The sequence below is a fragment of the Asterias amurensis genome, chromosome 2, assembly GCF_032118995.1.
Source record: "Asterias amurensis chromosome 2, ASM3211899v1".
NCBI lineage: Eukaryota > Metazoa > Echinodermata > Asteroidea > Forcipulatida > Asteriidae > Asterias > Asterias amurensis.
In genome coordinates this window covers 17,849,422-17,971,573 of record NC_092649.1, presented here as the reverse complement: position 1 = coordinate 17,971,573, position 122,152 = coordinate 17,849,422, and the positions used below count along the sequence as shown (strand labels likewise).

The window sequence follows — 122,152 nt, the reverse complement described above, 5'->3', positions numbered from 1 at the left end:
CAAATGCCAGTCACACACTGATGGCATTACTGTGATTCCACGCATAAAAAGCCAGCCCTATACGATGAAAGGCCAGACACTGTCTAGCAGTTTGAACAGTGATGCGGTCACTCTTGTGTCTTATACCACTTAACAGTTTTGTAGAACTTTGTATTTGTTCCCAAACTGTTATCTTTCTAAAAACAAGTTATCATAATCTGATGGAAAGGCAGCTGCTGAATTTACAGATTATATTTTCCATGACGTCAGCGAAATCCTCTGATCACTTTCCTTGATGCGAGATCAATGTTTACATTTGAATCGATTTTGGGGACTTTAATTTATTGAAGTATCGATTATTAACCATACAATTATTATATTAATCAATTCAATAGTATGCGTTGATATACATTAGTTCTTTACATTTGAACATGGCAGAAGGTTAAAGTGCGTTGCTTTATATGCAGTAAACTAAACCAAGAGTCCGCACGGACTACCAACATCATCATCATCCCAGATGTTGTTGGTGGTATGGACAAAATTAAAACAATAGATTGACAATAGATTAAGTGCAATATTCTCAAAGGGACCACATTATATGTTGACTGCCAGGTCTCGATTTGGTTATAGTGGGTTGAATGAAAGTAACGCAAAATGGCTGCCACGTAAAAAAAAAAGTGAGAAACTTTGTGACATCAATCGCGGACTATTGATATTTATTTTGAATGTCCCTAAGTCAAACAGAACCTGTCTGTGCAGTGACTTTTATTTAATGCTGACATTCTGCAGTGAATATGTTAACGCATGCAGGAAGAATGATTTCTGCTAGGAATACGCAGTCTGAGAAGCGTTACTGACACTAACACTTCTCAGATTAATTTTTGATGTAACAACTGTTATCTTATGTATATTTGGTTTGCGGTAACACCATGTGTGTATCTACTTGCCAGGTAGAGTTTGTTCTGAGAGAACTGTCTTGCTTTATTCTACTACCGCTGAGTAGATGTTCGGGGGTTCGGGAGACTTCTCAGTTCTGAAAAGAGCTGTCCTGTTTTATAACTAGACCCGGGCGGATGGTATAGAAAATAACTTGGGGCTACTACTTTAGCCTATAGGATGAGTAACTGTACTACCGCGGAGTCGGTTCTGTTATCCTAATTGTACATAACCACGTTATAACCACGATAATAATAATTACAATATTTATGGAGTGCTTAATACGAGTGATTAGAGTTGAAATTGTTATAAGTTTTGTATAATATCGAAAGCTACTGGGTTAGGCTTCCACCAACAGTTTGTATTTTCCCATTAATTTTAAGAGTAACTACCGAACATAGGCTTTGTATTCTCTTTAAAGTCCATCACCCTAAATACGTCTGAGAACGATAACGGCTGTCTGGTCTATTAATACAAAGATTGCCTTTTTTTTTTTGCTAAGTTGCAGAAATTAATCTGAAGGGGATAATAAGTTAAGGCTATTTACCAAAATAAAAGATTATAACTTCATTCAGAGACTATAAAAGAGGACGTCTGAGGATGACAGAAACATAACCTGAACCAAGGCGACCAAAGGTAAGTGAGCTTTCGACTCTATACATTTTGACTTTGTTTTGTACAAGGTACACTTTTTTAAGGCACTGGACACCTTTGGTAATTGTCAAAGACAAGTCTCCTCAGTTGGTGTAGTGTATACCAACATATGCAGAGAAATACAAAACTTGGGCTCAAATGGTCATCGGATTTGCAAGAGAATAATTTAGGAAAACACCTTTGTTGCATTACTTTGTGTGCTTTCAGGATGTATACTAAAAAGCTTCACCTGATATTTTATTAATTGAGTGAGAAATTGCAGCTTAAAAAAAAACTATGCTACTCAGAGGAAGCCGTTTCGCAGAGTTTGTTTATACCATCAAAAGCTCTCCATTGATCGTTACCAACTAAGTTTTTATGCTTAAAAATTTGTTGAGTAATTACCTATGTCCAGCGCCTTTAACCAGGTTCCTACCGCCATTTGATCCACTAAAAGTATGCCTCAACAATGTGTCGTTTTTCTTTTGCTTTGCGAACTAACAAGGTCGGCAATGTTGTGAAGTTAGACGTATAAGGAAAACCCTGCAATTTCGAGGCATGATCATGCGTGGATCAGTTTTTTCTTTTTGTTTGAGAGAACAAAAATGATTCCCTCCAATAACTGTGTATTGTTCTACCCTTTTCTCTTTTGGCTGTGATAGATTCTCAACATGAAGACTTTCATCCTCTTGTGCCTGTGCCTGGCTGCTGCCAGTGCTACTCTTGCTCCTCTTAAGAAGGTGTCTCAGCGCATCCCCAACAAGTACATCATCAAGATCAAGGTAAGATCCTTTATTGGGTGGACCATGAAAGAAGGGATGCTTTTAGTAATTGTCAAAGACCAGTATCCTCACTTTTAGTGTTTCCCAACAAATGCGCAAACCTCTATTTGGACTCAATTCATCTCCGAAGTTGCAAGTTAAAAATGAAAGGGAAGAACGCCCTTGTTGCAAACAATGTTGTGCTTTCAGAGGCATGGGGAAAGGCTTTAGTACGCCCGAGGCCTTTCTCAGAGTTCGGGTGAAAATTTACCTATTTCTTTAAAACTTTAACTTCAAAGGGGTTGCATCTATGAAACAATGTTTTTTGCCTTAACAAGTAGGTTATTATGGCTATTAATTGTTGGACTAATTGCCAAGGGTATACCCTCTCCTGAATTTTAAGGTGTTTTTTTTTAGGAAGAGGGGAAAACAATTTCACGCTTTCAATTTCAAGTTATGACGATTGTTTTTTAGATTAACGAAACCGTCGGTTGATTTCATCAATTTGCAAGTTTCATGATTTATGAGTAGCACATTGTTTATAGCTATCTTCACATTTTGTTTTCTCGTTTAGGATGGTTCCAAGTTGGATGAGTTTGTCGACCGTCTTGAGACCCGTACACGATCCCTCAACATCCCCGCCTCCATCCTAAAGAAGTTCCGTACCGTCATGTCCGCTGTTGTGGCTCACATCCCAGACAGGTTCATCGACACCGTAAGTTTCTACTTTACTTGTAAAAACAGAAGAACTCTTTTTGTTTGTACCCTTTCTGTGTCTGTTTCTCGACCGCATTACTAATGTATAGACTTCTCCTCATTCTGTAGATCCGTTCTTTCGAGGGCATTGAGTACATTGAGGAAGACGGTATCGTCAGGACCCAGGCAGTCACTTGGGGTCTCGACCGTTCTGACCAGAGATACCTCCCCTTGGACGGCAGCTTCAACCCATCCGGTAAGTTTAAACTTCTAGTAACTTTATTTTGCAAAATAATATCGTTCAAATTGAAGTATTCTTTCGACTCGCCCCAAAACACCAACATGTAAATATTTCCTATCGCCATCTTATTTCAGGAACTGGTGCTGGAGTCAACGCTTACGTGATTGATACCGGAGTCAACCCCAACCACTGGGAGTTCTCTGGCCGTGCTACCGCCTGGTACGATGCCCTCGGCGGCAGCGGAGTTGACTGCAACGGACACGGAACTCACTGCTCCGGTACCGTCGGCAGTAACACTTACGGTGTAGCCAAGGACGTCACCATTTACGGTATCCGTGTGCTCAGCTGCATTGGATTCGGCTCCAACAGTGGTGTTGTTGATGGTGAGTATTTTTCATAATAGCTAGTTTGATTTCGGTTTGCTTTTGTAACACACTTTGTTTTGTATGGTCTTAAAGGTTTATTACAAATTACGAAAAAATGACAAATTTTCTTTATGCCTAAACCAACAGGAATTGACTTCGTTGGATCTAACGGACAGCTGCCCGCTGTTGTCTCCATGTCCCTCGGTGGTGGTGCATCTTCTGCTACCGATAACGCCGTAGAGAACCTCGTCAACCTCGGCTTCACCGTATCCGCTGCCGCTGGTAACGAGAACGTCGATGCCTGCAACTCTTCCCCCGCTAGAGTACCTACTGTAAGTAGCCATTTGAATTCATGACGAACCACAAACCATAACTACCCCACAAAAGAAAATGCAAACATTAACCACTGTTAGAGAGATTGCAAGGTTACTCACTTTGCCTTCGTTTGGAATCACTTCAATTTTCTTTCTTGCACCCCACGTATTGCCCCTCATATTATTTTTACAAGGTAGTGTACGGTACAAATGTATCATTGATTGACCGATTTGTTTGATTTTTTTCTCGACCCGAACAGACCTTCACTACCATAAGAAAACTTACTCGACCTAATTTAATATTACCCTTTCTGTTTAGACTCCATGCAAAACCAGTTGGTTATTTCTGCATACACGTTTGCAAAATGTGACAAACCGCTTGAAACTTTTGAATGCACTTGTTCAACAAACCTAGTTTAGGGTACAATTACACAATAGATTTGACTATATATTTGATTGTTTTTTCTTCTTCTCCCAACCTTCCAGGCCATCACTGTCGGTGCCACCGACAGCAGCGATGCCAGAGCTTCCTTCTCTAACTACGGTTCATGTGTGAGTATCTTCGCTCCTGGTGTAGACATCACCTCAACATGGCACACCACTAACTGGGGCACCAACACCATCAGTGGAACCTCCATGGCCTGCCCCCACGTTTCCGGTAAGAAACAGTTCTCCTCCTTCGAGATTTAACCAACCATGCCAAAGAAATCTTACTCGAATCTAATATAACCCTTTCTGTTTAACGAGTAATGGAAGGCTGTTGATAGTATAAATCATTGTGAGAAACGGCTTCCTCTGAAGTAACGTAGTTTTCGAGAAAGAAGTAATTTGATTTTGAGACCTCAGAATTAGATTTTTGAGGTCTCGAAATCAAGCATCTGATAGCACACAACTTCGTGTGGCAAGGGTGTTTTTCTTTCATTATTATCTCGCAACATCGACGACCAATTGAGCTCAATTGTTTACAAGTTTGTTATTGCATGCATATGTTGAGAGTGAGAACTCTGGTCTTTGACATCTGCCAATAGTGTCCAATAGTGTCATTAAACAATTGTTGTTGTAAATTTACATTATCATTGAAAACACCTTCAATCCTTTTTTGGATTTGGAAATAAAGTTCAGTCAGTTAGTTGACACATAGATTAAATTTTCTTATGAGCTTTGTATCATCAATAATATGACCGAGTATGCTTTCTAACAGGTGCCGCTGCCATCATGTTGGGCAACAACCCATCCCTGAGCCCAGCTGCCCTCAAGTCATCCATGCTCTCTAGCTCTACCTCCAACGTTGTGTCTAACGCAGGTTTCCGATCCCCCAACAAGATGCTCTACATCGGCAACTAAGGTAGGCTTACTCAATGACCTGACCCTCTCATAGCCTATCCTTTAACCCCCCCCCCCCCCCATACCGACCCAATTCACCCATCCGTCTTCCCTGTTTTGCCCATTTTCCCCTTCCCAGCCTCCTTTTACGAATCCCTTTGAAGTTTTTACTTTTACATTTGAACGTTATTTGTATTCATTTTTATGTGGCAATTGTGTTTTGGGGTCTGCTAATGTCTATATGATAATAATCACTTCAGAATTAAACAAAAATCAACAAATTTGAAAAATATTCAGAGGTGTTGAGATACCCCACTGCTGGTCACTTACCAGGGCTTAATTTCATGCAGAAAATAATGGCTTAGCAGGTTTCTTTGTTAAGCAAAAGCCACAAGATTAGTTGGTGCCAATTGCAACAATGTAAACTGTACAGAATTTTAGCTGATACACAATTTCTGCTACGCAGGATTTATCAGTGATTTAGCACGTCTTTGTTCATACAGGCTTTATGGTTATCGACCCTGTATTGAGTAATACTAAAGGACAAACAGTCATTATTTTCTAATCTCGCCATCGATAATACACTCCGAACCAATAACATCTGTATACAAAGATACTTTCAAATACCTTTCAAGAGCAATGCAATTTTAGCATTAAACACATTCAGGCCCTTGACCTGGGCCCATACCTCACCGATCGATCTCAGTGATTTGTTTGTCACGGAAAGCACTTCCAGGATGATTACTTTAGAGTACACCACTCGAAACGCTGAGAAGGAGATAACCCTCTCTCACAAAAAGTCTCTTCAAAAGACAAACGATAAATTCGCTGATTTTGTGACCGTGTGAGGGCGTGTGTCAACCAAGTTACGCAATGCAAACTGGGCCCAATTTCATGAAGATGTTTTAAGCAGAAAACACTGCTTGACAAAATTCCTTGCTTAGCAAAAATTAACACACCATTGATAACAGTCGCGTTTTTAATGAAGTAATAATTTTGTTTTTGTTTGTGCTTTCTCTCTTTCAGTTTGGCGAGAACTGACGAATGTTTTGATGGACACTATATGCATCTATAATATTAAATACACATTTTGATTAATATTTAAAATATTTTAAAATTAAAAGTAATGACTGTTCGTATGACGACAGATTTGAATTGAAGAAATAAATTTGGATACAAACTAAAAAACAACTTCTCAACGTTTGATTGTGTCGTGTTCAACATTGATAAGACTCCCACCCAGCAATCTTGAACTCCCCTCCCTCCGCCCCCCCCCACCTAGCAATCTTGTACTCCCCTCCCCCCTTCCCCACACACACACACACACACACACAAATCACAAACGAATGAATTGTATATCACCCCCAATGTCTCCACCCCCCCCCCCACCACCCCACCCCTGAAAACGTCTGGAGTAATGTATGCGTGTCTAGCAAAACTCAGTAGCTAAGCTCAACAAAATTATTCTTACGTACCGGAATAAGGAGACCAGCCAAGTAACCATTCTACATGTACGATTTGTGACTGGTATCCTGTTCATTTATGCTAAGCAGAAAATTGTGTTAGCATTATTTGCTGCTTAAGGAGTTGTGTAAAATTGGACCATTGTCTTACTGCGTGGCTAGACTTACCCCTAAAGAAATGTTTTTCCACCCCCGTTTAGAATTTATTCATGACTGACAGCAAAACCGAATAAACTTTCAAGCTTAGTTTTCAATTTCTCACCTTGGTTTCAAACACCCTTTCTCCGGTATTTTTTTGAATTCTTCTTCTTCAAGAAACCGCACCACGACGAGTTTCAGTGCAAAGAGGAGGTGGTAACAAATTGGTAGCAAGACAAAAATATTTCATTCTAGGCTAACGAGAAGTCGGCAATCTGTTTGGGGGTGTGAGGATGAAGTGTATCGATGTTTGCAAAGTTATGTTTTTTTGTTTACTCTTGTCCTAATGTTGTCTTTTTGTCATCATCAGATACAAGTTTTGTTCATTAACCAAATTGAGTCAAAAAACTAAACGAAAAAAAACCCCGAACACCTAAAGCAAATGGCCTGACCCTTTCTGACTAAACTTCACCATTGGGTGTAACAAATAATTCTTACTAGACGGCATTATTTTCAAATGTGTAATAGTTTACTTGCACCTTTATTCTAAATAAATATTATGTTTTTACTAGCAAGTCTTTAAAGACAGTGGACATTATTGGCAAATGTCAAAGGCTAGTCTTCACAGTTGGTGAATCTCAACATACGCATAGAATAACAAACCTGTTAAAATTTGAGCTCAATCGGTGGTCGAAGTTGCAAGATAATAATGAAAGAAAAAACACCCTTGTCACACGAAGTTGTGTGCTTTCAGACGCTTGATTTCGAGACCTCAAGTTCTAAATCTGTGGTCTCGAAAACAAATTCGTGGAAAATTACTTCTTTCTCGAAAACTAAATTACTTCAGAGGGAGCCGTTGCTCACAATGTTTTATACTATCAACATTTCCCATTACTCTTAATCAAGTAAGGTTTTATGCTAATATTTATTTTGAGTAATTACCAATAGTGTCCAATGCCTTTAAATCAGTGCGCGAGATCATGAGGGAGCCAGTTGCAGCACCTGTGGTTTTGCATAGACACTGGCGGTTGGAACCAGCCAAAGGAAACACCAGGTACCCGATTATCGCTTCACACCAAAGATACGTATTAGGAGTCAGGGTGCTCGACGGGTCTTGATGCCGTGTTGACACACACGCGGGTATTCTAAAATGGCTTCCAGTCATGCTCGGACTTCTTTACCGTTCTTTATCTTCATATCCTTCTTCCTGTGAAACTATCTGTGCCGAAACCTCCATGAATATCTGGTCTTACACAGCAGCCATCCGTAGGACGAAGCAATAATGGTTATGTGTCTTGATTAAGGACACAATGTGTGAAGAACAGGACTCGAACCCACACCCTGCACATCAGAAACACCAACAGTTATACTGCAGTGCAGTGCAGTAGGTCTCACTGTGGATGATTGATAATACCAGCATGTGATTGAATGTCTTTGTGGAGCTGCAGAGGTAAGCGTTCCGTTTTTTAAAGTTGTTCAAAGTGTAGTCTTGAGTGCATCCATGAAGTGCTATAGGGATACCGTTTACTAATAGTCCTTAAAAGCCATTGGACATTATCGGTAAACAGTATTGTCCAAAGGCCCACACTTCGTGTATCACAACTTATACATAAAATAACAAACCTGTGAAAATTTAGGCTCAGTCGGTCGTCGGAGTCGGGAGAAATTAACGGGGAAATCCACCCTTGTTTTTGCACGTTTCGCCGTGTCATGACACGTATATTTCAAGAGAAGTATTTAACCATTACCTTCTGTAAACCCTGTAAGTTATCTGTAAATTCAACTTTTTTGTCTGTTCCGAAAGTGTATAATGGCTTTAAACAGGAATTTATTTGGGCGTGTTTTTTTTTGTATACATGTAAACAGCACTTGCGTGTATACAACGGCCAAAATAGGCCAATGTGGTTGGCACAATGCAACCTGCAGCCAATGTCAAAAGAAACAAGTCAGTGTACAGTGTTACGTAACCTTTCACCCTTTCTAGTTTTCATGCTATTGTATGCGACAGCTAATTCTACTTCCCCATAATTTTTTTCCTATATTGAAAGCCAAATTACTTTCCATGTGGTAATCATAAATGTAACACTACTATCGGGCAAAGAAAGATGTTGATAGTTAATTATTTACAGTTCCATTGACTTACTTTTTGAGGTTTCTTATATTACGTATTAGCACTAACTAAACACGTAGACATATTCATTTGAGATGCGTTTCATATATCATATTGAAACCAAGCTGATCATAATATTTTCATAAAACTGAACATGTATTTTTGTAAAGGTTCTACAATATTCTCGCCTTCGCATTCTATCCATGGACGTTTATCTACACTTTCTCGTCCCTAACTGATGTATTATTGTCAGTGTGATGTAGAGTTTCTCTCCAAGTGAGCATAATTGCTTCAAATAAGACCCCCAAAATGATGTATATATGCATGGGGCCTATTGGTCATGTTCTCTTCAACGGATCATATCGCTTCAAATAAGACCCATCTTCAAAATGTATGTCAGTATAGGCCTTGCCTCAATGACCCAATATGATTGTTGTAGAGGTTCACGATTTTAGATGAATTTCCCTGCAAGGGTATCATCTAGTGAGCATACTACTTCAAATAAGATCTAAACTGATGTATTTTTGGTCATGTTCTCTTCAACTGATCATATACTCTGCCTATATGGAAATTAGTAAGAAAAGTCTCAATAAATCAAAGCGCTGTGATCATGCACTCAATGCATTAACACTGTATGGGTGTGCGTGCGTGCGGGGTGATGCATTGTCTAATGTCTACTACTTTCCCATGATGCTCATGATCAGAGTCGGTCAGTAATCATGCCTCAATTATTATGAACTTCAAGTGAACTATTGCTTTAAATAAAAAACAAAATGATGTATTAGTTGGTCATGTTCTCTTCAACTGATCACGTAGACCCTACCCCTATAATTACCTCAAATATGACCCAAACTGATGTTTTATTGAAGAGGTTCTCTTCAGGCGATGATAAAATTGCTTCAAATTAAGACCCAAACTGATGTATTATTTGTCCCTAATGTTCACAAAAACTGATGTATTAGCCTTTGAGACGCCATGCTCATATTCTGAGCATAAACTCAGTACATGTAATTGTCTCAACTGGGGTATTATTACTGTTCATGTTCTCTTCTAAAACATACTCAGTAATTACCTGATGTACTATTTGTCACGTTCTGTCCAACTGAACATTTTAGTGACTAAAATAATGACCCACAACTGATGTTTTATTGGTCATGTTTTCTACAACTGAACATACTTATAGTGACTCAAATAATGACCCACAACTGATGTTTTATTGGTCATATTTTCTTCAACTTAACATATTTATAGTGACTCAAATAATGACCCACAACTGATGTATTATTGGTCATGTTCTTTTCAACTGAACATACTTATGGCATGGAGGAAGGAAGAGGAGCTCGAACGAAGGGACTTCAAAAGTCGAACCTGCGGTACCGCGGTCGTTTAACAACACCTCGTAATCACCGACATACCTTATACAGACAATGGGCGAACTGGCGTATGTGAGTTTGCGCATGCGCACTTGGTTCTTCACTCAACCATGGTGTCGTATGTCGTATGGATATAATACAGAAAAACAACTTTTTGGAGACCTGATAAAAATTGTGTACACTTGTGCTCACCAAATCGAAAAACACAATTGAATACCAACCACCCTCGTATGCTAATACCCAAATTTTGAACCACCGCTAGTGACCGGATAAAAAAAAGGAAAAAATATGCCATGATGTTTCAACTGAACATACTTAAAGTGACTCAAATAATGACCCACAACTGATGTATTATTGGTCATGTTCTTTTCAACTTAACATACTTATGGTGACTCAAATAATGACCCACAACTGATGTTTTATTGGTCATGTTCTTTTCAACTGAACATACTTTAGAGACTCAAATAATGACCCACAACTGATGTAGTATTGGTCATATTCTTTTCATCTGAACATACTTATAGTGACTCAAATAATGACCCACAACTGATGTATTATTGGTCATGTTTTCTTCAACTGAACATACTTATGGTGACTCAAATAATGACCCACAACTGATGTATTATTGGTCATGTTCTCTTCAACTGAACATACTTATGGTGACTCAAATAATGACCCACAACTGATGTATTATTGGTCATGTTCTCTTCAACTGAACATTCTTATAGAGACTCAAATAATGACCCACAACTAATGTATTATTGGTCATGTTCTTTTCAACTGAACATACTTATGGTGACTCAAATAATGACCCACAACTGATGTATTATTGGTCATATTCTTTTCATCTGAACATATTTATAGTGACTCAAATAATGACCCACAACTGATGTATTTTTGGTCATGTTCTTTTCAACTGAACATACTCATGGTGACTCAAATAATGACCCACAACTGATGTTTTGTTGGTCATGTTCTCTTCAACTGAACTAAAATTTAGAAATGGAACAGCTTGACAATACATGTTATTGTAAAGTTGGAAGGTTAATAACAATGTTTAGCCCAAAATGCAAGTACACACAAACAAGTTTTGGTTAGTGTGTAGCAGTTTCTTTATAAGAAACCGTTCAAATCGACAAAAAAGCAAAGCACCTTTCTAAGCATAATGAAAAACCAAATCATGTGTTTAAATAAAAAAAAACAAGTTCATACTCTTTTTTTCAAAAATTACAAACTATGTTTAATAATTATCATACTAAAATAAAACACTTGAAATAATTTGAAGTAGAACACGATTCATTTAAAAAATATATCCATTTGATTATCATTTAGAATATGCACAAGACTCTAAACTCTAAACAAACAGAAAACAATAATCTACAATGGCTTATTCATTCTAAAAAATAGTAAGAACATTTATTTATTTATTTCAATCATGTTTTGTTGTTGTGTTTCCAAAGGACAAAAACCCCATGTCTGGATGACTACACTGGACGGAATAATAAACTTCTCAACGAACCAAAGCTAACTTTGAAACACAAATGAGTACAAAAGAAATTTCAATTATAGCAAATTTTACCTAAAAAAGAACAAAAGACATCAAAATAAATAATACAAATTCTGCTCATACTTGGTGTTCATAAATTACCAAACTGCAATTAATTTTTTACCATTTTTTTTTTTTGTACCAAAATTATTAAGAAACATGTGTAGTTCAACCAGTGAACTTGCCAAATGAAATACTTGAAGGAAAAGTACAATATTATTATTTTTCATGAACCATCTAAATGTTCAGGTCGTACAGCTACAATGTACATGCAGTAAATCTTTTGAAGACCCGCCCCTCCTTTCCCCCCAAAGTAGTACTTATTTTATATACATTGCATATGAGGCTTATTTCCATGGTAGCAATCAAAATAAACTCGTGTTTTCTTCAGTTGCTATGATGCATTTCCTCATGAACTTTGACACAGTAGTTAAGACCGAACAATTTCTCTTAATAGTTTATCTTCAATTGTATCAATACATTATAGCATTATACATATGTGCTTGAAGTCTGAACTGAACTATAAAAGTGTGGTGTTTAAAAACATACTAAATATCTTATCTGATCTAGTTTTTGAGTTTTTGTACACAAATTTCTTGACTCTACAAGTGACCCATGCTTTTTTAGTCTACCAACAAATCCAAAACACAAAGAGCAAATATTGTTGACGCAAACTTTCTTATAAATTATACCCATACAAATCAAATAGCAGTTAAATGCCACTTTTTGAAATTTGTTCACAAACATTTTACACTCTACTTGGAGTAGAAGTCAGGCAGCGCGCAGTAGTCGCGCAACCAGCAGTTCGCTGCAACTCGACTTTCTCACCACGTGGGACCATAAACGACTTGTCCACAAGTCTAGTCTAACCTGTTACCTCTAACTTTTCCGAGCCAACACTCCCACTATAGAGAGATTTACACATGGTTGTACCCGCAAGTTTACTATTTATTTACAGTTTCTTCGTATCCGGTCCATGCAAAGCTTCAAACAATACTGTAACGTCTTATTTGTACACAGCTCAGTGGAAGAAAACATACAATATTCCATTTTCATGGAGATTGCACTGTACAAGTTTTACCCAGTTTTGTTAAAAACCAAGAAGGCACATCTCAAAACTTGTACATTTTGTATTTTTGTAGCTATTATGAACTTATTATAAAACAAACAGTAAAATTCCCCATGATCAGTGTAGTGTCTTGCCTGCCAGGAAAGGCCTTGGAATGTAAAAGGTCACTCTTTCTATATTCAAGGTTACATATTCTATGGTCTTCTTATTGTATAATCTACACTGTGAGTTGTCTTTTGTTTTACATTTTCTTCCAAGTTGCGTACCAGTCGGCTTTCCTCATCTATCATTCTAGCATTTAAAACTTCCACATTCTTCAACTATTACGAACGGATAGTCCTTGGTATAAAATAGAAACATTTCATTTGAGTACAAGGCCTGACCTACAAATTCACATGGTGTTGACTTTAATATCCTAGGGCAAAAAAAAGTTTGAAATCAAACTTAAGTAGGAAGGATATCAGGCCTGAACTAAAAAGTCCTATAAATATATTAGTTACTTATTTTAGATTTCTGATGAGGTTTTGGTTTAGTTCAGATGCGTTCTCCTGTTGTCTCCCATCTCATGTCATCGTCCTTTTCACCTTCGTCTCAAGACCTCCTCTACATAGGTATTCCATTCAGTATCCTGATCTTGGCTGATGAGCCAGCTTTACGACTGTGGACGGTCAAAACCTGAACGTAACACATAATAGATCAAAATAAGACGTGAATAATCAATTGTGTTGTAAACTTGGGTGTGATCCTTGGCTGCAGTGCAGTCAATGGTTGTACATGTACATGTACATGTACATGGTTTGTCTGGCCTGGATTTTCATCTTTGAACATGTTGAAAGGGCAAGGCTATTTTCACTTTGCAAAGGGCACCTATGGGAAACCTTTGAAGGTCACCAAGGCCAACAGTCCCAAGACCAGGGGCAAGGAAGGCCATGGCCTCCATGGACAGCAAGATCGACTGAGCTTGTCAATCTGTGATTGACCATTGACTAGCAACGAACATGCTCAGTGATGTTCCTCTTCGAACGACTCATTCAAAAGTCGGTATTGCCTTCAGCCTTTTAGCTTTAGTGTCACTAACCATGGTCAAAAAGCTGGTTCCAAATGGTCGACCACAGTAGTCAACCAATGGTCGAGTAGCCTGGGTTTGAGTCAAAATAGTCACCTTTTAGTTAACCATTGTACAGTGTATGCACTCGAACTTGCTCTAAGTCTCAAAGTCTCACATTGACTGGCACAAACAGCCACCCCATGCCTTGTTCCCATAGTTGACCTGAATGTTAAAAATGTTTCAATGGGGGACCAAGGCGAACTTTGAGAGATTTATTTACATAAACACTTGGCAGTCATGTGGTTTAGAAAAAGTAACATTGGAGAGGGCGCTAGTCATGTGCAAATGTATCCATGAGTGAATGCACCAAAAGGCCTAATGATAGACTTACCTTGTTTCCATGGTGGTTCTGGAAGATTAACTTAGGATACTTGTAGGCAGCATGGGCGTACATGGATTCCCTGAACTCCTGCACAGTGGCAGTCTGAGACCACTTGGTCCGCACCCGGTCAGAGTTTTTCTGGAGGGAAATAAATAAATTAAATTAAAACCGTGGCTTTCTTTCACTTTACAAATTCTCTATAGGGCCCAACTCCTTCAATATCCTCATTGCTGTAGTGTATGACAAAGAAGGAATTGGGTTTTTAGTGATCTGCAGCAGAGGAGGATTTAGAAAGCTTTGGGACACTATGAGTTTGTATGAGGATGAGATTAAGAAGGACTTTGGCTATCGGGCTATTTTTACAAAGGAGGATTTTGAAGGTATTAGGTCTCATGTAGCTTGGCCAAAATAGAATTGTGAAGGTTTTGGGCTCTTACCGGTGGAGACATATTTTTTTGTTTGGCAACTTAAATTTTCTTTGTAAGCTTGGTCATTGTTTTAGGGTTCACAGGCATAGGGTGTTCATTGTATACCACACAGGCTTTGTAAACACACCATTCATGCCATTGGAATCTTTGGAATTTCTCAAGAAAAGAACAAAAAGAACCTACCGGTATTCAAAATGGCGCAAATACCAAATATAATACACCAAGGGCCCTAACAGAGCTCCTAAACTGAATCATAAACACAAAAGGATTTAGAAGGATTTGGGATAAAATGTTCATTTACAATAAGGAGAAGAATATTGAAGGATTTGGGCAGTATGTTTCCGAAGGGTTTGGTCTGTTAGGGTTAAGCCTAGGTGCAAGTCTCACATACATTTAATGAGTGATAAAGTGTTTGTTTTCTTCTAAGTTGTTTTCTTCACACATTGAGCTTACACAACTTTCAGCCAACTCAGTGAGGGCGATGTTTGGGTCTTGTGGTGACGTCATATTCAATGGGTCTATTGCCATCATTAAGTTAAGCCTTGACTTCAAGCATTTTTAATCCTCTTTGTAAAACTTGTTTTTTAAGATTGGTGTCTCATTATTTGCATTTTTGTTCTTGTATTTTTAACTCTTGGCAATTTGTATATTTTTTCTCTTTGTAATTTGACTGCTATAAGGCGTTTGGCTGCGATGTTTTTTTTATTATTATAAACCGTATCAAAATTTCACAAAGCTACAGAATCACACACATACTGTGACACGTTTCAAACACTCCCCTCGGTGCCCTCATGTAGTACAAAGTACAGTGCATTAAAAACCCAGTTCATACTTCCTGCGAATGCGATACAAATTCTGAAATCACAGGGCTGTTTTCACAGCGAAGGTTTTGCAGGAAATCAGCACAAGGCATAAGTCAACTGATGCAAACTATCCGTTGCAAATTTGAGACATAAAAACTGGAAGTATGAACCAGGGTTAAGAGTCTTACCAGGTCAGCAAGGGGAAACTTTCCGGTGTAACCTTCTTCTATATCCAGGTTGGTCAGGTCAATAAACACCTGTCCCATAGCCTCTGTGTTGCCCAGGAATGCTTTGTCAAGCACATGCAAGACAATATACCTAGTGCAGATCAGAGCAATAAGAGAGTGTTTTGTTAATATTGAAGATGAGTAGCTGTTTCTTGTATTGAGAGAGCGGGAGAGAAGGTGCTTGCTACAGAACTGGGCCCAATTTCATAAAGCCTGTAAGCACAAAAACTCGCTTAACACAGAATAGTATTGTTTAGCAGCCCTGGGGCGAACCACAGAGTGGGTCCAATTTCATAAATCCTTTAAGCACAAAAAACTTGCTACACACAGAATAGTCTTGCTTAGCAGAATCAGGTTACCAGCCCAAATTACATTAAGTTTGCATTGTTAGGGATAGTGCCCAACTAAATTTTTGCTTAGCTGAGAAATTTGTCAAACAGTATTTTCTGTTTTGTGAAATTGGGCCCTGTTCAAAACATAGTAATTTGCATGCGAGTGTTTTTTTTTTTTACCTTATGAAAAACTGTGCTTACTATTAAGTTCTGTGAATTACAGAACTCAAACCTTGCTCGAACTCATATATTATTCGCCCCACCTCTGGGAAAAGAATGTCTGGTGTAGGTCTGGTGTGTCATGGCCGAGTGGTCAAGCACACCAGATTTGGGTTCTGAACAGCAGAGTGTGGGTTCGAGTCCTGGTCTAGACCCTTAACCATTATTGCTTAAAGGCAGTGGACACTATTGGTAATCACTAAAAATAATTATCAGCAAAAAACCTTACTTGGTAATGAGTAATGGGGAGAGGTTGATGTATAAAACATTGTGAGAAACGGCGCCCTCTAAGTGATGAAGTCTTTGAGAAAGAGGTCATTTTCCACGAATATGATTTAGAGACCTCAAGTTTAGAATTTGAGGTCTCGAAACAAGCATCTTAAAGCACACAACTTCGTGTCAAAAGGATGTTTTTTTCTTTCATAGTTATCTCGCAACTCCCAACGACAAATCAAGCTCAAATTTTCACAGGTTGTTATTTTATGCATATGTTGGGATACACCAAGTGAGAAGACTGGTCTTTGACAATTACCAATAGTGTCAAGTGTCTTTAACACCTATTGCTTTGACCTTTGGATGAGACATAAAGCAATAGGTCCGTGTGTTGTGCAATGTGCATAAAAGAACCCAGTACACTTATCGTTCAGATAAGGGGTTCACTCCAGTGTTTCTGGCATGGTTGACAATTCCATGCGCACACAACCGAAATTACCTGTGTGACCCCTGGCCTTTAAACACATGTGTTAAGGGGTGTTCAGCACAGGGCTGTAAAGTTACACTGGACCGGAGGCCAGTGATTTAAAGCCATTGGACACTTTCGGTAAACAGTATTGTCCAAGGCACACACTTCGTGTATCACAACTTATATATAAAATAACAAACCTGTGAAAATTTAGGCTCAATCGGTCATCGGAGTCGGGAGAAAATAACGGGAAAACCCACCCTTGTTGCCGCACGTTTCGCCGTGTCATGACATGTGTTTTAAAAAAATCTGTAATTCTCGCTATCGAGAATTGATAATTGTTTTAATGTTTTCTCAAAGAGTAAAGCATTTCATGGAATAATATTTCAAGAGAAGTCTTTCACCATTACCTTCTGTAAACCCTGTAAGTTATTTGTATATCTGTGAACCTTTTTTTTTTTTTTTTTTCTGTTCCGAAAGTGTATAATGGCTTTAAGCATCAGGCCAGTAAACTATTGACCATACAAGTCCGTCTGTCTTGTGTTTCTGAACAACAATACCTCTCTGTTTTTTTTTCTAATTTAAACTGAGAAATACAAGTATCTCTAAATTCTTTTTGAGAAAAACAAAACTGAAAGACAAGAATTAGAGGAATCTTCTCTCAGAGCTTGCTCCAATGTGAAATAATGTGAAATAATGTGAAAAAGTGTAGAATGTTTTTTCCGTCTCATTTTGATTCCAATCTTGCAACAAATTTTCTAGTCCAATAATAGTTTTGAGCTACAAGCCCTGCGGTCTTGTCATGTCTCCCCCTAACCCCACAATTTGAGCCTGGGTGTTGTTGCAGTATCCATAAAGGAAAAAAACCCAAATAACTATTGTCTGAGTTTAGCCCCTTGAATTACCTGTCTTGCAGCTCCTCCCGGGGGACGTTGTACTCAAATATTTCTTCCCATTCTGGGTTGAGTGTTTCACGCTGAACCTTGGTCTCTTCTACTTTAGGAATTCCTGGAAGGATAACCTGCAAAAAGATGACAAGTACTAAAGAAATTAAGTTCAAAAATATACCTCAGTTTCCCTTGTGGTTATTTTCTTGTATGTAAAATAAAAAGTCGCATCCAGATCAAAATTTGTATCCTAAATTTGTGCGAAATGATAGAGAAATGATAGGCTATTTAAAACAAACTGAACTATGAGCACAAAGGGTGAAAGCTTGCGAGCGCAAAGCTTGAAAGCTTGCGTGCTAAAGCTTCCACATGCGCAGCGTGCAATACATACATTTTTCTTAGGTTTTGAAAGCCCTAACCTGCAATCGTGGGTGTTCCATATGGTTTTATCTTCATTCTCTTATCACTTTAATCTTAGAATAAAAAGTTGGGGTTGGGGGAAATCATAACCCTGATAACTGATGCTTACCTTCACATATGGATTGGGCTGTTTATTCTTGTCTCTACACACCAGGTCATAAGCTCTATGAATTGAGACTAGTAGGGTTTCCGGCAGCTTGTAAGAAAGACTAATCTCAAGGTCACCACTGATGTCAAGGTCAGTCTGGGGAAGGGACAAGAGCAATACATAGGGTGTCATGGCCGAGTGGTTTAGACTTAGAGCATCAAATTCAAGGTTCTAGTAGTTAAGTCACAGGAGTGTGAGTTCAGGTCCCGGAGCGAGATACTTTACTACAATTGCTTCTCTTCTCCCGGGGGTATGAATATGGGTACCTGCGAAGGTAGAGGCTGATATTGTCAGGATTGTGAAGTAAAAAGCCTTTGGAGCGCAAGGGTTGCCAAGGTTACTCCCAGGGAGCTACACATGTAAGAAAGATTAAAGGAATTTTATTGGCCCAATGACCAGGCCACTAATGTAAAGCGCATTGGGATGTTTATTATAAAATACGCTATAAGAACTAGTTAATATTACTGTACGTGCTTGATCAGGTTGGCTCTGTGGTTTCTTACCCTGCCTTTCACCTCTATGGACCTCAGTAGAATCAAACGTCACACACCAGCCTTGCAAGTTGAGTGGGTTTTTAGATCAGAAATGATGGCATGGATTGTCTCTACACCTCAGTTTTTGCCTAGCAGAGAAAATTTGCTAAGCAATATTTTCTGCTTACAGCTCTATGAAATTGGTCCCTGGGCTTGGGTCAAGTGTGTATGGCCGCTCAGCCAGAAGACCCCAATAGATTTGTCTCACTTATTTATTTGTTTACATTACCTCTGCTTGGAGCTCAAACCACCGGGTGGTAATATCATTCCAGTTGATCATACCCAGCTCAATAATGTTCTCACCCATGAAGTCATCTTTGCCGAGGTGGTCATGACTCAAAACCTGTGGTAGGGCGAAATTAGGAAAGCATAAATGGGTCTGAGAGAGGGCATGTAAGTTTGTATTTATAATTGTTCCCATCAAGATGGAGTGACAAGGTGTGTCAGTAAAAAATCCCTTTTGTTGCAGCGTCTGAAATGGCCTCTCAAGGGATTTGTGGGAGTGCCATTTTTGATCATGATCGTGATGACATGACTGAGTGAGAGATAGAGATTGTATGATCTACAGAGGCGCCAGTGTTTTATACGAGTTTTTGAGGCTGCCACTATTGCCTGTAAAGTAGAATGATAGACAGCTCGTAGCAGACAGAGCTTTTGGCATTTACATTATGTTGACTGGGATATGTTGTTGTTTTTGGCTTGGATTTCCCTCAAACCCCTCTGAACACTGGAACTCTGTTGACTCGTTATTTTTTAAGTCTTTGATTTCTGTGTTACACATGTAAATGCCAACTACTCCTGGGGCTGGAACACAGTTAATCCCCCTTCACAGTTCGTAAGGATGTAGAGCCTATATGGGTATCATCCGATCGGTGCCTAGCTGGTAGACAGAATGCACTACCTTCCCAACTTGTGGTTGTGGCTTGTTATGTACAAGTGTCATGACTGGAAATTGGACCCACACTCTGCTGCTGACAACACCAGAGCTTGGGTACTGTAAACTACTGTAGACCGCTTGGCCAATAATTATTAGCTGGTCCATTCTGAAGTGCTCATTGATATAATACAAACCTGAATGCGTAGTAAGCTGTTGACAATGTCTTTCTCTGCCACAGTGAAGGTGAAGATTTCATTAAAGCTGGGATTTAACGATCTCTGCACGTAGCTGGTCGTCTTAGATCCATTACTACTGTCATCAGGGATTAGATCCAACTGCAAAAGAAACATGGTCGATTTAGTTCCATAAATCTACTTGACTGAAGTTCTAAACTGAACCTTGTTATTGTTAATAGATTTGTTGCAAGATAGTTCTAATAAATATTAGTCAAAGAACCTCATATTGCAATCGTGTACATTTAACAGGGCTCCCCGGGAAACCGTATTTGCACACTGACGAGTTACGCTGTAAAAATAACACCCTCCTTTGTCTGAAAATACAAATTACTGGAACAAAAATCAACATTTCAGTAAACAAAAACATGATTTAAGGTGTACATGGTACAAGAGCATTAATTCAGGTGGCCATGAAAATGTGGGTGGTTTGTAAGGATTATGTAATAACCCACAAAAGAAACTGACTGGGTAACTTTTTTGTTTAAAGAGAATTTGACTAGAGCAGCACTTGAACCTGAGACCCACAGATTTCATGCCGACACTCTACCAACCATGAAATATTTAGCTCAAATGTTGGCAGTGTCCTTTTTTTTTTGCAAAATCCTTTTTTTTTAGGTGACAATCAGAAAATAAACAACCTGCAACTGCCATCATAGCCAAGAATCACAGACCAAATGATACTAATTCAGAGCTGGACTTTCCCTCGTAATTTAGCAAGTAGAAAACCTTAGCCTTGAATTGTCCACCTACTCACCCTGACATAAGGATCTGACGCTTTGCCTCGTAGATCCTTAGCGCTGAGGTCCCTTGCACTGATCACCTTCACCATAAGAAGCTCTCTATTTTTGTCATACTTGAGGGAAAGTTTCACCTCCCCCTTGGCATCTCCGAGTGTCTTCATCACAGCTGGGTCCATTTTCTTGTAAAGTTGCTTCAGGATGTATACACTGTCCTGTACAAATAAAAATATATAGTATTTTTACTATTATTATGTAACTACAGCAACTTGTTTTATTTCATCTGATTACTAACTGCTTATTTCAGGCTTGATGCTCCACAGAGGCAGTAGAGGCAATTGGCCCCTTTTCATTGAAAGAGCAATGGGCATTAAAGGGAAGGTACACGTTTGGTATTTACTCAAAACAAATATTAACTTAAAAAATTACTTGGTAACAAGCATTGGGGAGCTGTTGGTAGTATTAAACATTGTGGGAAATGACTCCCCCTGAAGTAACATAGTTTTTGAGAACGAGGTAATTTCTCACTAAAATAATAAAAGACTTCTAGCTAGAAGTCTTTTATTCCTATCTGAAAGCACACAAATTCGTCCAACAAGGGTGTTTTTTCTTTCATCTTTTTCCGATGACCAATTGAGCTCAAACTTTCACAGGCTTGTTATTTTATGCTTATGAGGACACTGGTCTTTTTTGACAATTACCAATTGTGCACCTTCCCTTTAAGGACTTGTGTTGTCCCTTGAAGAATTCCAATGTTTACAATGTCCCCTCATAGAATAGAGGTGATCCAAAAATTGAAGCTGAATGAGCATGTTTTTTGTTTCATATTTGTAAAAGAAAAAGAAGAAAAAACACTTTACAGTTTAAAAAAAATCACTTTAGTCTTTAGAAACTGATATTGTAGTTGTACTTGATAGTTAATGTTGCAAGCAGTTATACCAAGTTATGTCACGTGAGTATGTGTGACCAATTCCGACGTTTGACAAAGTACACAAAATAATAATTAATAGATAGACTAATAAATATATATATAAAAGTGTATATTGAGCAATCCAATTCATTGAAGATTGAAACTGCTAATCATTGGTGGAAATAGTCCAAAGTCCGAGAATAGACTCTAAAGTGTAGATTTGTGGCTACAATGTTACAAATGTAGACTCGTCCTACATTCTCTATCCACGAATCTGTACTTTCTCGTCCATTCTCCTTGTATTTTTGTATAAAATAATGATGATGACAAAAGTCAAAACAGTATGTATGTATACTGTTTTTAATTTTAATTCACTTATTAACAAGAAAGGAGCTGGTTCAAACCTACCTTATATCCATCAAACTCTTCACCAGTGCCCTGCTGATTCATTAACGGTCCATATTGTCTTTTTTTAGGGTGTGCAGTCATCGTTTGTACCAATCTAGACACACGTTCGTTGTCCGCCTCAATTCTGTCGTCCATTTTAGACCGTGTTGACACCTTCCGATCCTGCGGTGCTGGTCGCTCTGTTGTTGACGCCGAACCACCCATTTTCGGTGAGTGTTTTTACCTCCTTCGTAGTGAAATGTAGCTTAGAAAACGTCTAGTGGATACAACCATGCCTCATATCATCTACGATATTTGTCGATTGCAGATTATTTGCGTCTTTAGACATGTAGACGGCATTTTGTCTGAACATTTTGCTTCGGGCCAGAAGTTAAGTGCGAGATTCAGACGCCATGTTGTTTAATGTGTGACGTCAATCGTGTTCATGGTGAGGAATTTCTCTACGACTGTTTTATGTCTGATAGAAGTGCTTATGTCTGACGACTGTTTCATATTTGTCTGTTCCTGGACATTGAATTTACCCCATGCAGAAACAATAATGAGAAAAATAAATAAATAAAAACAATAACAATAAATTAACCAATACTAAAATAAAAAGGACTGCTTTTAACTGGTACTTAATTTGTATTTGCCTTTTCCATATTGTTGTTATCATTCATTGAGTATTTTTACTCGTTTTTTAAACTGTTTATTTATTGTTCATTTACTGTTAGTATCTCGAGAAAAAAAAATAGCTGAATATCTTCAGCGCCAATAGAAAACAATTTATGCATACATGCAGGCCTTCATATTTTATACAAATAAATAATAATATTAAAGGCAGTGGACACTATTGGTAATTACTCAAAATAATTGTTAGCATTAAACCTCACTTGGTAAAGAGTAATGGGGATAGCTTGGCAGTATAAAACACTGTGAGAAACGGCTCCCTCTGAAGTGGAGTAGTTTTCGAGATAAAAAGTAATTTTCCACGAATTTGATTTCGAGACCTCAAGTTTAGAACTTGAGGTCTCGAAATCAACCATCTAAACGCACACAACTTCGTGTGACTATAGGGTGTTTTCTCCTTTCATTATTATCTCGCAACTTTGATGACCGATTGAGCTCAGATGTTCACAGGTTAGTTATTTTATGCATAGTTGAGATACACCAACTGTGAAGGCTAGTCTTTGACAATTACCAATGGGTAATTCTTGAAAATCGTTTTTTTTTTCCCCGCAATTTATGTTTATTGCATATCGTATCGAGGGTTTACACCTTTGGTCATTGGTGTGGACATCAGTGTCCCAATATGTATGAAATTACAAATCTGTGATCATTATTAGACTCAATTGGTCATCGTCAGTTGCAAGAGAATAATAAAAGAAGAAATACACCATTGTTATACAAAAGGGGTGCTTTCAGATCAGACGCCTATAGTCTTTTAACATTCGAGTGAGAAACAACCTCTTGCTCAAAAAGTATGTTACTTCAGTTCAGAGGGAGCCGTGTCTGACAGTGATCAACAGCTCCCCATTGCTTGTTTTAGTAAGTTTTTTCCTGCTACGAACTATTTTGAGTAATAACCAATAGTGTCAAGTGCATTTAAGGCTGACCATAATGCAGCATTCATACACTTTATAGTATCCGCATTCTCTGCCCCGTCAACCCGTCCCATTTCCCCCGATGCAAAACAATGGATTCCCGCACCTTGTAACCTGTGCCACTCATACTATTCTGTAGAAATCCTGATTATTCAGAAACACCTTTTATGTTGTGTGTGCTCGTGTGAAGGCTAGATATTTTAAGCATAGCAGGTGATCAATACAATGGCATCGATAGCATTATTTTGTTATTGCCGTAATTTTTGGGGAAATTCCCTTTTACAATCATCATAAGTGGTTTGCGCTATGCGCGTAGGCATACTTATAAATATTACCAAGGCAATATCAACCGTTTCTTATTGCCAGCACAATTAACATGAAGCGGGTGCTGTCTCTGGCATGTTTCAATACTACCAGGAGATTGTTGGAAATGTTAGGTTAAAATAACAAACAATTTGTTTTGATGTTTTTTTTCTTTTTAATGTTTGCCCATTATAAGTATTTTTAATTTTAATAGACGGATAATTTGCATCGGGGATAGAGAATATTATTAGAACTGTTTTACCCATACACGCACCGATGTGTGCCTGTACTCAGTACTTTCCCTAGATAATGTGAAATTAACTCACAGAGAAGCATTGCTATTTGAATTTTATTTCCAAAACAGCATAAATAGGCATAATAGCTGACAGATCTATATTTTGACAATAAAGAACACTGCACAAGTGAATTTAGTTACAGTTGATGGTGAGCTTTCGATTTCGCATGAGTCAGAATCACGGTTAGTTTTGATTATATAATAGTTAACATTCATATAGCGCCAAATCTGTTGAAAACAATGCTCTGTGGCGCTTACAGAGAAACAGCAAAATGAACGGGAGAAACTGTTTTCTTTTTTACCAATTACTTATAATTGAAAACATAAATATTGCGGCTTATTTTGTGACGTCTCCCGATTGATTTTATGCACTGCCAACATGTGGTGTAAATAATAATCCCATAAAAATAGATGAATTCGCAGCGAGAGATGTTTGTTGGTTTTGTTAGAATTTTACAGTGAATTCCATAAAAATGGTATCAAAACAGTTTATGCGGCACAAAATAAAAGTACCTTTTTATAAATTTTTAGCTTTGGTCTAGGCCTATCATTGACCCTATATGGTTATACAAATAACCATGGTTGTGTAGGAATTCTCTGTTAAGTAACCAGAATCCGGTAAACAATAATAATAGTGCATTTAACTGTGTTACTGATACAAGTGACCCCATTGTCTAATGTGGTTTATTTTTTAGGGTCCCCATTGTGTCGTATTGCTATTGATCTCTCTGTAGATCCGGGTTGTACGGCGGACTTTTTGGACCCGCATGACGTCATGCTCGTATAAATGCAGCACTACATGTGACCATTGGTTTATGTGTCATGTGCGCAGTGAGCAAGACTTGCACCTTGCTCATTATATATTAATATGCAAATTTTATATATTAGTATGCAAATTTTATTGTAAACCATGTGATGCTGTATAGTCGGTTGTACTATGATGCCATGCTCGTATAAAAATAATGTGACCGTTGGTCTATGTCAAGTGACAGTGAGCAAGACTGTACCTAGCTCATTATGTAGTAATATGAACATTTTATTCTAGACCACGTGATGCATAAATTATTGTCGGCGGTACTATTTAGTATTGAACTGATTGGGCAGTTCTCAGAAACGGCTTTTTTTACCATCGCGCAGCCTATAAAGGTTTTAGCACTGCGTCACATTATTAATATTGTAGATTCTGCTGCTCTGAAGAAGAACTGGACTATAATCTGTGGCTCTTGTATTTACTTCCAAGATGACTGGCGCTAATGCAATCCACGTTGGTAAGAACCTTTTTATAACATTATTACTAACTATGTAATTGTTAAATTACAGAACATTATTTAGTTAGCAAATGCATCATGATTAGGCCTATGCCTGCAGCACGCACATTGGCTGGTTTTGTTTTTAAAAACAGCTACTTTTTATACAAATTAATTTTTTGCGCGGAGGCATCTAAAAATGTTTAAAATTGCTAATCAATATAATAGTTATATAATATATAAAACAAAATGATTCCACTTGGTCCACCGAAAAAAAGTGTTCTAAAGTAGTATGCTTTAAATCTGTAATCTACAGTCTCAGCTCTCGGTGTTTTATTTTTTACTTTTTTATAATATACTTAATATTAACTTTTCTATAAAATAATAATTCAAATTGAAACTCAAATTTATGTACACTGACTGTTATAATTATTATTATTATTATTTATAAGCATAAACAAAAATACACAGAAAATATGAAACAAAACAAAATAACAATGACACTAAGCAAAATGAGAATAGACGCCTGGAGTTAAAACGGTTAACTAAATAGACTGGCTATACACTGTTCATTGAAACATGAAATAATTGGTGTTTATTTGCCTTTGCAATTAGCTGGGAAACCAATGAGCAAGGAAGAGGAGGCACAACAACAGCCCGCAGCCGAGAATGGTGCGGCAGCCATAGCCCTGCCACCGGTGGCAGCAGCCGGCCTGCCACCGTACTCATCGGTCCTACTTCAACCGGCTCAACAAGGTCAAGGTTTCACTTCAGTGGCGGTAAGTTCAAGTTGACTACGTGAGTTTATTCATCTTGGTTGTTCTCGAGCAAGTTGAAGGACATCAGATTATTTTTCTGAACTGGACGGTGATGTCATGCCTGATATTAGTTAACGGAGGCAACGAAGGCAACTGCCTCCATATCCATCGCCTTGGTGCCCTTGAATGCTCCAGTTTAGAAATTTACAGTTTTCTCATAATAGGCCTACGGGGTGCCCTTTATCAAGAAGAAAATGCCAATGCCTATTTTCACAAACGAATCATACATGCCTTTGATGTGTTGATGATGTATTCTTAGTTACACCACTTCATACAATAAACTTTATAAGCAAGTTTTGTTTCTTCTTTTCTATAGTTCAACACACCGACGACTGTTCCAGTCAATACAGCTCCAGTGCCAGTAGAGAAAGCTCCCAAGGATTATTTGTACTTGGCTATATTCAGCACCATTTGCTGCTTCTTTCCGGTTGGAATATTTGCCATCGTCAAATCAAGAGATGTAAGTGTTTGGGAAAAAAACCTTTCTATTCATTCATTAAATCACATGATTAGTGCTGACAATTTTTAGTCGCAAACAGTTTTGTGTTTTCTGAATATTATAACAAAGATGTCAAAGTCTTGTGAGCTTCCCCAGTATGTTTATCGAGAAAAATGGTGTGAAAAAATGCAAATTTTTCAGCATGTTAACACGTTGTCCTTTGGGTTTTCAGATAGGCCCTTGCAGAGAAAAGTGTTTTTTCGAATATGACTTCATTTCAGAGGAAAATATTTCACAGAAGAAAGGATTCTAGTAAGAATTTCACAGTCCCTAAAAAAAAACTTCCATTTATACCAAATTAAACATTGGTGGTATGCAACATAACAAATCTGTGAACATTTTGACTCAATTTGTAATCGAAGTTGCAATAGAATAATGAAAGAAAACACACCTTTTTTGCACAATAATTTGTGTGTGTTCAGATGCAAAAGGCTGCAGACCTGAAGTCTTTTAATATTTGAGTATCAAGAAGTTACCTCTTTCTCAAGAACTATCAGAGGGAGCGGTTTCTTACAATGTTTTATAATATCAACAGCTCTCCATTGCTCATTACCAAGTAAGTTTTATGCTGACAATTATTTAAGCAATAACAAATAGTGTCCAGTGCCTTTAAATTCGTGAGTGTTTACTGTTTTATTTAGGTACATAAGAAGTTCGGCCAGGGGGAAAGCAAGTCTGCCAACAAGGCGTCCCGCAAAGCTAAGTACCTGTCCATTGCTGCTATTATCATCGGCATTCTCATATTCATCGTCATCGGGGCTACTGTATGGAACTACGAAGCACATATAAATGATGGTGTGGTAGATAGTGACCATCCGTTCAACGGTATCATTGATGATGACTAGAAAAACCAACTCGAGTGTTTATAAATATCATTGGCAAAAGAAAAAATATTATTGTTGGTATTATTAATCAGAAGACATCGAAACAATTGTTTTATAAGCCTAAGTTTACTCTCTTTGAAGCTCATAAAGATGATGGTGTGGCAGACAGTGACCATCCTTTCAGTGCATGGTATCATCGATGATGACTATAGAGAAGAATATACTTAAAGTTTTTTTTTTCAGTAAATAATTTTCAAAAGAAGAATTATGGTGTTGGTAATAATCAGAAGACAAAAGAAACATTCTACCCAACGTTTACTCACTTTGAAGCACATAAAAATAACGGTGCAGTAGATAGTGACCATCCTTTCAGTTGTATCATTGATGTTGACTAGAGAAGAATACTATTTGAGTGTTAGTAAAATAATTTGCAAAAGAAAAATATATTGTTGGCAATTTTTTTTTTTTTTTAACTCTATTAGTTACTCTCTAAAAACTCCCACATCAGAATCTATCCAGTTCCGGGGGCTGACCCTTTTCTTGGCCAGGCTCACTCGGAATCTGGTTAATGGGATTTCAAAACTCTGATTCTGCAGCAGTTTGACCCTTTTTAGACAGTTGCCGGGTCATGTCGACCGTGGCCTTAAGTTGGGATCAATATTCTGAACCGGGATTTTCCATAGTGAATTTCTGTCAACTAATAATTATTATCAAAAGTTGACAAACAAAGCTGTTCAATCCACCGTTGATTAGATCATGTAACCTGGTACAAGACTTGGTTACACAATACTTTGGCTGTTTTAACAAAGATCTGAGATTCATCTTAACCGCAAATTATTCGTAGTTGCTCAGTAAAGTGTGATGTCACAATACAAATCAATATGATAAAATTCTTAGCTCTTTTTGAAATCTGCCCCAAGAACTGACTTTGAGCTGGCATGATTTGTACCCAGCTCAATAGAAGAACAAATTTATTAAAGAGGTTAATATCTTGCCTGCCATAAATTTCCCTGGAATGTACAAAATGGTCTATATAATGCACGATAGCTGTGAACGCACAACACTAATTATATCAACTATTCTCTGTTGTCAATGAAGTTTGAACACATAATGTCATGAAATTTTAAGAGGCTTCTTTAATCTTAAAACAAGGTTTTGCTTATTTATTAACTTTACTAATAACAATGTTATCCTTGTTTAGGTTTTATTACGTGTACTGTTCTATGTCAATATGAAAATCTACAGTTTTAAATATTCTATAAAATGAACAGGGTCCAATTTCATGCTTAAAGGCAGTGGACACTATTGGTAATTACTCAAATATAAATATAATCATAAAACCTTTCTTGATTACGAGTAATGGGGAGAGGTTGATAGTTCAAAACATTGTGAGAAACAGCTCCCTCTGAAGTGATGTAGTTTTTGAGAAAGAAGTAACTTTCCGCGAGTTTGATTTCGGGACCTCAGATTTAGAATTTGAGGTCTCGAAATCAAGCATCTGAAAGCACACAACTTCGATCGTGTGACAAGGGTGTTTTTCCATTAATATCTCGCAACTTTGACGACCGATTGAGCTCAAATTTTCACAGGTTTGTTATTTTATGCATATGTTGAGATACACCAACGAAGACTAGTCTTTGATAGTTACCAATAGTGTCCAGTGTCTTTAAGCACAAAAACGAGCTAAGCACAAGCAAAATGATGCTTACCAGGAAAAAGGTTACCAGCTAAAATAATGTAGCATCCGGGACTAAGTATCCTGCTTGTGTCACTAAGCAGAATGGATGTACAAGCAGCTCTATGAAATTGGGCCCGGGTGTGGGTTTCTGAAGTACCTTTTTCTGTTTATATACGTCGTCAATAATTGTTTACCCAGCTGACCAATGCAGGAACCTTCGATATTTGCAATACTTATCTGACCCTCTGAAGCATAGAGTAAAACGAACCTTTTGGGTTGAGTATGGTGTGTATGTTGTTGCCAAAAACTTATTTTCTTGTTTGGTAAATATATATTTATTTAAATATTATTATTATAACTGGTTTAATTTCTATGTCTTTGCAATTGTTATTTCCATTTTTATTTCTTTTCATTTAGTTAATTTTTATTTTTATTTCTCTTTCAAGTGTATATATTTTGTATTAAGTGTTGTATATTTCACTGGTGGGTGAGAAATGGCTCCCTCTGAAGTGCCATAGTTTTCGAGAAAGAAGTAATTTTCCACGAATTTGATTTCGAGACCTCAGATTTAGAACTTGAGGTCTCGAAATCAACCATCTAAACGCACACAACTTCCGTGTCAATGAGGGTGTTTTTTCTTCTTTCATTATTATCTCGCAACTTCGATAACCGATTGAGCTCAAATTTTCACAGGTTAGTTATTTTATGCATATGTTGAGAAACACCAACTGTGATGGCTAGTCTTTGACAATATTACCAACAGTTTCCACTGCCTTTAAATGTGTTTATAATGTAAATTCCTGGTTACCGCATCCTCCTTGTGAAAATAACCCGCTCCTCCCCTGTGATGCTAAACAATAAACCCGGATTTCTATTGTTGATTATTCGTAAACAACCTCACTGGTTGGCACGCTGCCGATTATTGTTAACAAAAAATGCAATCGTTGTGAAAACCATCAGCATTGTCTGTGAACTATAAAAGTGAATAGGGCCCCTACGTCCCGTGATTGGTTGCTTTCGTTTCCAACAAACTCAACACTTTTTGGGAAACTTACCAACATTTAATATAAAATAAATGTGGATACTATTTAAACGCAGAGGACACTATTGGTAATTACTCAAAATAATTATTAGCATAAAACCTTTCTTGGTGACGAGTAATAGGGAGAGGTTAATAGTATAAAACATTGTGAGAAACGGCTCCCTCTGAAGTAGTGTAGTTTTTGAGAAAGAAGTAATTTTCCCGAAAATCAAGCATCAGAAAGCACACAACTTCGTATGACAAGGGTGTTTTTTCTTTCATTATTATCTCGCAACTTCGACGACCGATTGAGCTCAAATTTTCACAGGTTTGTAACTTTATGCATATGTTGAGATAAACCAACTGTGAAGACTAGTCTTCGACAGTTAACCAATAGTATCCACCGTCTTTAACTTTGAATTATGACTTCTCATTTTTTAGGTGTTCGGGCCAACAGCCCGGAACACCTCTTATTTTTGTTCGGTTTTTTTTTTTTATTAGGTGTTCGGACTCCAGTCCGAAGACCTCTTGTTTTTGTTCGGTGTTTTTTTTTTTTTTTTTTTTTTCTTTTTTTTTTACTTCGTCTTCTTCTCCGTGGTTTTTGTCCGCTAACAAAGACATACTTGCTAAGTTCACATAAACTTCAAACTTCACACATAGTTAGATAGTCATTAGTAGATGAAACCGTTTTAGTTTCGTCATGGTGACGTCATCAGGTGTCGAATAACAAGGTTTTTAGGTTCAAAAAGTGACCATTTGCTTTTCGCTATATGTCTTCGAATTTTACAGTTTTGATATTCATAATTACGCATCTGATAGATCAAGACTGGGACTACATTTGAAAAGTTAACGTCAAAATCGTATGACCCCTCCTTCCGTTCGTACCGGAAGGTCAAAGTTTGCAATTGTATATTTTTCTTCAAAAATACATCTCCGTCCCTTGCCCTCTAACAAAAGCACACTTCCCAAACCTGTATGAACTTCTAACTTCACACATAGTTATATATTTATCAGGAGAAGAAACCGTTTGAGTTACGTCACGATGACGTCATCAATTCTTGAGTTATGAATTTTCAAAGTTTATTATTTCAAAAAATCATAACTTTTGATCTACATGATGGGTTGTTACAATCGACACATCATCGGAAAGTTCGTTAAAAACTCCGTAAATGCCTCGCAGACATGATCCCATTTTGATCTCGTCTTCTGGTTCAAAATCGAGTTTGAAAATTCATAATTTCATGTATAAAGAACTACGAAATTTCCCCATTGGTTGTGCGTAACACGTGTGTCGTACACGTGTAGTGTAATAGGCATCATTTATTTGGTGGCATGCTGCCAAGTTTATTGTACTCTGTGCCATAGCGTGATATGCATAGAGCTATATAGCTCTATTATTTAGAGCTGTATAGCTCTATTTATGCAGAACGCTGCGAAAACGATTTCCTCTCAATCTTCGGCGTCAAATTGTTCAAATGTTACCCTTCTGATGGCTTAGTGGTCAATGTGGAATTGAAGACGAAGTTTCGCTGAGATGGCCACCTACTTCAGTGATTCATGGGACTTTTAATTATGTGAGAAAACAACAGTACAAAATTCCGAACATTGGTCATGTTTTGGTTAAACACCGAGAAGAATAGAGACGTTACATCGATCGACCACTCCCCCGGGTGAAGGGAGTTTTGGGCCCACGGAATTCACGTCAGTATTACAATATCTATTACTTCTTGAACTTAGCATAATCATCAATTGTTTTGATTATTTGTTAAAACAACTATCCAAGTTATTCTGAGTTAAATAGTTTGAAGAAAAAAAATCTCTGGAATAACATAAGCCCTTTTAAACTTTCTCTAGTATGAAAGGACGTTACGTAACCTAATCTATTTCTACCTCCATGCACAGACATGGATGTTACAATACAAAACATTCAAAGAAAACAGAATGGTTAAAGTATAGGGCCCAAGCAATTAGGAGTGGTCTTGCTAAAATAAACTGCCGGAGTAATGAAAACTTTAGTACAAACAAATAAATAAAACAATCAAGATTTTCATCTTCTTCTTCTCTTCGTCCCTTGTCCTCGAACAAAAGCACACTTCCCAAACTCGTATGAACTTGAAACTTCGCACATAGTTAGATATGCATTAGGAGTGGAATAATGTGTTAGTTAGGTCATGATGACGGCATCCATTCTTGAGTTATAAAAATTCAAAGTTTATTATTTCAAAAAATCATTATTTTTGATCCACGTGATGGATTCTTACAATCGATACATAATCGGAAAGGTCATTAAAAACTCCGTAAAGGCCTCGCAAACATGACCCCATTTTTACCTTGACTTCTGGTTCAAATCAGATTTTTTGTGTATTTTCGTCAAAAATACATTTTTTGTTTTGACTACTACCGTACTGCGTTGATCACACCGGTTCTCGTCCGATCAGTGAAGTTAAGCAACCTCGGGCCCGGTCAGTACTTGGATGGGAAACCCGCTAAACCAGTTGTTGATGTTTTTTGTTTTTTTTTTGTTTTTTTTTTACTTCTTTTAAAAAATATTATATCAGCTTCGTTTATAGTCTGTTTTCAAGGCGTTTTCAATAAACATTTCCCTTTCGTTTAGTTAGTCTCTTCTCCAAACGTCATCATTCATAAGTTCCTATGTCCTCAACCACAAAAGCTATTTTGACAATCTATACATCATATGAAAGGGGTTTACGTACTTCACAAAAATGGATATGTTGGTGACCTTTTCTTGACCTTTTGACCTTTCTAAACCGGAAGTGCATGTAAAATGCTTTGAAAAGGCCTATTTTCATGGTTTTTTCCTTTGATAATTGTCCACCAGGGTGTATTTTTGTACTCCCGGAAGCCGAACACCTTGTTTTTGTTATGACGAAAACTTGAGTCTAGTGTATTTTTAAGTTTGTTCGGCCAACTCAAAAATACCTTGTCCGCTAACAAAAGCACCTTTCCCAAACGCGTATGAAATTGAAACTTCACACATAGATAGGTATTTATTAGGAGAGGAAACCGTTTAAGTTACGTCATGATGACGTCGACCGTTCTTGAATGATGGTCATTCAAAGTTTTTTATTAACATAAAATCATAACTTCTGATCTACACAGGGGATTCTTACAATCAATACATCATCGGAATCATCATTCAAAACTCCGTAAACGCCTCGCAGACATAATCCCATTTTGACCTTGTCTAACGGTTCAAAAGTAAGCATTTGTATATTTTCTTGGCCTAAGTGTTTATGCCTAACGCAGCATACCCCTCGCGACTATAGCTTGTTCAGACTTGTTTACACATTATACGCCAGTGCCATGTGCGTGCACATGGCGTGATTTTCCATTGATAAGTTTTGACTGGCAAAAGGTCACCTACGGAGCTCCAGGAGTGCCATCCAACATATCGAGTTACCGACATACGTTATCTCATCAAAACGACTTATTTCGTGGAATCAGTTACTTACCGACATATTATTTTGCTAAGTCGACTTATTCAAAACAATCAGTTGACTTAACAACATAATTTATCTCACCAAGTCGTCTTAGATAAAATGGTAAGTCGACTTACTGACATAATTTATCTCACCAAGTCGACTTACAGTAACTAATTCAGAAGTTTACTTATACATAGCCTGCACACGTTGCAACGTGTGTGTATTGAGATTGCGAGTTAGGGCCCGCGTGATCGCTAATATTGTGGGCCTGGGATGCAGAAGAATAACCACAATCTAAGACTTGAATCAAGTCTACACCTCGTCCAACTCCGTTGTATTAGTCAATTCAGGCATCCTCTTCAATTTTATTTTATGTAACAAGCAAAATTATTAATTTACTGATTTTATTCTAAAAGGTTAATGGCTGTTAGCAAACTGCGTCCAACTAACATTACATGGTGTACATGTACTTGCAAAATAGTGTTACTGGCCTCACGTTTTGACCCTATTAAATAGCTACGTGAGAAGAATGAGACAATAAATCATGAATTCAGTTCAAAAGGATAAAAGTTTGTTTTCGTCATATTATTCATCAAACTATAAGCCTTTACAACAAAATGTATGTATGGAAGGTACCAGACAGCACTTAACGGAGCCGAGTTGAAAAGTGACAATACCAAAGTGCAACCATCAGCCGTGAAGTTACATTATATATGATGGTTATCAAAAGGATAAAAAGGTTGTTGTCGACACAACCACAACGAACCATGTGAATCTATTCAAACAAACAAAACCTTCTAAAGAATATCCATGCATAGATTTGTCAGGTGCAGAAAATTATGTCCCAGCCAGCACTGTGATTTATGTGTGTGTTTTACTAGTTTCCTCACTCCCCAACCAAAGTGACTACAATACGTCTCTATTGAATAACAATGGTATATTTCGACATGGTTTTTATTTTCAGCTTTTCCATAGATCCTGTTTTTTATGACTCCCAAAAATGGCCGACCGTGTTAGTTCGCAAAGTAAAAGGAAAAACACGCAATTTCGAGGCAAATTTGTGTGGATCATTTTATTCTACTTTTACAACATCTTTCCAACCATTATGTATTTTATAACAAACGGTTACAAACGCTTTTTATAGACCAACTCGTCCGATCCAAGGCAACGTGTTCCTTTAACGCATATAATGTTATTTACATAAAATAAGAAAATACTGGAACCCAAAACCGGGCTAAGCATACTAATTATGTATCGTTTGGAACCTCCTTAACATCTCCTGCCCTAGTGGTGCCCGATCCAAGGCGTCAAACATGACTTAAAGCCATTGGACCCTTTCGGTTAACAGTATTGCCCAAGGCCCACACTTCGTATATATCACAACTTCTGTAACAAACCTGTAAAAATTTAGGCTCAATGAGTCGGTCATCGGAGTCGGGAGAAAATAACGGGAAAACCCACCCTCGTATCCGCGCGTTTCGCCGTGTCATGACATGTGTTTAAAATAAATCCGTAATTATTTTGACCCAGAGTTGCTCGGTCCAAGTTGTCAAACATAATGATAATGAAGTAAATTTAATCACAAACAATGGAACCCCCATGAGCGGGCTAAGCACGGGCTAATCATACTAATATTCTGGTAGCACCATGTAATGCTTTACAAAACATTCATATCAGTTGTCGCCCGACGTCCGCGGATATTCGGATATTAAAGAATATCCGGTTACTCGGTTGTAATTACAGAATTATCTGGTTTGTAAATAGGTATTCGCGCCCTATGCAGATATCCGGTTAAGAAAAAAAAGGCATTCGCGGTTACGGAAAGGAAAACCTATTCGCCATTAACCGGATATTCGAATAATTCGCCCAGGCCTATCACAGACATGACCCCTTTTTGATCTTGTCTTCTGGTTCAAAATCGAGGTTGAAAATTCTAAAATTCATGTATAAAGAACTACAAAATTCCCCCATTGATTGCGCGTAAAGATTTTACAATTAATGTACATGTACTTTGTCACCACGTGTAAGCATGCGGTGCATTGCAGTCACCACGTGTAAGTATGCGGTGCATGCATTGAGGAGCATAGTCACGCTCTGCACCACGTGTTGATCGCTTTAGTCTGCGTTTGAGGCGTTCTCAACATAATGTCAGTTTTCTTCAAAAGTAATTAATTGGTGTTATCTACGACCATACTGCGTTGATAACACCGGTTCTTGTCCGGTCACTGAAGTTAAGTAAATCGGGCCCAGTTAGTATTTGGAGACCACTTTGCGGCCAAAATTTGTATTAGTTATTTTTGTTTTTAATTTTTTTTTCTCCTATAAATAGCTTTGTTTTAGTCTGTTTTCAAGGTGTTTTCAACAAACATTTCCCTTTCGGTTAGTTAGTCTCTTCTCCAGTCGTCATTATGCATAAGTTCCTATGTCCTCAACCACAAAAGCTATTTTGACAATCTATACATCATATGAAAGGGCTTTACGTACGTAGTCTGTTTTCAAGGCGTTTTCAACAAACATTTCCCTTCTGGTTAGTTAGTCTCTTCTCCAGTCGCCATTACTCATCAGTTCACGTTTCCTCAAACATAAAAGCTATTTTGACAATTTATACATCATATGAAAGGGCCTCACGTATTCAAAAAAAATGGGTGTGTTGGTGACCTTCTTATGACTTTTTGACCTTTTTAAACTGGAAGAGCCTGTAAAATGCTTTGAAAAGGCATTATTTAAAGGCTTTTAGGTTGAAATGTACACTTTTTGATGCTTTTTCTATAAAATTATAATACATCGAGAAAACTGTTTGGTTTTGATTTCTTTGTAATTTGACGAGCTATTAAGAATACTTGTTTCATTTATTCAAACACTGACCCAACAATAGCCGAACACCTAGTGTTTGTTTCTACAAACACTATATCTAGTTTTTTTTTGTTTTTTTTTGTTGCAACCTTGGTTAGCAAAAGCTTTGGCTGTCGTTGCATTATAAAGGTTAATCACCAAGAACGGCATTATTGATGTGCGCGTTTTATGTAGGGCTATAGACGATCAAAACAACTATTATTATCGATGCGTGACGAACCGTAATCATTAGGGAAATTCCCTTTGTTAATGGCCGGTTGTGCTGGTATTCCAAAACAATAGTTCCAGGAACTGATGATAGGCTATAGCATAATATGGCGGATGCTTATAATGCGCCAACACCAGCACCCAATATTATCATAAAGCTCCCCCTTGACTATAGACACATAAATTAATATATATTGTTTGGCTGATTTAGGTTAGGCCTACCGAAATTTCAGAAAGCTTACATTCTTACAATGGTTCTCAACTCATGTTTCGCCTAGTAGCTAAATGATGTGAGCCTTAGAAATTTAGTTTCAAATAAGCATTTTGCTTTTGCCATTATTCCCAACCGAATACAAAGGTGATTTATTTCTATTTTTCGAATTAAAATGCATCCTTGCAGTGATAGTTACAGAATGTTGTCACTAGCTTGTTGCACGTTTTGTCATCTTAAAGTTGTATAGGGCCTATACATATATATTGTTATATAACATATATATTGTTATATAACATATATATTGTAATGAATATGGTAGATGGCCTTAGCTTTCGATCCAAACCGGACCTTCTTCAGAGGCATAAAACAAGTACAAACAAATACATATCCATTTATAGAAAAAGAGAGGGGGAAAGGGATTGAGGAAAGGATCCAAAAGAAGCGGGAAAATAACAGCCAATCAAAGTTTGTATTTCAGAGATAATGTGTGGCTGTGAACCAATAGGAGTAGAGTGGCGAGGACAAAGGATGTTTAGAATGAAAGGATGGGTTACTGGACCATAAAAGTGGTAAATGTATTGTTCGACAACAATGCCGGACAACATGAAAGGGTAGGATTAGAGAGCAAGTTGCATCATGATGCAACTAACAATGGTCATATAAACTGCGCCAATAAAGTATCTAAACACTTACAAAAAGTCAGATTTATCGGAACCTGAATTAGTATGCCAAAGAATAATTATTCATTTCTATTCACCGTTAATTTCTGCACATTTTGACACATCTTGTGTTGCGCTATGATGTTGTTTGGTGGATTTATGGACACTTGAGTGGCTTAGGTCGAATTTCAAAAGTTGCAAAAGCCCCTATTCACCCCAATTCGATCCAGAAGGGAACTCACACAAGCCTCACACACAGACAAAATCAAGACAAAAGACACAAACTCGTTTCGTTTACTTGACCATGAAATTTATGGCCGTATCTTTAACTCTAAAACTGCTGATATCCTGTCCTCAATACTTGGTGTGTCCTCCATCACTGTTAACGGCAATGAGTCGTCTTCTCATACTCCAAACGAGACATCTGATCTGTCCCTGGTCAATCCCCTGCCATTTCCTGATCAGGATGCGTCGCAATCCCTCGAGAGTGGTGTCAGGCTTGATGGACTTGTTCACTTTCTTCTGCTGCAGAAGTCACACTCGGGCGGCCACTCCTTGGCAGGTTGTCCACATTTCCCTGAGCTTGGTAGCCATTCCACCATTTTACTGACCGTCGCTGGTGACGTTCCAACTTGATGAGCTGCAGCTCGAATCGACATACCGGCTTCTATCAAACCAACGATCCGTCCTCTTTCCTGTTTGGTCAGTTGAGCCATCTTTCCTGTTATGGCCATCTTTCCTGTTATCTTGAAACACCTTTCCCTGTCTTACCATAATCAGGGATTCTGGCTCTTAACCCATTTTGTTGTATGCCACCCATCTTTGACCCCTTTGCTTGGTTACTGACAATTATTGCTGATGTTCATCGCAACCGATTTATCCAAAACGCGACAAACAAATCATTTATAAAGGGCGGGCAAAAGAAACGCTGATCTTACTCGTCACAATACAACGATTTAGCTTGAATAGGGGCTTTTGCAACTTTTGAAATTCGACCTTAACCCACTCAAGTGCCCATAAATCCATCAAACAACATCGTAGCGCAACATAAGATGTGTCAAAATGTGCAGAAATTAACGGTGAATAGAAATGAATAATTATTTTTTGGCATACTATTTCAGGTTCCGATATATCTGACCATTTGTAAGTGTTTAGATACTTTATTGGCGCAGTTTATATTGTTATATAACATATATAGTTATATAGTTATAAAATTGCGTCCAAACGAATCACTTTCAACACAAAGTGTGCTCACTATAGACGGTCTACTAAGTCGGATTTGTTTTATCACTCATAATAATAAAACGTTTTCTTTGAGTGAGTTGAAAGCGATTTGTGTGTTGGAGTTTGGACTACGTCCTAAGTAATTTTTACACGATATTGCCGTGGTGTAGATGTTGACTTTTTAATTATGTAGGCCATTATGCGTCTAAATTTTGTGATTAGATTGGCTAGCGCTCTTAATAAAAGTGTTATTGCGCGAACCAGAGATTCTCGTGTATGATTGCGCCCTCTTTTGGCAAAGTATAAAATAAAATAACAGGAACGTCTGAAAATCAAGACTAATCAATACCAGCAAATGAATGTCTGAAACCTGTACTCCAATAAACAGTTTAGACCGTTTGAGTTTGGATAGAACCAGTCTAGTATTCGGGCCCATTTTTAATTTTCTGTTGCGGCCACCACCAGCAGTATTTATTTCTAATTCTATCGTAAATGTTTTTGGAAAAGACACCCTTTTAGGGGTAAGTAGGGCCTATATAGATGATAATTTTGCGTGTGTCCACTATGAAAGAGGCTTGAATGAGGTGCACAGTTTTGTTTGTTAGTATTTTTATATTTCTACCTCAATATCCATGCACATTGGTTTCCGTTGGTTTCATTTTTCGCCGCACACGACACGCAGGGGGGCAGCAAGTGTGTACGCACGCCGTTCTTTTTTGCGATCGATAAAATTCCGGACACTTTTCGGCACCTCGCAAACTCGGCACCTGCAAACTTGGGGCACCTTGCAAACTCGGCACCCACTCGGCACCAAGAATGCCGGCACGATACACACTCGGCACCGGCCCTTTACTGACTAAACAAACTCGGCACTAATCAATAATCCTCTATCATCTCAGTTCTCACTACTAATACTATTAGATGATTACTATCAGTTATCACCTTGAAGTCGAATATATTAAAAGTCAAGTGGTTAAAAATAAACGTATGTGTACTAACATTTACTCAGCAGTGTTTACACAATGAAACAAATTGTTGTAAACGCTTTTAAGTTTTAATACTAATGGCAAAATACCCAATACTAGTTATGTTATGGACTTATGGAAGTTTCAAGATAAGAATTACCTACTTTTGAAAAAATTTGGACCCCAGGGAATTTTAATGGTCAGCCCACAGTCCCCCGCACCGTGTTCAGTCAAGTTTTTATAATGCTGTTTCTAAAGGCTAAAACTGGTACGAGCCTAGCTGAAACTGCGTCACGGTTAATTGTGAAAGTGTGGCGTAAGTTTGTGTATAGATTTGTGACCAATTATATTTTCAATGTTATTTTTGAACAGAACTTTACTGCTACTGAAGGGTGAGAGACATCAAGATGAGTATGAGAGGGAAACACCACCAGCATCTCGAGAAAGAGAAGCCAGATGTGATGGGACCCCGTAGCAAGCTAGAGGGTGTCTTGCAGAACCTAGTGGAGAGAGCTGAAGAAGAGAGGTAAATTGCAATACTTCCTAGGAAGTTGGCTTCCACTGTTATTAGCGAGCTTGCGGTTTGCGACGACGGATGGTTCTGCGTCAGTTAAATGTTGTCGTTTTCAGCTCAATGCAGATTCATCCCAAGTAGGGCCTACTGTTGTAGGTAGTGCTGGGCGAATAGTGAAATTTTGTTATTCGGATACCGCTGGCCAACTATCCGAAATTAACCGGATATTCAAATCGTTTTTTTGCCTCTAGAGGGCGCCGTTCGTTTGTGAATGAGATCTTATGGGCGGATTGATATTAGTTTTAGACAGTGTCACTCGGTTCATTCATAAAAATGACCGGATCTAATTTAAAGATGGCGATTTGCTTTTTCTTTCGATCGTGATTGACTCTACGTGAAGGAAAACTTTTGTAATCTTTGAACAAATTACGTCAGAAATGTCATTGTTTTAACTCTTCACGGAGGTAAGCATAGTTAAATACTTAATATATGCTGTTTTATGCTGTCTTAATAGAAGTTTCATAAGGATTCAGACAAAACATTCATATCAGTTGTCGCCCGATGTCCGCGGATATTCGGATATTAAAGAATATCCGGTTACTCGGTTGTAATTACAGAATTATCCGGTTTATGAATAGGTATTCGCGCCCTATGCGGATATCCGGTTAAGAAAAAAAAAAGGCATTCGCGGTTACGGATAGGAAAACCTATTCGCCATTAACCGGATATTCAAATAATTCGCCCAGGCCTAGTTGTAGGAATGTAGGGACGACCGTCCTCAAAGCTGACGCATGCGCAGATTACGCCAAATAATATTACTGTAAAAAAAATTCTCCCTGTCATACATGTAAACCCCTTGCACAACGTGCAGCCCACTAACATGCCACTATCATATCCGCCATTTTATGAGTCAGAAATGAGCACAAAATGCACAAAGCTTGGACTCCCACAATGAAAGGAAATGGTTGACGCGCATTGTTCGGAGGTGCGTTCAGTGTTTTGAAGGTATCTGTGAAAACAATAGACCCCCTTGCATAATGCGAAAAGCTACCAGGTACGCTGGGGTCATGGCATGCCCATGTTTTTACGCACAAAGAACAGCAGAATGCCTCCTTTTGGCCTTATGGATGACGCTTTTTGTACAAGCAGCACAAAGCCTTCCATGGGCTGTGGGAAAATATTTAGGATGTTTGTCAAATAACTTATTGCAGTTGCCAATTTTGTTCCACAGCAGGACAAAACTGTTTGACCATGTAAACATGTTTGTTTCATTTTCAGCAATGTCAGACATTTTACTAAATTCAGACTTCCTGGTAAACAACAATTTGGTTGTTTTCTCAAAACTAAATGAGCCATTCTATTTGATCTACTTCTCTTGCACCAAGGATACTGTTCACAAAAGCTCCCCTGAATCCTTAACTCAAGGGATTATCAAAAGGTGGAAGTGCCATTATTCCAGTGTAACATGGTTACAGACTTTTTTGTTAACAGTGACACTCTTTTAATGATTTTTGTTTTGAGCCGTTTCTTTTTGTTTCGACTAAGGGGAAGGGGGGGGGGTAATATTCAATTCAATTTAAGAATACATATTACTGCTCAACATTGCTTGATGTTGTTTAATAAGAGTACATGTAGACTGGGCTTTGTGTCCCACATCTGTTGAAAGGAAAGCCAAAATAGTGTTGCTCTATACTCACTCACTCACCTAATTTTTGATTTGTTTTTACAGTCATCCAGATGAAATTGAACTGGGTCCAATCATCAAAAAAGAAGTTGAAGACAGGTGAGATCGGATACTTTGATGATGTTGTCTACAGGGCCCAATTTCATAGAGCTGCTTAAGGATTTGGGTACCTTTTCAAAATGTCCATAGATTTACATTAAACTTACAGGGTTTGAAGATAATGATAGTGGAAAGCTTCCCTTCAAATATTACTTACTGAGGTGCTGTAGTTTTTGAGAAATGAGTAAAACAATGTCATGAAAATACGCTTGTAAATGATTAAAATAATTTTCGTCTCATGAGACGAAAATTATTTTCATGACATTGTTTTACTCATTACCCATAAACTACAGCACCTCAGCACGTAATATTTTCAGGGAAGCTTTCTACTATCATTATCTTCAAACTGTGTAAGTTTAGTGTAAATCTATGGACATTGTGTTTTTTTGTCCTACAAAAGTTACATAGACCCTTTAACGGCCGATTTTGTGCTTACTGTGCGATTTCCATTTCATAGTGCTGCTAACCGTAAACACACCAAAAGGCATGCTAACCTTCCGGTGCTTACCGCACAAAAATAAATGACATCACAAAGCAAATCCATGGTAAACGCGCATTATGGCCACCCAATCTTTCTGGTAACCTGTGAAACATGCTTGCACCTTAGCAAATTTTTCTGCTACAGTAGGCACGAAAATTTGCTTAGCCATTGGACACTTTCGGAACAGAAAACAAAAAAAAGTTCACAGATTAACAAATAACGGCCAGGGTTTACAGAAGGTAATGGTGAAAGACTTCTCTTGAAGTATTATACCATGAAATGCTTTACTTTTTGAGAAAACATTAAAACAATATAAATTCTCAATATCGAGAATTACGGATTTATTTTAAACTCATGTCATGACACGGCGAAATGTGCGGTAACAAGGGTGGGTTTTCCCTGTTATTTTCTCCCGACTCCAATGACCAATTGAGCCTAAATTTTCACAGGTGTGTTATTTTATGTTGTGATACACGAAGTTCGGGCCTTGGACAATACTGTTTACTGAAAGTGTCCAATGGCTTTAAGCAGCGCTATGAAATTGGGCCTAGGTGGTAACACTCAGTGTTTGCTGTCTGGGCATTTTTCGTCGTTTTGCCGTGTCATGACATGTGTTTAAAATAAATACGTAATTCTCGACAACGAGAATTGATAATTGTTTTAATGTTTTCTCGAAAAGTAAAGCATTTCATGGAATAATATTTCAAGAGAAGTCTTTCACCATTTCCTTCTGTAAACCCTGTGTATAATGGCTTTAACGCCATGTTCTGTCTTTCCTTTGCATTTGGAAGAATTTTTCCTCTGAACAGGTTTTTGGTTGGAGAATAGACCGTATCGAATATGACGTTACCATTCAATGTGTTTAGACACGCATATATGGCCTACCCTACAATATGGCCACTTTCATTGCAACAAAGGTTTTTTCCTTGCGGTCTGTAGTTCGTCTGATTGAGTGGAGAACCAATGTCTGAGTCGTCCTAGTCTTTCAGTGGTTAATAAATCATGTCGAGACAAAGGTTCTGGGCTGAAATTAGTTCAGAGAAAAATAAAGTCTTTAAAAATAGTTTCTTTCAGCGAAATCAAAGATGCTTTTAAGTGTTTTCAACTTGTTTTCAACTTTTAACATCTTGAACATATTCAACCTGCTAAATCTATGTTCACTTGTTAAACTTGAGTTGACGAAAACCTGATTCATTATGGAATACAAATTTTTACGCCACAAATATTTTGCATCAGTTGACTTGTGCTCAACTCTTGCGAAACCTTCGCTGCGAAAACTGTCCTGTGACGTCAAAATTTGTATCGCATTGGCATTCATAGGCAGTATGAACCGGGCTTACATGTTCTTGAATGAAAGGGTTTCTTATGCAAGTCCCTTATGTGCATTTTTTCTACACTCATTTTTGATTGCTACAGTGAGCATGTTGAGCTTGCATCACCAGCAAAGAGACCCAACAGATCAAGGAAGAGAAGAAAGAGGGAGCTTCCTTCAGAAAATCTTGACAATGAGACCATAGATGCAGCCAGGCTACAGCGTAAGTCTTTTCACAAATTTATGTACCTATGTATACATGGGGTACGTTAAGTAGGATTTTTAACTTTGCATGGTGGAAATACGATATGGAAAGGTTTGCGGTAATACCATGTAATGACTATCTCTAATGAGTTAGGATGGTTCTGAAAAGAACTGTTGGTTTCAACTTGACGTTTCAATCAGTATGCTTTGATCGTCTTCTTGAGAAAAAAGAAAAGAAAAAAAATGGGGTATGTTGTCGCAGCTGTTACCAATGACTGTTTCTGTCTTTTTCCAGTGATTTACCACTGGTCAATTCAATCGCAACAGTTATTGGTTACAACCGCGAAAACGCACCTCTGGTTCCTAGTAGGCCAATTTGGTATTAATTTTAGCACTGATGCATCTCATGACAATACATGGCTGTTTTTTGTTTAAAGGTAGGGTCCTACTTTGGTAACAACCCAGGGAGAAGAAAATTGTGTTCTATTATTACAATTATCAAGTTTTAAACAACAAGGAAATGGACTGGGTAAAGTTGTAAATGATTTGGGGTTAAAAAAGAAATTTTTTCTATGGAGCGGGATTTGATCCAACAACCTCCCGTTTAAAGACACTTGACACTATTAGTAATTGTCAAAGACTAGTCTTCACAGTTAACGTGTCTCAACATATGCATACAATAAGAAAGCTGTGAAAATTTTTAGCTCAATCGGTCGTCGAAGTTGCAAGATGTTAACGAAAGAAAAAAATACCCTTGTCGCACCATGGTCACACAAAGTTATGTGCTTGCAGATGCTTGATTTCGAGACCTCAAATTCTATATCTAAGGTCTTGAAATCAAATTCATGAAAAATTACTTCTTTCTCGAAAACTACATCACTTCAGAGGGAGCTGTTTCTTACAATGTTTTAAAAGTATCTCCCCATTACTCGTAATCAAGAAAGGTTTAATGATAATAATTATTTGGAGTAATTACCAATAGTGTCCACTGCCGGCGCTTTACCAATTAAGGTTGCGTCCTATGTTGGTGGTCTCCCTACATACTTTGGCAATATCTTTGTCCGAGGGGGGGGGGGGGGGGTTGGGGAAGAAGCCATACAATACAATCGTTAGCTACCTAGGGATGGCACCATGATGTGTGCAAAGGCTAGATAGCCCAGTTGGTGCCATTAAAGCTAGAGGGTTTTGGTTCAAAATATTACCTCTTTCTCAAAACTCTGTTATACTATCAAAACTTACTTGTTAATGAGCAATGGAGAGCACTTGAATCAAAAGCTCTCCATTGCTCATTACCAAGTAAGTTGTTATGCTGACAATTATTTTGAGTAATTACCAACAGTGTACAGTGCTTTTACACAACACATCACCTGTAGGTGAGTACACCTTGTTTACATGTAATGTGTCCCAGTGGCCAATTTTGGCAGAGAGCTGAGATTAATCTTCACTGTAAATCAATCTTAATTGGGAAGAGAAGTGTGATGTCACAATACAAACCACGAGTGGAAATATTGGCCACTCATACTTAAGATAAATTTCAGTGCTTCTTTGTGGAATCGACCCCAGAAGTAGTTTCAGGTCTGGAATTACACAGATGCTATGGAGTCCATGGCCTTTGTTGCCCCTGGTCTTCGCCTCGGTGCCCCTTCAAAAGTTTCCAATCAACCTTCAGATTTTCCAATGGAAGTGCCTCTTTGGAAAATGAAAATGGCCTTGCCCTCTTAAAAATGAAACTCCAGGCCCATACATGTAGCTTAGTAATTTTATGTACACTGTTAAACTGGTATGAAACACTTTGGCCTTTTTTTATTTTATTGTAGATTCCTACGTGATGAAGGTATTTGATCGCAGCGTTGACCTGGCACAGTTCAGGACTTACTCAGCACTGTATCCAGTATGTCGAGAATGGATGCAGAATAAACCAGCCACCCAAAGAGGATCAAGGGATCGCTCTCGATCTCCCGAACCTTTAGATGACTCGGATGAGGTATGTTATCATAGCCAAAAGTACTGAATAAATATGTACAGTACTTAACACACATCTGTGTATGGGTCAAACAAATGAAAATTTGTTAATCCCCTGATCTAAATTGAACTATTGAAAATTGTTGTGGTATTGCTTTTAATATAGATGGATTGCCACTGTTGGAAAAGCGGCCATTGATTACAAAAAAGGTGCACCCGTGTCGACAGTTTATGCTGTGCACAACTCTCAGTCAATGATAGCCTTTTACATGTGCATGTTTCATCAAGGAAGGTGGCCAATGCAAAGGGTATATAGGATTCAAACTACCTCAAGCTACTGGTCAAGCAAATTTTGACATCTTTTGAAACTTCTGTATGTTTTATCTCATCATCATTCTGCAAGACTTGCATCCGTGGCTGCCTAATCCTTAATGGGGGGGGGGGGGGGTGGCCCTCCTGGAGTCACAGCCATCACCTGTTCTCTTTCAATCGCTGCTATTCTCAGCTTTCATACGCTTCTACCACTCCACTTTGTCAAATTGTCTATCCAGCGCAGATTTAGCAACCTCTGCCTCGAATTGTACCTGTAGACAGACCATCTATAGCTGCGTCGGGTAGGCCTCTCTGTCTCATCACATGTGCACACCCCTTTATAAAATAATTCTATTTATAAAACTTATAAATCTCTGGTATCTAGACAAAACTATTCACTGCGCTAAATGACCAAGAGAAAACTTATGGTAGACTTGACTGAAGACGTAGGTTTTGAGATTGGATTTGAATGAAGAAATGTTCAAGTTGTGATCTTAGGGTGAGAGGCAAGCCGTTCCACAGGCGGCGGGCTGCAACTGAGAAAATTGTATCCCTGTAAGCTTTCAACCTGGAAGGTGGAACGACCAGCAAGTTGGCATAACGGGACCTTAGTTAACGCACAGGCTTCTAATTCTTATCTTGTGTTATTTTTGATGTCCTTTTATCATTCTTGTTTATTGCAGAATAGTCAGCCGCCTCTTTACCGGCTTCCAGGACCCAGCAAGCTTGCATCTTACATGAGGGAAGAGAGTGGTCAAGACCCCAGGGTACCACTCCCCATGCCAAACCAAGAGACGCTTGATATAGTAAGTACTAGGTTGCCTTTCGTGCCAGTTCAATTTTTTCATTGAAAAGTATTGTCTGAAGCATGAATAAACTATAAATAAGTAGTAAGCTTGCGGGCCCAACCATGTGTAAATCTCTTGTGAGAGTGTTGGCTCTAAATATTGCCTGTGTGGTTTTGACGTTTCGAACAGTATACTTCAGGAGAAAGACATGGTTGTACCTACAAGTTTACTATTTATTAGTAGTATCTTCCTATTGTTCTTTCATGATGTGCAAACTATTATGTGGATTCTTCAATGAAGTTTGTTCAATCTTACTTTGTCTAGGGTTGCTTTTTGTGCAAATTACTTTTATTCATTGGTTTTGTCATGATTGTGCAAAATATGCATGGAATATTTAATGCATGATTTGCATAATGTATTTTTTTTCTATCTATTTATGTCATCAATGTTATTTCTCCCTTTCAGCTTATTTCTAGTAAAATGTATTCCATGGGCATCACCATGGTGAATACGTGTGCCTTACAATTGTACTGTATGCATAGTCATTGTTTGTAGGCTGCCTTCAGTGTTTATGATTTGATGCATTGAATATTGACATAACACGTTCTTTTGCGTGTGCGCTACCTTTGCAAATTCCCTTTTCTTTTTTGGGGACAGAGTGCACACATTGTTTCTACGTAATTCCCCATGTTGTGTGGGGAGCATAATTCTGGCCATGCTCCTCATATTTTCAATGGGAGTGTAATCTTTATAGACACTCCCAGTGAGTATTGTTTGTGCTCATACCATCTCTATTTGCCAGAAAAATATTGTACTCGCACTATTGTGTCTATTACGTAATTCTTCATGTTGTGTAGGGAGCATAGCTTTTGCCATGCTCCTCATATTTGTAATGTTGGGAGTGTAAGCTTTATAGACACTCCCATTGAGTATTGTTTGTACTTACACCATCTCTATTTGCCAGAGAAATATTATACTTGCACTATTGTGTATATTAATTCTTCATGTTGTGTAGGGAGCATAGCTTTTGTCATGCTCCTCATATTTGTAATGTTGGGAGTGTAAGCTTTATAGACACTCCCATTGAGTATTGTTTGTACTTACACCATCTCTATTTGCCAGAGAAATATTATACTTGCACTATTGTGTCTATTAATTCTTCATGTTGTGTAGGGAGCATAGCTTTTGCCATGCTCCTTATATCTGTAATGTTGGGAGTGTAATCTTTATAGACACTCCCATTGAGTATTGTTTGTACTCATACCATCTCTATTTGCCAGAGAAATATTGTACTCGCACTATTGTGTCTATTAATTCTTCATGTTGTGTAGGGAGCATAGCTTTTGCCATGCTCCTCATATTTGTAATGTTGGGAGTGTAAGCTTTATAGACACTCCCATTGAGTATTGTTTGTACTCATACCATCTCTATTTGCCAGAGAAATATTGTACTCACATTGTTGTTTTTATTAACTCCCCATGTTGTGTAGGGAGCATAATTTTAGCAATGCTCCTCATATTTTCAATGTTGGGAGTGTAAGCTTTATAGACACTCCCATTGAGTATTGTTTGTGCTCACACCATCTCTATTTGCCAGAGAAATATTGTACTTTTTGAGATGCACAAATCATTGATTGTAATGGGAGACTATTGGGACGATGGACGCCAGCAGACTCACCAGGCAAATTTCCGTTGTTTCTGTAGTTCTGAGCATGTGCACTTTTCTGAGAACAATGGATTTACCTGGTAAGTCTGCTGCCACCAAGTGTCACCATAAGTCTTCCATTGGTAACAGTGTCGTAAAGCCACATACTGACCTTCGACCTTCATTCAATTACTGTATTGCATTGATGTCATTCTATGCTACATGTTATTATTATCATTGTTTTCTGCTATTATCTTGTGAAGTTTAATTTTCTTGTTGGATATTTTTCTCCTATGTGTATTTTCTATATCGTGTGAATTTTGGTGAATGCTCATTTTGCTTTTTATAGAGGATCATTTCTCCTTCCTCTGCTGTCACATGATATAATTTATTAACACTGCATTAATATTATTATTGAAGAGTGTCATACTTTATATCATTCTTGTGCAATCTTTTTTGTGCTGCTAATATTGCCAGGGTTACATATTTCACTGGATATTTATATTAATTTATGTGTATTTTTTATTTCTAGCGTGTGGATGAATGCTCATCTGCTTTCAATTTGAATCGAGGATCATTTTTCCTTTCTCCCCTGTCGTATGATGGGATCCTATCACTGTATCATTGTTACTGAAGAGTGTCATGTTTTGAATATTTTTTTGAAGCGGAACATTTCTCCTTCCTTCACTGTCATTCGACAGGATCATACCTCTGCATTATGTTTTTTGAAGATTGTCATATTTAAAATGATCTATGTTAAATTCATTCTTTAGGTATACACCAATTCAGGCACGCACCGGGCGCGCAAGTGTTGAGCACTGCGGCCATTGCTGAGGTAACATGTGCCTAGTTTTGTGCACAGAGACATAAGGAAATCATGTTTCTTTTCTCTTTTTATGGAAATTTAATGTCTTTCTCGACAATCTTTGCGATTTCTCTGACATGGCTGCATGATATGACGATTTACTACATTCTTGCTATTTTCTTTTTTAAATTAAGGACAAAGGAAAATACTGAAATATTGCAAATTTTGTAGTCAGTGATCTTCATTAGTATATCATGATGTCCTGTTAAGGAAAATGTGATAGTCGTTGAGGAAAACATTTAATTTCCATAAAGAGTGAAAAGAAACATGATTTCCTCATGTCTTTGTGCACAGAACTAAGCACATGTACACCTCAGCAATGGTGCACAGTGCTCAACACTGCGCGCCTGAATTGGTGTATAAGTTTTATTATTAATATTGTTAAGCCTCCATAAAGTATCATGCCTTATTACTTAGAGAGGTTTATGTAGGCCTACTTGGTAGAAACACAAACCAAGTACTGCACTTATGTGCCTTGTAATTTTGTATAGTCATTTATTCTGACAGTTTTGATTTGATCATGCAAAGTACCTTTTAAAACCTTTTCTTTGTGTGTGTAGTTTTACTAGCTAAGTAGTTTTTGTTCTGTTTTAGTAGGCCTATTATAAATATTAGTGACCTCTAGTCCATTGCACATTATTAATGTTTATTATTATAATTATAAGATGGTATTTCAACAATGGATAGTTCAAAATCTTAGTATCCAAATTACTCACTTAAATATTGATACGTATAAAGCCATCAAAATTCAGAATAGGGTTGTCCGAGAGACGACAAAATACCACTTAGGAGTAGATCAATTAATCCACTTCAATTATTATTCACTGCAGAATTCCCCTAGCTACCTCTCAAAAGATGAACTACTGATGAAGAACATGGACAGATGGAAAACAATTAGGCATTCGTGAGTACAGGCTGTTGTATGTGATTGGTATAACTTCGGTATGTTTGTTTGATATCAAAGTTAAAGGGAAGGCACATGTTTGGTAATTACAAAAACAAAACAAATATAAACTTAAAAACTGACTTGGTAACAAGATATGGGAGAGCTGTTGATAGTATAAAACATTGTGAGAAGTAACGTAGTTTTGAGAAAGAGGTAACTTCTCACTAAAATAATAAAAGACCTCTAGCTAGAAGTCTTTTATTCCTATCTGAAAGCACACAAATTCGCCCAACCAGGATGTTTTTTCTTACATCATTTTCTCGCAACTTCGATGACCGATTGAGCCCAAATTTTCACAGGCTTGTTATTTTATGCTAATGATGGGATACACCAAGTGAGAACACTGGTCTTGGACAATTACCAAACTTGTACAGTGGCTTTAAATACAATGTGAGTCATTGTCCAAGGTGCTAGGAATGTGGTACACCTGGCCTGGAATTACAGGGACCATGGCCTCTGTTACTACCCCTGGTCTTGATCTCGGTCTGTCAACAGAAAGAACCTAGTGCACTTAAGAGAAGGGGTTCGCCCCGATGTTTCTGGCTGTGGCTGCTGAATGCGCCGTAGCACCTTGTAAACCATCTCATAATTCAAAAACTTGGTCCCACTCGCCTTGTATTTAAAATACTTGGCACTTTGTATCTTTTAGAAAAGGCGCATTATGAATACTGTTGTTATAACTAATAGCAGCCAGCTATCAGCCCAGTCATTACCACTCGGTGTAGACCGGGTCCTCGCACTGTTATTCCCTAATTATCCCACCAACCAACGGTACACTATGCCCTTTCACAATAAGCCATCTGGTACTTTGATTCTTTTTGACTGTAGTTGGAAGTCAAGTGCTCAGTACAACCAGGCGCGTTACAATGAGAGCTATGCCATTCTGAAGGCTATGTATGAACGCCAATAGCGCCTGAAGACGTCATTGACTGTAAATGTAAGTATTTCTACGTCACTTAATAGACTCGTCCCACAAAATATGTTAATTGCACATCACAGGTGTGCACTAACGCTTTGGTTGGCAAAATGAAGGAACATCGTGCTTTTTGTATGGGGATGATGGTGGCGTGACACAGATGGTTTGTGCGTCTGCTTAGTGCACATCTCTATGGCGTTTGCCAACCAATAGTGTCTGTACGCATGCGTGATTGTAATCAGCAAATTTCATAGGAAAGGTCTGTTTGTATCATCTACTTGTTGTATACTCAAAAAAATTGCATCATATATCTATAATATTACATTCATAAATGCCCCAGACAGTTTTGTTATTCCTATTTGTGGAGAGCGCGTCACGTGGGGGTGTTTAAACGGGTGATAATGACCAGCTTGAGCTATTTATAACCGGCTGGCTTCGCGTGTTGGTTGCGCAAGCTCATGTACGCCAACTGAACTTACGTGGAAAGCAATTTCCAGCTATTAGTAACATCGCGTATTGTGTGTGTACACGAGATAATCACACAACCCGACGCACTCAAAACATTTTCACACAAACAACCAAATCTCAAAGGAAATAAGTGGCAGATTGTCTAAAATTGTGAAACTATTTCGCCTTTTAACAAAATGGCATTAATGAATGGGAATAAAAGAGCAGTGGCTTGTTCTTAAATCGCCGTTTAAAACTTTGCAGGCTTGTGAACAAGCGATCACATGGCAATGACCCTGCCGGTTCTAAACGGCCATTTAAGAACTCGTTGCTACCTTTTTATTCCCTTATTTTAACCTGATGCAGTTCTGGTATATTCTTGGCTGAACAATAGATTCTAAGGACCTTGTCACACGAGGCAACTTTTACAGGCAACAACTGCAGTGCCTGCTAAATGACCACGTTGGTGTAACATAATTTGTCTTCATGTACCACAAGAATGATATGTGAACATTCAAATGCGAATGGCTTGTCTTCTTGGAGATTGCCTGGAACTGGTCGTCTGTAATTGCCTCGTATGACATGACCCTAAGTTAACTAGGTTACATCTAGTTAAACTGGTGTCTGCTGAGTTTCTGCATTTTAAAGAGGAATTTTCAGAAATGTGAAATTTCTGACTTTTACCTGAATTCAGACCCAGCTTCAAGACAAAATAATTTTTTTGTAGAAGCGCTACAAACAAAATGTCACTTGTTCTTATGTGTAATAATGTACACATGCATAAGATATATTCACATACACAGTTAGTTTCTGCTTGGCAATTTTATTATTTCTAAAATGGTTATTGCAACTAGTGGGTGTTATTGCACAGGGAAAGAACATAAGGTTGTACATCGTAAGTCATTATGCACAGAAATCACACTCGAATTAAACATACCACAAAGTGTACCGTATTTTCCTGCGGATAAGACGCTCGGCGGACAAGGCGCAGGACGCTAAAATGACAAAAAAAAATTCAAACGTCAGCAGACAAGGCGCACCGCCGCACAAGGCGCACGTTTAACCGCAAACAAAAGAACACCTGGCGCCACCCGTTGTCGGTACATTGACACAAAGACGTAATTTGTTGCCTTTGAGAACCTACGTATACCGACCTTTATCCAATCAGCCAACGCTGTATATTGTAAATAACATAAAGTTCGGCCCAATCAGCGGGCAGAAACCATGGTCCACGCACTGTCTGAAGTTAATTTTATTTGCAACATGAACACAATGCCTCCCTGGACACATCCATCCGACGTCCCCACAAACTACGAGGATCCTTGCTGATACAGGTACATTGCAACGACAGACGGACGTAGCGTGTGGGTGTAGTAATGTATCTTCCGGCCGGGATGTCGCTGCATGCACATTAATATGCACATGTACACAGTGGATTGCGCTGCTCAATCTCGAGATTGCACAACAGATGTTGGCGACCATGTGGGCACCGTATTGAACGATGTTCGCCGACGGGTTGCGCAAAGCCGTCGCATTTGCGCTGCCTGGAAATGCGCCAAAATTCCCACGTGACTGTGCGGATCCCAAGCATGCCCAGACATAGCCTGAACGTATGCAGTCAAATTCCATTGCGGACTTGAGAGCAGTGACTATTGGGCATCTATATCACTGCACGTTCATTGTATCCAAAGGGAATCACTTGATCTAGCGGCAGGGACCTTCCGGATAAAGACAGGGGCGCAGTCTAGCCCAGACAAGTCGAGTCTTGTCTCAATGCGTTTATTGCTGGTTCACGTATTTTTTACCAATAGAGGGCGTTTAAACAAAGTTCCAAAACGCCTTCTAGCGTTCAATGTTTCTTGTATTTATTGTCACACTCACAGTAACAACGACTATAGGCGTGATATCTGCTTTTGTGTTGCGTGATTAAATTTACAGACCTCGGAACGGTTGCGTTTTGGGGCTAATTTTCTGTGTCGTTTTGAGAGATTTTCGAGTCTGAACTTGGACATCGTTGATTTTACAGGCAAGTTTCATGCAAGGGCAACCATGATTTTAACAACTGTTCCTACCCGAAGTTTTGAAGCAATACAATAAAATAAACCCTCAAAGTTTACCACACAATAGCGGTTGGGTGCATGACGTTTGTATGAAGTTATTGACTGTCAATCGTTTTCGGAACGAATACCCGGCCACACAGAAAACGTTTGTACACTGCCGACGTCTGTTGGACCGAAAGCTAGACGCATTGCGGCATTAATGGAATGAAAGCACGGTCATGGGGAATAAACACGTTGCAGCGTTGTTGGAATAATTGGACCGTCTGGGGGATTGCGGCATTGTTCGAACGAAAATACGGTCACAGTGTCTGAATAGCCTTGTTCGACCGCATTATTGAGTAAGGATTCTTCACACAAAGATCGTTGATTTGAACTGGACATGAAGGTATTTTTTATTTCACGCAGTGATCATAAAAAAAAATCAATCGTCAGCAGACAAGGCGCACCGAAAGATAAGACGCATCGATGTTTTTGGGGTCTAAAAAGTCAGATAAGACGCGTCTTATCCGCAGGAAAATACGGTATATAGTATTGCTCAGTCCTGGTGCTGATTTCATAGAGCTGCTTAAGAACAAAAACTAACTAAGCACAAACAGTTTTGCTAACTAGAATAAGGTTACCAGCAAATTTACCACATTCCGTGTTAGTTTTGTGACTGGTTTCCTGTGCATTTTTGCTTAGCAGAAAATTTTTGAGCAATATTTTGTGCTTATTGCAGCTCTATGAAATAGCCCAGGTGTCAATTTCCTAGAGCTGTTGTAATATACAAATATTGACTGCTTCGAGTGCTATGGTTAAAACTATGACTCCCGAGGTGATCCCCGGAGCGTTCTATTTTCCCGAGGCGAAGCATCACCGAGGGAGTCATAGTTTTAACCATTGCACGAGTAAAAGCAGTCAATATTTGTTTTATAACACCCCAAACATTTCTAAATACTGTACTATTAAGTTACAGACCTGAATGCTACAATCCACGGACGACGCGAAGACAGATTGCAAAAACTTTTAATATGCTGCATGTAGTGTCATGTAATCCGAAATGGTTACAGACTGTTAATTTATCATCCTCGTACACGCAACGGACGTCTGGGTATTGCACGCGGTGTGATAGTCTTCGGACTAGCGCACGGCAAACCGATGCACTATCACACGGCCGTCGTCTAGTAAAACTAAGACATATCATGTGACGCGCTCTAAACCAATGAAAAGGCAGAACATTGGTAAGGGGTGTTATAATAGAAACTATTGCTGAAACATTAACCAAGTGCACTTTAAAGGAAACGGTCACAAGTAGTGTATGAAAGGTTTTTGGGGCTGGTATGTATGAACTTTGGCAATCAAAATTGTTTTGTGCTTAGCTACTTTTATTATGCTTCAGCAGCGCTATGAAAATGGACCTTGGTCCCACTCTACATGTTCTCTACATTATTCTATATTGCTTTAGTTACAACTATGTCTCAACAAGATTTTAAAAGATATTTTTCAACAGTTATAAATAACATATAGATTTTTAATGAAACTACATATTGTACCTGATCAGGGCTCGAATTTTACTCTGGGCTGAGTCCAGTAGTTTTAGTGATGGGCCAGTAAACTCATGGTCAGACAAGTCAGGCAGTCTGTTATGTTTTTTTTTCTTTTTCAATTGAATATCAATTGAAACTTTGCATGGTGGAAATACGATATGCAAAGGTTTGGTGTAACACCGTGTAATGACTATCTCTAATGAGTTGGGGTGGTTCTGAAAAGAACCGTTGGTTTCAACTCAACATTTCAATCAGTATGCCCTGATCGTCTTCTGGAGAAAGCAATGTTAGACTTTGGGACGCTAGGTGGCAGCATTGTTTACGTAGTTCTGAGCGTGCGCACATGACCGAGAACAATGGATTTTACCTGGTAAGTCTGCTGCCACCAAGCGTCCCAAAAGTCTCCCATTGAATATCATAAAACCTCACTGTGTAATATCTTATACAGAAACAGATTTTCTTCAAATGTTGACCTTTGAGTCAAGTGAGACGATCTTAGTTGAGACAAATCTTCTCTCATACATATATGTTGTTAGGACTCTTGATTTGTTTTCTCATTTGGATTCTGGTCCCTAAAGTTCTGGGGTGGATTTCACAAAGAGTTAAGACTAGTCTTATCTCGAGTTAGGATAAGTTACTCGCCCCCTAGGACTAGCCTAGTTTCAAGTTTCGAAATCTCCTAGGACATGTCCCAACTCTTTGTGAAATCGACCAGTGGTCCAGTAACAGTTTTGAGCTACAGTACTAGCCATGTGGTCCTGTGCATTTTTCTCCCAAATTCGAGCCCTGGATTTGCAATAAATACTCTATTATAAGCAGAGAAAAAGTTGCTAACAATTTGTACAAGATACTTTACAATAAGTTTTCAGAACAGTTTGATTATGGGTAACCATGCAGCTTACTTATAAAACCTTACATGAGTGGGTCAAGACGACATGCAAAATACGTCACTTGCTTTAGCAACAATACAAAAATGTATCAAAATTGCACCATTTTGAAAGACCTATTTTAAGCTAGCATTGTTTCTGTTCTTTTATATCTCTTTCTACTGCACTATTTGTGTTTTGATCATTTCATGTAGTTCTTCATGCATTAATTGACTCACAGTCTTAAAAACTTTTACAAAATGCACCATGGAAAAGAAGGCGTTGCGCTTTATAGCTCTTAAATGTTAGAGAAGGGAAAATACAATTTATCGTACAAATTTATAAAAAGCTTTTAAATTTGTTTGTCTTTCCTCTTATACAAAACAGACTTTTCAAATTTTAATTTAGCAACTCTTTGGAGATGGAAAAAATGTCTATTTAATAGACCAATGTGGACATAACAAATTATTGCACGATTAAGAATGCATTTGGTTGCAAGGCTGCAGTTGGAAGGTTTTGCTGTAGAAAAACAGTTTGGGAAAAGGCTTATTTTAAACTAGCTTTGTTTGACTTGAAGCCAATCAATTATTTAAATTATTTGTTACTTTTTTACTTTTTAATTTTTTTTACTTTTTAATTTATTTGTTTATTTGTTTATTTATTTATTTTTTTAATATTTGTTTTAGTAATTTTTTACAGTGCAGGCTTTGATTTTGATTTAATGTGAATTTTAGGCATTTAATACAATCAATTTTAAAGAAAAATCTAACCACAAACTTTTTAAAATACAACTGGCACATCATTATTTCTTCATTATTGTACACCTTTAGTAGAATAAACATTGATTATTTAATGAAATATTGTTTTCCTTACTCCACATACACATGACTTTTGTCATTTAATCTTCTCATTTAATCTACAACATTGGTAACCTATTCTTGTAGAAAGCCCTTTTCTCAAGAAAAAGAAAAAGAAGAAAAAAAATCGATAAGTTGCTTTTTGGTAATGAAAGTGAGGCAAAACCATGACAAAGTACAGGTAGGCCTACATAAAAACAAAAGATTTCTCAGTGGTTCCAGTAGCCATCAATATACTATAATATATTTTATTGTGTATTACTTGTTCCTTGTTCTCTTTATTTGCATGGATAAGTCACAATATAAACAGTTTAATAAGTTATCCATATAAGAAACTTCAGCTTGCATTTTGATACATAGACCACCATACCACTTTTACTATTCAGTTCAGCTCCAACAGCCTCAAACTTCAGCTTACATTTTTATTTAAAATATACAGGCGGGAAAAAAAGAACTTTATAGATAATAATTAACACATAACATGAATAAAAATGTACTTGTATACAGTTTTACATAGACCATCATACCTACATGTACATTGTACATATACAGTGCCCTACAACCGAACACTTTGGGATGATCTTTCAGGACCCAAATTACTGCTCTAAAATTGTCTTTGCTAAGCATATATTGAGTAGGGCACCAGCCACCCAGTCCACACGTAATGTAATTTTGGCTGGTAAACTGTTTCTGTTAAGCAAGACTTGTATTTGCTTTATAGCAAGGTTTTCTGCTTTCAGGTTTTACGAAACTGGGCCCTGACCCTCTTGCAAAAGCCACCATCACTTAAAATGAGGTCAAAATATGTAAGCGTTTAAGTCTTAACACTAAGCCAGTGATAGGCCTTCCTCTGACCTTGGTGAAGATATTCAGATCGAAACTGATCGAAACGTTGAGTCGTTAACTACCGGTTCTTTTCAGAACAAGCACTACTTATCAAGAGATATTCACATGGTGTTACTGTAAACATGGTAAACCTCGCTTAGCAACTGACTAACTCTGTTATACTGAACTGTATGCATACTACAGTCACACATTCAACTTAATCACATACATGAACCTTTCTTAATTAAAAGTTTTTAAAGTAGTTTTTAAAAATGACATTGAAAACCGCCAATGCATGACTCCACAGTGCTTGTGATAGTTGTATTTGTAGATTTCAATGTTTTTCTTTGCATTATATGCCAAGGATGTTTAGAATTTGCATTTGTACTGTTATAGCATGTTAATGTAAAAAGTCAAATACAAACACAATTTGAGAGAGCAAGTCCCACCCATTAAACAAAAATGTATAAACTCACTTAAAGCAAGTTTAACTCAAAACAATAATAAAAACATTGTCATGATTAATTGTGCAAAAAGATCCAGCCAGTACCTTTACCGTTTTTTTTCATAGTGAAATTAATTGTTTATTAATTCGTTTATTGCTAAAATTACATTTCAGCAAAACAAAAGCTGAATTACATGACGTTTACAATGTTAAACACACAAAAAGTGACCTTATTGAAAATTAAACTTTACAGCTGACTTTTTAAAGGTGTTTATTAAATCCTTCTAAACTCTTTTTCAGATTTCAGTGGGGCTTTCCATGTTACCATTACACACCATGTCTTCCACATCATTGGACTCTGCCGAAGCCTCGCGACACAGCTTCTTGGATGTGCTGCTGTTGAACTGGTAGAAGTCCGTGCTGAGTCGCACACTGCCACCAGCGGCCGCTGCCGAACGCCGCATCTCGGGGCTGTTTGGTGTTGATTGGGTGCCTCGGACCGATATACCATTGAGTCTCAACAGGTCGTGGTGCATTAGCTGCTTGTGCAGGAAATTCAGGAAGCTCCTCACTTCGTTTTCTACAAAATAATGATTGGAACACGAACAAAAAATGTACATAAAAGCAAGGCAAGTTTTTAAAAGAACAAATCTACCCAGCAGGTAGATACACACATGGTTTTCCCCAAACCAAAAACTGATACCTCTCCATGCAATGCCTCAAATCCCATCATATTGTTTTTAAAGGTACTTTCTACTTGTGCTACAAATTGGCAGCTTTTGCTCATAATAGGTTCATTGTGAAGTCCCCAATCTCCTTTCTGATTTGGTGTTTCTTTATTTTGCTGTCCTCTTACAAACAACATTCCTGTCATAAAGAGGACATTTTGCCAGTCCCAGCTATCTTGTTATAACGAGAGGCAACTGTAGATAACGAGGACCAGACCAACCTACCTGAATCCGAGTTGTAGTTGTCTTTCAGGCAGACTTCTAGTGTGTCCATCAGAATCTTGCCAGCAGAGCGACGAGATAGATTCTAAGGACAAATAACACATTCATTTGGAGTTGGTCGTTGGAATTTCAGTTTTGTGTATTTCCGCAAGTTTAACGATTTGGTCTCGCTGTCATGTATGTGTTTCCCCACATGTAATTACTTATAATAAGACATGTAGCACACAGTATTCTGTAATGACAGGGGAAATGTAGTAATATTGATCCACTAATGAACTCGTATTTCAAAATACAGTGCGGACGAAAGTCTTCAAGTTGGCAAATTATTTATTGCGTGTGTTCTTTTTGGAGATTGAAAGATCTGATTTATTTACACATTGGGGATACTGTTGGTTGTTCAAGTACATTCGCGCAGATGTGTTGTTGCAGGGCTAACTCTGGTAACTCTAAAGATTATAAGATCATGGCACACCAGTTCTGTGTTGCAGTCACTTCGTGGACATTACTTTGTTCTGTACAATTTTTAGAAAAAAAAACCGGGTGTGGATGTTTATAGGTCCACACAGTGTCAGTTTGGAAACCTTGCATGATGTGGACTTCTTTTGTTTTCAGATCCACACTTCGTATGTCTCGTTACAGTCACTGTGTGGACATTCTTTGTTCTGTACACTGAGGATAATCATGTTCCTCAACATTGCAAATAACACTATGTGGACGTTTGTAGGTCCACATAGTGTAAGTTTGAAAACCCTACATGATGTGGACTTCTTTTGGTCTCAGATCCACTCGTATGTCTTGTTGCAGTCACTGTGTGGACATTCTTTGTTCTGTACACTGAGGATAATCATGTTCCTCAACATTGCAAATAACACTATGTGGACATTTGTAGGTCCACACAGTATAAGTGTGAAAACCCTACATGATGTGGACTTCTTTTGGTCTCAGATCCACTCGTATGTCTTGTTGCAGTCACTGTGTGGACATTCTTTGTTCTGTACACTGAGGATAATCATGTTCCTCAACATTGCAAATAACACTATGTGGACGTTTGTAGGTCCACACAGTGTAAGTTTGGAAACCCTACATGATGTGGACTTCTTTTGGTCTCAGATCCACTCGTATGTCTTGTTGCAGTCACTGTGTGGACAGTCTTTGTTCTGTACACTGAGGATAATCATGTTCCTCAACACTGTGAGTTAAAAACTAGATAGATGACAACATCATGTTTGTACATTTTACTTGCGCCGTTTTTTTAACAGTTTACATTTTGGTTTAATAATCGTTTAAGCCATGGTTTGGTTTCGTGTGTGCTGCATGGTATCGTTTTTATTTTAAACTGGTTTATATTTTGTAGTAATAATCGTTTTAAGCTATGATTAAATGCATTACACACAAATAATGGTCTTTATTTTTCATTTTCTTTAGAACTAATTTTCAACGGCGTGCATGTAAAAACACTGATACAGTATATGGTGTAAAGTTAAACATATCAAGAAGTTTTTTTAATGCAATATTCTTGCTTGGTTTAAAAGAGAAGAATTTTGTTGAGTAAACAAAATCTCGCAGGCAACATTTAGCTGATTACCCATCAGATGAACGCAATTTGTACCGCAGTGGTATGTAACGCAGTGACAGGTACATGCAATTTCCACAAGCGAATTTTGGAGCGAATTTTGACTGAGGGTCCTCGTGTGGTTTAACTGGAATTTTTGCCCACTGGGTAGACTTGACTCAAGTCCCAATCCCGTGCCACACCCCCAGGAAACTACTGCTTCGCGATGATATCTGCATTCCCCAACCTGTTCCGCATGCTCGGGACCACATTTTGGCGGCTAGCGCGCACTGTTCTCTGTATGCTACGTTGTTTGATAGTAAGTTGGAGTGATATGCATAGGGACCTCTTACACGAGAATGGGACTTGAATCAAGTCTAACCACTAAGGAGAGAACGCTGTGTTAAATTTTCTTGAAAGGGGTAAAGCAATTACCAAAGGGAGAAAGAAGTATAGCCTGTAAACCTCCTGAATTGTAACAATAAATGTGCTAGGTCTAGAATAAGAGGGGAAACCCATACCAGCAAGTCAGGAATGCTCACATTCTGTAAATCTCATCCCTGTTATTATACTCTCTTTTTGTCTCGAAACTTGGACTAATCTCACAACCATTCCCACCCCCCTGTGAGGTCAATGCGGAGTCGCGGCAGTTCACCTACCGCCGGTCCGGCCAGGCCAAACCGACCACGTCAAGACCACTGAACCCCAATCACTGCTGAGGTGAAATAATTCCTCTGCAATCAAGCAAGCAAAGCGCGCAATTAACGCGATGGAAATTTCACACACAAGCAGTTCACTCCGGGTACTCTTCTTGTTGATAAAATTCGACTGTAATTATACCATCCCTGCTTGAACTCTCCGAATATTGCTATATTTGGTGAGATATATGAGATCATACCATTTTCGTCTCTGCGGGCTGTAATGCGTTTTTACGGACGGGTTGAGTGGTGTGTTGACGTTCACCAAAAGTGCGTACTTAAGAAAATATTTTCATCGCCGGTTTCATAAATATTTATACTCTGTGTAAATATTGATTCAGTTTCAAGCGAAGGGAATTTCTCGTTTGGGTTTGTTCGTTTTCTATTGAGTTTTAATCAGAAATTGCGGTACAACGAAAATGTATACTCGACTGCAAGAACCGAGATATGTTTTTTCTCTTCATTTTCATGATGTATTGTGTTTACTGTTTTAAAATGCTCATCAACAAAACTGGCCAGCTTTAAACGTACAAATGCAAAGAATGGTAATGGTTATGCGCCCAATTTCTTAGCTTTTAGCTGCTTAAAGTATAAACATTTACTATACAGCAAAAATAAGCAGGATACCATTCACAGTGAAAAAATATTGGCGCTTTTTATAAAACTGGCATATTCATGAACTCCAAAATAACTGGCATATCAATTAATTCCAAAATATTGAAAGAACACAAAATTCCATTCCTGCATGCACTGCGTGCCGATGAAGACATTACAGCACAGATTCATTTTGCTTTTGATCTAATTTGTTGCCAATTCCATCGGCGCAATACCACTTTGTCCATACTTTAGGGCCTCCTGGCGTTGCCGTATCAAAAAGAATGGAAGCAAACAAACGCAAACCACTCTACAATAGAGCGAATTATTCAATCTAAATATGACTCATTCTCTAATACCCCGTGAAGTTGTGTGCGCAGTAATTTTTGCTTATTGGCTTTATGGTGTTTTGGCAATTATCACACTCGGCTGATCCCAGAATCGCGGCATTTGGCGCACATTTTTACTCTTCTCGTTTTTTTGCCGCCATAATTTGTCAGTCTTTTTTTTGTGGTTGTATTAAGCTTTCCCCCCTTTTCAAGCGAGCCTTGTTTCGCATCAGACTTTGGGCCCCTTGGCGAAGTTTAATTGAAGAATTACTTGGGGTGGTTTTTATTTTATATCGCGTTTGGGAGGCACTTTCCCCCACGCATTGTTAATCTTTCTTTGTGCTGTTATGATGTTAAATTATTTTCATTCCATGTCAGATGCCCGGCGGGCTTATATGCTCTCCGAAGTACTGCGTCTGTCGGCCTAGTTGTATGTGGTTAGGCGAAAGAGCAGTTTTGTCTTTAACTCTTGACATTGTTATTATTGTAGTAGCATCACATTACAAAGATAAGCTATAGGTTTTACTGTCTCATCCAAACAGATTTTGTCCGTTTACAAATTGACCCAGATTTAAGCGTTTCCTACACATATTTGTGGTCACAGCGACATACTAGGTTTGTTTTCAGGAACAATGAAAAATGGTTCAACCAATTTTTTACAACGTTTGACCGAGTCGTCAATAACGCATCTGAGGAAACATTTTAATATTATATTCTGGTTGAAAGTTTGTTGAAAGGTCAACCTTTTTATGTCAATTTTCTTGTCTGAAGTGTAAAATTTTAAAACAAATTTAAAAATCGAAAACATTGCTACCATTCTTGGATAGTCGTGCCTATAATATTATCCCTCCCATCAAGTAACAATTCGAAACTTTCATGGAGAACGTAACTGTGTTTGTTCACTCGCGGATTAGATTTTGACCCGGTTCCGGTGGCATGCAGGGGGACTGACCCATATATCGGTCAATGTGACCAGAAATGTGACAAAGTGACCGACAAATTTATCAGACTGATGCAGAATCCCGAGCTGAAATCCCGTTTTTCCAAATACTTTAGGATGCGGGCACCAACCGCATCTCCGGCTTACGGCCGGCCACCACGTGCAAATTTATCTCATATCGGGGGCGTGGGGGGGGGGGCATTTCAGACAAAATTAACATTATTTGACAAGATCATACCACCTTCGCTATCTTTATAACAAGTTTTCAGATAGAAGTTAAAACAAATGTGGGTGGCACATACCAAAGTATGACCCTACCTTTAATGACAAGGGAAACTTTTTTGAATGTTCTACTTTTTCAGTTACATGTAGGCCTTTAGTCTCAGATGTCGCGTATGAAATCTTTGTTAACAAAATCGATTTAAAACCCACCGTGGTTAATGGACCAACAAGTCGTATTTTAGTGTTTCAGACTTTGCACTTCCTTCCTAAACCCATATAACACCCAAGGATATGCCTGATTCCTTAGCTTTTTTAACACACTGCAGAAAAATGCTTCATGTTATCTTACTTAATTGATTATACATTCAAGCCTCTATCTGTTGTTTCACGTGATCAATTATTTTCTAATAGCCGAGAGCGAGACCAGCAATGAAAACAAGGGGTGCTCTTTCGCGTCTTTGGACGGCAGTTGAAATGCTCCGTTTCACGCCAAGCTGCCTGCTGGGCGCTTTTATTTGCGTAGTATTAACATAAGAATCTCCCGTATAAAAGATTCCGATGGGATGTCTAAATATCCCCAAGGTGGTGATTCTGGTGAGAGACCAATTAGTGGTTCTGTGTAGTTACCTTGTAAGCAGGAAGGGGCAAGAGACCTATATAAAACATTCTGTTTAAGAAAACCCGTAACCATTTTATGTTTATATTGTGTTGTTTATAATCAGTGTTTTATGGTTTAACATTTTTTATTATTAAACAGAGTAATTCTGCTCAGGAAGTGTTAAGAAATGACCGGGTACCAGTCGCAGCAATTGTAACTATATGGCATTCTGGCTGGTAACCTATTTTTGCTAAGCAAAAATTGTTTGATGAGCTAAGCAAGTTTAATTTGTTTTATATCTATAACAGGCTTTATGAAATTGGGTCAAGGCCCCCGCTGAAAAAGTCAACAACCAGCTTACTTGATATTGATAGAGAGATAAATCCAATTTCTTGTTATTCTTTTCTAAAAATTGTCTCTTATTTTTTTATTTTTGAAAATTTTATTTGGGATCATTTATGTCGGCACAAAATCCTTCGCTCCGCCCTTCTAAACAAGGAATTTATTTCTGATAGCTCTCAGCTATTCCAAAGCGATCCAAACGTTGATTATGACGTCGAGCATTAATTAGTAACATATAATCATAATATATAATCACTGCTTGATGAAGGGTATACATGCTTCAAATCCTGTCAACCATATAAAAGCTCTGTGACAATCTCTAATCCAGGCATGATATTCTTGCCATACTTGATTTCCCATTTTTCGGTTCTCCGAAAAATCCGTAAATGTTTTATTAAATAGTCTGACAAAAGCCTTAACCGTTTAGCATGTAGGTCAGCCGTGATATTCGGAGCAGAGCGACGTGGATTTTTGTTTCAATGAATATTTGAGTTGGGCTCAAGTGATGTAAGACAGCGAGTGTGTCTTCAGCTAAATTCTGGTCTCAAATTCACATGTATGTCCCTTACTTTATAGCTCCGGTCCCAATAACGTTGGTTGTTGGAACAGCATGTGGTCCCGGCCCTGGGCTCAAATTCATCACATAGAGCCGCTTTAGCAGAAACAAATTGATTAACAATATTGTCTGCTAAGCAGAAATTAGCAGGATACCAGTCACAATTTGTACATGTGACACAATATTGCGGCTGGTAACCTCATTCTGGTAAGCAACATTTTATTGTGCTTTCTACTTTAAAGTAGCTCTTATGAAATTGGGCCAACCCTGATGGGTGTTATTCCGGGTTTGGTTCGGGTCCATGGCTCTGTTTTCAGTTCCGGTAACTGTCTTTTACGAGTTTTAAAATCATTAAACTCTGACCAGAGCTGGACCAGAAACCCTCTGACAGTGATATAAGTTATTTAAGTATAAGAATTTTACAGAGCTGGTTTATCACCATTTTTATTTTATTACAACCGTGATATTTCTTTGATAGTTATCTATACTATGCTGTCATCAGCAATATCAAATTTGAACAGCCTCCATACCATCGCATGAAGTTCCTCCGATGACCCAATTTTGCCGTGCAAATTTTATCGCCAAAGCAAAAAACAGCCCCAGGATAAAAAGCCATACCGATCTACACTGACGAAATTAATATTGCCGGAGCTCCCCCCCCCCCCTCTCTCTCTCACTCTTCCATCTTCGAATCTTTCTCCGGCAGTCGTCGCTCCAGGCCTTTCCAGTTAGATCCCGATATTTATCTTCCCAAGCGTGATGAGAAATTAGCCTGTACTTCCCCTCGTCTTGTTTATCCCACCCCTTCCAATTCCCCCGAAATGATAAACCCAGGCTGTGGATTCAGTCGCGGATAACGCTGGATTATGTTTTGATATTGTAAATTAATTTGTGCTTGTGGCCCATCAGTGTAAAGGTATGCGATGTGTCCCTTAATACGCGGTGGGCCAGTCTCGGGCCATTTCAAAATCCATTCTGTCCGAACGAACACTACATTTGTTGACCTGTGCTTGTATGACTCATGCAAATAATTTTGAATTGTGTGTTAATGAGAAACATGTGAGTTCAAATTATAATTTTATAACGGCAATTATTCTTTGAAGTTTGTGACGAAGGTTTGAATTATTACTCCCCACAATCAATACAGTGGTCGATTTCACAAATATTTAGGACTATAGTCCTAACTTAGAACTAGTCCTAGGAGACCTAGGAGATATTAAGAACTTAAGGCCAGTCCAGAGTTAGAGCGAGTAAGTTAGAACAAGCAACTGACCTAACAGGAGATAAGACTAGTCTTAACCTTTTGTGAAATACACACCAGGTAGTTCAAATTAAAATAGCTGTGATGTGGACCCCAACTTCTTGATAAGGAATAAAGTAGAGTGAAAAGGGACAATGTGGTAAGCGAGAAAGATTACCAGATTTCTGAGTTTCCGGAGTAGTGATATGACCTCCCCTACTGTAGCCTCAATCAGAGACAGTCTGACCCTCTCCGTCTCAAGACATTGAATCTCCGTCTGATACTGCTCTGTCTCCTTTAGCTTGGTGTTCAACTCGTGGAGCAAATCAGCTTTAATCTGAAAAAAGAAGGACATTGTTATTAACATTTTTTTTTTCTTTTTTCCCGGGAGATTCTTATTAACCTATATTGATCTACACTAGAAATACAAAAATTACAATACATCGATTATCAATAAATTACATATTATTTACACAAACTGTGAGATAACAAACATTAGTCTAATACAATTTTTAATGCTGAAAAAGACTCTCGGGTCAAATTTGACCTAGATTCATGGTCCCACGCGGCCAGGGGTCAATTTCTCAAAGATGGTTCTAACTCAGGACTAGTCCTTGGATTATTTAGGAGTTATTACAAACTTAAGGCTGGTCCTAAGTTAGGACGAGTAACTCACTGTCCTTACTCTTTGTGAGGTGTCATTTCCACAAAGATAGTCCTAACTTATGTGGGTAGTCCTTTAGGAGTTACTATAGACTTAATGCTAGTCCTGTTCCTAAGTTGTGACAAGTAACTCATCCTAACTCGAGACAAGACTGATCGTAACTCATTGCGAGGTGTCATTTCCACAAAGAGAGTCCTAACTTATGTGAGTAGTCCTTTAGGAGTTATTAAAGACTTAATGCTAGTCCTATTCCTAAGTTATGACAAGTATCTCATCCTTACTCGAGATCAGACTGGTCTTAACTCTTTGCGAGGGGTCATTTTCACAAAGATAGTCCTAACTTTTAGGACTACATGTCCAAGGAGTTTTTGAAAACTAAAGGCTGGTCCTAAGTTAGGACGAGTTGCTCATCCCAATTTGAGATAATCCCAATTTGAAACTCCTTTCTAAGTCAGGCTGACCCCGGAAGCTGTGTCAAAATGACACAGAAATGGGTCAAACTTAAAATGCAGAATCCGAATTGAAAATCCTTAATTTACCCAGTCTCCCATACATGTCAGGTCCCATGCTGGCATCATTAATCAAGGGTTATTCTGTCACAAAAAGTTGGTTTGCTTTTTTTTTTTGACTGGTGTATAAAACGTGCCTTCTTGTAAATTTCATGACCATTTGCTGTGGAGATGTCGTAACAATATATCATGGCAAAAACACATTATAAATCTGAGTATATGTTTATGTGTGCCTCCTGGTTGCGTGTAACCAGTTTTTCCTTGGTTTCCACAATTGGATAATATGTCGTTTCCCGCGTTAATATTTGCGTTGGAGATGTCATAACAACACATCTTCTCAAAAATTCACTATAAATCTGAACCTTGTTTATTTGTGCTTCCTAGTTGCAGGAAAAATTACTTTCGATTTCTACACGTGTGTATCTGCCGTTTCCCGCGTCAATATAAATAATCGTATTTCAATTCACATTCCACCTGAAGAAAATCTGCCAACTTGCTGATATTAAACCCATTAGAATTTAAAGAACTTATTATACATAGTAAAACGAGACTCACTGATCAAGCACAAAATTCATAAGTGAGACTTATCGCAATGATGATATCAGAATGAAAATACAAAAATCCAATAACCCAGATTCCCCAGTCATATACCCAGAGCTCTGGCCAAATACCCGTGCCTAGTCGTAGATGATGGTATTTTGAAGTAATCTATGATCCGGTTCTTAAACCCCCGTCAGCCATGATTATGTTCGCTCGGGTGGTAACATATTTTTGACTAAATGATTGGCATTAAGAAGGGAATTTGAAAATCATATCATGCATGACCGAGAATGAGGTTTGCACAATTTCAGAAAAGAGGGTGTGGTCGCTTTATATTATGCCGAACTAGGGCTGGATATTGTACAACAAATTCACAATAACATGGAATGAGGAAGTATATATGTGCAACAAATCTTTTTTTCAGTTCGCCAATTTTTATATTTTGTTCGTGACCTAGATTTCTTTGGTCATAGATCCCGTTTTGCGTGTGGCGGCTACAGAGACGATCATGTATAAAGGGTTATGGTTCGGACCCAGCAGAGCTCTTCTTGATTACGAGGGCCCAATTTTATAGAGCTAGCAGGAAAAAAATTGCTGAAAAATGTCCTGCTTAGCAGAAATGAGCAGGATACCAGTCATGTATTGTGTTTGGTTACACTAGTTTGGTGAGATCCTTTTTTCGATCAATAAATAACTGCTGTTTCTGAGGTATTATCACGAATTGTTAAATGCAGACTAGTTTATAAGAGACTGCGTAATAAACAAAAACTTTTGATTAGTGGCCTAGTTCTCACGTGCTGCGTAATATCGACGCACGACATTAACATCCGAGGTGCAGCAATTGTGTTTTCAATCCAGGTGGAAAATGAAGCCAGCAATTATTATCGCGGCTGCAGCAGTGCAGTCATGTAAAGATTGCCACCGAGATAGAGCAAAAATGATGGGCAGCCCTTTTTCGTCACCTCATCGGCCAGGTGTCAGGACCAGAGCTCAGCTGGCATGACAGTGTCGCACACAAGTCGCGTGAAAACACCGGTGTCAGCATATTACAGTTTGAACCCCAACTCGAAACGATCGTGAGTTACTCGGTTGCATTTCGCTACAGGCAGGAGCATCCAGCGTTTTTGTTCTTTTTTTTTCGGTGGGTGTAAGACACAAAGTTGATAACAAACAAGTGTTATATTGAGCCCTCGGTCGGCCCAAGCAGCTGTAGCCCTGTAATAATAATCGACCTGTGCCAAAGCATATTTGGTGTCAATAAGCAACAACGAGGAGTGAAACATTAATGAAGATCGAAAGGCTCAGAATTATTTCAAAATGTGAGTCACATGTTATTAATACCGATCCTCTCAAGAAAGTGTGGTATCGTAGTGGCTGAACCTGGTCATACGCAAGACGGTTGAAGGGTTTTGATACCTTCTGGAATATCAAGTTTGTTTGGCCATGACATGAATCCCTACTCACTGTGAATGAAGATGTAGGCCGATGTAATATAGTTTAACTATAGAAGTTGCAACTTCATGAATCGTCAAGGGGAAAAAAGGGAAAATTCACAGAGCAATGTTTTCAAGAGAGTCGTGTACTGGTAAATATTTCGTACTTGCTAAAATGATTTTCGTCTCCTGAGACGAAAATTAATTTCGTGACATTGTTTACTAATTTTCTAAGCAACTACAGTACCTAAGCAAGTAATATTTGAAGGGAAGCTTTCTATCTTGAAATTGTGTAAGCTTAATGTTAATATGTGTATCTGTGTTTTGTGTCGTACATAAAGGGTTTGGCCCTTAAAGATGACAACAAACAAACAACAAAACAAACAAAACACAACTCTATAAATGTGATCATGGCAACTGACAAACGTTCGTTTGCCTTTCCTCTTTGCCTTAACTCAAGATAAGACTAGTCTTAACTCAAGATAAGACTAGTCTTAACGCAAGATAAGACTAGTCTTAACTCAAGATAAGACTAGTCTTAACGCAAGATAAGACTAGTCTTAACTCAAGATAAGACTAGTCTTAACTCAAGATAAGACTAGTCTTAACGCAAGATAAGACTAGTCTTAACTCAAGATAAGACTAGTCTTAACTCAAGATAAGACTAGTCTTAACTCAAGATAAGACTAGTCTTAACGCAAGATATGACAAGTCTTAACTCTTTGTGAAACCCACCCCTGGACACATTGCTAATTACTCAAAATAAAATTTAGCATAAAAACTTACTGAGTAACGAGCAATGGAGAGCTATTGATAGTATAAATATTGTGAGAAACGGCACTGATAGGGTTCAAACAAATACTCGTTCTAAATCTATAACTGATACTTGTTGTTTCTTACTTGCTTAAACTGTCCCTCTGCCTGGCCTTTCTGAACTTCTGTCTCCAACAGGTGCTTCTGCACCTGCGTCAACTTGATCAGCCAATCAGCGTTGTTCAATACGCCTGTCAGCGACGAGCTTGCGCAGTTGTTGTTGTTGTTATTGTTGTTGTGCTTGTTGTCTTCTTCCTGCCAAACCGAGTCTTCATCCGATACTGAAATGAAACAACTTAAAGTTTGACTTGTACAACAATACGGTTTTGTGACTCGTGGACTTTTCAAATAAAATAATTTTGAAATAATATTGTTTGACTTATAAATGTCTTTTAATAGAATGCGTTTTTGTGACAGTTGGAATTTTTCAAACAAAATCATTTTGAAATTATAACCCTATACGCCTTTCTTAATATTTATGCATGAGGTACGTCACAATGCTAATCCAAAACGAGGCGATGGGCGCAGCCACTGTAAGTGATGGGGGACGTGCGCCCATAGCCTCATTTTGGGTAAGAATTATGACGTCATACATAAATATTAAGAGAGGCATCAAAGCGTTATATTTATATTTGACTAAACACAATGTGCTTCCAAAGTCTCATGATCCAGAAAATAGAGTACATCCGCGTATTGATGGTGACCAGAGGAAGAACAATTCCTTCAGTTTGGTTCGGGTTTTTTTGTTAGAAAGATATTAAAATTCACCATAGGCGGTTCGAGGGCTAAGGCCTTGGGTGCATCCGGCAGCAATTTTTTGTCTGACATCTTCAACAAATTTCCTGATTTTGGTGTAAGGTTACCCTTCTTTGATTCGATTTACAAGAAAACAAATTCCCCATTGAAAAGCACTACGACAGTGGCAATTTTAATGAGCAAAAAAAATTACCCTCCGGCAGTTATGGGTGCCAATTTTGAAACTACATTATGAATCAACTTACTGCTTCCACTGGCAACAGAACTACTATCCGTCTCGCTCCCTGCAGACGTCGGGGAACCTCTCTCGTTGTCCGACACACAACCCGAGTCCATACCGGTGAGAAGATCACCTCCGGAATCCTCCGAAGTTCCGCTCGAGTCATCAAGAGAGCCACCGGAGATCACCGACGTCCCACCGGAGATTACCGACGTCCCACCGGACACGTCCGACGAACCGTTCGGGTCCTCGTGAGGAAACCCGTCGGGTGATTTGGCACTGCACTCGGTCTTCTCCCTGTAAAGGCCAAAAGAACAAAAGGCCAATTGATGAAAGTGGAAAATTAATGTTATAATTGGATTAAGTTCTTGTGAGTCATGAGTTTGAATGGGAGACATACAATAGTAAAACATGGCGTCACTCTGTTATATTCCAACCTAATGTAACCGGTCAAGAACAGCTTGGATCTTTCCCGACCAAATGTGCACCCCTCCCCCCAGCGATACTTAAGCTCAACCACCACCAGCAGTCCAGCATTCTCCTGAAGACGAGCAGATTATACTGTTCGAAACGTCGAGACCACACTGGCTCTTTTCAGAGCAACACTCCCACAAAAGAGATCTACACATAGTTGCACCCGCAAGTTTACATTTTGTTCTTTCTTTTTTCTTCCTGTGATTGTAGCCAGTTTTTTCTTCGTTTTCCTGCTCCCAGTGGGGGTCTTATCTCAACCTCGTTCTTGTTAAATCCCACACTAAATTATAACCTCGTACTCATAAACTCATCGCTCAACCGAACGTTAAATCATGAACATTTTGACTGCACAAGTTGTATTATGGGAGACACAATGACCAAAAATAGTCAAAATGGCGTCATCACAGTCCAGCAGTCTGTAATATCCCAACTGAATGTAACCAGTTTATTCTTCGCTTTCCTGCTCACTTTCTCTGTTTCAGTAAATTAAAAAGCTATAAGCAAGTATCATCCTAAACAAGAACAACACATAATGGTGATGGTCATGTAGGCCCAGTTAGTTATCCATCCTGTGTCAGGGCTGTCATGTCTTGTTCGTCTGTCCTTTTGTTTGCATGTCTGTCTGTTTGTGTTATATGTTTGTCTGTCTGTCTGTTGTTGTTTTTTTGTTTTTGTTGTTGTTTTTTACAAGCTTCTGCTAATCAAAAATGTTCCATCCTGCGTATTGCTACTTAGTGTTATGCAGGTAAAATGTCATGTACTTTTCGATATTTTTCTTGGAAGTATGAAATAAATGTGTGATTGAACTTAATTGAATAGTGAAATTCTTTTCGAAATTTGAAAAGAAAAAGTTATGGCACAAGTCGAGTGACTCAGTCTCACAATAATACAGGGAGCAAGGGGGTGATTCACATAATGTATAACAGCAGCATACAAGCTCAAAACCTGTGTCATGGTTGGATGCCGACAAATTCCTAGCTTCCAAATCTGGAGTGATTAATGGTCGGCTTAATATTCCTCGACAGACTCATATTAGGGTCGCAGTCTGACTGATTTGTTATGATTTGGGATCAAAGATTGTCACGGAGAAGACCCGTTGTTGTCTATTAGTTTTACTCTGACAGTAAATGGCATTGGTTTTGAAGACAGTAGTGTTGAACACTGTGTGTGCTATGTTTACAGTCGATCTAAAATTAATGTGACGTTTCTTTTGTCTGAATTTCCTCAATACAGAGGAAGCTTGTTTGCAGCAGCGACAGAGAAAAATGACAACAACCTAAAACAAAATATCTACCCCATTGCTCACTGTTTGAAGACACTGGACACGATTGGTAATTCATCACTTAACTGTTAGCACATTGGTAAAGAGCAATGAAGAGCTGTTGATAGTATAAAACATTGTGAGAAATGGCTCCTCCGAAGTAACGTAGTTTTTGAGAAAGAGGTAATTTCTCAATTAAATAAAAAAGAAATACTTCAGCTGAAGCTTTGTATGCATCTGAAAGCACACAAAGTATTACAACAATGGTGTTTTTCTTTCGTTATTCCCTTGCATCTTCGATGACCAATTGGGCCCAATTTTCACAGGTGTGTCATGTTATGTATTTGTTTGGATACACCAAGTGAGAATACTGGTCTTTGACAATATTACCAAACGTATCCAGTGCATTTAACTGGGTGCCCCCCCCCTCCTCCCATCTCCATCGCATGCGTCCTTGAACACAGCGGGGTGTTGGTCTCCTCCTCCTCCTCTCGCAAACACAAACCCAATCTAATCAGTCAAGCTTCACTACACCCCCAAGAAACCCAGGAGAAACAAGCAAAATGGTTTGTTTTCTCCCCGTCCCCTCCTCGGTTTAGATGTTGGTATAGAGGAAACAGTAACAATGCCAACGAACACGATTAACCCTACGGCTCAATACTTGGTGAGTAATTCTGTGCCAGACCAGTCCTTTCAATCTCGCTCGGCTGGCTCCACCCGTAACATTTTGTAGCCGTTATTGTTTCAGCTCCGACCTTGACAGAGTCACTGTTTGAACTGGCAACATTGAACGCGTGGCTTGAACCCTCATTATTGGTTAAAAAAAAGCTGCGTCCAAAGCGGAGCAGTGTGAAGATGGTAATGCGTACGAGAGTTTAACATCATCCTGGGCCACAGATGGGAGCTTGAGGGATTGGTACAGGCGTGAGGTTTATGTTCCTATGGGACCAAAGTGATGCCTTTAAGAAGGTCTCCAAGGTCAACGGAAATTGTGTGACGAACCCATTTTTAGATAGAGTCCTTGTAACAAGGGGGTGGGGTGATGACAAGGCTCTATACCTCACACAAATTGTGTAAAATTACACTGTGGTTGGTACCCTAAAAATTTCCCTTTTTGTACTCGTACGTTGTCAAGTTATGCTTCAAGTTTTTAAATTAGGTAGGACAGGTTTTATTTGCTCTTTCAACGATTTTTGTATATTATTCGTGTATTTTTTACATGTCCATGTCTTGCCTGATGAGTTAAATTAAGCTTATTTTATTAACATAATTAGCATGTGTGGTGTAATAAATATCCATTCATTACTGTCGGCTGTTTCAGTTCCAATCCCTGTTTTTCCCCTGACGATTTGCATTGAACCTCTTTATGCATTTAAGGGATAGGAGATTCTCTATTCTGTATAAGATGTTTTTTTTTAGGTCAGGTTCCAAAAAAGATTCTAACAATTTGTGGGTCAGAATGACCGGAAACTGAACACAACTGGTGGGATGCTAACTCGAATTCGGTCTCGGTTTGACCCAATTATGGATAATTTAAACACAAATTTAATAATTACCAAATTTATACTTGGTCTTTACCGAATTTATACGTAGTCTCTCTAACACCGAGTATAAACCCCTTATACAATCCGTATAATTATTATGAAGACGGCTTAGATATTAAGCTCAAAGTATCAGAGGGTCTTTAATAATTCTCAACTCAATGAGATACCAATCTCATCAGCTTGCCTTGGATAATCACCTCCCAGTATCCCCATCACTAATCCAATCACTCACCCCCCTACCCTATACCGTCAAATGAGACACCGTGTTCTATAGCTAATATATGCCGTCGAGACTACGGCAGCGCGACTCTCTTGCGAATTGGTCAATTCAATTAAGTCTAATGCGAGACCACGGGATCATGTAGGGATCGTCATCTCTGAAGGATCGTGGAGATGTATGGCCTTGTTGGCGATCAGCCGAAACATGGCATGGAATTAAGAAAAAATGGCAAAACTTGAGGGAGCTGCGGTTGCTTTTATCATGGATGACTCAGGATTACTTTGGATGACACCGTGTGGGGAATTGATAGTAACCGGTGTTTCTTGTTTGATTGGCTACAGTTTGTGCCACAGCACCTTGTAAACTACTACATGGTGCTATGAAGAATGAGTATTTCTCATAATTCAAACGATAATGCACTTATTGAACAGAGAAGGGGTTCCCCTTGGTGTCCCTGCTTTGATAAGCTGCAGATAGCTTGTCAACCATTACATGGTGTTATGAAAAGGTAAAGATCTTAAAATTTAAACTTAAAAGAACCCAGTGCACTTATTGTGTCCCTGGTTTGATTGGCTGCATATTGTGCCACAGTATATCTTGTCAACCATTACATGGTGCTATGAAAAGGTAAAGATCTTAAAATTTAAACTTAAAAGAACCCAGTGCACTTATTGTGTCCCTTGTTTGATTGGCTGCATATTGTGCCACAGTATATCTTGTCAACCATTACATGGTGCTATGAAAAGGTAAAGATCTTATAATTTAAACTTAAAAGAACCCAGTGTGCTTATCGAAAGAAGAAGGGGTTCGCCCGATGTTCCTATAGTTTGATTGGCTGCATATTGCGCCACAGCACCTTGTGAACCATTACATGGTGCTATGAAAAAGGAGTAGGTTTCAAACTTCAAACTTCGAACATAGTCCCACATACCTTGCGAAATACTGAATGTTGAAGTGTCTTGAGCGTCACTGAGTGACGGATATGAGCGCTATATATAAGTCATTTTATATTATTTTAATTTTATAAAGTTTATAGTAAAGTGATAGTAAAGTGTTAGTAGGTGACTTATGGTTTAACATATACACATTAACTACTTTTCTTCCTTCTGGGGCATACATAATAAATAACTTACCATAATTATGAAAGCCTTTCCAAACAAATAAGATATGATACATGTACCAGTTTACGAACGACTTTTACCGTAAAATCTGAAACAGTAAATTTGTTGAAGCCCGTTTTTACGGAGATGGGAATCTCAAACAGCCGTTTTAGTACCACTCTTGGCAAGCGTAGCTGCATGCCCGTCCAAAAGACTTCTCCTTGCAAGAATTCGGCTGTTCTATTTTCAAATAAAGTCATCAAAAGGCATTTGTTGGGTTGATATATTATTTTGTTTACAAACATTTGGGAAAGTTCAGCTCATGGCTCATTGACTTTTATAAAGGGACCATTGTCTACAAGCGTTGCTTTTTAATGGATCCCTCCGCAGTATCATATTTTTGTAATATCATTTTATTTTCATTTACAACTTTTTTTGTTATGTATACTTTTTATGGCTTATTATTGTGAAATGTGCTGCTCTGTATGCCGACAAACTCTGTTCCCACAACGATGTTTAAAAAAACAGTGAATTGTTTGTTATAGGGTAAGGGTTAGGATTAGGAAAATATACTAAGGGGTGTCAGAATATAGGTGTGTCGAAGCAAAAACTTGGGTGAAACTCGTTTTCACCAATTAACACCTGTACTAATGCAATTGCATTGGCTCCAAATTATGTTTCGAACAGTTAACACAATTCTTCTGTTAACTTTCAAGGGTCAAACATGTCAATCTCCTGCTTATTTATCTGAACTTGTTCATCATTATTCCCTTTGGACTTTACGATTATCTCAACAGTCATTGCTTTCTACTACTAGAGCTTCTTCCATTTTTTATAGCCACAGATATAAATTTTTCTTACGCCGCGCTGTTTCTTTGGAATAGTCTTCCTGTGAATATTCAATATTTTAAGTCCCTGTTGAAAACTCATTTGTTTAAAGCTGCTTCTTTGTAACCAAATGATGCCTCGTTGTATCTGTATCTTTCTCTCATAGTTTATTTTATTATTCCCTTTATGCGCTTAGAGGCTTTTTGCATTGAGCGCTTTACAAATGTCTTAATAGTATTATTAAAATGTACACCATGGGTGTGGTCGACATAGATACCCGAGAAAGATACAAATTAACACCACATGATTTAGTAACTTTGGGCGACAACATTCATCTTACCGTTCTCGATTCTTCCACTCCGTCAGTTTACTCTGCAGATTGTCGATTCCTTCCACTTGTTTCTCCAACTCTCTGACTCTCTCCAACCCACTGCTCAGAGTCTCCCTGGCGGAGCACAGACGCTGGGTCAGAGACTGCTGCTTGCCGAGCAGGAACGACTTACTCTGCTCAAGATGGGTCTGGTTCTTCTTCGATTGCCAGAGATCAGCTTCTAGAGACTGTGTGTAGCAGATGGCTTCTTCAAGCTGGTTGTCTCTGTCCTCACGAAGCCGACTCAGTTCCCGTGCCAGTGTGACTGCGTTTTGCGGGCGTATGGAGGAATGTCCGGGTAGTTTTGGTGGCAGCGGTGGGAACGGTGTTTGGTTCTCGCGCGCTGCTGTTTTTAACTTCTGCAATGAGACCAGGAGTGCCAGGTGGCGGGCGTCGCTGCTCTGCAGGGCTTGCCTCATGTCCTCGATGATTTCCCTCAGACCCTCGTTTTCTTGCTGCAACTTTGTCATTGCCAGATCGTTCCCAGTGTTCGCAGGATCATCTGGTGTCAATGTAATGTTCTCAAAGTCACTTTTCATGTGAGAATCCGCCTCGACCATGCCATCAACGCAGTTCAGTCTTCCCTGTTTGTACATTACTGAATGATACACCTCGGTGAGTGGTCTTTTCTGGAAACACTCAGTGCACATGGTGCGGATGCTGAGCCCACTCCTCGGCACCACGCGAACCTCTGCCTCAACAAACTTATCTGCATTGTCCCACCTCTTCGCTGAGTAACTCTCATCAGTCGGGCTGTTGCCATCTTCTCCAAGAAAACACTGAACCAATTTGGAGTGGAATTCCTTGAAGGATAATTCTTTTGACTGATCACCAACAGTGCCACTCTCTTCAGACTCTTCTGTCAGTGGACTTAAGCTTTTGAAACCAATCACTTCCAATAAGATATTAAAATCCGACAGATGTATTCGATCTTTTCCAAGTATGTCCAAATGGTGGAAGATCTCTTGAATGTACTGATCGATGCCGGTTGCGAGAACAACAACTTCATTTTCAATTCCTTGGTCAAGGCCAAAAGCATACGCCAGGGCACTGACCAGCCACTGTGAACGCCGAGCCGGCAAGATAATCGATTCGGGTCTCTCCATGGTATCTTCTCTCGTCTCTTACAGGGTGCAGAGTTACTGTATATTAACAGCGCACACCATCGGTACCACAGTGCTATCGTATGAAGATGTACTCCCTCGCGTGTACACGAGAAACTGTACCCACATGCTATGGTCTTATGCCGCTATGAAGAGCACTTGACAGAGAGGCTACCGATCAGCCAAGTGATTACACCCAAGAGTTTGACCATGAAGTGCCCCCAGCGTTACACACTCAACCCGCCAGAATTTCTCTCTCCATCCACACTCGTATTTTTTATGAATGGATGACTGCAAATGCGCGGGGTTGATGAGCCGTGGTGGTATATTACGGAGATCAGCGAGCATGCAATTAACGGGATGATGTTCAAATCGGTTGGATTTTGCTCAAACGAAGTGACGGTTCAATCATCAGTGGAGGGCGCTGAGCTTCCCTTGGCAAGCAGCTCAGCACCGTGGAGCTAATTGACTGAGATATCGACTCGGAGTTATTTTATTGAGTTGTTGGGACTCTTTAATCGCATTTAATAAGGTCTTTTTCTCCCCATTTCTCTTGAGATTGGTTTAAAATAAAGTTTTAATGCAGCGTGTAAATTAATTTTGGAAAATCGTGATGGTTGTCAACACCGGCGTCGTTTGCCGCACTTCCTCCTTTTAGGATGTGCGCGTAATTCACTTTGACTTCACTCGTTAAAGAGAGATCTAGACATTGTTCGGCTTTCTTGTTGCTTCACCCCAGGATGAAGGAAATATCCCCAAATAACCGAGCATTATTGAAGCTGTTTAGTCCTCATCGGGAGTTTGTAGTCAATGACAAGTACCGTATGTAAATTCATAAAGGAAAGGGTAGTAATTAAGTGCCTTCAACATCTGGAGGGAGTCGTGACACTTGTGTCCTTAAGCAAGATACTTAACAATTCATGCAAAGCCGTTGGTTCCGTGTGTTGTGTAATGCACGTAAAAGAACCCAGTGAACGTATTGTGAGTGAAGGGGGTTCGCTCTGGTGTTCCTGGCAAGATCGGCAGCATGCCACAGCACCTTGTGAAACATTGTATGATGCTATGAAGGATTAGGTCTCATAATTCAAACGTACTCTCACATACCTTGCAGGAAATACTGAATGTTATGGATATGCGCTCTATTTATAAGAAGCCACTAAAATTATTAATTTATTGCCTATGTTCAACCGTGGTTCAATCCTTCCATGCAATATGAGAAAAGCATGAAAAGAGATAAGCTGTGTTGCCATACAACGGAATGCAAGACTAAAACGAGGCTAGTAGGACACGTAATAATATTCACATCCTCACATAGAAAGGCTTGGAAAATTTGAAATGGAAAGCCCCCCTCAAAGTACCCAGAAGTAATTATACATTATACGAAACCAACATCTTACAGTTAGGCTGTTTTGCAATGGAGGACAGTGTTGTAAATCAAACTTGCAGCAAACACTCCCTTTTGCCCAATTCCATAGAGCTACTCAGCACACAAATTTGCTTAGCACGAAATTCTTGCCGTGATTTTCAGGATTAAGCAAACAACAGCTGCATACCAGTAAAAAGCAATATGCAACCAGTTGAAATTTGGTTGGTAATCCGGTTTTTATCAAGGAAGAAATGTCATGCTAAGCAAACTTTTGTGCTTAGCAGCTCTATGAAATTGGGCCCCGGTCAAAATCACATTACACATAAGTGATGTTTGAAGCTTTGCATAGTGTGGTAGATAAGAATGTACCATTGACATAATTAGTAATTTGCGGGTACAATCATGTAATAATTCTCTTTTGAGACAGTGTTGGCTCTGAAAAGAGCCGGTGTGGTCTCGACGATTCGAACAGTATACTCTGCTCGTCTTCATACATTCTAAAAAAACTCCCGGGATCTGGTTTCTAAGACCCATTTCTGGGTCAGGCTGACCCGTGTTCCAGGGAAATCTGTCCGCCGAAGATTCTATCCCCCATACGGAAAATTAATGTGGGCTGATGAAGGATGATTTATAGAGGGCGCTATCAGAAGTAGTTTGTACAGAGTATACTGTTCGGATCGTCGAGACCACACCGGCTAATTTCAGAGCCAACACTGTCTCAAAAGAGAATTATTACATGATTGTACCCGCAAATTACTAATTATGTCTATGGTACATTCTTATCTACCACACTATGCAAAGATTCAAACGTGTGTAATTTGATTTCGACCAGGGCCCAATTTCTTTATCCCCGATGCAAATTAACATCTATTTAAATAGTTTGTACACAGTTCGCCGTATATGGGAGGACAGAATCTCCTGCCACACCGGAAACTGGTAAAAAGAAATACTGGGATTCCAACTCTGATATTGCGTCATTTTGACCCACTTCTGGGTAACGTTTGGTCAGGAATTGATTACGGGTCATACTGCCAGATATAGGTCAGACCCTAATGGACCTTGATCCAGATGTTTGTTTCTGCGAAGTAAATATGAACGGGAACCAATGTATAAACGGAAACCAATTACACGCATTTCAATTTACGAATACATTGAGACTTTATTTGTTTCAAAACTCCAAATAAAATTACCACAAAATAATCTGCAAAAATATGACTCTTAATTAATTTTTGTTCATCTCGTAAGCTTATAATGCACCATTCACAAGCATCCATATCTGTTATTGTTGTTCTCCTCCAAGAACTGGCAGCAAAAATATAACTTGAGAGTAGTTGTGCCTTATCAATGTAGTAACCAGGGGAGTGTGGTAGTCTCCCCACTCAGAACTCTCGACCCTCCCCCATTTTACACAAACAAAATTGCACAAATGAATGGTTAATACACCATAAGCCCCCACCCAAATTTATCTCTTTTTCCCCACTTCCCTCCCTGTGAAATGTCTAGTTATACACCACCGTACCCACACATCAGTACAACAAAAAGATAAACCCCACTTGCATATTATAATTAATAGAACTTAATCTAATGCGCAGTCATATTTTGTGCAGATGGTAGCTTCAAGAGTGTTTTTTAGATATGGAGTGAACTAGTGTTTAGGTTGGGTGTATACAGAAATAATTACCCAAACAAAATTGTGTTGTAGTAGCATGTCAACCATATCTCAAAATGGCTTAATGTTTCTTCTCGACACGTTAGTACATTTCAACTGGGCCCGGTGTCTTCCACGTGTTGTAATTTCTCTCAGCTGGTTTACCACCTGCGATGCTGTAGTTCAATTTGATGTCCAAATGTCTGTTGGGGATATAACGAGCCCATTATTATTATATGTTTGAACAGAGCACATTTTGTTCACAAGAGGGCGCTATTCACAGAGCTGCCAACTCTCTATGATTCTGCAGAAAGTTTCCCTGGAAATAAACCAACCTTTCCATGTTCTGATGAACAATTTGAAAATCTCCCTGATTATATGGAAACTTTGTCCCTATTCTGTTGAATGTAATTCTAAATATCTCCCTGATTGTTGTACAAAGTCTCCCCGATTGCAAGTTGTAAATGTTGGCATCTCTGTTTTCATCAGTACACCTCTATAACGAAGATTAGGTGACTCTTTAACACCTACATGTAGGTGTTTTTGCTAAAGAAACCATACCACAAATCCGCCAAAATCAATCAATTGAAAGACAGTAAATACGCAACTATACTGAATCCATCATAATCAACCAAAGCATTTTTGGCATAAATATGAATCCATTAAAACCAATCACTAATATTTTGGAGTATATCCAACTCACGTGATACTGTTTATTGCAGTACTGAATCCATCACATACATGTACATGTACATGTAGGCCTATAGTGTACATGAAAGGTTGAATGATAATTATCACCTTTGTTCAATTGTCACTTAAAATTACCGGCCCATTATGACCATCTCAAACATAACAGTTTACTTTTTCAGAAATACAATGCATGCAGCATTGTGATTTCAAAGTGAGATCCTTGTGTACCCAATTGGTATGTAGCAGCTAAAAGCTGTTGGGTTTGTAAACTCTATGGCAAAACAGCATCATTGTCTTACAAAACGGGAAGGCAGAAGTAGGCACATTACAGTAAGGACTAACAGTGAGTTACAACAAGTTTTGCACTAACTTGTCATTCTAAATTACAAGGCTTTGGATAATCTTTCTTTCCAGGCTACTACGTATCTAAATCGAGTCTCCTGTTCGTATGTAGCCACCATCCATTCAAAATTGTCCTTATACTATCGGGGACCAGACTACCAACCCTGGTCTCCATCTTGTTATTACATGTATTTGCTTGTGTTAAGTGGTCGCAACATCTTGTCAATGACAATATTAATAATGCCAAAATGCATATAGCGCCTTCATATTGAAATGCTCTAGGGCGCTGAACAAAAGGCACTTGTCAAAAACAATTATATGGACAAATTAAAAAATAAGAAACTAAATTATAACAATAGGAGTAAAAAGTCTTTAAAACATTCAACCTGATAATGCTCAACATACCTGTCGTTATGGAGAGCAGGCGTTACTAACATGGATCCGTCTAAGACATCGCCCTCTTTCACAGAAATCGGCTCGTCAAAGTACAGCACAGCTTGGTTCCAGTGAGTTCGACTTAAAAACAAAATATACAACATACATTGTAAATAGTGTTGTAGCTAGACCAGTTTCAGTGGTGGGCCCAAAATTCAAGGGCGAGAGCGGCAAGATTATTCATGTTTAGATATGGGGCCATCATTGTTGAAGTGCAATGCGGGGGAAATCTGTGCTGGGCAGCACAGTGTATTTTGCTCAGAGTGCAGAGAGAAGTCTTTTTGTTCTTGGCAGACCTGCCCGGCACCGCCCACCGTGAATACAACACTGTACTTATAATAGTAATAGTGTTACCTAGTCTTTGTCATGATCAATAAAATCATTATTGTTTTCCTCTATGAATAATATTAAACAGCAATGGCAAAGAACTATCAACTTTTTACAGAAGAGGACACCATTCTTTTGGCCCTTTCAAACTCGGTGCACTTACATTGACTTGAAATGGAGAAGAATGCAAATTACTTGTAAATGTTTGTTTGAGTAGGCCTATAGCGCAAAATAAGTAAAGAAGCACAACACAAGAGTTTTTTTGCCTTGACAGATATTGAACTTGATACCACTTTGACAACCTTCATTAATTTGGTATTTTTGTTTAACTGTAACAGTTGATTCCAGCTGCGACAGTTGTTGTTGTTATTATCATTATTTGTTTTTTTTTACTATACCGGTTACTTACGTGGCAAACGGTGACGTTGACAAGACAACAGTTTCCTTGCCTTTGATCTCAAAGTAAGCGTCAAACCAAGTTGTAAATCCAGACAGTTTGGTCGTCTTGTTGCACGCCATTTTAAAACTCCCCTGCAATGGACAATCGATGAACAAAATATATCTTTATATGGTACACTTACAGAGAGGCAATGAGGTCCCTATGTTTATCCCAAGGGATTTTAAGTGAGCTGGGGTCACCAAGGTTAGGACATAGGACTAGTACTAGGAGATACTAAAACCTTAAGGCTAGTTCTAACTACTATGAAAAATGTACCTTAACGTTGTCTAGATCTTTGATGGTAACGGTGTTGATGTCGATTTGTGCCAACTCTTGTTCTTTACCGACCACCTCCGAGCTTGGTACATCCTCCCTTCGAACCGAGCCTGCGGGTAGAAAACAAGATTGCTTTTACAATGCTGTGTTTTAGTACTTCTATGTCTCAATTGTACAATGCTGTGTTTTAGTACTTCTATGTCTCAATTGTACAATTGAGCTCAATTGGTCATCGAAGTTGCAAGGGAAAAGGTTTCAGGCCTGAAGTTTTGTATTATTTGACTGCGAAATTACCTCTTTCTCAAAAACTATGTTACTTCACAGGGAGCCAATTCTAACAATGTTTTAAACTATCAACAGCTCTCCATTGCTCGTTACTTGTAGTATAAACCCAACAAAGATACTAGATTTGGAATAATTGAATGAATTGCTCACCAAAGATGCGCTTCTTTGCAAAGGGAATCATACACTCCATGCTGAGGTCATAGGTTTCCTTAGTACTTGACCAGAAGTCAATCCTAGAATAGGATTAAACGATGTATAAGACACACTGATTAGTTTAAGAATGTGAATGTTCATCACTGGCAGTACATACAGCCCAATCCTCCAGCGAAAATTTTCTTCTGAACTACTGTTAAAGTCCAAGTATGATGAAGATCCCTAAATCAGCACTGCTTGTTTGTTTGAGTGCAATTAATCAAGCCATACACTGACTTAAAGTGTTTTAAAAATAAAATTTTAACTCGGATTGTGCATCAAGTTTGACTGATGTCCGGGTCATTCTGACACAAAAATGGTTTAGGCCCCATGGAATCCAGATCCTGGTCAATTCTGTTTTTAGTATGCAGTAATAACTGATGATAAGCTTTCTTGAAATTCCAATGATGTATTGTTTGCTTTCTTGACGCTCATCAAGACCAAAGGCTCATTTTCTCACCTTCTCTCGTAGATCTTTTGGCTATCCACTGGCGCAACGAATAATGTGCACTTCGATGGTAAAATTAGGCCACCCTGGCAAAAACAGACAGAAACAAAAACTACCAGTTGACCAGTTAAATTCCTTCCAGAAAATCCAACAAATGATTTTGGGAAAAAAAACAATCAAGAAGCATCCAACATGTTTGAATAAATCTTCTTCCTGATTGGAGTTTCCAATAAAAAACTGCTGTTCATTCTAAGACGTGGTTGCGTCTACTTGATATAAAAGTCTCTTTTCAACTTACCTCTTTCAGAAATCTGTCCCTGGCCACGACCACAGAATTCAGCATGGCTTCAAACAACAAGAAGTTACCCTGTAATGAATTGAAAATACTTTTTTTTCTTAAAATAAATTACTTCTCAACAACAGGCTTTTACAAAAGTCATTGACTAAGCTGTATTCATCAAAACAATGTTTTCTACTAGCTATGCACATAATCTGAATCCACTCTCTATGTGAACAGAATATACCTTTATCATGGTGCAGCCATGTTGAAATTTTCCCATTGATATCAATGTTACCAAACCGAGGCTGGAAGAACAAAATAGTCTGGTTCCTATTTGCTAAATGCATTTATTATTGTTACATGTATGTGATGCGAGGATCATGACCAAGATGGAGGCAGCATGATAAGCATAAAGGTCTATATTCCCATAGCATTAATTACAATGATATCAAGTTTTAAAACGTATGCTACAAAGTAAGATAAATTACAAAGAAACCATCCATGAGTCAAATGGATTATGTAGCTAAGTAGTAATCAGTAACACACCATTGACTGAATAGTTAAACCAATATTTACCATCCATTCACTGACAATGACGTCAACTTTCTCTGGGAGTTGGACATCTTCTGCTTTCCCCGAGACCAACTCTACTATATTCTCCAAGTTATTCTCCTTGACAACGAGCTTGGCTTGCTCTATTATAGCACTGGCATCGATGGCATAAACTGAAACAAAATGTGAAAATTATAGCCATGTCATCTCTTACTGTATGTTTAATGGATTTAGACACCGGAGGCATTTACAATGCAAGAAACTGTGGAAAATGACATTTTTGTTTGCCCGTCTATCATCTGGTGCCAGCGCAATTATGCTACAGGTTGTTTTTAAAGATGGTGATGGCGGCCATTTTGAATTCATCAGAGAAAAGGTAGCAACAAATTGTCACGCAATCTTAAGATATCACCATCGACCATAATGCATTGTCAGTTTTTTCTTCTTCGTGCATTTCCAGAGCATGATGCTGTTGATCAAACACCTGAAACTAACCAGGTGATTTACTAGCCCATTAGATCACTAAGTCAATCTTACGCCCTCTTGTGCTGGTCCCATCAATTCACCGATCAATGGCTAGTCTTTACAGTCTATCCATTCTGATGATATGCCCACAAGTTTATAAATGTATACAAGTCACTTGCAGCTTTTTGATAGTCTTAATCTTCTCCCTTATTATTTGCACAAAGTTACAAAGGACGATTCTAGATCATATAACAATGAAATGCATGGTTTCCCATAACGGTCTCCTCATGATCAAGAAGTTATAGATCAGCCTCCAAAAGTAACAGTATTGACAACAAAACTTTGAAAAGTCCCTACCCTTTTTGGCACCAGCTTTGGCACAGAAACAACTGAGAATTCCTAGAAAAAAAAGAGAACAACATAGTCACACTTTACGGTCATTTTGTATATAGACTGCACAAGGCGAGTGGGGAGAAAGAGGTAGAAGATATGATCTGAACATATTTCAAGGCCCATGGTCTTGTGATAGATAAGAAGAATGGAGGACCAAGATAGAGTAGAACATGATGCCCCCATAACACCCACCCTCCCCAGTCCTCTAGAATTTAGAAGACATCACTGTTATTTATTCTTTTCGATGATCTAACCGTGAATCTGGTAGTAAATAATTGTCAAATAATGTATCATCAAATAGACGTTTCTGAATCATTCTTTATTATATTTTGTGCGTTGTTTCCGGGGAAAGCCCCAAACCACTCTCACCTGTGCCACAGCCGACATCTGCTACGACTTTGCCCTTCAGCAAGTGGCTGCTCGCCATAATGGCCTGCCTTTGAAACATATAAATAATAATCAACATTTAATATGTAATCTTGTGTAATTTCGTATGCCTTATTGTGACAATGAATGCCGGCTTTTAACTGCAGAGGCAAAAAAAAAAACTTACAAAGAAAACCTATAATCATAGAAAGTTTGATACAACATTAATATCATATCAAACCTCAAACAAGTTAGTTTATGTGTTGATGTTGACACTTTGACCTGTCCAGAGTGCACGGTTTTGTTTTTCATTCATCACGAAAGCTCACAATCAAGGTCCCCCATCAGAGTATCCAATCAGTTTGAATAACGCAGTGAATTGGAAGACTCTACTAAGCATGAACAGTTCAAGGCACATTATACCTGTAGGTTTGGGTGCGGGAGTGGTCCCGAATCATATTCTCGTGAATGTTGACATCAGCATAAGCTCTGCAGAATAAAAATAAAAAGGAATTAGATCAATGGAACACAACTTTGTAAAGTAAAAAAAATGTTAAAAGAGTGCAAGGGATGGTTTGCTTTTGTTCCATCTTTTTATGTGAAAGGGGCACAGAGGAAGGGTCATGTCAAGAGCAGTTACACGATTCTTAGTAAGAAGAATTTGTGTCAAAGCGATTCAGATCAAAATTGTCATTTTTACCACCACTTTCCGTGTCAGCTTGACCCGAAAACTGGCCAGCACCCCCTGGCACATAAAATCCGGGTCAGTTCTGACTCAGTTTTCTTTATAGAATGTAAAAAAAATTGACTTTTTGTTCTTTTTATTTCTTGAAACTATGGTACATGAGTGATTAACACATACATTATGTTGGTATCCATGTTCTTCATGTTCTCACCAATCATATCACTGACTTGCTAAATATTACTAATGTTGTGGCATTTAAACATTTTTGTATAAAGTGTGCACACAGAAGACTTTGATGTAGATCAAAGGCACTGATGGCCACTTTCGGTAACTAATAACTTTTTATTTTATGCACATGTTGGGATAGACCAAGTGAGAATACTGGTCTTTGAAAATTACCAAACGTGTCCAGTGCCTTTGAAGTGATCGTAAAATAAAAAAGACTGGTTTTTGTTTCATATTGTTTTAACTGAAATAGTTCAAACTTACGTGAAGAAGAACTTGTCGGAACCCTTCAGGTCTGACCTAGGGAAAAAAAAAGCACAACAAATATAAATCCAAAATAAACACCCCCAGTGTCACCCCAACCCCAAAACAAACAAAAAGGACGTCTCACTCTTCCATCATGAAGGCTATGCATTGGTAAGGAATTTAAGGAGACAAATTCCAAGCTTTTTATTAAAAAGCTAGCCTGTTACTTCTATAACAAGAAATAAAATTTGGGTTTAAACAATTGTTTAACTTTCAAGGCTCACAAGTCTTCGATTGCTCTTGCAATATTCAACAAATAAAATTTAGTAGAAAAGGGAGAACAAAACAATTAATCAGGGCCTTGTTATACCTCGGCTTGGACTTCAGGGTCGTTCTGATGTTTAAACAACAGTGCAAAAAAATCTCTTACCCCCAAAATACAACAAAGCCCAAGCCAAAATTTGGGAAGGGCAAAGGTTACACCTTTTCTAGCAACTGAAAATGGTTTTAAATGGAACAGTTTGGTGAACTGTTGCAAGTTCTAAATTCTAAAGGTTTCACAACATTTAAAGCCCAAAACAGTTTGTTTTATTTGAAGGGGAGGAGTACTGTTAAGTATTGGCTTTGGCAAAGTCTCCCCGGGGATGGATTTCACACAGAGTTAAGACTTAGTCTCTCTATACTTAGGAAGGATGAGTTACTTGTTCTAAGTTAAAAGGATTAGCCTTAAGTTTTTAATATATCTCCTAGGACTAGTTCTAAGTTGGGATTTGTCATAAGTTCTTTGCGAAATCGACCCCAGGGCACGTAATAAAAACTAATATACAGTCACTGACTGTACTATACTTACTTTGTGGTCATTCCACCATTGATGTCGACTTGATCCATCTTGAAGGTTTTGTAGGTCTGCAAAGGAAATGGACTGCTTTATTATGATAATCTTATTTGGCAACAATGATCATACACAATTGGATGTCGAGGCCATGGGGATAAGAGCACCGAATTCAAGCTCTGTCGATTCTGTTCAGCAGAGTGTGGGTTCGAAACCCGGTCGTGACACTTGTGTCCCTGAGCAAGACAATTAACATCTCAAACAGTCAGTGGCGTGTTATTTGTACACACTAGTATTGGTAATTACTCAAAATTATTATTAGCTTAAAACCTCACTTGAGGGAGAGGTTGATAGTTTAAAACATTGTGAGAAATGGCTCCCTCTGAAATGACGTAGTTTTCGAGAAAGATGTAATTTCCATGAATTTGATTTCAAGGCCTCTGATTTAAAATTTCTGATTCTGAAAGCACACAACTTCGTGTGACAAGGGTATTTCTTCTTTCATTATTATCTCGCAACTTTAACGACCAATTGAGCTTCATAGGTTTGTTATTTTGTCATGTTATTGTTAATTAATGTTTGTACATGTCGAGTACACCAACATGTGAGCAGTGAGAAGACTGGTCTTTGTTGACATTATTACCAATAGTGTCCACTGTCTTAATAATAACACTGGCCCCTTTAACACAAATTTATCGGTTTGTATCATGATTAAACTATTTTTCAAAATCATTAACAATGGCTAGATTGCTCATTCTGGTAGAGCGCTGACATGAGCATGGCTGACAGGTTAACATGGTTAAACATGGTTAGTAAGGAGGTAGATAGATTAGAGGTACAAGTTTACAACTTGTATTACAAGAACTACATCAAAATGCTTTATTCATTTAGAACTTTAACTAATTTAGTAAATACCCAGCAGGGTGGATATGTGCGCATTACAAGTCTTATTTATTATTAAAAAATATTATTATATTATTATTTAGTATTAGAAACTTGGAAAGGCTATTCAGTTTAATTGTGTATTTCATGTCCTACCAATGCCTACCTTTTCGGATTATTTGGCCGGGAGTTGTTCGTCCAAATGTTATTTTATGAATACGGACAGAGGGTGTCTAGACCAAAAAGAAAAGAGCAACGTACTGCTGACCTGGGGCCAATTTCATAGAGCTGCTTAAGCAAAAAATTTGCTTAAGCACGAAAATAGCTCGCTTATTTTACACATGTTACTGGCCAAAATTTCCTGCCATATACATTGCTTATGACTAGTATTAAGCTGTTGTTTACTTAGCATTACAATTGAATGGAGTCTTGGCCGGTAATCTGATTTTACTAAGCAATGAATTTTTTGCTTAAGCAAATTTTTTTGCTTAAGCAGCTCTATGAAATTGGGCCCTGGGAGTGGGACACTGCTAAATGCGTGCCGTGTAAACAAGTTACAACACCAATGAATCGAATGGTAGCTCGCATGCGGCGGACACCAGTACCATTTGATGACACACTACTGACGCATTCATGCATACAAACCAAAGATCACAGAGCACCGCCGTATCGCTATAAATACGATCTTTGATACTAACAATCACACCCAGCTCCGTTTTTGGTTTCAATATCTTAATTTGAGGAAGGACCTCATTACATGGTTTCAATAGGCAAGGCTAACTGTGACCAGGAAGATCATGGGAAGATCAATCTGACATTAGTGAAGAAGTGTTATCCTGTAAAGAAGTTTTATGTGCAAAAGTTTCTTGGAAAGCGCCCTCTTTTGAATCATCGATCCAGGAGAAAGCGTTCAACGCTTGGTTTTCTTTTGCGAGAAGTTAGGCCTATGGATATGTGTGTGTGTAAATAAAACTTTCATTTTCTACAATGCGTTCTCCCTCCCCGTGTGCCACTGGTGGTTCTCCGAAAGATGATCTCACCATTGGACTCTGGGAGGTAATTCATTTATGACTTGAGTAAACAATGAGGTCAAGGTTTTGCTGGAGGTTAACCACTGAGCAATGTAAACAAGATCCAATTTGGTTCTCGAGTCGCAGGAAATTTGGACTTGAGTGGTTCACATGGGACGGGTTTATTTAAAGTTTGGGGATTCCCACTAACACTACCCGGAAAAACACTACGCAGACCCCAGGGATTGCAGATCAGACACCATTTTTGACTGACCATCTCTCTCCAGTGCATGCAGTGAGCTCCAGTGCAGTGACACACACTTTCAGCAGTGGTTACGCCAAACACGTTTGCTCCAAGATGGAGAAAGCAAATGCTCCAAAATTGAAGTACATGTTATTGATCACGTTTGCGTTAGGCATCATGTAAGTATTTTTTATGAGAACAATATTATCCAGTAAGTCTGATTATTATTAATATAATATTATCAAGTAAAGTCTGAACATATACCTAGACCCAGTAACTGGGGCGCTGTATTCCTTTTTTCGAAGTTTGACCGACCGAGAATGCCAAAATTTAGGAAAAAGGAGTACAGCGCCCCAGTTACTGGGTCTAACTCTCTTTTAACATCGGTCTCTTCGCTAATTTAACGGCAATTGGACACTTTCGGTAAACAGTATTGTTCAAAGGCCCACACTTCGTGTATCACAACTTATATATAAAACAGCAAACCTGTGAAAATTTAGGCTCAATCGGTCATCGGAGTCGGGAGAAAATAACGGGAAAACCCACGCTTGTTTCCGCACGTTTCTAATGTTTTCTCAAAAAGTAAAGCATTTCATGGAATAATATTTCAAGAGAAGTCTTTTACCATTATACCTTCTGTAAACCCTGTAAGTTATTTGTAAATCTGTGGACTTTTACTTTTGTTTCTGTTCTGAAAGTGTATAGGCCCCTAATGGATTTAACAATACATCAGTCTCTTCACTGTAAAGAGACCCGATGTTAATGAGAGTCATTTACAGCTCAACAAGGTGGGCTAGGTTTTAACTCTTCGCCAGATGAGTTTTGTAATTGTACGATTTTATTTATGATTTTCTGGTATTTGAATTCTCTCTGCAACAGATTTGTATCCCCGGGTAGTAGTACAGGAGTGAGCTCTTCGCCAGATGAGTGTGGATCAATTCTTCGTGCTGGAATGGGATTGATATCGTCTCCGGTCAAGCCGGGGTTTCCCATCCAGTACCCTGCTGGCCTCCAATGTGAGTGGACTCTTACTGCTCCAGCGAGTCGCCGTGTGAAATTGCAGTTTTCGGAGTTCGACTTGCAATCTACCAGCTTGTGCAAGTTAGTTTATCAATTGTATTCACAAGACGCGTTTATATCTCAGTTTTCATAAGAAAATTAGGCTTTTAAAGGCCCTGTACATGTTTGGTGTATCCCATCATAAGCATAAAATAACAAACCTGTGACAATTTGGGCTCAATTGGTCATCAAAGTTGCGAGAAAATGATAAAAGAAAAAACACCCTTGTTGGACGAATTTGTTTGCTGTCAGATAGGAATAAAAAACTTCTAGCTAGAAGTCTTGTAATATTTTAGTGAGAAATTAACTCTTTCTCAAAAACTACGTTACTTCACAGGGAGTTGTTCCCAAAATGGTTTACACTATCAACAGATCTCCATTGCTCGTTACCAAGTCAATTTTTAAGTTTATATTTGTTATGAGTAATGACCAAACGTGTACCTTCCCTTTAAAGGTGTGGAATGAAAGACCAGCATTATAACGGGCCTGTCATGTATTCATGAATATTGAAAAAGAGGGTGAAGTTTAATATGTGAAGTTGTTGTCAAATGAAAATGTTGATGATGGAATAGTTTTCGGCCTTGCCCAAAGTCCATTTGGCAGAGAAAATGTCTTCACAATACTATGATTCCAAAGACATTGCTGGTCAAACTAAATAGTGCAGGAATATGGCGCGCTGTTTTAAATTACTAATGGGAGCGCGGTTACAATTCAATGACCGATCTCTGACGTGTTGATATACCCCCAGTAAATGCTAAGTACTGAAATTTGCCACTGGTAGATGTGGGACATTTTGCTAAAAACACTGCACGCACAAACACTGCACGCACAACAAAAATTAACGTCTTAATAACGTCTTAATAATGAGACAAATGGGAGAGTAGTATTGTTGAGTCATCTTTGCATTTTGCGATGGTTTGAGGGGTGTTTCCCGGCCCCCTAAAATCACCTAGGCCTATACACTGTCACATAATATCATTTATTTTACTCATGATTTGATTGCTTATTTCCTGTATTGGTTGACAGAGATGATTTTGTGGAGATTATTCAAGATGGTGACAATGCCGAGACGTCTGTATCCACAGTCTATTGCGGACAGCAACTACCGCCAATAACCGTCTCAACGACTAACGTACTGCGCCTGCGTTTCTTTACTGATGACGTCATCGGGGGCTCAGGATTCAGCGCTTTCTACGATACTGGTAAAAGATAGATAATTAATTAATTTGAACTATCATGGACTAATTAATTTGTGGACTCTTGCATATAACCTTAAACAAAGTGTGTAATGTTGTTCGAACCAAAATACAAATCTGCTATCGTTGAAAAAATGGTGAAAATCCAACGATTTCTCATATTTTTTAGTTCCCATGGCCAACCCTGATGCGCCAAACCTTGTTTGGCTCGAGCAGAACCTTGGATCCTGACAATCATTCTTTTTTAGTTTTTAATTACCATCGACTGAAAATTTGCGGACTGTTGTTCAAACCTAACAATAGCTGTTTCAAATGTAGGTTTAATTTGTTGGGTCAAATAGGGCAATAAATCTTAACAAAATTGTAACAATCAAACAATTTCTCATTTCAGTTCCCGTGGACAACCCTGATGCACCAATCCTTGTTTGGCTCGAGCAGAACCTCCTAGATTGGACAGCCAAACTGCAAAGCCTGACAGCAGATCCGGCGGACTATCTCTCGTCTGGAAACATAGTGACCAACACCCTTCTGAAATATAGTCCGGCCAACTGGACCGCACTGGCAGCCGACTACCACGACAGTGTTTTCTTCTGGGCTGACCCACGCCTGAAGGTGGTTTGGCGCGGTCAGTTGAAGGGGGAGCAACTCATTGCAACGCCCCTGTATCGCGGCACCTCCTCGATGGTGCAGGGTATCGCCGTAGATTGGTTAGCTCGTACTGTCTACTGGACTGATGCTTCATACAACCACATCATGATGAGTGATTATGAAGGGTCCAAACATACAGTCGTAATTGGGGAAGGATTGGAGGTTCCCACTGGTGTCGCCGTGCATCCACAACTTGGGTTAGTATGCCGAACGGGGTTTGGCAAATTTAATGTATAGTATGGATTAATGACAAAAACTCTGGTAACTAGATATCGTACAGAATAGTGCAGTTTTGTTCACATTGCTTCTAGTGGTTAGTCTTCAAAAACAACAATAACAGCAGCAACAAGACTTCGTTCAATGCTGCGATTCAATTCCTTAAATGAAAGCTAATTATCTTTCTGGAATCTATAAATAGAACTATTTTCAATTTAAATCGAAATGTGCTGGTCAAATCTGCCGAAAATTGAATCCGGTATCCTTGACGGACGTTCATACTGGGCAACGAAGCAAAAACCTACAATGAAATCAAATAATACTCATGACCTTTTAAATAAGTTATGCTCAGTGCTTAGTGCTGTATGACCAAACTTTTACCCTTTCACTGAGCTGCTTTTGTACTTCTAACATACAGGTGGCTGTTCTGGACCGACACGGGTACCGACCCAAGGATTGAACGCAGCCGTCTGGATGGACGAGATCGTCGCGTAATAATACGGGGCTCTGAAGCAGGGTATGCGGTTGGACTCACCATCGACTACTCGCGCGATAGGTAGGAACTTGTTGGGGTTCTGTATCTGTATCTGTTTTATTGAGCCTGCAAAGCAATTTTCTACAGACACATTACACCAGCTGGTGCTCATTTTATGGAAGGGATGGCTCATTTAGTGAGTGTTTTTGAAGATATCTTACTATTGCTGGAAATCACACTACACGGTAAGTTCTGGTTTGCTTCTGATCGATTGGATCAAGGGTACTTGAATTTACAGGTCGCAACATTAAGTTAAAGGCAGTGGACACTATTGGTAATAACTCAAAATAATTATTAGCATGAAACCTTTCTTGGTAACAAGTAAATGGGAGAGGTTGATAGTATAAAACACTGAGAAACGGCTCCCTCTGAAGCAACGTAGTTTTTTGAGAAAGTAGTAATTTTCCATGAATTTGATTTTGAGACCTCAGATTTAGAATTTGAGGTCTTGAAATCAAGCGTCTGAAAGCACACAACTTCGTGTGACAAGGGTGTTTTTTCTTTCATTATTATCTTGCAACTTCGACGACCAATTGAGCTCAAATTTTCACAGGTTTGTTATTTTGTGCATATATATGTTGAGAAACTGTGAATGCTTGTATATGACAATCACCAATAGGTCCAATGTCTTTAAGTCATCCTCTGGCGGACTTTATCACAAATATAAACGCTTGATGTAAGATTTGATTGGAATGAATGATTGGCATACCCACAACTGAATCGTAGGCCTACGCCTTGAAAGAAACCAAAGGTACAAAAATATCTTGCTTTTTAAAAAAAAGAAAAAACACAATAATGAACTGTTCGTTCAACTTGGCAAAACTGATTTAGTACCGGTGTCCTGCCGGAGATTCTGTACCCAAATTGGAAAATGACCTGGGGTCTGGAGGAGAAGGATCCAACAGAGGGCGCCATCAGAAGCTATATTCTTCCTATAGACCTTATCCCAAATACTCAGGCAGGCGCAGTAGGTGTGGAGTTAGGTGCATTCTGGGATAGTTAAGGATCAAATTTGATCCATAGCTATCCCAGAATGCACCTCATTTAACAGTTGGCGCTTGGACAATAGGTATTTGCGAAAAGTTTTATGGGGGGGGGGGGGACAGAATCTCCAATAGTGTACTTTGGCGACCCAAACCAGAAACATTGGTCATTGGTTGGGCGTTAGTGTGTTCGGTTGAGCGCGGTGACACGCTGTTCAGAACAACCGGTAAGCAACTTGTTTTGGTTGGGCTTTTGTTGGGGTCGCCAAAATGCACTCCTTCCAGGGGGCAGAATCTTTTGCCTCACACCGGCTAACATCACTTATTGTATTATTTTGGGCAGGTTATACTGGACATCTCGGAGTCTGGATGGTATGAGGAGCTCTATCTATTGGGCAACTACTGATGGACAGTCTGTAACGGTGCATACAGCAGTTGACTACAACCTCTACAGGTTTAACGATTTAACCCTGTACAAGGTAAGGCATAATTTCATGAAAGAATAGTTTCATGAAGGGTGAAGGAATTAAAGAGGGTGTGATAGGCAAAAATTGGGACACATTAAGATCATCAAAATTTATGTAAGTTGCAGTTAGACCCAGTAATGCTTCACACATCATTTTAGAAAGTTTAACAAATATTTATTTTTAATTACAGGATTACCTCTACGTTACCGACTCAACAAATCAGCTACATTGCTACTTTAAGGATGAGGTCAGGGGTTACTACTTCACCTTTAACCTTACACCACGTTTACCATTTGGCATTACTACGTACGCTGGAAACAACCAGAACTGGCGATCATGTAAGTTAATATCATTGTGTGTCCGTTTTTGAAAGGGGTCAGTTTTGTAAGGTTCCAGGCATTATTGTGTTTGAGTAACACTTTTGAAGCATTCTTACATTTGTCTCAATTATTTCATATTATACTCTTCAAAGGGGTTCACCCATACTCTCTAATATGTGTACTGTTTTTTTTATGTTTACATTTGAAATGCCAAGACCAGGGAAATACATGTAGTGGCCTACATGTGTAATTCCACGCCTGAATAAAATGCCTATTCTAGCCAAACCGCTTTCTCAGTATGAAGAAAATTATTCCTGTAATTGCAGTCTTCTCTGCCAAGTTACATTCATTCAATTGAAATTACATGTTAGAATAAAATAGTGTGTTTTCTTTGCAAGCAATTTGCATTTTGTGTAAAACTGTATTACTTTTGTATTTTACTAATTCACAACAGTAGTATTTATGGTCTTCAATATTGAAATTTTGTTTACGGTACTTTGTTTTACATCATAATTTTGTGGATTTGCTGCATGTGTACGATTATAGTAAACAATAGTGATATGGCTGATTGAGTCATCATTCAAAGACATTGATCATCCATACTGTATTTAAAGGCAGTGGACACTGTTGGTAATTACTCAAAAAAGGTTGTTAGCATAAAATGTTACTTGGTAACAATTAATGGGGAGAGGTTGATAGTATAAAACATTGTGAGAAGAAACGGCTCCCTCTGAAGTCAAGTAGTTTTCGAGAAAGAAGCAATTTTCCACGAATTTGATTTTGAGACCTCAGAATTAGAATTTGAGGTCTCGCAATCAAGCACCTATAAGCACACAACTTCGTGTGACAAGGTGTTTTTTCTTTCATTATTATCTCACAACTTCGACGACCAATTGAGCTCAAATTTTCACATGTTTGTTATTTTATGCATATGTTGAGATACATTAAGTGAGAAGACTAGTCTTTGACAATTACCAATAGTGTCCAGTGTCTTTAACCATGATTTAACAAAACAACTTATTTTTCAATCTCTGATGACAATTATACAGCTGGTTGTGATGCAAATCCATGTGAGTTTCTCTGTGTAAGTGACGGAGGGGATGCATACAGTTGTTTGTGTCAACATGGGTTCACCGCAATGCAGGATGGAACATGTGTCACAGGTACGGATAAATATTTATAATAGAGAGGTTTCGCAAGTGTGCGGATACAGATACAGATATGGATATGATAACCGTATCCGTTCACATTAGCCACGTGTTGGATTTTGTTTCGCAAACTACATGTATAGGTATGTTTCACTTGAGTGCGCTCGTATTCATCATGAGTGTTTTTCTGACCGATAGACACCCGTGTTTTATACACTGCATTTTCTCATCGTTTTGCTTGCAAATGACTAACAATTTTCTATCTATATCAAGCATGATACAAGTGAAAGCAATTCCATGGGTAATGTTTTTAATCTGGGACAAAAATACAACTAAAAGTCTACAAAACAGTATCTGTTTTCTACGACGTGTATAGCTCCTGTATCCGTTGCTAACGCGTATGCAAAATTTGATAGTCGCGGATACGCGTCATGTGAACACAAAAAGTGTTGATGTAGCGGTATCTGTATCTGTATCCGTACACTTGCGAAACCTCTCTATTTATTTTTTCTTTTACTGTAGGGATACCAAGTGCATGCACCTTCTGTGTTCTTGGGCCTGATGATGCAACTTAGCCGTGTCACTGTTAGCATTAGATTTGAATTTAACCAAGACCATTTGTAACATTCCAATGTGTAAACATTACCATTGGATTACTTGGATTTTACGACTGACTAAATATAAGCACATGAGGGCGCTACACCAGTGACCTACAACAAGATGTGACAAAATACATGCCCTATAGCTTGTAATCAAAGGTTGAAGGGAAGCATATAGCAAATAAAAGGAAGAAAGTAACACCAAATGTTGGCCGGTTAAACTACCATTGGGCTCAATTAATTTACATGTAGTTACCTGGGTGGCATTTGCCTGGGCTGTTCACAGGCTTAAAATGGTCAAGTCACCCTTTACCCCCATGTTTGTACATGTGGATACCAGTAGCATTTAACTAACGGAAGCCACTTTTGCTTGATTTCTAGAAAAAGATAAAACTTTGCACATAGGTGCGGTACTCGCTGCTCGCTGCTAAAATATAGGATTCAAACTGTCTCTAGCTACTGGGCAATCTCGGTGGTCTAGTTGTCAAGAGACTGCTCCAGATGCAAAGGTCATGGGTTTGAATCCCACCCGAGTAATTGTGATTTTGTTTCACAGGGCTCGGGAAATTACTGAGTATACAGTCAGTGCTAACACACAGTGTATAAAGTTAAAGGCAGTGGACACTATTGGTAATAACTCAAAATAATTATTATCATAAAACCTATCTTGGTAACGAGTAATGGGGAGAGGTTGATAGTATGAGAAACGGCTCCCTCTGAAGTAACGTAGTTTTCGTGGAAAGAAGTAATTTTCCATGAATGTGATTGCGAGACCTCAGATATTTGAGGTCTCAAAATCAAGCGTCTGAAAGCACACAACTTCGTGTGACACGTGTGTTTTTTCTTTCATTATTACCTCGCAACTTTGACGACCGATTGAGCTCAAATTTTCACAGGTTTGTTATTTTATGCATATCTGAGAAGACTGGTCTTTGACAATTACAAATAGTGTCCAATGTCTTTAAAGCCAAAACTAATATTTGTTATATTCTTGTTGTCTTACTTCAATCAAGACTCTGACATTCAGGTTCCACCACCCAAGGTATTTGTGCTCGGCCGAACCAGTATCTGCATGTATCCAGACAACATCCAAGACCTACCATCATCACATCCTGGTCAGTGCATCCTGACAGATTTACCCGAAGCAGTCGCAATGGCTACCGACGCAGGGGAAGGGATATTGTTTTACAGCACACTCCAAGACAACATTATATTCAGCATAAAACTACGCAGCAATGAGAGATCTGTGGAAGTTATTGGTGGAACGACTGAAGTCAATGGTAATGCTTAATGTAGTTTTTTTCTTACTTTGATTATCTTGAAAATCGCTGTTACTTTTGTTCCCATTAACGTGGATTTATTTTTTGTAAAGCCTGTCAAACTATGTTTGTTGGAGTGTTGGGGAATTTGTTTGTTTGTTTGTTTGTTTGTTTGTTTGTTTGTTCGTTTGTTTGTTTGTTTGTTCATTCATTAGTTTGTTCATTAGTTCGTTCATTCGTTCTTTCATTCGTTCGTACGTTCGTTCGTTCGTTCGTTCGTTCGTTCGTTCAGTTTTTTTGTTTTTGTTTTTGAAAAATTGCACAATATAAGGATAATTTTCATAAGAAATTGCAAATCTCTTTTTGTACAAATGTTGGATACTGTATGAATTACTGTCAAAGTTTTCAGCAAGTTTCAGTACACATACATACATACAACAGAGCATCTGTAAAGCGCCTTTTCAACAAGATCAAAGGGCTGGACAAGCAAACCAATGGAACTACATGTAAGCTAAAACATACATGACATATTACATCTGATACGAACAGGGTGACGCCCCAGCATATTTAAGTGATCTTGTGCAGATGTACACCCCAGGACATCGTAGTTTTTTGTTAAGTTAGTTTATTTTTCTTATTTTGTTTTGCTAATTTGATTGCTTAATAGCTGTTCTTTTGTAGAGCAGCGCCATGAGTGACGCTTGCGGCGGATACCGGCGTTTTAAAAGTGTCCATTATTATTATTATTAATATTATTTTAAGAGATTTTTTGAAAAATGCCAGAGAGGAGGTAGTTTCATAATGACACAATATTATTAGCACTGATGACTAATGTCAGATTATAGAAGTGCCATTTTGCATTCACAAAGTAATGTGGCGAGATACACCACTTTATCCATATTAATAAAACCAGCTCTTATATAGCGCAGTTCCAAAAAAATTACCAATGCACTTAAAAAACATAGCACTGGCTATTTATTAATCTTCTGAACATCATAGGTATTGCCGTAGACTGGCTTGACAAACTGCTCTATTGGACTGATTCTCGATTGAACCATATTGCTGTGTCGAAGTACGACGGTACGCACCGAACAATCCTTCTGAGTGACGATGTCAGACAGCCCGGACACATCGTTGTGGATCCTCATGCAAGGTCAGGGTACAAAGTTTATACTGGACAGATTTGAGCCAAGAGGCTAGTAGTTTTGGTGTCGGGCCAGTAAACTTTTGACCGAAAAAGTCCAGCGGTCTTTTAAATAAAAGTAAATTCTAGCATTCCTAATTGCCCTCCCCTAAATACTGCCCTCTCTTGAGTCTTAAAGGAGCTAAATTACTTGCAAAAATACAGCAAATACAGGAACAACACAAAATAATTGCACCTACCATGGAGGAAGGAAACTGTCTACTTAATATATTTAACTAGGGTTTGCATAAATTAATAAAGACACTTGTGACACTGATTTTCAATGAAGTGCTGAAACTGGCAAAAAGTTTGGTCTTTGGACTGCTGACCTTTTGTCTGCTACAGTATCTGGCTATTGTAAGCTGTGAGGGTCAGAGTCTAGACATGTTGCAAGCATGGTCTTAGTCAAAATTACATCTATTGTGAAAAAACAAGCAGCACAACTTGTGTCTGAGTTATTCAATGATCAAATGAATGTAGACACCTACTAAGTCGGTGTCTTTGTAGCAAATTCTGACACTTTTACCTCATTTTTTGCCACGATTGATTTTAGTAATAATTGTAAAACAATTTATATATCATTCTTGTAAAGTGAACTCATTCCATGAACCAATGCACTCTAGAGACATACTTATGAAAATGAACATTTTTTAAGGAGTTGTCAATCACTAGTTCTTTTCAGAGGCAACACTTTCAAAAGAGATACGGTTGTGGTGCTATCCCAAATCTCACCATACAAAGTTTTAAATCCTGCTGACATTTCTTGAAGCAACACATGACAAAATTTCACAAGATGAAGTGAAATATCTGGCTGGAGAAACATTTGAAAGTCACATGCCAATCATCGGGAAAAAAAAATTGAATTATTTCTCATTTTCTTTGTCTCTTCTTTTAATTCTTAAGATTTATATTCTGGACCTACCTTGGATCCTCAGTGGAGATTGAACGAGCAGCCCTCGATGGTAGTAACCGTGTGGTGATTGTAAGGGGCGTTCTGGAGGCCGACGCTCTGACAGTAGACTTCGACAGTCAGGTGTGAGTACTATTAAACCACAAATCTGCCTACCCTAACTGATAGCGGAGTACCCTTCACTTCATTGCACTAATATACAAAGGTGGAAGTCCAAATTACGACATATGTCTCGGGTACACCCATTGTGTGTTACCGATTTGTATTATAACTGTTCCTTATCTTCAGAATAAATCTTACTCTTGCAATCTGTATGTTCTTATTTGCACTTGTATCCCTGTTATCAATGACCTGTTTAAATCAAGCCTGGGTGAGATAGTAGTAAGATAACAATGAACAATGGCATTCGTGTTGACTGTACAAATGTTGCTGCTGAGAACATCAAACTTTATTAAATCAATTTTTTTCTGATCCCATTGTTCAGGAAAGTAGGATTATAAGTTGGTCATCTTTTAAAGTCCTCGATTCTCATGTTTTGTGATGGTTTTTTCGACACAAACTATGAATGGTTACAATTCCCTCTCAAAAGATAGTAAATCAGTTTCAAATGTATTACATGTATTATTATTTTCTGGTTATTAGTGAACTTAAACACTCTAGCTCACAAACCTGAGGAAACCAATAAACAAGGGTGCTTGCTATGTGATCACGGGGTTAAACCTTTTCTTTTACCAATAGTTACTCTGTTCTTTAAAGGCCGTGGACACTATTGGTGATTACTCAAAATAATTATAAGCATAAAACCTTTCTTGGTGACGAGTAATGGGGAGAGGTTGATGGAATAAAACATTGTGAGAAACGGCTCCCTCTGAAGCGCCATAGTTTTCGAGAAAGAAGTAATTTTCCACGAATTTGATTTTGAGACCTCAGATTTAGAACTTGAGGTCTCGAAATCAACCATCTAAACGCACACAACTTCGTGTGACAAGGGTGTTTTTTCTTTCATTATTATGTCGCAAGTTCGATGACCGATTGAGCTTAAATGTTCACAGGTTTGTTATTTTATGCATATGTTGAGATACACCAACTGTGAAGGCTAGTTTTTGACAATTACCAATAGTGTCCACTGCCTTTAACATGCACTACCAATCCTAGGACACAGGACCATTTGAAGGACAAAGTACCGGTAGTTATGATAAAACGATCTTGCTCAAGGACACAAGTACCATGACTGCGAGGCCCTTTTTTATTCTGCAAAGGACACTTCCATGTCGACACCAACCTTGTCTGTAGTAACATGGCCTTGTCCTGTTTGAACTACAAAGAATCACTGCCACAAGTGTTACAAGGGTCCTATATTTACCAATATAGGACTTCCACTAAGCATCACGCAAGGCTCTTTACGCAAGCGATGGGCGGCTCTGAATTCAACAGGTAGTGTTGGACGACGAACTGCATAGTATACATGTTCTGGTACGGTACTGTATATTTGATATAACAAAGCCGAATGCTTCATTTTGGCTTTGTTGTACGAGGTTGAAAAACCTAGAAAAACCATGCTTTGACCCTTCGGTATCAAGTACTGTATATACCCAGTACCGTGCCAGTGCATGTCTGCAGTTTGTCGTAATATTAGCTGGCCGGTTCTTGCGTAAAGAGCCTTGGACAAGGCTACACACGTCGCAGCAGTAAATACATGGCAATCAAAAGACAAGGATCGAATGTGGTGTATAATAAGTATTATTTTGAGCTGTGTAGTTGTAAAATTGTTTATTGTGTAAACTTTGGTTGTAGACTTTACTTTGCCGAAAAAGGAACTGGTATACGCGCTGTTGACTACATGGGATCCACAGACAGACTTGTGTTCAAGAAATACGGATCTATGATAACTGGAATGGATCTGTACAAGGTACAAACCTAACAACTACAACATCTCTGAAGATTGAATGTATTGATTATAGACTGTGCAAGTCTCGCAAATAACTTTCTGGGACAAAAAATTTCAACATTCCATGAAATCATTATTATGGAAAAATTGATACATTTTTGTAGGGGGGGGGGTTGGTATGGTTCATTCCTTGCTGTCAATGATAACCAATCAAAACAGTCTTGAATTTGTGAGTGCTATAACATTCCTCTTTGGATTGTGTAGACCCATTAGTTCTTGATTTCCATTAACATCATGCCTCAACTTTCGCTCTGAAAAAAGTCAGGAATAAACCAAAGCATCCCAGGCAAAGATTAGCAGACCCATTTTTCTAAACTGTTGCACTAGGGTTATCAAATGCAATGGTAGATTACACCATTTTAACATGAGGTTAGAGACTTGTAGTTTTTTTCCCCACTCGCATGAGGACTCTATCTATTGGAAAACGAGTACATCACAAAATTGAATTTGACATTTCTCTTCCTCTTTAAAGGTAATTACTCCAAATATTCGAACTAGGACAACAAAAATCAAATGAGCAAGGGAGAGCTGTTGATAGTATAAAACATTGTTAGAAATGGCTCTGTCTGAAGTAACGTAGTTTTTGAGGAAGAGGTAATTTCTCACTCAAATAAAAAAATAATTCAGCTGAAGTCTTTGAATGCATCAGAAAGCACACAAATTTGTACAACAAGGGTGTTTTTTCTTTCATTATTTTTCTTGCAAATTCGATGAACAAATGACTTCAAATTGTTCACACATTTGTTATTTTATGTATATGTTGAGATACACCAAGTGAGAATAATGGTCTTTGACAATTACTAAAGGTGTCCAGTGCCTTTAAGTAATATTTGTTGATTGTTAGTGCAGGAGTATTGTCACCGAAAATCTTTTAAATATTCTTACTTGTCGTATGTTCTGGTTCACAGGATTATCTTATGTGGACAGAGCGGGCTCCATCAAATGAACTGATTGCCATAAACAGATTTAACGGCGAGCATGTGGGTCAGAATTCATTGGATGGTCTGTTGGAGTCAGCCTATGGTGTCAGCATGTACGCCAACAGCAGGCAGAGAGATGGACAAAGTTTGTTATTTTTCCATAGATCTATAATGGCATCTTTGCGTTACTAGAGCAGACACCTTGCCACTCGTAGACCACCGTCATGCCAAATAGCAGGAGTCAGTTCCAAACCTGACTTAAAAAAAAAAAAAATTATTATTATATGTGTACTTGTCTTAGTTGACTGGCAAAGGTTGTTGAGAATATGGAGACACCCCCCCCCCCCAACATAGGTCACAGGTTCTAGTTCCGTTCTGGTCAGTTTGTTTTTGTTCACATCCCCCCCCCCCCCCCCCCCCCCCCCCCCCCCCAAAAAAAAAAAAATAAAATAAAATAAAAAAAAAATAAATAAAAAATAAAAAAAAAATAAAAAAAAATAATAATAATAATAAAATAAATAAAAAAATAAAAAAAGGAACAAACGGCAACCGCAGCAATAGCTTTGGTACTATGTGCTTTTGATCTTGTGTCCTTTGCAAGGTTTCAATACAAATTTACATTGTCCTTGTAGAAGTGCCCCCTTCCAGAGGAAAATGTTGTGCCCTTCACTTTCAAGACTTAAGTATAATATTAACTAAATTGTAACTGTTTGTCAAAAAAAATCTTTCAGATCCTTGCTCAGACGGCATGCATGATTGTGAGCAACTTTGTCTTCCTGCCCCATTGCCATCTAATAACTACATCTGCACATGTGGAATCGGTTATAGACTAAATGAAGACGAGACTTCCTGTACCTCAGGTAAATTATTAAAATAATGCACTAAGGTTATTAAAGCCATTGGACCCTTTCGGTTCAGAAAAAAAAAAAAAGTTCACAGATTTACAAATAACTTACAGGGTTTACAGAAGGCAATGGTGAAAGACTTCTCTTGAAATATTATTCCATGAAATGCTTTACTTTTTGAGAAAACAGCAAAACAATATAAATTCTCGTTAACGAGAATTACGGATTTATTTTAAACACATGTCATGACACGGCGAAACGCGCGAAAACAAGGGTGGGTTTTTCCGTTGTTTTCTCCCGACTCCGATGACCGATTGAGCTTAAATTTTCACAGGTTTGTTATTTGATTTAGAAGTTGTGGTACACAAAGTGTGGGCCTTGGACAACACTTTACCGAAAGGGTCCAATGGCTTTAAAGGCACTGTACACGTTTGGTAATTGTCAAAAACCAGTGTTCTCATTTGGTGTATCCCATCATAACCATAAAATAACAGGCCTGTGAAAATTTGGGCTCAATTGGTCATCGAAGTTGTGAGAAAAAGATGACAGAAAAAACACCCTTGTTGGACGAATTTGTGTGTTTTCAGATGGTAATAAAAGACTTCTAGCTAGAAGTCTTTTAATATTTTAGTGAGAAATTACCTCTTTCTCAAAAACTGCATTACTTTCCTATATACATGTACTTCAAAAAAAATTGAAGTACATGTGTATAGGAAAATAACATTATTTGTTGATTAAATATTTGTACTGGCATTTAAAGATTGGCATTGCATTTATATATTGAACAGATATTGTGAATGACAACTTCTTTCTGGTGGCTGATACGTATCTCCATGGCATCTTCCAAGTTGACCTGTCCTCCACTGACCTCACTCTTCAAGCTCTCTCATTGGTCAACATATCCAACCCACTGTCAGTCGGCTACGATCCCATACAGGGATTTGTTTATTGGAGTGATGTTACTGAGGGTTCAATTAGTAGGGCAACTCTACATGGCGATAACCAAGAGGTCATAGTGTCGTCCGAGGAAAATCAAGGTATTATAAACAGCTTTCTTTGGTTTTAATTTGCTCTGTGATAAAATCAATGAAAGTGCTCCTTCTTTATTTTTTCCTTTTAAAGACACTGGAAACTATTGGAAATTGTCGAAGACCAGTGTTCTCACTTGGTGTATCTCAATATATGCATAAAATAACAAACTTGTGAAAATTTGAGCTCAGTTGGTTGTCGAAGTTGCGAGATAATAATGGAAGAAAAAATACCCTTGTCACATGATGTTGTGTGCTTTCAGATGCTTGATTTCGAGACCTAGAATTCTAATTCTGAGGTCTCGAAATCAAATTCGTGGAAAATTATTTCTTTCACGAAAACTATGTTACTTCAGAGGGAGCCGTTTCTCACAATGTTTATACTACAAACCTCTCCCTATTACTCGTTAACAAGTAAGGTTTTATTTTATGCTAGTTATTATTTTGAGTAAGTATCAATAGTGTCCACTGCATTTAAGGGCACTTGGGAGGAGTTGCTTCTCACAATGTTTTTTACTATCAAAAGCTCTCCACTCCTTGTTACCAAGTAAGTTTGAATGCTAACCGAGCCGAAGCATACAAAATTAAATGAGCCCTCAGGTTGGTGGTCAGGTTGGTGAAATGGTGTCTTGCCTCGCCTTCCACCTCTGGGACTCCGGTTCGAATCCTACCGGGGGGGCACTATGTGGATTACGTTTTCAGTCTCTACTTGACTGCATGGGTTTTCCCTGGAATAATTCCTGAGGTTTTCCTCCCACATCTGTAACTGAAATCTCTTCATTATCTTCTTTTCCTGTTTGGCTCTAATTAGAGCGTTGGGAATATTTATCCAAATATCTAGTAATTTTTAATGAATTTCCACCCAATATTTTTCAGCACCGTATTCCATAGTCGTAGACTCCAACTCAAGAGTAGTGTACTGGACAGACACTATGAGTAATACCATCAGAGTGTGCCGCCTCGATGGCACATACCACGTCACACTGGTAAATACATCTAGAAGTCCGCGAGCTCTGGCTCTACTACCGAATGAAGAGTAGGTTTGTTGGATATTATCATTAGATTGTAGACATCCGTGTTATTTTGGTTGGTGGAACACACATGTGCCTCCTATATTTTGGCACACTGCTGTGAGTCATGTGTGGATAATATGCCTCTCTTAATATTCATGGGTGACGTCATAATTCTTACCCAAAATGAGGCTATAGGTGCACGTCCGCAACCACTTGCAGTGGCTGCATGGCCGCGTTTTGGGTTAGAATTGTGACGTACTCATGCATAAATATTAACCATCATTTTCAATATAGTTGTTTACCACCTGTTTGGCATAATCTTGTCATGGCAGACAGTTGGTAACTACTGTTAATAAGATTTTTTTAATGGATTATCAGAGTGGGGATGGACAAATTTCTTTGTCTTTTTTATGTTTATTGGGGCAAACATGTCAAATGATAAGGGCCTGTTAGTTAAGGATCTGTTTGTTAGGGAAGTGGACTACCACTTCCTCGGGTCAAACAAATGTTATGGTTCTTTGTTGTTGTGTGTAAACTCCTCTTCCCCTTGTAATTTTTTTCTTTATTTAAATGATTTTTGCCTAATTCTTACTTTTTGACCATTTTCAACTTTCCTCTTTCTTTACTACAACAATTATTCCCATTTTTGTCGTTTCAGACTCCTTTTGTGGACAAGATGGGGTGAGGATGGCGCAGGTATTGACAAAGCATTCCTGGACGGTTCGGGGAAAGAAACATTGATATCGGCCGAACAAGGTTTTTACCATGGACTAGCAATAGATGAAGCAGGTATGTGTAGCAGTGAAAATAAGGGCCTTGTCACAAGGCAAGAAGAAAATACATTCCAGGCGTCTGATTTTCCAAGATTTTTCAGGATTTCTTAAAATTCTCTTTTGCAATTAGTTTTTTCTTCAAAATGAAGCAACCCACCAAAGGGAGAATGAAATAGTCTGGTTTACGCCAAACCTGTAGTTCTGCCGATGCACTACAGTGTCTGTAAACTTTCTAAATTGTAACATCTTGTAGGTAATAATATGACTTTATGTTTTATTTAAAATTATCTAATTTATGCTGTGTATATTTTGCAGAAAGACGATTGTATTGGACGAATGGGCAAGCTCACAGTATTGAATCGTTTGATTTGTCCGGCAATTACCACCGTGTGATATCTCTCGGAATAGACTCCCGACCCTTTGGCATTTTCCTGAAAGGTCCTCATATTTACTGGACGGACCATCAGAGCTTCAATAAGCTGATGCAAGTCGATAAGGCAACGGGATTGAACGTGGTAGCGGTCAGTGGCCTGGACCTTGCCCGACCAAATGGTGTTTACAGCAGAAGCACATCAGCGAGTCCAGGTAAGAATACATGGATGCGGAGGATCTTTTTAAACTGGTTGTTTAATATTTTAACTTTTTTGCCAGCTGTCTGTATTATCTAGACTCCTTAATTTATTTTACTGTGTAATAATTTGCTCTGTATAATTTTGTCTGGTCCAGACTTTTATTGTTCTTTCCCAGCGCCTTGAGGCAGATTTCCTCTGCTATTGTTTTTGTGCTTTATGAAGTTCCCTTTGTTATTATTATTTTTATTATTATTATTATTATTATTATTATTATTATTATTATTATTATTATTATTATTATTATTATGATCTCCTTCCTAAGCCCATTATTTTGAGCTACGTGATAAAGTGTGTGGTTTTAATTTGCAGTTAAAAGGGCGTCACTCGCGCACCCACTCAGTCGCCCACAGGCTCGCTCTAGTATGGCTTTTACAAGTAATTCGATCTTGCATGAGGGTGGCCCTTACGTCTGTTGGTTCTGTTTTCAAATTTGTTTAAAGTCAGCCATCTTGATATAACTGATTCAACAAGTCAATTACCGTTTGGTTGGAACAGCCTTGTCACAGCGGATAAATTGAACATGCAAAATTGCTCAATTGATGACCAAAGCATAATTATGTTTCTGGTTACAATTTTGTAGAGAAACTTTAAAGTTTTAAACTTTATAATTGTATACTTCTGTCCACAGTAAGTAATGCCTGTACAATCAACAATGGGGGATGCAGCGGTCTGTGTCTTCCGAAGCCCTTTGGTCAGTCATGTTTCTGTCCTGATGGTCTACCGGCAAACGAAGATGGAAGCTGTAACACCATGAACACTGGTAAGATCTTGTTTAAAAATGGCCATACATACATTCATACATATCAGCATTTATATCCTAAGGTTACAAAGCTGGCTGTTGTTTGGGCAATTGGCTACTAGCGACTGTTGTTGGTGGCTTTTCTAGGGAGCAATGTCAACCACTAACAAGCCTAGCTATCCAGTCAATATTAATTGAGGCCCTCAGTAGAACCATACTTAACTGTGCGTTGTGGGCGGAGCCTAATGGATCGGTCTATTGCAAAGGTTGTGAGTACACAGTGCTAACACACAAACTCAAGATGTCCAATGTGTAGTGGAGGCTGTGCCACGCTCACAATTTTGGTGGGCATTATGTTTAACGCCGCATGGCCTAAAATGCGCACTTCACTGAAAAATGCACAGTGACATTGACCACCAAAATGGCGCATTCAAGAATATTCTGATGCAGGCGTCAGGTGAATTGGATCAACAAATGAGTCTTAAGTGGTTCCTTGAATTGCCCAAGTGTACATGTAGTTGCATGTTGAAGATGTGATGGTAGTGAGTTCCAAACATTTGGAGCAGCAGCAGAAAATGCATGTGAACCAGCTCCAGAGAGAGTGCGGTGTTCAGCCTAGATGCTCCTAAATTTAATATTGACTCCTATATTGATAAATATAGGATGCAGTTATCACTCACCCATTCATTATACCTTTCTGTATAAACATCAACAAAAAAACTATACAGTTTAGCCTAATGCAAGGCTGTACCCCCCTCTGATTTTTCAACCTTTGGCCCAAATTGGATTAAAAATGCTTGACTTACCCCTTGTGATTTTTTATTTTTTTTTTACCCAAATTGGATAAAACTGCTGGACTTTACCCCCTTTTGATTTTTTTTCAATTTTCAATTTTCAAACCTTCGGAAGTTTCAAACTTGCGCTAGCCAAAATATGGGACCTACCAACTTAAATTGAGCTAAGATATCCTTACTGTGTTTCACATTTAAATAATATGGCCATGTGATGTCCTCTCGACCAATCTCTATTTTGTGCACTGTATCCTTTTATCATTGTATACTGCTTTCATTTTAAATTAGTGGATCTTATGGTAATTTGTCCAGGATTTTTATAGTTTACGCATTTTTTTTGTCTTTTTCATTATCTTACGAAATGTTTAGATGAACAAAGCTATAGTTTTTCTATTTTTGGTTGTAAAGCGCCATGGAGCATTTTTGCGATGGATTTGGCGCTTACTAAATGTTATATTTTTTATTAACATTATTAACAGCTGACTCAAAACTAGAAACACTTGAAATGACGGATCGACCACATGACGTCACACTCCAATTGGGCATGGAGATCTTTCAGATGTGTAGCAGCAATCAACCGTCGGCCAACATTCAGTGGTGGAAGGACGGGGGGGAATTAGCACTAGGTGAGTGTGACTTGATAAACGTCTTGACTTCATTTTACCAAATGGAAAGTGAAGTAATATAGACCTCAATAGTTCCACACCCTTGAGAGCATATCGTCAACTCAGGACTTTAGGTTTTTTATTAGTGCAGTTTGTATGGATTTCATCAAACTGCTCTAGCACCTGTTAAGACAAAGAGTTAAGACTAGTCTTATCTCGTGTTAGGATGAGTTACTCATCCTAACTTGGGACAAGCCTTAAGTTTTTAATATCTCCTAGGACTAGTCCTTCCCTTTTTGTGAAATCGACCCCCCCGTGTATCATGGGGTTAATTGATCAAGAGTTGTCTCCAAAGTAAGTGTTGACAAAAAGAAGGAAAAAAGTTTTCTAAGAAAAACATATTGTTGTGGGTTTGGATTCGTTTTTGTCAAACTTTTCTTCATTTTTCACTACACAGCCTTTTGATTACTACAAGTATGAAATTGCAATTAATGACCTTATAGCACTGAGCCAACAGTATGACCCCCCATCACGCAGTGAACTCCACTGGCTATAAATGGATTCATATAAAAAAAATTGTTTAACTTGTTGACTATTTTACAAATGACTCATTTTAACCGAGTTCTGACCTAGAAACAGTGGAGTGTGATGTGAGTTGTTTTGTTTATTTGCAGGTCAATCCGGAAGCATGTATGTTTTTCCCGATGGCGGGTTGCAAATCCTAGACGTTGATGAAACACACAGAGGGCTTTATACTTGCGTTGTGACTGCAGTCGACGGCAAGGCTGTGCAAGCACATGCAGAGTTTCGTAAGTTTTAAACTGTAATGTTTGGCTAAAAATGTGTATGTAAAACGAACAGATTCAGTCGTGAGACTGGTCTTTTTTATGCCGGATGCGTGTGTTTGACTTGCTTTGTGCGTAATGCTTAAAAGTGAATGTACACGCCAAGCAATGAACATAAATCCATGCATTTGTATAGACGATGTGACCTCTGACGTCACACGAAAACCATAACATGATTCGCGCGCATACCGCCGGGCAAAACCTTTGTGTTTTGGCAGCCAGCTAGAAAGTGTACGCAATCTTACTGTGACTGCGCAACTCAGTGCCCGGCGAAACATGACGTATAGAGTGTTTTGTCAACAGAGGGCGGTTTGAATGTAAACATAGGTCACATCGTCTATTGCGTACTACATTTTCCGTAAGGCCATGTGAATTTCATAGTGTGTATTTATATATTCCTTTGTACAACACATAGATTTCTGTCCTTATACTTTGTGAGAAAAATTTCATTTCAAAGTAATGTGGCTATGTTAAAAGATATCAGTTTTTACGTACCATACTTTGAATCTGAGATTAGATTGTGTATTAGGGATTTATATTAAGCTCATTATGGCTAAAACAAAAGAAATGTTTTCTGAGCAATAACTAAAAAAGGACTTGACATCTCCAAACTTGGTTTGTGGATTAGTCATGGGATCCCCCAGAAGCCTATTAATTTGGGACCCACTCAGATAAATATTAAGCTCATTATGGCTAAAACAATGACTCGAAAAGGACATGGCGAAGCAACTCCAATCTTAGTGGGGCGTTTGTTTTGTCAAAACACCATTCTTAATCTTCCTGCAGGGACACACTCGCTCTGGATTTTCGGCAATATTTCAAAAATGCGCCCACATTTGGAAACGAATTTTTCACATGTTGATTTTATTTTAAACATCTGCATTTATATGTGATTAAAACAATAAAACAGTTCCAAAAACCAAAGGTGTAGTTTGCCTTTAACTATTACCCTTTTCTCCTTCATACCACAGAATTTGATCCAGATGACGTATTCCTAGTTAAACCCAAAGCAGACATTGTGATTCCAGAGGGGGGTGATTATATTCTCATGTGCTCTGCAATAGAGGCCTCTTATGTTATCCACTGGGGAAAGAACGGCGAGCGAGTTCAATTCTCAGATATGATCCACATGTATTTGGGGGATAATCTGATAATTCGTCAGGCGATTATCTCAGACTCTGGGGTGTATACCTGTTATGCAGAAACGTTCGGTAGTGTGGTGCGTGTTGCAGAGGTAACTGCCAAGGTCACTGTAGAATCACAGCAAGTTGTAGAAGAAGGTAGGGTGACTCTCTACTTCATCCTCCATTAGGGTTGTAGTGTTAAACCGTTTAACCAGAACAAAAAATTCATCGAAAACCATCTCCTTAATAGCTTACCAGTTAAAGGATTTGTAACACAAAACACAATGTCCACAGATTTACATTAAACTTACACCGTTTGAAGGTAATGATAGTGGAAAGCGTACCAGAAAATATTAGTTGCTGAGGTGCTGTAGTTTTTGAGAATGAGTAAAACAATGTCATGATAATACGTTTTTACATGCTAAAATAATTTTCATTACATTGTTTTACTCATTTCTCAAAAACTACAGCACCTCATCAATTAATATTTTCAGGGAAGCTTTTTACTATCATTATCTTCTCCCGGCTCCCTCTGAAATATTGTCGATTTGGAGAAAGAAGATATTTCTCACTGAACTATTTGAAGTTGATTTCGAGACCTCAGAATTTGGTTTTGAGGTCTCAAAACCAAGTATCTGAAAGCACACAACTTCGTGTGACAAGGGTGTTTTTTCTTCCATTATAATCTTGCAACTTCGATAAACGATTGAGTTCAATATTTTGTGCACAAATTTTGAATGAATAAATGACTCTTAACAATATCCTGTGTCTGTTGAATCCATGCAGTGTGTGGCAGAGTAACATCACCCGAGGCAACCGGGATAGCATCAGAATCCCGTAACGCATCCCAGAGCGATATCAATGATGACGACCAGACCTTCCGCATCGTTGGAGGTACTACTGCCAAGATGGGATCGTCCCCTTGGATTGCACGTATCTGGCTGACTAACGACCGCAAACACTTCTGTGGTGGTACGCTGATCAACCGCTTCTGGGTCATCACAGGGGCTCACTGTATTACTGAATACTCGGTGACCAAGGCCGACATCAAGATCAGGCTGGGTGACCACGATATCTACTCGACGGAGGTAAACGAGCGACTGATTGGCGTGCAACACATCAAAGTGCACCAGAACTTTGTCCCGGATGATTACGACAGCGATATAGCCTTGATCAAGCTTGACGAACCTGTGGAGGAATTCACTGACTACCTCCGCCCATTGTGCCTTCCCACCAAAGCCTTGGCGAGGGCCCTCCTGGTTTCTGGGCGCAAGGGTACCGTCGCTGGTTGGGGTAGGCTGGTTGAGGGTGACAGTTCGCCCTATCCGCGTTTCCTTAAGGAGATAACAGTACCCGTTGTTGGACAGCGAAAATGTAAAGCCTCAACCAGATATCTTGTCACTGACAACATGTTCTGTGCTGGTTACAAGAAGAAAACAGCCGATGCGTGTAGAGGCGATAGTGGGGGACCATTTTCTATAGAGCATGAGGGTAGATGGTATCAGCTTGGCATTGTTAGCTGGGGAGAGGGTTGTGCCAGAAAAGGCAATTATGGGTTTTATACCAGACTCGTTAAGTTTCTCAAGTGGATAAATCAGTATATAGAAGAACATTAATCATGGAAGCAAATTAACAAGATTCGTTTTAATTGTTCTCATTTTGAGACAAAATTAGAACTTGTTGAAATTGATCAGGAGGAAACAAAATTGTGTTTCAATCTGAAATTATCAAGCTCATGTCATCACTAGTCCACAAGAGAAATATTTTTCTAGGTTGAAAAGATAGCATCAAAACCCTTTTTAAAATGACCATAGCTTGTTTCAAATGTTGCAATCGAAGTATGCTCAATATGAGCTGATGCAAATATCCCTCGTAAAACAGAAGCAGTTTTTGTTGTTCTGATAACCTCCACCAATTTTGGTTGATATATCACAGGTTCAAAAATTTGTATTATTCATCATCGTCATTAAGTCAAACACCATGTGGAAGCTTGAGCCTGCCCAGTGATTTTTGTCCAAATATTCTGATTCAGCATGCAGGATTGATAATTGATACCTCGCAACTATGTGCATTTACCCATATAATATTTTAGTGGCAGCAATTTCTTAAAGATGACCCCCGGCCCCCCTCACCCAAGTGAGGAATTGTGCTATTCACAGAAATTTACTACCATCATAGCATTTCATTTTTAATTGTAAATATTGTAAGATTCTAAAATCTTTGTTTTTGTTATTATAGTTACTAGTTTTTTTTTTACCACTTCACTTATGTATTCTAACAATTATTCCAAGACCACATGCAGTTTGATTTTCTGAGTCGTTTTTTTTTGTTAGCTTCTTAAGAACTTGTTTTCCTTTGAAAATGTCATTGCCGAAATGAATCCTTGACTTGACAATGGAAAGGCAGCAGATGTTGTCAAAATTAGTTTCAGGATTGATGGGGTTGTGTAAAAAAAATAAGTACATACAAGTAGGCACTCACTGTGTGTGATTCACAGAAAAACAATAGAGGCTGCCCGTTTGTTTTTTTTTCTTTTTTGCTACATTGAAACAACAACAGGACTTTAGGTCTTGAATCCTATACCTCTGGAAAAGCTTTTTACAATGCATGTTTTCCATAACCTGTAATTGTTGCTCTTTGTTCAGGTGAAGTTTTACTGATGTACATGCCTGGCTGTGCACCCGACACGGCATAAAGTCCAGGTTAAGACAAATACAGACTTTACGGTTGTCTGCCAAAAAAAAAAGGGTTCAGAACAATCAACAAATGTCTGCCATAAGTTTCAAAAAAATTAAATGCAGACAAACATGCTATTGAGATGAAGTGGTTATATGTGTTTTCGAAATATATATTTTTTTACTACGTTATGGACAACTAGTAGGCTTATGCATGCTTTTATACCGCAAGAGTTTTAGCTATTAAAATCAGTATTTAATGTATTTTGTATATATTGGTATAGTTTACTTTCTTATACTAGTCCTTTTCAACCCTGCAGGACATTTGGAGGCCACAGTGATCTCTTTCAACTTAGTCCTGGAGAGAGTTAAGACTAGTGTTATTCCTAACTTAGGACTAGTCTTGAAGAAGTTGAGTTTGCGTTACGATCTTTGGTTTTGAACATCTCCTATAGGACTAGTCCTAAGTTAGGACTAGTCCTAACTTAGGACTACATACATGTAGTCCTATAAAGTAAGGACTAGTCCTTAGTGATGACTAGTCCTAGTTTAGCCTTAAATTAGGACTAGTCCTAACTTTTTGTGAATGGACCCCTTGTCTAATTGAGATGCTATAGGCCTACTGTAAGTTATAGTTGCGATAACGTAACCCTCCTCCCGACGGCCGCCATCAGCCTCCCGTGGTAATGTTATGAGGGTTACGTTATCGCAACTAACTGTAGGAAGTACGATTCATCTCCTCAGCAAGTTCTGCGATAAATGTTCAGTTCAAAAAGTAATTGCAAATATGTTTGAACCACAATATCTCTACATAATTATACTCAAGCAAGTTCTTGAATTGTTAAACTATAATAAAAAGGAGATCTAGTGTTTGTTATAGAATAATTAACGAAGCCCTTCCCAGAGCTGTTTTCAGATTTCCTCGGTTGTAAAACAAACAAAAAACACTATCATTATTTTTATGAATATGCAAGATTGCCATTGACATCGTAATGAATATTTAAATCACCGCTTATTTTTGGAAACATAAAGCGAATGTACCATAAATAAGTGTCGGTGGACAGTTTATAAAAACCGTGTTGTTACCCGCACGAAAGAATCTACCTGACTGAATACGACATAGCTTTTAATTAATACAGTTATTTTAGTATTGCCAACTATACACATATTACGACTGCAAGAGACTAACAAAGCTGTGCGCATGCTCACTTTAATCACAACCACTTTAGGTAAATAGCTTCGTCATTGTGTACACTACTGTTTACTAAATCGCATAAAATACATCGTCCGGTCTTCGTCACGTTCAGTCCAGTGAATTCGCAGCACTCGGCCTTAAATTCTGCCTGTTTCTCATCAGAAGAGGGAACTTCACTAGTCAACAACCATGGTCTGATTGATATTGGATGGTAAGGAAGACACAACTTTTCGAGAAATGTATTGTACTATTGGACATTTTGACTGTATTAAAAATCGATCGCAGCTCACTGCACAGACTCGGATCGGATCTGATTACACTTCACCCCCACAGTACATGCAGTACATGGTGCACTACACTCCCCCATTTCAATACACCACTGTTCATAATTAATCATACTGTTGGTACACAAGACATTTAATACGAGTTACTTTTAGTTTATAGTTAATATTGTAATAAACCATGTCAGAAGCAGTTGTTGCAAATCGAAACCCTTTCAAGTTTAAATCGAAATAGTCAACCAATTTCTTTTTGACTTTGTTTGTTCAATGTTCATGAATCATGTTCTCTAAAAGTCTAACTAATCAAGCATCCAGGTTTCCTATAATACCAATGCAACAGGCCCGATAATGTCAAAATTTCGAAAAAAGGAATCTAGTGCCCCAGTCACCACTTGGTCTAGTTTCCAATCTTAACCAAATCCTCAAAATCCTTACCATGCCCATGTCTGAACTAAAGACCCAGTAAATGGGTAATGCATACTCCTAGTAGAACTTTATTCGGTTTCGTCTGGCTATCGTCTCCCGTTACGGGGCTAGTGACCAATAATTTTTAGTAGCCCTGATTAGATTTTGGTAGCCCGAAAGACACATTATGTCTCGCGTCACGGCTCAAACTTTACAATACACCAATAACATAGTTCTTTATTGTTTGTGATGATGATTTTTGCATTATTTTTCCACTAGCCCGTCGGGCTATCAAACTGGAAAAATCAGTAGCCCGGCTGTAAATCTGGTAGTCCCGGGCTAGCGGGCTAGTGGCAATTTCGACCCCTGCTCCTCCCGACGGTCGCCAGGCGGGGGAGGGTTACGTTATCGCAACTATCTTCTTTTCAGAAGTGTAGAGTAGGCTTAGACTGTATAAATACATTTATCAAAGTGGTGGCGCCATACGGAAAGTTATCCCTACAGTGTAATACATTTTCTCCCATGTTCATCTTTGCAGCCTGTGCCTATGTTGGCAACAAGATCTCACAGGCAATCAGCTCGAGGAAACTCAAGAATAAAGATGAGGTCCTTGAACATGACGACATTCAATCGCGTACTTGTATGCTCAAAGGAAAGAAGCCAACACAGAATGGTAAATGTTTAGCAGTTTTCCTCATTTGGGTTTTATGCACAGGATAAAGAAAAACAATTGGTTGTGTTTATTTTCGTTGTTCCTTACACAAATGTTTATCAAAGGCACTGGACACTAATGCCATGGTAATTATTTGGAATAATTGGAAACAAGCAATGGAGAGCTGTTGATAGTATACAAAATTGTGAGAAGTAGCGTAGTTTTTGAGAAAGAGGTAATTTCTCACTCAAATAATAAAAGACTTCAGCTGAAGCCTTTTATTATGCATCTGAAAACACACAAAGTTGTGCAACAAGGGTGTTTTTCTTTCATTATTCTCTTGCAACTTTGAAGGCCCATTGCAGTCTCAAGACAACTCGAGAATAAAGATGATTCATAAAGATTTGTGTCAAAATTTTCACAGATTTGTTACTTAATGCGTTGGGATACACCAAGTGAGAATATTGCCTTGGTATTTGACCACTACCAAAAGTGTCCAAGTTGTCGTAATTAGACGTGGTATTTGGACTATTGGGTTTTAAATGTACGTATTGAGTTTTAAAGACACTGGACACTATTGGTAATTGTCAAAAGGCAGTCTTCTCACTTGGTTTGGTGTATCAACAACAAACCTGTGCAAAATTTAGCTCAATTGGTCATTGAAGTTGCGAGATAATAGTGAAAGAAAAACCCTTGTCACTTGAAGTTGTGTGCGTTTAGATGGTTGATTTCGAGATCTCATTCTAAATCTGAGGTCTCGAAATCAAATTCGTGGAAAATTATGTCTTTCTTCGAAAACAATGTCACTTCAAAGGGAGCCATATTTCTGACAATGTTTTACACCATCAACCTCTCCCCATTTATACTCGTCAACAAGTTAGGTTTTATACTAAGAATTATTTTGAGTAATTACCAATAATGTACTGTTGGATTTGATGGAATAATCAATCCTGTTAAATTTTTCTTAAACAGGTGCGGTTCATCATGAGACAAAATACGAAGAACAAAGCCAAGATTCATCTGGTGAAGCATCACTGAGTCCGCCACCATATCTGTAAAAAGGAAATAATCACACAGCAAGAGGCCGTAACATTGTGGTGAACAAAACTTGAGGTACCAATGAGGACAGACAGTCATCTTACATTTGCATACAGTGTTCACACGAGTCTTCTGGTTGAGTAATCAGCTGCACTAATAATAATGGCCATTCATTTTTTAATAGACCCTTCCCATGAACTATGTAAATTGCACATAGCGTGTGCGCACTAACGTTTTGATTAGCAAAATGAGGGAACATTGCGCTGTTTTGTACACGGCTAATGGGTGCGTGACGCAGACGCGATTGCATGTCTGCTTAGTGCACAACTCTATGGCGCTTGCCAACCAACAGGGTCTGTACGCATGGGTGAATGTGATTAGCATATTTCATGGGAAGGGTCCATTATTTCAAAAGGTAGGGTAATACATTGGTAATGACCATCCACCTCAAAATAAATTGTATGATTTCTATCCGAAAGGCGAAAGGAAACATCCTGCAAAAGAAAATGTTGGGTGTGGAATTCCGTCGTGGATTAGAAATTGACTAAAACGCTGAGATTGAATTACAACAGGAAAGTTGTTACAACATGTATATATTAAGGAACAGGAAAACAAAGAAACACAAAGCAGCAATGAGATTTGGGAATTCTGAATATATTATATTCATAAGCAAAACCTCTTTTTCACAGTACTCTTTTTAAAGAGAGCCGATTGTGTATTTACCACAATGTTAGGGGCCATAATCTCTAGTTAACGAAAGAGTTAAAACTGTTTCATCACAAGCGCATGATGGCTCTTTTCTAAAGTTACAGTTTAACCTGTAAGGGAGAAGAACTTGATTTATATTTCTTGTTGTGAGGTAGTTTTAAATCTTTCTAGGAGCTATGGTGAATGGATTCACCGCGCTGTGTATTATTATTGTTGGCCACATAGTTTTTTATTATTCAATATCATAAAAGTTATTTTTATATCATTAATTAATATGAAGTGTAAATTTTGTTTTGTTCATGATCTTGTTACTAACCTGGGCCCAATTTCATAGAGCTGCTAAGCACAAAAATCTGTCTAGCATGAAATTTTTCCTTGATAAAAACAGGATTACCAACCAAATGTCCGCGTGATTTTCAGGACAAGCAAACAACAGTTAAATACCAGTAAATGAAAACTTGGTTGGTAATCGTGTTTTTATCAAGGAAGAAATTTCATGCTAAGCAAACAGTTTTGGCGAAGCAGCTCTATGAAATTGGGCCCTTATTGTGTGTTCGTAATCATTTTGTGCCAATTACGGTAAAGAAAACTCCTGAACTAATCAGAGTCCAACTTCATAAAGCTGTGTGAGAATAATATAAAAAAATGAGTTGGGCATCAGAGACAAGACTGTACCCTATGTAATGTTGGCTGGTATCCTCTTTCTGTTAAAGCCATTGGACACTTTCTGAACAGAACAAAAATTTGAAGTTCACAGATTTACAAATAACTTACAGGGTTTACAGAAGGTAATGGTTAAAGACTTCCCTTGAAATGTTATTCCATGAACTGCTTTACTTTTTGAGAAAATATCAAAACAATTATCAATTCTCGATATGGAGAAAAACGGATTTATTTCAAACACATGTCATGACACGGCGAAACGTGCGGAAACAATGGTGGGTTTTCGCGTTATTTTCTCCTGACTCCGATAACCGATAGAGCCTACATTTTCACAGGTTTGTTATTTTATATATAAGTTGCGATACACTAAGCCTTTGGACAATACTGTTTACCGATGTTGTGCGATTGCTTTAATAAGCAATACTTTTCTGTGCTTACATGCTTTATGAAATTGGGCCCTGAACATGGGGCTATGATTTAAAAGTTATTTGAATGTGATGTTTAAGGGAATTTTTCTGACTTTGGATTTTCTCATTAAATCATAATACTATCTGTGAGCAAATACCCATAATCTTTACCTCTTGTGTCTATCAAGGTTTTCTCTTGTCATTGGTGGAAAATAATTAGCGTCACCAATTATAATCAATAAAATATGCTGCACTTATTAGCCGACAGCACTCAGGAGTGGCAGAAACTTTTGCCATTAACTGATTATCATTTGTTTTCCTAGTCAGATTATTTTATGCGAGTTGTGGATTTTGGTAAAAATGGATGTGGAATAAATTTGATTGTTTATGTAAAAATTGTGCACCGAGTCGTTATTAAGTTAATGATGTTAAAAGTAATTGGACATACACCATGGTAATCACTCAGAAATTAAAGTCATGGCTTAATTAAGGATTGTTGGACGATGGTCCAATATTGTACACTAGCTGCCCCCCTTTGACTGACTACTTCCACCCAAGACGACCAAGCGCGACATTACAGGTTCGCTAACCATTCAAAAACAACCCTATTTTCCTTGCTGAAGAGTGGTGCAGATTGATCAAGAAATTTCCAGTCCATCAAGAGGCAATGCAAGGAATTGAGTGAGCGCCCTCTGCTGGTGTAAATTTATTACCCCGCCCCCCCCCCCCATCTCCCACATGGAAGAGTTGGTTCTTGTGATTGATTAGCTTATTGCGCTTCATATTTGGCTGTATGCTCGCTCCTGAGGGAGCTGAGATGGTTTAGGGAATGATTTAAGGCTCAATAACCCGGGTTATGCTGTTGAAGCATCATCAGTGTCACTGCATGACGGACCTGAGCACGATATAAGAAGCCACTATTATTATTCTCAGTTTTCTGAATGTTTTTAGGCATGTGGTGTATTACTTTTTTTAAAGTAAACTTTAACCAAAAAAAGTTGGGATGGGAAAAATTCCATTCAAGTCACCCTGTAGATATTTTATTTTG

At 38.4% G+C, this 122,152-nt stretch overlaps 7 protein-coding genes across 15 annotated transcripts; 4 read left to right on the top strand and 3 right to left on the bottom strand.

Annotated features, from left to right (window-relative positions):
* The first annotated feature begins 1,490 nt into the window (after positions 1–1,490).
* Positions 1,491–6,428, top strand: LOC139954323 (extracellular serine proteinase-like). The gene is made up of 9 exons (XM_071954077.1): positions 1,491–1,551; positions 2,211–2,330; positions 2,884–3,024; positions 3,135–3,261; positions 3,381–3,629; positions 3,759–3,943; positions 4,412–4,583; positions 5,127–5,270; positions 6,275–6,428. The coding sequence occupies exons 2-8, from the start codon at positions 2,220–2,222 to the stop codon at positions 5,267–5,269; spliced, it is 1,128 nt and encodes a 375-aa protein (XP_071810178.1). The 5' UTR covers positions 1,491–1,551; positions 2,211–2,219; the 3' UTR covers position 5,270; positions 6,275–6,428.
* A 5,064-nt stretch (positions 6,429–11,492) lies between these two features.
* LOC139950465 (synaptotagmin-1-like) lies at positions 11,493–22,627 on the bottom strand. The gene is made up of 9 exons (XM_071949155.1): positions 22,225–22,627; positions 20,924–21,121; positions 20,128–20,268; positions 19,286–19,399; positions 18,485–18,619; positions 17,974–18,089; positions 15,797–15,926; positions 14,387–14,515; positions 11,493–13,622 (listed from the first exon to the last, which is right to left on the bottom strand). The coding sequence occupies exons 1-9, from the start codon at positions 22,426–22,428 to the stop codon at positions 13,551–13,553; spliced, it is 1,239 nt and encodes a 412-aa protein (XP_071805256.1). The 5' UTR covers positions 22,429–22,627; the 3' UTR covers positions 11,493–13,550.
* On the top strand, positions 22,313–59,247 carry LOC139950494 (protein lin-37 homolog). 6 transcript variants are annotated; one of them, XM_071949214.1, is made up of 9 exons: positions 22,313–22,433; positions 40,430–40,583; positions 42,301–42,354; positions 44,252–44,370; positions 46,169–46,335; positions 47,309–47,431; positions 50,753–50,826; positions 51,697–51,805; positions 59,111–59,247. In XM_071949214.1, the coding sequence occupies exons 2-8, from the start codon at positions 40,465–40,467 to the stop codon at positions 51,776–51,778; spliced, it is 738 nt and encodes a 245-aa protein (XP_071805315.1). In that variant the 5' UTR covers positions 22,313–22,433; positions 40,430–40,464; the 3' UTR covers positions 51,779–51,805; positions 59,111–59,247. The 6 variants fall into 6 exon arrangements, with proteins under 6 accessions (XP_071805315.1, XP_071805341.1, XP_071805307.1 ...); XM_071949240.1 differs by lacking the exon at positions 22,313–22,433 and adding an exon at positions 39,170–39,185; XM_071949206.1 differs by lacking the exon at positions 22,313–22,433 and adding an exon at positions 39,495–39,613.
* On the top strand, positions 25,530–30,891 carry LOC139933750 (proline rich transmembrane protein 1B-like). Its single transcript, XM_071927941.1, has 4 exons — positions 25,530–25,673; positions 26,268–26,431; positions 26,787–26,930; positions 27,611–30,891. Exons 1-4 carry the CDS (start codon positions 25,646–25,648, stop codon positions 27,812–27,814), a joined length of 540 nt encoding a protein of 179 aa, XP_071784042.1. The 5' UTR covers positions 25,530–25,645; the 3' UTR covers positions 27,815–30,891.
* LOC139950525 (EF-hand and coiled-coil domain-containing protein 1-like) lies at positions 59,107–79,033 on the bottom strand. Its single transcript, XM_071949259.1, has 6 exons — positions 77,534–79,033; positions 71,792–72,063; positions 70,878–71,071; positions 67,010–67,168; positions 59,764–59,845; positions 59,107–59,390 (listed from the first exon to the last, which is right to left on the bottom strand). Exons 1-6 carry the CDS (start codon positions 78,667–78,669, stop codon positions 59,107–59,109), a joined length of 2,127 nt encoding a protein of 708 aa, XP_071805360.1. The 5' UTR covers positions 78,670–79,033.
* A 2,132-nt stretch (positions 79,034–81,165) lies between these two features.
* On the bottom strand, positions 81,166–101,958 carry LOC139950473 (protein arginine N-methyltransferase 6-like). Of its 4 annotated transcripts, none has more exons than XM_071949184.1 (15): positions 90,798–90,917; positions 90,207–90,273; positions 89,177–89,232; positions 88,345–88,380; positions 87,594–87,659; positions 87,174–87,241; positions 86,769–86,810; positions 85,971–86,119; positions 85,413–85,481; positions 85,127–85,200; positions 84,625–84,707; positions 84,190–84,299; positions 83,884–84,005; positions 83,118–83,228; positions 81,166–81,883 (listed from the first exon to the last, which is right to left on the bottom strand). In XM_071949184.1, exons 3-15 carry the CDS (start codon positions 89,212–89,214, stop codon positions 81,784–81,786), a joined length of 1,068 nt encoding a protein of 355 aa, XP_071805285.1. In that variant the 5' UTR covers positions 89,215–89,232; positions 90,207–90,273; positions 90,798–90,917; the 3' UTR covers positions 81,166–81,783. The 4 variants fall into 4 exon arrangements, with proteins under 4 accessions (XP_071805285.1, XP_071805276.1, XP_071805293.1 ...); XM_071949175.1 differs by having other exon boundaries at positions 90,739–90,863; XM_071949192.1 differs by lacking the exon at positions 90,798–90,917 and adding an exon at positions 90,456–90,611.
* LOC139950456 (low-density lipoprotein receptor-related protein 2-like) lies at positions 91,027–121,503 on the top strand. The gene is made up of 25 exons (XM_071949145.1): positions 91,027–91,473; positions 92,174–92,395; positions 93,380–93,555; positions 93,941–94,394; positions 94,832–94,969; positions 96,275–96,410; positions 96,589–96,736; positions 97,768–97,881; positions 99,479–99,745; positions 100,724–100,877; positions 101,811–101,942; positions 103,612–103,726; positions 104,674–104,830; positions 105,417–105,545; positions 106,319–106,567; positions 107,435–107,594; positions 108,230–108,360; positions 108,660–108,929; positions 109,605–109,736; positions 110,986–111,132; positions 111,786–111,920; positions 112,928–113,236; positions 113,867–117,161; positions 118,175–118,309; positions 119,261–121,503. Exons 1-23 carry the CDS (start codon positions 91,409–91,411, stop codon positions 114,694–114,696), a joined length of 4,770 nt encoding a protein of 1,589 aa, XP_071805246.1. The 5' UTR covers positions 91,027–91,408; the 3' UTR covers positions 114,697–117,161; positions 118,175–118,309; positions 119,261–121,503.
* Positions 121,504–122,152: the final 649 nt, after the last annotated feature.

What these genes read in the sequence shown, in the direction of transcription:
- LOC139954323 (XM_071954077.1), top strand. Translation starts at nt 2,220, where the DNA reads ATGAAGACTTTCATCCTCTTGTGCCTGTGCCTGGCTGCTGCCAGTGCT. An exon ending in CAACAGTGGTGTTGTTGATG is followed by an intron (nt 3,630 to 3,758) that starts GTGAGTATTTTT and finishes CTAAACCAACAG; the next exon opens with GAATTGACTTCGTTGGATCT. An exon ending in CCCCCGCTAGAGTACCTACT is followed by an intron (nt 3,944 to 4,411) that starts GTAAGTAGCCAT and finishes CCAACCTTCCAG; the next exon opens with GCCATCACTGTCGGTGCCAC.
- LOC139950465 (XM_071949155.1), bottom strand. Translation starts at nt 22,428, where the DNA reads ATGGGTGGTTCGGCGTCAACAACAGAGCGACCAGCACCGCAGGATCGG. An exon ending in AAGAGTTTGATGGATATAAG is followed by an intron (nt 21,122 to 22,224) that starts GTAGGTTTGAAC and finishes TTATTTGTACAG; the next exon opens with GACAGTGTATACATCCTGAA. An exon ending in AGCCCAATCCATATGTGAAG is followed by an intron (nt 18,090 to 18,484) that starts GTAAGCATCAGT and finishes ATCTTTTTGCAG; the next exon opens with GTTATCCTTCCAGGAATTCC.
- LOC139933750 (XM_071927941.1), top strand. Translation starts at nt 25,646, where the DNA reads ATGACTGGCGCTAATGCAATCCACGTTG. An exon ending in AAGGTTTCACTTCAGTGGCG is followed by an intron (nt 26,432 to 26,786) that starts GTAAGTTCAAGT and finishes TCTTTTCTATAG; the next exon opens with TTCAACACACCGACGACTGT. An exon ending in CCATCGTCAAATCAAGAGAT is followed by an intron (nt 26,931 to 27,610) that starts GTAAGTGTTTGG and finishes TGTTTTATTTAG; the next exon opens with GTACATAAGAAGTTCGGCCA.
- LOC139950494 (XM_071949214.1), top strand. Translation starts at nt 40,465, where the DNA reads ATGAGTATGAGAGGGAAACACCACCAGCATCTCGAGAAAGAGAAGCCA. An exon ending in GAGAGAGCTGAAGAAGAGAG is followed by an intron (nt 40,584 to 42,300) that starts GTAAATTGCAAT and finishes TTGTTTTTACAG; the next exon opens with TCATCCAGATGAAATTGAAC. An exon ending in CTTTAGATGACTCGGATGAG is followed by an intron (nt 46,336 to 47,308) that starts GTATGTTATCAT and finishes TGTTTATTGCAG; the next exon opens with AATAGTCAGCCGCCTCTTTA.
- LOC139950525 (XM_071949259.1), bottom strand. Translation starts at nt 78,669, where the DNA reads ATGGAGAGACCCGAATCGATTATCTTGCCGGCTCGGCGTTCACAGTGG. An exon ending in CAGAGGGACAGTTTAAGCAA is followed by an intron (nt 67,169 to 70,877) that starts GTAAGAAACAAC and finishes TTCTTTTTTCAG; the next exon opens with ATTAAAGCTGATTTGCTCCA. An exon ending in CAACTACAACTCGGATTCAG is followed by an intron (nt 59,391 to 59,763) that starts GTAGGTTGGTCT and finishes ATTATTTTGTAG; the next exon opens with AAAACGAAGTGAGGAGCTTC.
- LOC139950473 (XM_071949168.1), bottom strand. Translation starts at nt 89,214, where the DNA reads ATGGATCAAGTCGACATCAATGGTGGAATGACCACAAA. An exon ending in TCCGACAAGTTCTTCTTCAC is followed by an intron (nt 87,660 to 88,344) that starts GTAAGTTTGAAC and finishes TTTATTCTGCAG; the next exon opens with AGCTTATGCTGATGTCAACA. An exon ending in AAGATCTAGACAACGTTAAG is followed by an intron (nt 84,006 to 84,189) that starts GTACATTTTTCA and finishes TGTCCATTGCAG; the next exon opens with GGGAGTTTTAAAATGGCGTG.
- LOC139950456 (XM_071949145.1), top strand. Translation starts at nt 91,409, where the DNA reads ATGGAGAAAGCAAATGCTCCAAAATTGAAGTACATGTTATTGATCACG. An exon ending in ACGATTTAACCCTGTACAAG is followed by an intron (nt 96,411 to 96,588) that starts GTAAGGCATAAT and finishes TTTTAATTACAG; the next exon opens with GATTACCTCTACGTTACCGA. An exon ending in CTGGAATGGATCTGTACAAG is followed by an intron (nt 103,727 to 104,673) that starts GTACAAACCTAA and finishes TCTGGTTCACAG; the next exon opens with GATTATCTTATGTGGACAGA.